The sequence below is a fragment of the Dendrobates tinctorius genome, unplaced genomic scaffold (genome assembly GCF_039654945.1).
Source record: "Dendrobates tinctorius isolate UK_male_01 unplaced genomic scaffold, ASM3965494v1 ptg000251l, whole genome shotgun sequence".
In the NCBI taxonomy this organism is placed as follows: domain Eukaryota; kingdom Metazoa; phylum Chordata; class Amphibia; order Anura; family Dendrobatidae; genus Dendrobates; species Dendrobates tinctorius.
The window spans coordinates 8,673,137-8,817,315 of NW_027361918.1; the positions used below are offsets into that span (position 1 = coordinate 8,673,137).

General features: G+C 45.8%; 1 protein-coding gene and 1 pseudogene across 6 annotated transcripts; both read right to left on the reverse strand.

Annotated features, from left to right (window-relative positions):
- Window positions 1–43,444: 43,444 nt before the first annotated feature.
- On the reverse strand, window positions 43,445–49,734 carry LOC141065394 (uncharacterized; annotated as a pseudogene).
- Window positions 49,735–52,528: 2,794 nt separating this feature from the next.
- On the reverse strand, window positions 52,529–95,860 carry LOC141065378 (uncharacterized). 6 transcript variants are annotated; one of them, XM_073557832.1, is made up of 2 exons: window positions 89,027–95,860; window positions 52,529–88,960 (listed from the first exon to the last, which is right to left on the reverse strand). In XM_073557832.1, the coding sequence occupies exon 2, from the start codon at window positions 62,609–62,611 to the stop codon at window positions 60,404–60,406; it is 2,208 nt and encodes a 735-aa protein (XP_073413933.1). In that variant the 5' UTR covers window positions 62,612–88,960; window positions 89,027–95,860; the 3' UTR covers window positions 52,529–60,403. The 6 variants fall into 6 exon arrangements, with proteins under 6 accessions (XP_073413933.1, XP_073413931.1, XP_073413934.1 ...); XM_073557830.1 differs by having other exon boundaries at window positions 52,529–86,619; window positions 87,428–95,860; XM_073557833.1 differs by having other exon boundaries at window positions 52,529–82,600; window positions 82,667–95,860.
- Window positions 95,861–144,179: the final 48,319 nt, after the last annotated feature.

The following is a 144,179-nucleotide window of genomic DNA, read 5'->3' on the forward strand; positions in this document are numbered from 1 at the left end:
TTTTCCCCACTACCTGGTAGGGCCCCTACCATGCAGCTTGAAACTTATTCTGCTTAGTGGGCTCTAACACCAGGACCTTCTGTCCTATTTCCAAAGTGCGCTCTCTGGCCCTCCGATCGTACCATACGCGCTGGTGGCGCTGTGTCGCCTGCAGGTTCTCACGTACAACCTGGGTCAGCTCCTGTAAGCGGTCTCGGAATTGCAGCACATAGGGTACAATAGGTACCCCTTCTATGAGGCCATCCCCTTCCCAGTGTTCCAGCACTAAGTCTAGGGGTCCCCTTACCCGTCTCCCGTATACCAGCTCGAATGGGGAGAACCCCGTGGATTCTTGGGGCACCTTCCGATAGGCAAACAGGAGGAGTGGCAAGAATTTCTCCCAGTCCCTGTAGGTCCTGGTAAAAGTCCCAATGAGCTGTTTTAATGTCCCGTTAAAGCGTTCACACAACCCATTGGTTTGCGGGTGGTACGTGGCGCTTCTAATGGACTTTACGCCGCACAGCTTCCACAGTTGGTTGGTCACCTCTGCTGTAAACTGGGTACCCTGGTCCGAGATAATCTCCCGGGGAAATCCAACCCGTGAGAAAACCTGGAGCAGGGCGGCCGCCACCGTCTCTGCCAGTATGTTAGGTAACGCAACCGCCTCTGGATACCGTGTGGCATAATCTACCACTGTCAATATATACTTTTTCCCGGACGGACTGGGTTTGGCTAACAGCCCTATCAGATCGACTGCTACTCGGCTAAATGGTTCCTCCACAATGGGGAGGGGGCGTAATTTGGCCTTGCATCGATCCCCCCTCTTGCCAATGCGCTGACAACTGTCACAGGTCTGGCAGTACTGAAGAACATCATAGGTTACCCCCGGCCAAAAGAAGTTTTGTGTCAGTTTTGGTGCGACTGACGCCGAAGTGCCCGGCCAAAGGTATATCATGAGAGATTCGCAGTAACTCCTGCCTATACTTCTTGGGAACTACCAGCTGTTGTTTTATAGTGGGGCTCGTCCGTGTGTGGTGCTGCTCTGTGATCCGGTAGAGGAGTCCCTGCTTCCATACAAACTGTTCCCCTTCCAGTACTCCTCTCCCCTCCTGTGCCTTCCCACGATATCCCTCTAATGAAGGATCCTCAAGTAACTCCCTCTTAAATTCATCTGGGGTGGCCCAAGAAATGTGTCTGGCTATGGGAATACGTGCAGGGCTGGGATGTCTTACCTGGGCCTCCTCTGAGTGTGATTCCGCCTCCGCAGCTCGAGCTTGTCTCCGGGTGGTCACAGGATAGGTCTCAGCCAGAGGGGCCACCGAGAATACAGACAACATGGGCCCCAAGTCATTTCCCAGCAAGACGTCTGCAGGCAAATCCTCCATCAAGCCGACCTCAACAAGGCCATCCCCGACTCCCCAGTTCAGGTGAATCCTGGCAGTGGGTAGTCGATGTATAGCTCCCCCTGCTACACGCACTGCCACTGTCCGGTCCGTCTTCTCTTGGTCCCGGACGAGATGAGGCTTCACAAGGGTCAAAGTTGCCCCGGAATCTCTTAGTCCCTGCATACGTTTCCCATTAACCCACATGACCTGTCGATGCTGTTGTCGATTATCTGCCCAGGCTGCCTGCACGGGGTCTACTTCATGCAGCACTTCCTCCATCTCTTCCACCCCTTGGTTAGTCGTAGCCCCCAATGCCGGGTCAGCTTCGCCTTGGTAGCAGTGTACAGCAGCCCGGCTGAAGGTAGCTGTTCCCGCCTTTGGCCACTGGGTATGCTGAGTCCGGTTGGGACATTGTCTTTGCAGATGGCCCAGCTGACGACAGGTGTGGCATCGCGCCCCAGGAGGACTGTGGTAGGCCGGGTTTCTAGCTGGTCCCCCTACAATCTTCGGTGGTTTGGGGCCCTCTAGGTCCATGGGCGGGCCCCTAGTGACTACCTTTGATCCGGACATCTGCGGCTTCCTGGCATCATGATGATCATCGGCCAGACGAGCGGCTTCCTCAAGAGTCATTGGCCGCCTGTCCTGAAGCCATTCCTGTGTCTCGGGGTTTAGTCCATTAAAGAATCGTTCTAACAGGAAGAGCTGGAGGATGTCCTCCTTAGTGGTTGCTTGGCTCCCTTGTACCCACTGTAGCAGTGGCCACCGTAATTTACAGGCCCATTCAGCGTGGGTATCGGTTGCGCGTTTTATAAGTCCGCGGAACTTTTGGCGGTAGGCCTCTGGTGTCAGCGCATACCGGGCCAAGATCACTTCTTTGATCCGCTCAAAGTCCATACAGTCCTCATCAGGTACCATGCGATAGGCGTCCGCTGCCCGGCCTGTCAGCTTGCTGGCCAAAATCTGAACCTGTTCCTCTGGCTTCACTTGATGAAGGGAACACTGCCGCTCAAAGTCCTGCAGAAAGCCATCAATGTCTTCCTCTGCCTCCCCCAACTGTCGGAAGGCATTATACTGGATCTTTTTGTGGCTCACTGTTAAAGGTACCTGGTCTAAGGCCAGAGCTCCCCCTGCTTGCTGACTCTCCTCTCTCCGCTCTGCCATCTCCATCTTGGCCAGCTCCACTTTGGTTCGCTCTGCCATCTGCATCTTGGTTAGCGCTATCCTGGTCCGCTCGGCCATCTTTTCCTTCATATCAGTACGCACATCAGTGATATAGAAGAGTTAATGGTTTGCTTTTATATCCCTTTAAATGCCTTTAAGACTTCAATTGCCTTTTGCCTTATTATTGCTAGAATTATTCTTATGTAGACTAGTAGTCTCTGTCTTCAAGGAAACTATACTTGTTATCATATTTGTTCTCAACAACATGTTCTGGCTATATTGTAAACAAGGTACGACCCTGAGGTGATGGGGAGGCCAAATGAGCTCCATAGAGTCACATATTGTTGTAAATGGTATAAAAACATGTCTTATATTTCATTACGTCAGATAAAGTGATTTAGCCACGATCAGTGTGTGTGTCACTTTGTCTCCAAGCGCTTGTGAACAGAAGGGCGAGAAACCTCACAATTCGGACTCACTAGTGATATGGACAGCTGACGCTTGGTCAGAACAAAAGCAGCTACGACAGTTTGACGCCCAACGGGGACCGTGGAAACCAGTCTATTCGGAATCCGTATGTGGGAGCTTCCTGGGAGGTTGAAAATGCAGAATCCAGGCTGCAGCAGGTGAGAACATTTATTCTTACATTGATTCTGCATCTGCAACCTTTCTAAGGATGTCCACATATCTCTGGGTAAGACTGTAACAGCACGGTTCAAAAGAACCCACATCACCAGTGAGCGGTATGTCTGTATGAGAGTTGAATAATAGAGTAATAAGATAATAATTGTCATCTGTATTATCTGTTAAACTGTTCTGGCAATATACTAATATACTAACTGGTTGTGTACTGGTGTACTGTGTAGCACAAAGTCTGGGATAGACTCTGTGCAGTTGTTGTTGTTTTGGATTGGCAGTAAATCATATGAGGCTGTATTTTGTATAGGGCTGTGGTTTTTGGTTGTTTTGGACCTTCTGACGTTGGTTTGGTTTTCATTGATTCTTGTTGTTAAAAAGTTGGCTTTGGTGTTCTCAGAGTGTCAGTGGACACTGCTGTAGGTTAAGGTGTCAATCAAATCCAAAGTGCAAGATAGTCAGGCTGTGTGAATCCTTGTGTGTATGTTTATGAGAACCTCTGAATGAGATGAGAGATGAGTAATTGAGTATAAGGGATATAAATAAATCCCTGAATGAGCACGTATGAATGAATCATCACACATAATTTTTGTGTCAAGAGATTTGTTACCTTTCTAGTTGTGGTGGAATCCCGGACAGATGCGTTATAGATATTTCAAATCTACATCTGAGACTGAATGAATTGAGTAATGATATAGTTCGTGTTATATGTGGCATTACATTGTAAAGTTTCCTGAATGCATTTGGCCAGAAAAAGGGCAAGGCATGGTTAATCTCATTATACAGTTATCTGCTCTTACAGTGAAATCCCGTGATTTTGAGTTTCTTTGTAGAAATTGATTTTGATAACTCTAAAGAACTACGGAATTCTGTGAAGAATGCTGCATTCTGATGGGAGGGGGGAAGGATGGAGCTGCGCAGTTTTTCTTCTCCCTTCGCTCTTATCTCTGCTGAGTGTGAGCTGTGCTCAAAATTCTCTGTAATTCTATCCGTAAGGTGCGCGCTGAAAGATTTGTGCATTTTAAAGCAACAGTACTTAATTGAAGTTGGAAGTTACAAGTAAAATATGGTGCCTAATTTAGAAGGGAATTGTAAGTGATTGTTTGGTCATTGTAAGTGATTGTTTGGTAATTGTAAGTGATTGTTTGGTCATTAATGTGTTTGAACCTGCTTCTAGTTGTGTGATTGATTTGTATAGCAAATTGTGTATCAACAGAGGAGGTAGCCGACTGTACGGCTGATAAAGTAGGTCAGAGTCCTATCACACCTGGGACTTCTTACTTTAGTCAGCAGGTTTTATTGTTGTGGGTGAGAGGCGAGGGCAAGGAGCCCTCTGGATATACCTTGGCAGGCTCGCTCTGACTTGCTAAGTGTGGCCTGTAAGACAGAGGTCCAGGCACACTGGGAGGGCATTTCAGAATAAAGGTGAGCTGTCTAAGGTTGAAATAGCCTTCCCACAACAATCCATGGAGCTGGGCTAGAAGGAAAAAGACCTATTCCTATCTAGTCAGCTGATCTAGCGGGTGAGAGGCAGAGAGCATTCCCGTTACATCCTGTAGGTCTACCGGGTGAGAGGCAAAGAGCCTTCCCGCTACACCTTGGCAGGCTCTCTCTGACTTGCTAAGTGTGGCCTGTAAGACAGAGGTCCAGGCACACTGGGAGGGCATTTCAGAAGAAAGGTGAGCTGTCGGCAGAAAAAGGTTGAAGCCATGGCAACTTTTTCTGTGTACAGTCGATGCCCCCAATGAGATCCAAGACAGCTATGCAAATTGTAAAAGACAGAGAAGAAAGGAAACAGTAAAACAGGTTGGACCAATATTTAAAAAGGCAAAAATACCAGAGTGTGAATGTTTGGATGTACAAAAAGGCACAGACAAGGGAAGAAAATAGCAAGTGAATAAATGATGCTTGAGAACGAATGTGCAGCAGTATGGAAGGTGTATTATGAATGTTTTGATTGACAACATTTAACCAGAGACCCAGACAAAACAGATGGACTTGTAAACACTGTGATCAGACTCAGACAAACCCAGACTGAATAGCTACTTGTGTGACCTGTGCTACTGACCTAAGCGAGTTGCGCTAAATCCTGTCCAGACAAGATCATATGTAGTGACATAAGAGGCTGACATAATAGTGTGGTTAGTGGGTAGTGGGGACATTGACCTTTGAGGAGTAAGCTGACAGTAGACATCAGACGACCAACCCCATCAGTGCGACTAGAATAAGAAAGATGCAGGTGTATTATCCCTGGAGCCCCTCTGACCAGCTAGCTTTGTTGAAGCAGTTGCCTGACCCTGAGGACCAACCATTCCCGTTTTACAGACACATAAAGGAAATACAGCAGACATATATGTGTACCTGGGCTGACCTAGAGAGGTTGGTGAGTTTACAGGCAGGTGATGCACTAGGACATATAATTAGGACACACAGATGTGACAAAGGATCAGGCTTGGGGCATGGATGATAAATCTGCACGGTCTGGGGAGACATACTGTGAGTCACTAAGACAATGGGCTACAGTGGAACAATCAGAATAGTCTGTACTCCTGACTAACGTGACACAGCAAAGAGGAGAGAGTGTAGAGATGTACTTTGGACGGTTACAGCTGAAATGGGCAGACATGGGGTACATTTGCATAAGCCCACTTGATGTTAGAATACTGGTGAATGCATTCATTGACGGTATGAACAAAGACTTACGAGACGCAGTACAGACAGCCAGACCTGAATGGAGACATGTAGATCCGAAAGACCTCCTTAAGGTAGCTAAAGAAATTGAGCAAACAAGGACAATAAGACGACCTGTCATGTATGCTGGAGCACAAGGATAAAAGTGGAGATGTAATAAGGGACCTAAGGACATAGAAACAGTGAGGTGCTGGAATTGTGGTACTTACAAAACTTATTGTTAGTGACAATACCCCTATGAATTTACTGGGAGCAGATGTGCTGAGTGCGATCCCGGCCATCATACGGTACTCTCCTGAGGGTATTACAGTCACAAGTCCCTTCTCAGATAAACATTTGTGTAAGATTGTGGCAATGGTGTATATGACAAAAGCGGTGAAGCTAACACCTGACACCAAAATGCCTGAGGATGAGGAAATGGGACAGGGGCCTGACACTGTTTGGGCAAGGGGGGGAAAAATGATGTGGGTCGGTTGCCCATTCCTGTCATGATTAAATTGAAAAAAAAAAAGGAACCACTCCTCCTTGTTTTAAGCAATACCCCTTGAGCCTAGCCAAATCAATTGCCCCGAGCAGAGATATTAGAGAGTATGTTAAGGCAGGAGTTCTGGTGCAAAGATCTTCCCCCTGCAACACCCCTTTGTATCCCATTAGGAAAAAAGGACTCAAGGGTTTGCTGACACTTACAGAAAGGTTCATGACTTAGGGGCTATTAATGATGATACAGTGAGTGTGACCTCAATCGTCCCTGACACACACACACAATACTGTCACAGATCCCAGTAATGGCAGCATGTTTCACAGTCAGTGATTTAGCAGGTGCATTTTTCTCTGTACCCCTGCACCCTGACTGTCAGTATCCTTTTCCTTTACACATAAAGGTGAACAATATTGTTGGACAGTCCTCCCCCAAAGGGGGGAAAGAAACCCCCTGCCATCTATTCAGCAGCAATGGCAGGGATCCTTGAGTAGTGGCAATCACCTCATCCGCTGATTGTACTATTACAGTACGTGGATGACCCTAAGGGTTGCAAGGTCTCACGTGACAAATTACAGTATTACAAACAAAAGGTGACATTTGTTGGGACATTATATTGCCGAAGGTACCAGACACCTGACAGGAAACAGGCAATTCAAGATCTCCTTCTACCCAGGTCACATCAGCATCTATGCACTTTCCTAGGTTTAGTGACCTACAGTAGGCCTTGGATAAGGCCTGCTTCACAAATGATGCAACCACTTTATGACTGCTTGTCATCAGACCCGGGACCTCACACAAAATTGATTGTGTCTGTGCGGTAGGAGCAGCTGCACTACTACTAGGAAAGGCATGTGAGATCACACTGACGTTTCTTTTGACAATCTATTCCCCACATGACATCCATGCCATACTCCTACAAGTTCAACCAAAACATCTGTCTATGGCCAGACAGCTCCGACTTGAGTGTGCTCTACTAATTCCTGAGTATGTCACCCTCAAAAGGTGTAACGTTCTGAATCCAGCCACCCTCCTGCCTGTGGATTCAGAAAAGGGTGAATTGGTGACCGTATTAGTGAGTGAGGAAGGATACTTTGACATGACACATGAACATGTCTGCATAGAACTGATGAGTCAGGAGACAGTTGGGATTGCACACGTTCATGAAAAGAACCTGTTCCTAATGCAGACTTTGAGGTTTTTTTTTGTAGATGGCTCCAGATACCACCAGGATGGACGATTCTACACTGGATATGCAGTAGTATCCTCACATGAGGTAATCCGAGCGGAACCACTCTCTCCTCACATGTCGGCGCAGGAGGCAGAGTTGAAGGCACTCACTGAGGCGTGTAGAGCCGCTGCAGGTAAAGTCGCTAATATTTTCACAGATTCGAAGCCCATTAAAAATGCAGAGCTGGTGAAACAATTGATGGAGGTATTGATGTTACCAGTGCAGGTTGGCATTGTCAAGGTAAAAGCACACACAAAGGTGACTCCGTGGAGGTAAAGGGCAATAGAAGGGCGAACGAGGCTGCTAAAATAGCACAAGGCGGCCTAGAGAGAGCAGTGGATGGTGGCGGGGAGTCAGCGTATTCCAGCCACATTGGGTCTAAATGTCCTGAAATCCCTCCAGCAAAAGGCTGCCCAAACAGAGAAGGTACACCGGGGGAGACTGGGAGCTGAGCTGAACTCAAATGGAGTATGGGAGAATAAGGATAAAATGTGCCCACCAAAGTCCCTGTTCCCAATCATGGTGCAAGCAGCACATGGCCCCACTCACACCTCAAAAAGTCACATGTGTGCCATGGTAGATGCCTTCTGGATCGCTCCTGGTTTCAGTTACGCAGCCGGAAAACTTGTACAATCATGCCTCATCTGTGCACAGCACAACCCAGGTAAAACAGTAAAAGTCCCTAAGAAAGCGACATCTAGGCCTCGCTACCCGTTTCAGAGACGGCAGATTGACGACATACAGCTACCAAAGTAGGAGTGTATGCAAATATCCTAGTATGTGTAGATCTCTTCTCTGGTTGGCCGGAAGCCTATCCAGTAAAATGTGCAAATGCTAAAACGACTGCAGACAAACTGATGAAAGAACTGATCTGCAGGTATGGTGTCCCAGAAACCGCAAAAACAGATAAGGGTACACACTTCACGGGAGAAATAATGAGGGAAGTCATGCAGGCCCCGGGTGTACAGCAAGCATTTCATACACCATACTTCATACAAGGTAGTGGGGAAGTGGAAAGACTAAATGGGACACTTAAACTGAAAATTCAATAGGCCATGGTAGACTCAGGAAAGAGCTGGGTAGAGTGCTTGCCTCTTGCACTCTTTCCAGACACACTCCAAATAGAAAGACAGGCTTATCTCCCTTTGAAGTCGTCCTGTTTGGTAGTGCACCAAAGACTGGTCTGTACTTCCCACAGGTGCTGCAAATGCAACATGGTGCTAGGACAGCCTATGTCCAGGCCTTGCAGGAAAGACTTAATGTGGTGCATAAACATGTGTTCTCATACATTCCAGATCCTAATGCCAGTGCAGATGTGCATCAGCTGAATCCAGGTGATTGGGTGGTTATACGCAGACACGTGAGAAGGAGCCTGGACCCACGATTTGACGGCCCCTTCCAAGTCCAGCTGACCACATCCACCTCAGTAAAACTGGAGGGAAAGCCAACCTGGATCCACACCAGTCACTGCAAGAAGGTCCTTTCACCAGTAGAATGACTGTACTCCTCATCACCTTGCTGGCAGTGACAGGGTTACTGCACTCTACAGAGACACAGGATAAACTCTTAAATGCTGACTGGGACAACAGACTGATTCGGCATCATGCTCTTCTTATAAAGGACATGGAAGGACAGAAACCGAAAGACTGTTGGATCTGTACACACAGCCCAGTATCTGCGAGGACTACGCCGTACTTGGCCTTACCTCTGGAGCCATGGGAGGTATTAACCCCACACTGCATACACAATGAGACTTGGACTCAATCTAGGTTTTGGGGAAAAGATGTGCCCCGTGATATAGCTGCCTCATTGGCTATAATCGGATGGGCCGCTAATCCCTGGTTTCAGTTTAATATAACACGGCCTAAGGTACAATTGTGGTGGCGGGAATATGACTCAGATATCGGAAATATGGTCGCCAGGAGGAGGACTGAAATCCCTCACTCAGACCCTATTCCCAATGATGGACTGTGGTTCAGTCTTCAATACACTGGAGCAGACACCTGTGGTGAGGACAATAATTGCTTCCGCATATACACTCATGATCAAACACAGGTTAATGAGACGGTGTGCCAGGATGGTGCTGAAGGCTGTAGAGCATCTACCGGTAAAATAATAAGGAAAGAAAGGGGTAAATGTACATCTGGTATAAGGGGAACACAAATGAATAATACTTGGTGTGCCCATAAGCCTATGTCAGGACTTTTGAGTTTATACCAATGTATACAGACCCCTGGTCACGTTTGTGTCCTCCCTGATGGAGTATTCTTGGGCTATGGACATCGTGCCTACAGGTGGGTGAGCCCAGACATAAGAGGGGTTAGCACTAGAGTTGAGCGACTTTTGTTTTTTTAGGGTCGCGTTTCGTTTCGTGAAACCCGACTTTTCCAAAAGTCGGGTCGAGCAAGATCGTCCGATTATAGGGAAAAGTCGGGGTCGTCCCGAAACACGAAACCCAATGTAAGTCAATGGGGAATAAAAGTCGGCAGTGAGAGGACAGGAAACACACCTACAGTGCCCATTTGAATGCCAAAAGCATCAATTCTTCTTACTTACGCTTGTCAACCTTAATTAACTTCATAATACAAGTTACGCACTGAAAAATGGGGGTTATTTGGCTAAAGTTGTGGGGGGGGGAGGGCTGGCTGCAGGTTTTCATGTGCCCTGGGCGAAAGAGCGCCCCTTTAACACATACCACAACTCATCATGCTCCGATACGGCAGAGAAATAGTGGTATAGTACAATGAAAAATACCTCACTTTTTACATCTCATGACGAGGCCCATCTATTTCTCCATACAGAATCATTGGTCCCATATAATGTTTGAAACAGTATATGATGAGCTCCACATAATGCTACAGTATATGCTGGTCCCCATGGATGAAGCTCCACTGTCTTATGGGCCCAAATAATGCTCCAAACATAATGGGCCCCATTTCTAATGCTCTAGTGTATAATGGGCCCTGTAAATGCTGCTCCAGTGTCTGATGTCCACCTTTGGAATGTTCCAGTGTATGGTGGGCCCCATCTATCATTCTCCAGAGTATAGTGCTCCCCAAAAATTGCTGTCCCAACATTGAAAACAATCAAATAAGTCTCCTCGCTAGGGAATCCCTGTACTTGTCTGGATTCCTCGTCGTCCCCATCTTCCATCTCACTGCACAGTATTTCAACTTTGCAAGTGCTGTGATCCTGGGCAAGCAGGGGGGGCCCACTCGTTGGCGACGGCACTGGCACAGGGCCCATGATAGTACGGTGGTGTGTCTGATGGCGGGTGGGCCGAACCTGCACTTTCATCTGCAGCTTCCTCTTTGTCACCGTGTAAGATGGAACTGTATATGGGAAGGGTAACCTGAGTTTCATCAGGGTCAGATTCAGGTCGTGTAGCGTGCGAGGGGAATGTAGTGGTCTGGGTCAATGTACCAGCAGATTCATCGAGCAGTGGCTGGGCATCAGTGCACTTGTGTCACCCCCAGGAGTACGGTCGCCACAGTGGCATTACCTTCTTCCTAGGGAGTGTGATGTCATGCTTGGGAGCAACGAAGGATCTCTCTAGCAGGTTAACTGATTGGGCGGCGTTATTCCCACGAGTCATGACCCTCCAAACAGCGTTCATGAAGGCAAAGTGTTTGTTTTACGTGGGCAGTATGGTTGCAAAGCTGAACCTTAAAGGAATGTCCAGAAGGGCACCACCAGGAGTGGAGCCTACTGCGTAATTTGACTCAACACGGGCAACCTCAACCATGCCAGCTACAGAACAGATGCACACATTGCAAGCTTAATTCCGTTAACGAACGAGACTCCGTCATACCCCGCGGTCCGAGTCCGGCTTACTAGAGGGACACGTGAGGCTCTGGCACATGAGATTGGCCAATAACTGGTGTGTCATGCCTGTGACATCCGCCTGCGGGTCTGGGCTGCAGCCAGGCAACACCCCGAGAAACACTGATACCCTTTACCCCTATACAGGGATCTGGATTTATAGCAGAGCCCAGGAGGCGCTGTCTGAATAGGAGCAGTGACCAGAGCAGGACGGTCGCCAGAAAGGTGTTCCAATGCAGGACACAAACGTGGAGATATGCGAGTCTAAACCAGTCGGGCAGCAATGGTACAAAAACGGTAGACAGAAGCAGAGTCAGATTCAGGCCGAGAGTCATAAACCAGGAGAGTAGCAGAGGTACAAAATCGTTAGGCAGAAGCAGAGTCAGATTCAGGCCGAGAGTCATAAACCAGGAGAGTAGCAGAGGTACAGAATCGTTAGGCAGAAGCAGAGTCAGATTCAGGCCGAAAGTCATAAACCAGGAGAGTCGCAGAGGTACAGAATCGTTAGGCAGAAGGAGAGTCAGAAGTCCAGGCCAAAGTCAGTCAGTCAGAAAGCAATTCACACAGTAACACACCGGGGAACCAAGAATATATCCGGCGGCTTGCAAGACCAGTCCAAGGTATTTCAGGGATCAGGTCACCCCTCATAGGTTCCTGGACTGATGATGTCATCAGTACCGCCCCCAGGACCAGGCCAGATGGAGATGCAGTAACCTCTTGATGACTGACAGAGGGGTGGAGCCTGCGTCCACCAGATGCCTGCGCAGGTGCCCTTACTCTGTCAGCACCATAACTCCCGGGCGAGCCATGGCGCCTCCTAGTGACCGCGACAGGAGCAGCAGACCCAGAATATAACGGCGACGTGACAGACCGGTGCCTCCTAGAGGCTAAAGCCGGGACAGTAGGCTCTGAGCCTGACGTGACAGAACCACGGCCCTGTCCAGTGGCCGAGGCAGGAACAGCCTCCCTGAGTCTGACGATAAAGTGGCGGTCCGGCGCCTCCTAGAGGCCGCGACCGGAGCAGCAGGCCCTAAGTCTGGCGGAAACGTGACAATGCCCTTACATGTCCGTGGCTGCATGTGCGTTACACTGAAAAGGCCAGCGTTTGTCGCTTACAGGTGCAGATAACCCGCTGAACAACGTTAGTGATGGGGATCACTGATTACAATTATTACCCGCGAACAATGATTTCCCAGTAAGTACAGGTCAACCGCAGTTCCGGAATTAGGCCTAACCGTCATTCCTGAAAAAATGAAAAACTTACGTGTGCAAACCACAGGTGCTGTAGCTTGCTTAACAGCTCGCCAGCCGTTCTCACGCCCAGTATGGATTACACGTGATTGTACAAAGGTTAGAAAGGGTACCGTTTCCCCGGATAACATGTATGGATAGCGTACACATTCAAAATATATGTCTCAGGAGGCAGGCTCAGACGGTGTTAGGCCCAGTATGGATTGCACGTGATTGCACAAAGGTTAGAAAGGGTACCGTATCCCCAGATAACATGTATGGATAGCGTACACATTCAAAATATATGTCTCAGGAGGCAGACTCAGACGGTGTTAGGCCCAGTATGGATTGCACGTGATTGCACAAAGGTTTGAAAGGGTACCGTTTCCCCGGATAACATGTATGGATAGCGTACACATTCAAAATATATGTCTATACAGCAGGAGGCAGGCTCAGACGGTGTTAGGCCCAGTATGGATTGCACGTGATTGCACAAAGGTTAGAAAGGGTACCGTATCCACAGATAACATGTATGGATAGCGTACACATTCAAAATATATGTCTATACAGCAGGAGGCAGGCTCAGACGGTGTTAGGCCCAGTATGGATTGCACGTGATTGCACAAAGGTTTGAAAGGGTACCCTTTCCCCGGATAACATGTATGGATAGCGTACACATTCAAAATATATGTCTATACAGCATGAGGCAGGCTCAGACGGTGTTAGGCCCAGTATGGATTGCACGTGATTGCACAAAGGTTTGAAAGGGTACCGTTTCCCTGGATAACATGTATGGATAGCGTACACATTCAAAATATATGTCTCAGGAGGCAGGCTCAGATGGTGTTAGGCCCAGTATGGATTGCACGTGATTGCACAAAGGTTAGAAAGGGTACCGTATCCCCAGATAACATGTATGGATAGCGTACACATTCAAAATATATGTCTATACAGCAGGAGGCAGGCTCAGACGGTGTTAGGCCCAGTATGGATTGCACGTGATTGCACAAAGGTTAGAAAGGGTACCGTATCCCCAGATAACATGTATGGATAGCGTACACATTCAAAATATATGTCTCAGGAGGCAGGCTCAGACGGTGTTAGGCCCAGTATGGATTGCACGTGATTGCACAAAGGTTTGAAAGGGTACCGTTTCCCCGGATAACATGTATGGATAGCGTACACATTCAAAATATATGTCTCAGGAGGCAGGCTCAGACGGTGTTAGGCCCAGTATGGATTGCACAAAGGTTAGAAAGGGTACCGTATCCCCAGATAACATGTATGGATAGCGTACACATTCAAAATATATGTCTATACAGCAGGAGGCAGTCTCAGACGGTGTTAGGCCCAGTATGGATTGCACGTGATTGCACAAAGGTTAGAAAGGGTACCGTATCCCCAGATAACATGTATGGATAGCGTACACATTCAAAATATATATCTCAGGAGGCAGGCTCAGACGGTGTTAGCCCAGTATGGATTGCACGTGATTGCACAAAGGTTTGAAAGGGTACCGTTTCCCCGGATAACATGTATGAATAGCGTACACATTCAAAATATATGTCTCAGGAGGCAGGCTCAGACGGTGTTAGGCCCAGTATGGATTGCACGTGATTGCACAAAGGTTAGAAAGGGTACCGTATCCCCAGATAACATGTATGGATAGCGTACACATTCAAAATATATGTCTCAGGAGGCAGGCTCAGACGGTGTCAGGCACAGTATGGATTTGACGGCCCAGATTACACAGCGGAGGAGCAGGGAGAGGTAAAGATTGCAAATGCTGGGGCCCTGCCCAAGCAAGGGGGGCCCACTCGTGGGCGTCGGTACTGGCACTGGGCCCCTCATAGTACAGCGGTGTGTCTGACGGCGGGTGTGCACCACCACCGTCAGAGACACTTGATTGCACTATGAGGGACCCTGTGCCAGTGCCCGCGCCCAAGAGTCGGCCTACCCACCTGTCCAGGGCAACGGCACTCGCACGGTGTCGTGCGCTAGGTGGTGACCCCGGCCATGGGGGGGAGGCAGCACAGTTAGGGAGTTTTAGAAAGTGGCATATGTTGATGTTGGACATTCAGCTGATGCAAAAGGCGAAATAGGTGAAGTCCCAGGAAGAGGTGGACCAAAGGAAACCATTTTTCTGTCACCCTATGTGTCATCAGGGGAAGGTGGGACAAAATCCTTGGAAACCCATGCATGGTTCATTTTAATGAAGGTTAGATCATCCACATTTTGGGTTGACAGACGGGTCCTTTTTTCTGTCAGGATTGATCCAGCTGCACTGAAGACTCTTTCCGATAGCACACTTGCAGCTGGGCAAGCGAGCTCCTGTAATGCATATTGGGCCAATTCAGGCCAGGTGTCCAGTTTAGCGGCCCAATAGTCAAAGGGGAATGACCTGTGTGGGAGAACATCGATATGGGAGGAAAAGTAGTTTGTAACCATAGTTGACAACTGCTGTCTCCTGTCACTTTCCATCGATGCAGTATTACCAGTTGTGTGAGCGGTATTTTAAAAATCAGTCCACAACATTGTCATGAAACCCCTGTCTCCAACGCCTCTTCTGCTGTGTGCACCACGAACACCTCTGCCAAGCTGCCCCCGGTCCGTACGGCTCGTGTGAGAACCATCACCGCTGCTGTGTGCTGGGAATGCCTCAAGCAACCGATTTACCAGAGTTGCTTGTTTATTAGCCAATATTAGGTCAAGGTTCTCCTGTGGCATGATGTTTTGTAAATTGCCTTTATAGCGTGGATCCAGGATGCTGGCCAACCAGTAGTCGTCATCGTTCATCATTTTGGCAATGCGGGGGTCCCTTTTTAGAATCTGCAAGGCATAATCTGACATGTGGGCCAATGTTCCTGGTGTCAATGATGCACTGCGAGTGCTGGGTGGAGGAGCACTTTCTGGCAAATCCACATCCCTCCAGTCACGCACAAACCCTGTACCAGACCTTGCCACGCCAACATTTTCACTTGCCCCACGAGATGCATCCTCCTCCCCTAAGTAATCATCCCCATCATCATCCTCCTCCTCCTCTTCTTCCTCCACCTCGTCCAGGAGAGGTCCCTGAGCAGACAATGGCTGAATGTCATCAAGGATTCCCTCCTCCTCTTCCTCCTCATCAACATTGGCTGCAGACGCCTGCTCCTTAAGGTGCGTCAAAGTTTGCATGAGCAGACGCATAAGTGGGATGCTCATGCTTAGGATGGCGTCGTCTGCGCTTACCAGCCGTGTGCATTCCTCAAAACACTGAAGGACTTTACAGAGGTCTTTCAGCTTCGACCACTGCACACCTGTCAACTCCATGTCTGCTCTCAAAGTGCCTGGCCGTGTATCCTCCCACAAATGCATTATGGCCTGCCTCTGCTCGCACAGCCGCTCCACCATGTGCAGGGTGGAGTTCCACCTTGTTGCAATGTCGATAATGAGGCGGTGGTTGGGAAAGTGGAGCAATCGCTGCAGCTTCTGCACACGAACGGAGTGTACAGGCGACCGGCGGATGTGCGCGCACAGTCTTCGCACCTTCTGGAGCAGGGCTGTTAACTCCGGATAATTTTTGAGGAAGCACTGCACCACCAGGTTCAAGGTGTGAGCCAAGCAAGGTATGTGGCTGAGTTTTGAAAGGGCTTTGGCTGCCACAAAATTACGGCCGTTATCACTAACTACCTTGCCTGCCACAAGATGTACACTGCCCAGCCATGACTCAGTTTGTCACTTCAAGTACTCGGCCAGCACCTCGGCGGTGTGTCTGTTGCCCAAACACATCATCTGCAACACAGCCTGCTGACGCTTTCCACTAGCTGCTCGATAGGGGGACACATCGTGTGCAACAGTGGCAGCTGCAGATGGAGTGCTCGTACGACTGCGCTCTGTGGACGAGCTTTCGCTTCTGGAGGAGGAGGAGGGTCGAACGCCTACAGCCAACTGTTTCCTATACCGTGGGCTAGGCAGCACTGTCCCATCACCGCTGTCCCCTGTGGACCCTGCATCCACCACATTAACCCAGTGCGCAGTGATGGACACGTAACGGCCCTGGCCATGCCGACTGGACCATGCATCAGTTGTGAGGTGCACCTTTCCGCTCACTGACTGCTTGAGTGCATGGACAATGCGGTCTTTCACATGATGGTGGAGGGCTGGGATGGCTTTGCGAGAGAAGAAGTGGCGACTGGGTAGGTCATAGCGTGGTACTGCATAGGCCATGAGTTCGCGGAAAGCTGTGCTTTCCACCAACCGAAAGGGCATCATCTCAAACGAGATTAGTTTGGCAATGTGGGCGTTCAAACCCAGTGTACGCGGATGAGAGACTGAGTACTTTCTTGACCTACTCATAGTGTCTGGGAGGGTGAGCTGGACTTGAGAGCTGCATATGGTGGAAGTAGCGGTGGACAGGGCGGACTGAGAGAGGGTTGATGATGGTGATGGAGTTGGTGTTCTTTCTGATGGCCTAGAATCAGTCTTTCATTGATATAACAGTGGGATTCCCTGACTGCTGTGGCCTTGCAACGACACCTCAACATTTGCTGCTGTGCTAACCGGTGGGCTTACAGTGGGGGAAACAATGTAGCGTTGCTGACTACCTTCGTTGTGATCAGTTGCACATGTGGCACTTGAGGTTTGGTGTTGTGTCCACGCTTGCAAGTGCATGCTGGTTAAATGTCTAAGCATGCAACTGGTATTCAAATTTTTCAGATTTTTCCCTCGGCTAAAGGTCTTTGCGCACTTCTTACAGATAACCTTGGCCTGATCATGAGGATTTTGTTCAAAAAAGTGCCACACTGCACTCTTCCTACTTTGGCAGACATTTTGCCGCCTAGCACGCTGTGATCTTTTGACCCTCTGGACAAGCTGTCCAGCAACTCTTTTGATGTTTGGAACCTGTCTTTGGAGTGCTACGGGCCTGCCAGATAACAGCTGTTGCGATGTCGATGTCTGCTGTGGATGCTCCTCATCTGAGCTATTGGAAGCAGCACCCTCTTCCCCCAATGGATGCCAATCTGGGTCAACAACTGGGTCATCCATCACCTCCTCTTCTATGTCATGTGCACCTTCCTCTGTGTCACCGTGTATGGTGGTATAGTGTGCGGGAAGGGGCACCTGAGTCTCATCAGGGTCAGAATCTGGCTCTGTATACTGCGAGGACAATGTAGTGCTCTGAGTGAATGTACCAGCAGAATCATCCATCAGCGGCTGTGCATCAGTGCACTCCATGTCAGATTCATCTTGGCCTGGGTAATTCACCATTTCACTTGATAATCCAGGCATGGTATGTGAAAACAGCTCCATGGAGTAATCAGTAGTATGGCCTGCGTCATCCTTCAATCTTGGTTGGGGTGAAGGACACAAGCAAAGGTGTGGTTCATGAACATGAGCCTCCAATGACGACTCAGTGCTTTTACTTTTTACAACTGAAGAAGAGGAGGCGATAGAGCTGGAGGCTGAGTCAGCAATGTAAGACAAAACTTTTTCCTGATGCTCTGGCTTTAAAAGCGGTTTGCCAACTCCTAGAAAACTAAGCGTTCGAGGCCTTATGTAGCCAGACGATGACGCAGGCTCAACACCTCCTGCATTCGGTCCTATTTTGCTCTTGCCACTACCATCAGATCCACCACCAACACCATCATTACCAGCTGCCAACCCCCGCCCAATTCCACGGCCTCTTCCACCAGCCTTCCTCATTTTTGGTAGAAATGTAGACAAAATCCAACAAACTATATAGTAATGTAAAACAAGGTACAAGGTGTCTATAGGACAGGGGAGATTTTGAATTTCTGCAGACACTTGTGGACACTGGACACTTTTGGATTGTGTGAGGCCCAATGAATATCTGAGCGCTATGTGACAGGCTCGATGGCACAGCTGTGACCAAAGTGACGAGAGGATAAGGGAGATTTTGAATCTCTGCACACACTTTTGGACACTGGACACTTTTGGATTGTGTGAGGCCCAATGAATATCTGAGCGCTATGTGACAGGCTCGATGGCACAGCTGTGACCAAAGTGACTCCAGGATAAGGGAGATTGGATTGCTTTTAAAAAAGCAGTTTGCGGAGCAGTGGGTAAACAGCAATGCCAGCCTGTCAGGAAGCCTTAAAAGGCAGCCCAACAACCAACACCACTGATACACCACAATATAGCCTCCCCTTGCACTGCACACACAGTGACTTGTGTGTTGTGCAGGCCAAATTGCTAGCAGCAGAAGCAGTTTTTTTTTCTTCTCAGCAGGACAAAAAAAAAATTGGGATTGCTTTTAAAAAAGCAGTTTGCGGAGCAGTGGGTAAACAGCAATGCAGGAATGTCAGGAAGCCTTAGAAGGCAAGCCCAACAACCAACACCACTGATACACCACTATATAGCCTCCCCTTGCACTGCACACACAGTGACTGGTGTGTTGTGCAGGCCAAATCGCTAGCAGCAGAAGCAGTTTTTTTGTCTTCTTCCCTGCCTAACGCTCTCCCTACAGAATCAGCAGCAACCTCTCCCTATACTGAGATCGGCAGAAGTAAGATGGCGGTCGGCGTGCACGCCCTTTTATACCCCCTGTGACGCCCACCAAAGCAAGCCAATCACTTGCATGCCCTTCTGAAAGATGGTGGTGACCCCTGCCTATGTCATCACGTTGCCCACAGTGTCCGTGGATCCTGATTGGCTGAAAAAGAGCGCAAAACAAACTTTTGAAACGCGACTTTGGCACGTAAGTCGCCGACCTCGTGGCCGACCTCATCCTAGGGTCAGGTTTCGTTTCATGAAACCCGACTTTGACAAAAGTCGGCGACTTTTGAAATTTTTCGACCCGTTTCGCTCAACTCTAGTTAGCACTCTTGCCAAACTAACACCAGCCACCTTCATAGTTACTCATAGTAAAATAGACACGGCAGCAGTTCCAATTCATACTTGGTATAGAAGGGCTGCAGACAATAAGCCCCGGCCAAATGGTAGGCCGCATCTAGTAGAAATGGGGATAACAAATAAAATATTCAGTAGTATGCTAATATATAACACAAATGTGGGATAAATTAGAGGAAGCTACCGACTACCTGGACGATCAGATTTTCGAGATTCTTGAAGTTCTTAATGAAACTAATACAATACAGAGACAATTAATCGTAGTTACTAACCAACATACTATAGTACTAGATTACCTGACATCACCTCTCGTATGATCTCGACTGCAGGGTTTAGGCCATAGAATGCCAGTCTGTTCTTTACCTCCCTCTGGAATTCGGTCTCCTCCACATTCACATTGGGGGGCGCTGCACTGTCGTGTTCCATGATGGCTGCTATCAAATCCGCTTTTATTTTGTTGCTGGCGATCAACCCTCGGGCTTCCACCAGATCTTTTAATGTAGTCCTCTTTAATTTCTGGTAGTTATTTTCCATTCATTCCTTTCCTCCTGTAGAAGGGGTATGAAATCCCGCTGTCTGCCACCAGTGTAACGGGGTCTAACCAAGCTGGTGTACCTCTTTCAGTACCACCCCGTGTTTTCGGAGGTCCGCTCTGCGTTGGCTGGAGTCTGAATGAATGACGCTGGCTGGAATTCCTTGATAACATGGGCGCATATAAAAGATCACTGCTCCTCCACATATTTCCAGTCTGAACAACACTTTACTCACAGGACACAGAATATATCACACAGATACAGAGGGCAGGCCAATAGAAAAGCGGCAGGCCAGACATGCATTACAAAAGCCGCAGGTGGCCGGAGCCTGCCGAAGTTTACTCTGGAAAGGTGGGGGTAGGGCGGACAAAAGGAGAACATCTCACATAGAACCTATTATACATACATATAACTGCACAACATATTCTGGGTGCTGAGTGGTTCTGTAAAACCTCCTGATACCTCCTCACACATAATCTCCAGTAATATCCTGTCCTCTCCATACATCTCTGCTCTAATCTCCTGATACCTCCCCACACATAATCACCAGTATATATCCTGTCCTCTCCATACATCTCTGCTCTAATCTCCTGATACCTCCCCACACATAATCTCCACTATATAACCTGTCCTCTCCATACATCTCTGTCCTAATCTCCTGATACCTCCTCACACATAATCTCCAGTATATAACCAGTCCTCTCCATACATCTCTGCTCTAATCTCCTGATATTTCCCCACACATAATCACAAGTATATATCCTGTCCTCTCCATACATCTCTGCTCTAATCTCCTGATACCTCCCCACACATAATCTCCAGTATATAACCTGTCCTCTCCATACATCTCTGTCCTAATCTCCTGATACCTCCCCACACATAATCTCCAGTATATAACCTGTCCTCTCCATACATCTCTGCTCTAATCTCCTGATATTTCCCCAGACATAATCACCAGTATATATCCTGTCCTCTCCATACATCTCTGTCCTAATCTCCTGATACCTCCCCACACATAATCTCCAGTATATAACCTGTCCTCTCCATACATCTCTGTCCTAATCTCCTGATACCTCCCCACACATAATCTCCAGTATATAACCTGTCCTCTCCATACATCTCTGCTCTAATCTCCTGATACCTCCCCACACATAATCTCCAGTATATAACCTGTCCTCTCCATACATCTCTGTCCTAATCTCCTGATACCTCCCCACACATAATCTCCAGTAATATCCTGTCCTCTCCATACATCTCTGCTCTAATCTCCTGATACCTCCCCACACATAATCACCAGTATATATCCTGTCCTCTCCATACATCTCTGCTCTAATCTCCTGATACCTCCCCACACATAATCTCCACTATATAACCTGTCCTCTCCATACATCTCTGTCCTAATCTCCTGATACCTCCTCACACATAATCTCCAGTATATAACCAGTCCTCTCCATACATCTCTGCTCTAATCTCCTGATATTTCCCCACACATAATCACCAGTATATATCCTGTCCTCTCCATACATCTCTGCTCTAATCTCCTGATACCTCCCCACACATAATCTCCAGTATATAACCAGTCCTCTCCATACATCTCTGCTCTAATCTCCTGATACCTCCTCACACATAATCTCCAGTATATAACCTGTCCTCTCCATACATCTCTGCCCTAATCTCCTGATATTTCCCCAGACATAATCACCAGTATATAACCTGTCCTCTCCATACATCTCTGCCCTATTCTCCTGATATTTCCCCACACATAATCTCCAGTATATAACTTGTCCTCTCCATACATCTCTGCCCTAATCTCCTGATACCTCACCACATATAATCTCCAGTATATAACCTGTCCTCTCCATACATCTCTGCCCTATTCTCCTGATACCTCTCCACACATAATAAAACCAGGGGAAGAGTCTTGAGGAGATCATTTGCATATTCCCAGTGCCTTCTGGGATAAGTGAAGAGTCTCCGCGAGCTCAACGATCACTGGGTTTTGGCCGTTGCAGCTGAAAAGAGGAAATCGGAAAACCGTGCGCCGAACTTTGGCTCATCTTTCATCGTTTTTAAGAAATCTCAAGATGGAAGAGGCCAGGAGCCATTTGGTGAGCTGCATTTCTTGCTACATGTTCACAGATTTACCAGTGGAAAAGCCAAACTTCACATGCCATAAATGCAAGCTTGTGTCCCTGTTGGAGGAAAAGTTGCAAAATCTCGAAGAGAGGTTAGCTACGTTGAAGATCATTAAGGAAGGTGAAGAGTTCTTGGACAGAGCAGAATTATCTCTTCATGTTACAGAAAGAGAAGAAATTCGAAGTGCACCTGAAGAAACAGAGGAATGGAGACATGTGACCCAGAGAAGCAGGAGGATCAGGAGGCAGTCAGCACCCATACTTCTCAGGAACCAGTACCAGGCTCTCACGCAGGAAAACGATGAAGAAATACATCAGGATAAGACTTTGCCCACAAACAGCAACCTTGTACACCTTCAGAGTCCTCCTGGATGGAGAAAGAAAAATGTTGTGAAGAAGAAACGGAGAGTGGTGGTCATGGGGGATTCCCTGTTGAGAGAAACAGAGGCCGCTATCTGCAGACCGGATATAACTTCAAGAGAAATGTGCTGTCTTCCAGGTGCAAAAATTAAAGATGTGTCTGACAGGATATCAGGACTCTTCAAACCTACAGATGACTACCCATTCCTGCTACTACATGTGGGGACAAATGACACCGCAAGAAACGACCTGGAAACCATCTGCAGAGACTTTGAAGACTTAGGCAAGAAAGTGAAAGAACTGGGAGCGCAGGTGGTCTTCTCTTCCATCCTCCCAGTGGATGGCCATGGAACAAGGAGGTGGAATAAGATTCTGCAGGTGAACAACTGGCTACGTCGATGGTGCCGTCAGCAAAGATTTGGATTTCTGGATCACGGAGTGAATTACCTATACGATGGACTACTTGCTAGAGATGGGGTGCACCTTACGAAGACTGGAAAACATGTATTTGGAAGTCGCCTTGCTACACTTGTAAGGAGAGCTTTAAACTAGAACAACATGGGAAGGGAAGCAAAAGACCAGAAAAAGCCATACACCTGACAAATGCTATTGAGAACTCTGCTATTAGAAGTGGAAAGGAAGAACAAAGACGAAAGAATCTAATTAATAAAAATATTGGAGAAAGAGAAACCAATCACAAACTAAAATGTTTCTATACTAATGCACAAAGCATGGGCAACAAGCAAGGAGAATTGGAACTACTAACACAGGAAAAGAAATATGATGTCATTGGAATCACTGAGACTTGGTGGGACACAATACACATGATTGGAATACAAGACTAGAAGGATACAACTTATTTGCAAGAAACAGACTTGATAAACGAGGAGGAGGTGTCGCATTGTATGTTAGAAACGCGTATATCTGCACAGAGATTGAAGCTTCAGAGACTGGGAGTTCTGTGGAAACTGGGTAAGAATACAAGGACAGAACAATGGAAAGGACACCATTGTAGGCATTTACTACAGGTCGCCTGTGCAAGCTGAAGATATGGATGAACTCTTTATGCATCAAATGGTCAAGTTCTCCAAAAAATATGACATAGTTGTCATGGGAGATTTCAACTATCCAGACATTTGTTGGGAATCTCTCTCAGGCAAAACTAACAGGTCAAGGAAATTCTTATCCTCTCTTGCTGACAACTTTATCTTCCAAAAGGTAGGGGAGAAAACAAGGGGAACTGCTACCTTGGATCTAATCCTTATAAACAGGGAGGAAATGGTTGAGGAGGTAAAAGTGGCTGGGACCCTAGGAGGTAGCGACCATGCTATTTTAGAATTTTGGATAACTAGTGGAGGAAGACCTGTGAAGACTCAGACGTCAAGGTTAGATTTCAGAAAGGCAGATTTTAAGGGATTCAGAAAGAGAATTGGTGGGATCCAATGGCTGGATATCCTTAAAGACAAAAATGTCCAGGAAGGATGGGAAATATTGAAAAATGAAATTCTCAAAGCACAATTGTTAACAATTCCGAAAAGCGGGAAGAATAGGAAGCATTTAAGGAAGCCAGGATGGATGAACACAGAACTTAAACACATGCTAAAAAGGAAGAAAAAATTTTTATAAAATGGAAAGAGGGAGGCATATCTAAAGAAGAATATAATGCTGTCTGCAGAACCTGCAGGGCACAAATCAGATTACCTAAAGCTGACAATGAATTGAGGCTTGCAAGAGATGTCAAAAGCAATAATAAAGGATTTTGGGGATATGTCAAAAGTAAAAGAAAAGTCAAAGATGCTATAGGATTTTTACAGGATGAAAATGATGAAATGGTAAGACAGGATGTTGAGAAGGCCGAACTTTTAAATTCCTATTTTGCATCTGTTTTCTCTCAGAAAGGAAATGTAACATCAACTGTTCTTCACTGTCCTAATTAAGGGAATAGAAGAATCTAGGATATCTATAAACAGAAAGATAGTGAGGAAACACTTAGCTAACCTAAATGAATTCAAGTCTCCAGGTCCAGATGAATTACACCCCAGAGTACTGAGGGAGATAGCAGAAGAAATTTTTGAACCCCTCTCCATAATCTTTGAAAATTCTTGGAGAACAGGAGAAGTCCCAGAAGACTGGAAAAGAGCAAATGTTGTTCCTATCTTCAAAAAGGGGAAGAAGGTGGACCCAGGCAACTATTGTCACGCGGGGCTTATGTAAACTAAGACTGAAATACCCGGGGCCCCTGTGATGTCCCTTTAACTAGGGGAAACCCTGTCTGGCCCTCAACCCAGGGTTTTTGCTGATGGTGCAAATGCCTGAGCCTCCAACCTTTCCTTATCTTCTGCTCAGCCCTGAGCTTAACCCTCCACCCGCCACCCAGTGAGGAGACAAACCACCAAAGCCCCACACAAATAATGACAGACAGGGAGAACTTAAACTGCACAGCGCCGCACGCACACAGGAATATACAGTAATGTGAACAGGGCACAACTAAACACAAATATGGGAAGGAGAAAAGGTAACAACGGATCATACGACACCAGATACGAATCTCTCTCTCTCTCCAACACCTCCACTCCAGACCGGAACCACTTGGTATGAAACACAAGCTATAATCGGCGACGCCCATAGGCCAGCATGACTATTTAAAGACCGTGGGCGTGACTAAACATCCAACCTGGTCTCCAGCAAGATTAACCCCCGAGAGCCTGAGAAGATCAAGCCAGCGCCACTGAGGCTATAGTGGACGGAGGTGGAACTACCTCTGCCTGCCGGACGCTGTGGTGTGAATAGTGTCCGACCTGACATTACCCCGTCTTCTACGAGGGACCCCCGGACCCTCAAGACTCATAGGACCCGGCTTGTCCGGATGACGATGGTGAAAGGAACTGACCAGCCGATCCGCATGTATGTCTGAGGCTGGAACCCAAGACCTCTCCTCCGGACCATACCCCCGCCAGTGCACCAAATACTGAAGAGTACGGCGTACTACTCGAGAGTCCACTACCTTGGCGACCTCAAACTCTAAATCGCCATCCACCATGACCGGAGGTGGCATCGGCGTCGTGTCCACTGAGCCTACCACCCTTTTCAATAAAGCCCTGTGAAACACGTTGTGTATCTTGTACACCGCAGGAAGTTCCAACCGATAAGCCACTGGGTTAATGATGGCAGAAATCCTAAAAGGCCCAATAAACCTTGGACCCAGTTTTAAAGATGGAATTTTGAGTTTTATGTTCTTCGTCGCTAACCACACCCACTCACCCACACACAGGTCCGGACCTGGCACGCGTCTACTGTCAGCCACCCGTTTGTACCAGGCACTCATGCTCAACAAACGCTGTTTCACCCTCCTCCAGACCGATGACAATTGGGCTCCTAGCTGGTCCTCCTCCGGGACGCCCCCCGAGTCACCCTGACGTAAGGTACAAAACTGAGGATGTTGACTGTAAACACAAAAGAATGGAGACTCTCCCGATGACTCATGGCGGTGATTATTTAACGCGAATTCGGCCAGAGGAAGGAAAGTAGACCACTCCTCCTGGTTGTCGGACACAAAGCATCGTAAATACTGCTCTAGATTTTGGTTCATGCGCTCAGTTTGACCATTAGACTGTGGATGAAACGCCGATGAATGTGACAACTTGATCCCCAAACGTGAGCAAAAAGCTTTCCAAAACCTCGCCACAAATTGCGTACCCCTATCAGATACTATGTCCGACGGAACTCCGTGGAGTCTGACCACCTCCTGCACAAATACCTGAGCCAACGTCTTTGCATTGGGCAATGAAGACAACGCCACAAAATGCGCCATCTTTGAAAACCGGTCAACCACCACCAGGATGATCGTGTTCCCTGCCGAGGCTGGCAAGTCAGTGATGAAATCCATGGAGATTTCTGTCCATGGCCTATTGGGTACCCCCAGAGGCTGTAGCGTGCCAGCAGGACGGGCTCGGGGTGACTTAGCCCTAGCGCACGTGATGCAAGCTGCCACGTATGAGACCACGTCCTGCCGGATTTTGGGCCACCAGAAACGACGCGATACCAGCTCTAAGGTGCCCTTCACCCCTGGATGACCAGCCAGTACCGAGTCGTGGTTTTCCCTCAACACCTTAAGACGAAGATGCAGGGGTACAAATGATTTGTTGGCGGGAAGTCCTGGCGGTACCTCCTCTTGGGCCTTGGCAATCTCTGCCTCTACCTCAGTCGTGAGAGCCGAGACCACTACCCCTTCCTGGAGGATGGGTACCGGCTCTTCCCGAGGTTCTCCCCCCGGAAAACACCTAGACAAGGCATCCGCCTTGGTGTTTTTAGCCCCGGGAGGGTAAGTCACCAGAAAATTGAAACGAGTAAAAAACAATGCCCAGCGGGCCTGCCTAGGAGACAGACGCTTGGCCGACTCCAGATAGAGCAGATTCTTATGGTCGGTGATGACTGTGACCTGGTGAGCCACCCCCTCCAAGAATTGTCGCCATTCCTCAAAAGCCAATTTGATGGCCAACAACTCCCTGTTGCCGATATCATAATTCCGTTCGGCCGGCGACAGCTTCTTGGAGAAGTAGGCGCATGGATGCATCTCGCTCAAGGACGAGCCTTGAGATAGTACTGCCCCCACTCCCACCTCCGACGCATCAACCTCCACCACAAAAGGTTTAGACACGTCCGGTTGCACCAGAATGGGGGCTGAAGCAAAACTGTTCTTCAGACGCTCAAATGCACGTATAGCCACCTCAGGCCAGCTAGCCAGATCGGCACCTTTTTTTGTCATGTCCGTGAGCGGTTTGGCGATAGTCGAAAAGTGTTTTATAAATTTCCTATAATAATTTGCAAACCCAAGGTACCGCTGGAGCGCTTTCAGACTGTCCGGCCTTTCCCATTGCAGCACCGCTTGCACCTTCGCGGTGTCCATTTTAAACCCGGCCGCGGACACAATATATCCCAAAAAGGGCAACTCCTGCACAAAAAATAAGCATTTTTCCAGCTTAGCATAGAGCTTATTCTCCCGGAGCAACTGTAACACCTGCCTGACATGCTCCAAATGAGTGTCCCGATCGCTCGAATAAATGAGGATATCATCCAGGTATACAATCACAAATCTCCCCAGGACATGAGCAAATACATCATTAATAAAATGTTGGAAAACGGCAGGCGCGGTTGTCAACCCAAATGGCATAACCAGACTCTCAAAATGACCCTCAGGAGTGTTAAACGCCGTCTTCCACTCATCCCCCTGACGGACCCTTATGAGGTTATACGCCCCCCTGAGGTCCAGCTTGGAAAACCACTTCGCCCCCGCTACCTGGTTGAACAAATCCGGCATCAACGGCATTGGGTAGGGATCACAGATCATAATCTGGTTTAACTCCCGGAAATCCAGACACGGGCGTAACCCCACATCTTTCTTCTTAATGAAGAAAAACCCCGCTGCTACAGGCGAGGGCGACGGCCGGATGTGTCCTTTGCTCAGACTCTCCGCGATGTAGTCTTTCAGAGCTTGTCTCTCAGGACCAGAAATATTAAACATCCTGGCCTTAGGTAATTTGGCCCCGGGTTTTAACCTAATCACACAGTCATAGGCTCGATGTGGAGGCAGTTCTGAGCAACCCTTCTCAGAGAATACATCCGCGAAATCCTGCAAAGCCTCCGGAAGGCTGGGCGTCACGGCGGACACACATGTGGCCAAGCAATTGTCCTGGCAGAAACCACTCCATTGGACTATGTCCTGAGTTTTCCAGTCAATCACCGGGTTGTGCCTGGACAACCATGGAAAACCCAGGACCATTTGTGCTGGGAGATTACGGAGGACCCTATATGTAACCGACTCAGAATGTAGGACCCCAATGTGGAGTTTCACCTCCGCCACAAACTCCGTAATCTCCCCTTGTGGGAGGGGATCAGCATTAATGGTAACCACCTGTATGGGGTGAGGAAGTCTTTCGATCTTAAACCCGGCGGTGCGTGCAAACTCCTCATCTATGAGATTGGTGGCTGAACCGCTATCCACAAACACTGATATTGGTAGCTCTCGGTCAGCGATAATAACCTTGGCAGGGAGCATACATTGAGATACCATCATGGAGGATATGCATACGCTCAGTTGGGCCTCCTCCATACCCTCTGAGCTTAACAGTTTTCCGCCGGTGTGACCCTCTTCGGTAGTACAGGACAAACATTAACATAATGACCTCTTTTACCACAGTAAAAACATGCTCCAGGCTTCTGGAACCCAGGAACGCGACGCTTAACCTGTGCCACCCCCGCAATCTGCATAGGTTCAGTGGGCTCGTCTACATCAGCCACACTTGCACCTCTGCTTTCCCCCAGGGGTAGCGTCTAGAGTTGAGCGAAACGGGTCGAAAAAATTCAAAAGTCGCCGACTTTTTGCAAAGTCGGGTTTCATGAAACGAAACCGGACCCTAGGATGAGGTCGGCCACTAGGTCGGCGACTTACGTGCCAAAGTCGCGTTTCAAAAGTTTGTTTTGCGCTCTTTTTCAGCCAATCAGGATCCACGGACACTGTGGGCAACGTGATGACATAGGCACTGGTCACCACCATCTTTCAGAAGGGCATGCAAGTGATTGGCTTGCTTTGGTGGGCGTCACAGGGGGTATAAAAGGGCGTGCACGCCGACCGCCATCTTACTTCTGCCGATCTCAGTATAGGGAGAGGTTGCTGCTGATTCTGTAGGGAGAGCGTTAGGCAGGGAAGAAGACAAAAAAACTGCTTCTGCTGCTAGCGATTTGGCCTGCACAACACACCAGTCACTGTGTGTGCAGTGCAAGGGGAGGCTATATAGTGGTGTATCAGTGGTGTTGGTTGTTGGGCTGCCTTTTAAGGCTTCCTGACAGGCTGGCATTGCTGTTTACCCACTGCTCCGCAAACTGCTTTTTTAAAAGCAATCCAATCTCCCTTATCCTCTAGTCACTTTTGTCACAGCTGTGCCATCGAGCCTGTCACATAGCGCTCAGATATCAGTGGGCCTCACACAATCCAAAAGTGTCCACTGTCCACAAGTGTGTGCAGAAATTCAAAATCTCCCTTATCCTCTAGTCACTTTTGTCACAGCAGTGCCATCGAGCCTGTCACATAGCGCTCAGATATCAGTGGGCCTCACACAATCCAAAAGTGTCCACTGTCCACAAGTGTGTTCAGAAATTCAAAATCTCCCTTATCCTCTAGTCACTTTTGTCACAGCAGTGCCATCGAGCCTGTCACATAGCGCTCAGATATCAGTGGGCCTCACACAATCCAAAAGTGTCCACTGTCCACAAGTGTGTGCAGAAATTCAAAATCTCCCTTATCCTCTAGTCACTTTTGTCACAGCAGTGCCATCGAGCCTGTCACATAGCGCTCAGATATCAGTGGGCCTCACACAATCCAAAAGTGTCCACTGTCCACAAGTGTGTGCAGAAATTCAAAATCTCCCTTATCATCTAGTCACTTTTGTCACAGCTGTGCCATCGAGCCTGTCACATAGCGCTCAGATATTCATTGGGCCTCACACAATCCAAAAGTGTCCAGTGTCCAAAAGTGTGTGCAGAGATTCAAAATCTCCCTTATCCTCTAGTCACTTTTGTCACAGCAACATGGGAAGGGAAGCAAAAGACCAGAAAAAGCCATACACCTGACAAATGCTATTGAGAACTCTGCTAATAGAAGTGGAAAGGAAGAACAAAGACGAAAGAATCTAATTAATAAAAATATTGGAGAAAGAGAAACCAATCACAAACTAAAATGTTTCTATACTAATGCACAAAGCATGGGCAACAAACAAGGAGAATTGGAACTACTAACACAGGAAAAGAAATATGATGTCATTGGAATCACTGAAACTTGGTGGGACGATACACATGATTGGAATACAAGACTAGAAGGATACAACTTATTTGCAAGAAACAGACTTGATAAATGAGGAGGGGGTGTCGCATTGTATGTTAGAAACGCATATATCTGCACAGAGATTGAAGCTTCAGAGACTGGGAGTTCTGTGGAAACTGTTTGGGTAAGAATACAAGGACAGAACAATGGAAAGGACACCATTGTAGGCATTTACTACAGGCCGCCTGTGCAAGCTGAAGATATGGATGAACTCTTTATGCATCAAATGGCCAAGTTCTCCAAAAAATATGACATAGTTGTCATGGGAGATTTCAACTATCCAGACATTTGTTGGGAATCTCTCTCAGGTAAAACTAACAGGTCAAGGAAATTCTTATCCTCTCTTGCTGACAACTTTATCTTCCAAAAGGTAGGGGAGAAAACAAGGGGAACTGCTACCTTGGATCTAATCCTTATAAACAGGGAGGAAATGGTTGAGGAGGTAAAAGTGGCTGGAACCCTAGGAGGTAGCGACCATGCTATTTTAGAATTTTGGATAACTAGAGGCGGAAGACCTGTGAAGACTCAGACGTCAAGGTTAGATTTCAGAAAGGCAGATTTTAAGGGATTCAGAAAGATAATTGGAGGAATCCAATGGCTGGATATCCTTAAAGACAAAAATGTCCAGGAAGGATGGGAAATCTTGAAAAATGAAATTCTCAAAGCACAGTTGTTAACAATTCCGAAAAGAGGGAAGAATAGGAAGCATTTAAGGAAACCAGGATGGGTGAACACAGAACTTAAGCACATGCTAAAAGGGAAGAAAAAAATGTTTATAAAATGGAAAGAGGGAGGCATATCTAAAGAAGAATATAATGCTGTCTGCAGAATCTGCAGGGCACAAATCAGATTATCTAAAGCTGAAAATGAATTGAGGCTTGCAAGAGATGTCAAAAGCAATAATAAAGGATTTTGGGGATATGTCAAAAGTAAAAGAAAAGTCAAAGATGCTATAGGATTTTTACAGGATGAAAATGATGAAATGGTAAGACAGGATGTTGAGAAGGCTGAACTTTTAAATTCCTATTTTGCATCTGTTTTCTCTCAGAAAGGAAATGTAACACCAACTGTTATTCACTGTCCTATTAAGGGAATAGAAGAATCCAGGATATCTATAAACAGAAAGATAGTGAGGAAACACTTAGCTAACCTAAATGAATTCAAGTCTCCAGGTCCAGATGAATTACACCCCAGAGTACTGAAGGAGATAGCAGAAGAAATTTCTGAACCACTCTCCATAATCTTTGAAAATTCTTGGAGAACAGGAGAAGTGCCAGAAGACTGGAGAAGAGCAAATGTTGTTCCTATCTTCAAAAAGGGGAAGAAGGTGGACCCAGGCAACTATAGGCCGGTGAGTCTGACTTCTATACCAGGAAAGATCTTTGAACAAATTATTAAACAACATGTAAGTCAATACCTGGATAAGAATGAAGTGATCAAACAGAGTCAGCATGGGTTTGTAACTAATAAGTCATGTCAGACTAACTTAATTTCCTTCTATGACGGTATCACTGATTGGGTGGATCAAGGAAATGCTGTAGATATAGTATATCTTGACTTCAGCAAAGCATTTGACAAAGTCTCTCATACAATCCTTATTGAAAAAATGACTAAGTATGGAATGGACAAGGCAACTGTTAGGTGGATTCATAGCTGGCTTAGTGATCGGACCCAAAGAGTGGTCGTAAATGGCTGCACATCCAGTTGGAAGAATGTCTCAAGTGGGGTACCACAGGGCTCTGTCCTGGGCCCTGTATTGTTCAACATCTTTATCAACGATTTAGATGAAGGAATTGAGGGTAAACTGATTAAATTTGCTGATGACACAAAGCTAGGAGGGATAGCTAATACTAGAGAAGAGAGAGAGAGGATTCAAAAAGATTTAAATAAACTGGAGAAGTGGGCAGTAACTAACAGAATGGTTTTTAACAGGGAGAAATGCAAAGTACTACATCTGGGCAATAAAAATGAAAAAAGCATATATAGAATGGGAGGAATAGGGCTAAGTGACAGCACATGTGAAAAAGACTTGGGTATACTAATAGATCACAGACTGAATATGAGTCAACAGTGTGATGCAGCAGCAAAAAAGGCAAATGCAGTTCTAGGATGTATTAACAGAAGCATACAGTCTAGATCACGTGAAGTCATTATTTCCCTCTACTCCTCTTTGGTCAGACCTCATCTGGAATATTGTGTCCAGTTTTGGGCACCACATTTTAAAAAGACATCAACAAACTGGAGCAAGTTCAGAAAAGAGCGACCAGAATGGTGACCGGTCTGCAAACCCTGTCTTATGAGGAAAGGTTGCAGGATTTGGGAATGTTTAGTTTGCAAAAGAGAAGACTGAGAGGAGACTTAATTGCTGTCTACAAATATCTAAAGGGCTGTCACATTGTAGAAGGCTCAACTTTATTCTCATTTGCACAAGGAAAGACTAGAAGCAATGGGATGAAACTGAATGGGAGGAGACACAGATTAGATATTAGAAAAAACTTTTTGACAGTTAGAGTGATCAATGAGTGGAACAGGCTGCCACGAGAAGTGGTGAGTTCTCCTTCAATGGAAGTCTTCAAACAGAGGCTGGACAGACATCTGACTGGGATGATTTAGCGAATCCTGCTTTGAGCAGGGGGTTGGACCAGATGGCCCAGGAGGTCCCTTCCAACTCTACGATTCTATGATTCTATGATTCTATGATAGCTGTGCCATCGAGCCTGTCACATAGCGCTCAGATATTCATTGGGCCTCACACAATCCAAAAGTGTCCAGTGTCCAAAAGTGTATGCAGAGATTCAAAATCTCCCTTATCCTCTAGTCACTTTTGTCACAGCTGTGCCATCGAGCCTGTCACATAGCGCTCAGATATCAGTGGGCCTCACACAATCCAAAAGTGTCCACTGTCCACAAGTGTGTACAGAAATTCAAAATCTCCCTTATCCTCTAGTCACTTTTGTCACAGCAGTGCCATCGAGCCTGTTACATAGCGCTCAGATATCAGTGGGCCTCACACAATCCAAAAGTGTCCACTGTCCACAAGTGTGTGCAGAAATTCAAAATCTCCCTTATCCTCTAGTCACTTTTGTCACAGCTGTGCCATCGAGCCTGTCACATAGCGCTCAGATATCAGTGGGCCTCACACAATCCAAAAGTGTCCAGTGTCCAAAAGTGTGTGCAGAAATTCAAAATCTCCCCTGTCCTATAGACACCTTGTACCTTGTTTTACATTACTATATAGTTTGTTGGATTTTGTCTACATTTCTACCAAAAATGAGGAAGGCTGGTGGAAGAGGCCGTGGAATTGGGCAGGGGTTGGCAGCTGGTAATGATGGTGTTGGTGGTGGATCTGATGGTAGTGGCAAGAGCAAAATAGGACCGAATGCAGGAGGTGTTGAGCCTGCGTCATCGTCTGGCTACATAAGGCCTCGAACGCTTAGTTTTCTAGGAGTTGGCAAACCGCTTTTAAAGCCAGAGCATCAGGAAAAAGTTTTGTCTTACATTGCTGACTCAGCCTCCAGCTCTATCGCCTCCTCTTCTTCAGTTGTAAAAAGTAAAAGCACTGAGTCGTCATTGGAGGCTCATGTTCATGAACCACACCTTTCCTTGTGTCCTTCACCCCAACCAAGATTGAAGGATGACGCAGGCCATACTACTGATTACTCCATGGAGCTGTTTTCACATACCATGCCTGGATTATCAAGTGAAATGGTGAATTACCCAGGCCAAGATGAATCTGACATGGAGTGCACTGATGCACAGCCGCTGATGGATGATTCTGCTGGTACATTCACTCAGAGCACTACATTGTCCTCGCAGTGTACAGAGCCAGATTCTGACCCTGATGAGACTCAGGTGCCCCTTCCCGCACACTATACCACCATACACGGTGACACAGAGGAAGGTGCACATGACATAGAAGAGGAGGTGATGGATGACCCAGTTGTTGACCCAGATTGGCATCCATTGGGGGAAGAGGGTGCTGCTTCCAATAGCTCAGATGAGGAGCATCCACAGCAGACATCGACATCGCAACAGCTGTTATCTGGCAGGCCCGGAGCACTCCAAAGACAGGTTCCAAACATCAAAAGAGTTGCTGGACAGCTTGTCCAGAGGGTCAAAAGATCACAGCGTGCTAGGCCGCAAAATGTCTGCCAAAGTAGGAAGAGTGCAGTGTGGCACTTTTTTGAACAAAATCCTCATGATCAGGCCAAGGTTATCTGTAAGAAGTGCGCAAAGACTTTTAGCCGAGGGAAAAATCTGAAAAATTTGAATACCAGTTGCATGCTTAGACATTTAACCAGCATGCACTTGCAAGCGTGGACACAACACCAAACCTCAAGTGCCACATGTGCAACTGATCACAACGAAGGTAGTCAGCAACGCTACATTGTTTCCCCCACTGTAAGCCCACCGGTTAGCACATCAGCAAATGTTGAGGTGTCGTTGCAAGGCCACAGCAGTCAGGGAATCCCACTGTTATATCAACGAAAGACTGATTCTAGGCCATCAGAAAGAACACCAACTCCATCACCATCATCAACCCTCTCTCAGTCCGCCCTGTCCACCGCTACTTCCACCATATGCAGCTCTCAAGTCCAGCTCACCCTCCCAGACACTATGAGTAGGTCAAGAAAGTACTCAGTCTCTCATCCGCGTACACTGGGTTTGAACGCCCACATTGCCAAACTAATCTCGTTTGAGATGATGCCCTTTCGGTTGGTGGAAAGCACAGCTTTCCGCGAACTCATGGCCTATGCAGTACCACGCTATGACCTACCCAGTCGCCACTTCTTCTCTCGCAAAGCCATCCCAGCCCTCCACCATCATGTGAAAGACCGCATTGTCCATGCACTCAAGCAGTCAGTGAGCGGAAAGGTGCACCTCACAACTGATGCATGGTCCAGTCGGCATGGCCAGGGCCGTTACGTGTCCATCACTGCGCACTGGGTTAATGTGGTGGATGCAGGGTCCACAGGGGACAGCGGTGGTGGGACAGTGCTGCCTAGCCCACGGTATAGGAAACAGTTGGCTGTAGGCGTTCGACCCTCCTCCTCCTCCTCCAGAAGCGAAAGCTCGTCCACAGAGCGCAGTCGTACGAGCACTCCATCTGCAGCTGCCACTGTTGCACACGATGTGTCCCCCTATCGAGCAGCTAGTGGAAAGCGTCAGCAGGCTGTGTTGCAGATGATGTGTTTGGGCAACAGACACACCGCCGAGGTGCTGGCCGAGTACTTGAAGCGACAAACTGAGTCATGGCTGGGCAGTGTACATCTTGAGGCAGGCAAGGTAGTTAGTGATAACGGACGTAATTTTGTGGCAGCCATAGCCCTTTCAAAACTCAGCCACATACCTTGCTTGGCTCACACCTTGAACCTGGTGGTGCAGTGCTTCCTCAAAAATTATCCGGAGTTAACAGCCCTGCTCCAGAAGGTGCGAAGACTGTGCGCGCACATCCGCCGGTCGCCTGTACACTCTGTTCGTATGCAGAAGCTGCAGCGATTGCTCCACCTTCCCAACCACCGCCTCATTATCGACATTGCAACAAGGTGGAACTCCACCCTGCACATGGTGGAGCGGCTGTGCGAGCAGAGGCAGGCCATAATGCATTTGTGGGAGGATACACGGCCAGGCACTTTGAGAGCAGACATGGAGTTGACAGGTGTGCAGTGGTCGAAGCTGAAAGACCTTTGTAAAGTCCTTCAGTGTTTTGAGGAATGCACACGGCTGGTAAGCGCAGACGACGCCATCCTAAGCATGAGCATCCCACTTATGCGTCTGCTCATGCAAACTTTGACGCACCTTAAGGAGCAGGCGTCTGCAGCCAATGTTGATGAGGAGGAAGAGGAGGAGGGAATCCTTGATGACATTCAGCCATTGTCTGCTCAGGGACCTCTCCTGGACGAGGTGGAGGAAGAAGAGGAGGAGGAGGATGATGATGGGGTTGATTACTTAGGGGAGGAGGATGCATCTCGTGGGGCAAGTGAAAATGTTGGCGTGGCAAGGTCTGGTACAGGGTTTGTGCGTGACTGGAGGGATGTGGATTTGCCAGAAAGTGCTCCTCCACCCAGCACTCGCAGTGCATCATTGACACCGGGAACATTGGCCCACATGTCAGATTATGCCTTGCGGATCCTAAAAAGGGACCCCCGCATTGCCAAAATGATGAACGATGACGACTACTGGTTGGCCAGCATCCTGGATCCACGCTATAAAGGCAAATTACAAAACATCATGCCACAGGAGAACCTTGACCTAATATTGGCTAATAAACAAGCAACTCTGGTAAATCGGTTGCTTGAGGCATTCCCAGCACACAGCAGCGGTGATGGTTCTCACACGAGCCGTACAGGCCGGGGGCAGCTTGGCAGAGGTGTTCGTGGTGCACACAGCAGAAGTGGTGTTGGAGACAGGGGTTTCATGACAATGTTGTGGACTGATTTTTCAAATACCGCTCACACAACTGGTAATACTGCATCGATGGAAAGTGACAGGAGACAGCAGTTGTCAACTATGGTTACAAACTACTTTTCCTCCCATGTCGATGTTCTCCCACACAGGTCATTCCCCTTTGACTATTGGGCCGCTAAACTGGACACCTGGCCTGAATTGGCCCAATATGCCTTACAGGAGCTCGCTTGCCCAGCTGCAAGTGTGCTATCGGAAAGAGTCTTCAGTGCCGCTGGATCAATCCTGACAGAAAAAAGGACCCGTCTGTCAACCCAAAATGTGGATGATCTAACCTTCATTAAAATGAACCATGCATGGGTTTCCAAGGATTTTGTCCCACCTTCCCCTGATGACACATAGGGTGACAGAAAAATGGCTTGCTTTGGTCCACCTCTTCCTGGGACTTCACCTATTTCGCCTTTTGCATCAGCTGAATGTCCAACATCAACATATGCCACTTTCTAAAACTCCCTAACTGTGCTGCCTCCCCCCCATGGCCGGGGTCACCACCTAGCGCACGACACCGTGCGAGTGCCGTTGCCCTGGACAGGTGGGTAGGCCGACTCTTGGGCGCGGGCACTGGCACAGGGTCCCTCATAGTGCAATCAAGTGTCTCTGACGGTGGTGGTGCACACCCGCCGTCAGACACACCGCTGTACTATGAGGGGCCCAGTGCCAGTACCGACGCCCACGAGTGGGCCCCCCTTGCTTGGGCAGGGCCCCAGCATTTGCAATCTTTACCTCTCCCTGCTCCTCCGCTGTGTAATCTGGGCCGTCAAATCCATACTGTGCCTGACACCGTCTGAGCCTGCCTCCTGAGACATATATTTTGAATGTGTACGCTATCCATACATGTTATCCAGAGATACGGTACCCTTTCTAACCTTTGTGCAATCACGTGCAATCCATACTGGGCCTAACACCGTCTGAGCCTGCCTCATGCTGTATAGACATATATTTTGAATGTGTACGCTATCCATACATGTTATCCAGGGATACGGTACCCTTTCTAACCTTTGTGCAATCACGTGCAATCCATACTGGGCCTAACACCGTCTGAGCCTGCCTCATGCTGTATAGACATATATTTTGAATGTGTACGCTATCCATACATGTTATCCGGGGATACGGTACCCTTTCTAACCTTTGTGCAATCACGTGCAATCCATACTGGGCCTAACACCGTCTGAGCCTGCCTCCTGCTGTATAGACATATATTTTGAATGTGTACGCTATCCATACATGTTATCCGGGGATACGGTACCCTTTCTAACCTTTTTGCAATCACGTGCAATCCATACTGGGCCTAACACCGTCTGAGCCTGCCTCCTGCTGTATAGACATATATTTTGAATGTGTACGCTATCCATACATGTTATCCAGGGATACGGTACCCTTTCTAACCTTTGTGCAATCACATGCAATCCATACTGGGCCTAACACCGTCTGAGCCTGCCTCCTGAGACATATATTTTGAATGTGTACGCTAGACATACATGTTATCCGGGGATACGGTACCCTTTCTAACCTTTGTGCAATCATGTGCAATCCATACTGGGCCTAACACCGTCTGAGCCTGCCTCCTGAGACATATATTTTGAATGTGTACGCTATCCATACATGTTATCCAGGGATACGGTACCCTTTCTAACCTTTGTGCAATCACGTGCAATCCATACTGGGCCTAACACCGTCTGAGCCTGCCTCATGCTGTATAGACATATATTTTGAATGTGTACGCTATCTATACATGTTATCCAGGGATACGGTACCCTTTCTAACCTTTGTGCAATCACGTGCAATCCATACTGGGCCTAACACCGTCTGAGCCTGCCTCCTGAGACATATATTTTGAATGTGTACGCTAGACATACATGTTATCCAGGGATACGGTACCCTTTCTAACCTTTGTGCAATCACGTGCAATCCATACTGGGCCTAACACCGTCTGAGCCTGCCTCATGCTGTATAGACATATATTTTGAATGTGTACGCTATCCATACATGTTATCCGGGGATACGGTACCCTTTCTAACCTTTGTGCAATCACGTGCAATCCATACTGGGCCTAACACCGTCTGAGCCTGCCTCCTGAGACATATATTTTGAATGTGTACGCTAGACATACATGTTATCCGGGGATACGGTACCCTTTCTAACCTTTGTGCAATCACGTGCAATCCATACTGGGCCTAACACCGTTTGAGCCTGCCTCCTGAGACATATATTTTGAATGTGTATGCTATCCATACATGTTATCCAGGGATACGGTACCCTTTCTAACCTTTGTGCAATCACGTGCAATCCATACTGGGCCTAACACCGTCTGAGCCTGCCTCATGCTGTATAGACATATATTTTGAATGTGTACGCTATCCATACATGTTATCCAGGGATACGGTACCCTTTCTAACCTTTGTGCAATCACGTGCAATCCATACTGGGCCTAACACCGTCTGAGCCTGCCTCCTGAGACATATATTTTGAATGTGTACGCTATCCATACATGTTATCCAGGGATACGGTACCCTTTCTAACCTTTGTGCAATCACGTGCAATCCATACTGGGCCTAACACCGTCTGAGCCTGCCTCCTGAGACATATATTTTGAATGTGTACGCTATCCATACATGTTATCTGGGGATACGGTACCCTTTCTCACCTTTGTGCAATCACGTGTAATCCATACTGGGCGTGAGAACGGCTGGCGAGCTGTTAAGCAAGCTATAGCACCTGTCCAGACAAGTACAGGGATTCCCTAGCGAGGAGAGTTATTTGATTGTTTTCAATGTTGGGACAGCAATTTTTGGGGAGCACTATACTCTGGAGAATGATAGATGGGGCCCACCATACACTGGAACATTCCAAAGGTGGACATCAGACACTGGAGCAGCATTTACAGGGCCCATTATACACCATTATACATTAGAAATGGGGCCCATTATGTTTGGAGCATTATTTGGGCCCATAAGACAGTGGAGCTTCATCCATGGGGACCAACATATACTGTAGCATTATGTGGAGCTCATCATATACTGTTTCAAACATTATATGGGACCAATGATTCTGTATGGAGAAATAGATGGGCCTCGTCATGAGATGTAAAAAGTGAGGTATTTTTCATTGTACTATACCGCTATTTCTCTGCCGTATCGGAGCATGATGAGTTGTGGTATGTGTTAAAGGGGTACTCTTTCGCCCAGGGCACATCAAAACCTGGAGAGAGCCCTCCATCCACACAGTTTGTAGCCAAATAACCCCCATTTTTCAGTGCGTAACTTGTATTATGAAGTTAATTAAGGTTGACAAGCTTAATAAAGAAGAATTGATGCTTTTGGCATTCAAATGGGCACTGTAGGTGTGTTTCCTGTCCTCCTCTCACTGCCGACTTTCATTCCCCATTGACTTACATTGGGTTTCGTGTTTCGGGACGACCCCGACTTTTCCCTGTAATCGGACGATCTTGCTCGACCCGACTTTTGGAAAAGTCGGGTTTCACGAAACGAAACGCGACCCTAAAAAACCAAAAGTCACTCAACTCTAGTAGCGTCTCCTGTGCCCCCTGACGAAAATGGCAATCAATACGTATCACCAAACTCATGGCAGACTCCAACGATGCCGGAGTCTCATACATCAGGAGGGCTTGTTTAACCTTCCCTGATACCCCATGAATAAACTGGCTCCGCAGCGCTGGGTCATTCCACTGTGTGTCTACTGCCCAACGGCGAAATTCCGAACAGTAGTCCTCCGCCAAGCGCTCCCCCTGGCGGAGGGCGCGGATTTTAGATTCCGCTAGAGCCAGTCTGTCAGCATCATCGTAAATGAGCCCGACAGCAGAAAAAACATTATCGACAGAATGAAATGTAGCAGAGTCAGCTGGTAAGGAAAATGCCCATGCTTGGGGGTCACCACTCAGTAATGACAACACCAGACCTACCCGCTGAGCCTCATTACCTGAGGAGATAGGGCGCATGCGGAAGTATAACTTGCAGGCCTCACGAAATATGACAAATTTGCTGCGTTCCCCTGAGAATCGTTCTGGCAGCGGGATCTTCGGCTCTGCACCGATACCTGCAGATGCTGATTGCACCTTTGTTACTACCAGGCCCTGCTGCTGAACTGCCCCTTTCAACTCGGAGACCTGTAAGGACAGCGCCGCCAACTGGCGGGTTATGGAATCTAAGGGATCCATGGACTCCTGAAAAATGTGGGCCGATTATAATGTCACACGGGGCTTAGCTCAACTAAGACTGAAATACCCGGGGCCCCTGTGATGTCCCTTTAACTAGGGGAAACCCTGTCTGGCCCTCAACCCAGGGTTTTTGCTGATGGTGCAAATGCCTGAGCCTCCAACCTTTCCTTATCTCCTGCTCAGCCCTGAGCTTAACCCTCCACCCGCCACCCAGTGAGGAGACAAACCACCAAAGCCCCACACAAATAATGACAGACAGGGAGAACTTAAACTGCACAGCGCCGCACGCACACAGGAATATACAGTAATGTGAACAGGGCACAACTAAACACAAATATGGGAAGGAGAAAAGGTAACAACGGATCATACGACACCAGATACGAATCTCTCTCTCTCCAACACCTCCACTCCAGACCGGAACCACTTGGTATGAAACACAAGCTATAATCGGTGACGCCCATAGGCCAGCATGACTATTTAAAGACCGTGGGCATGACTAAACATCCAACCTGGTCTCCAGCAAGATTAACCCCCGAGAGCCTGAGAAGTTCAAGCCGGCGCCACTGAGGCTATAGTGGACGGAGGTGGAACTACCTCTGCCTGCCGGACGCTGTGGTGTGAATAGCGTCCGACCTGACAACTATAGGCCGGTGAGTCTGACTTCTATACCAGGAAAGATCTTTGAACAAATTATTAAACAACATGTATGTCAGTACCTGGATAAGACTGAAGTGATTAAACAGAGTCAGTATGGGTTTGTAACTAATAAGTCATGTCAGACTAACTTAATTTCCTTCTATGATGGAATCACTGATTGGGTAGATCAAGGAAATGCTGTAGATATAGTATATCTTGACTTCAGCAAAGCATTTGACAAAGTATCTCAATCCTTATTGAAAAAATGACTAAGTATGGAATGGACAAGGCAACTGTTAGGTGGATTCATAACTGGCTTAGTGATTGGACCCAAAGAGTGGTCGTAAATGGCTGCACATCCAGTTGGAAGAATGTCTCAAGTGGGGTACCACAGGGCTCTGTCCTGGGCCCTGTATTGTTCAACATCTTTATCAACGATTTAGATGAAGGAATTGAGGGTAAACTGATTAGATTTGCTGATGACACAAAGCTAGGAGGGATAGCTAATACTAGAGAAGAGAGAGAGAGAGGATTCAAAAAGATATAAATAAACTGGAAAAGTGGGCAGCAACTAACAGAATGGTTTTTAACAGGGAAAAATGCAAAGTACTACATCTGGGCAATAAAAATGAAAAAAGCATATACAGAATGGGAGGAATAGGGCTAAGTGACAGCACATGTGAAAAAGACTTGGGCATACTAATAGATCACAGACTGAATATGAGTCAGTGTGATGCAGCAGCAAAAAAGGCAAATGCAATTCTAGGATGTATTAACAGAAGCATACAGTCTAGATCACGTGAAGTCATTATTTCCCTCTACTCCTCTTTGGTCAGACCTCATCTGGAATATTGTGTCCAGTTTTGGGCACCACATTCTAAAAAAGACATCAACAAACTGGAGCAAGTTCAGAAAAGAGCGACCAGAATGGTGACCGGTCTGCAAACCCTGTCTTATGAGGAAAGGTTGCAGGATTTGGGAATGTTTAGTTTGCAAAAGAGAAGACTGAGAGGAGACTTAATAGCGGTCTACAAATATCTAAAGGGCTGTCACATTGTAGAAGGATCAACTTTATTCTCATTTGCACAAGTAAAGACTAGAAGCAATGGGATGAAACTGAATGGGAGGAGACACAGATTAGATATTAGAAAAAACTTTTTGACAGTTAGAGTGATCAATGAGTGGATCAAGCTGCCACAAGAAGTGGTGACTTCTCCTTCAATGGAAGTCTTCAAACAGAGGCTGGACAGACATCTGACTGGGATGATTTAGCGAATCCTGCTTTGAGCAGCGGGTTGGACCAGATGGCCCAGGAGGTCCCTTCCAACTCTACGATTCTATGATTCTATGATTCCAGTATATAACCTGTCCTCTCCACACATCTCTGCCCTAATAATAATAATAATAATAATTTTTATTTATATAGCGCCAACATATTCCGCAGCACTTTACAATTAAGCGGGGACATGTACAGACAATAAATTCAATACAAGTTAAGACAATTCAAACAATGACATTAGGAGTGAGGTCCCTGCTCGCAAGCTTACAATCTACAAGGAAATGGGGGGACACAGTAGGTGAGAAATGCTTGTTAATTCAGGTCTGGCAATTATAATAGGGATTTTCATATAAAGCTGCATGATCCGGTCATCAGCCCGTGTGTTTAAGTGCAATAGACAAGTATCAAGTGCAGTTATGTGCATGAAGGGTGTGGAGACAGATGAATAGTAGGGTGCAGATTCAGAATAATATTTGGAAGGAGGGAACAGGGCAAAGTTAGCTTGCTGAGTAGTTGATGTGATAGGCTTCTTTGAAGAGATGGGTTTTCAAAGCGCGCTTGAATAGGTCAGGGCTAGGTATCAGTCTGATCGTCTGGGGAAGTGCATTCCAGAGAGCTGGAGCAGCACGAGAGAAGTCTTGGAGACGGAGGTGCGAGGTTCGGATTACGGGGGATGTTAGTCTTAGGTCATTTGTAGAACGGAGGGCACGTGTAGGGCGATAGACAGAGATGAGAGAGGAGATATAAGGCGGTGCAGAACAGTGGAGAGCTTTATGGGTGAGAGAGATGAGTTTATACTGGACCCTGTAGCGAATAGGTAGCCAGTGTAATGACTGGCATAAGATGGAGGCATCGGTGAAGCGGCTGGACAGAAATATGACCCTGGCTGCCGCATTCAAGATGGATTGGAGAGGAGAAAGTTTGGTAAGAGGGAGACCGATCAGAAGAGAGTTGCAGTAGTCCAGACGAGAATGAATAAGAGCGACAGTAAGAGTCTTAGCAGTTTCAAAGGTGAGAAAAGGTCGGATTCTGGAGATGTTTTTAAGATGCAGGTGACAAGAGCGACTGAGTGATCGGATGTACGGAGTAAAGGAAAGTTCAGTGTCGAATATGACCCCAAGACAGCGGGCATGCTGCTTGGGAGTTATGGTTGAACCCTCCAGGGTGCCCTAATCTCCTGATACCTACTCACACATAATCTCCAGTATATATCGTGTCCTCTCCATACATCTCTGTCCTAATCTCCTGATACCTCCTCACACATAATCTCCAGTATATAACCTTTCCTCTCCATACATCTCTGCCCTAATCTCCTGATACCTCCCCACACATAATCTCCTGTATATAACCAGTTCTCTCTATACATCGCTGCCCAAATCTCCTGATACATCCCCACACATAATCCCCAGTATAAAACCTGTCCTCTCCATACATCTCTGCGCTAATCTCCTGATACTTCCCCACGCATAATCTCCAGTATATAAACTGTCCTCTCCATACATCTCTGCCCTAATCTCCTGATACCTCCCCACACATAATCTCCAGTATATAACCTGCCCTCTCCATACATCTCTGTCCTAATCTCCTGATACCCACCACACATAATCTCCAGTATATGACCTGTTCTCTCCTTACATCTCTGTTCTAATCTCCTGATACCTCCCCACACATAATCCCCAGTATGTAACCTGTCCTCTCCATACATCTCTGCGCTAATCTCCTGATACTTCCCCACGCATAATCTCCAGTATATAACCTGTCCTCTCCATACATCTCTGTCCTAATCTCCTGATACCCACCACACATAATCTCCAGTATATGACCTGTTCTCTCCTTACATCTCTGTTCTAATCTCCTGATACCTCCCCACACATAATCCCCAGTATGTAACCTGTCCTCTCCATACATCTCTGCGCTAATCTCCTGATACTTCCCCACGCATAATCTCCAGTATATTAACTGTCCTCTCCATACATCTCTGCGCTAATCTCCTGATACTTCCACACACACAATCTCCAGTATATAACCTGTCCTCTCCATACATCTCTGTCCTAATCTCCTGATACCCACCACACATGATCTCCAGTATATGACCTGTTCTCTCCTTACATCTCTGTTCTAATCTCCTGATACCTCCCCACACATAATCCCCAGTATGTAACCTGTCCTCTCCATACATCTCTGCGCTAATCTCCTGATACTTCCCCACGCATAATCTCCAGTATATAAAATGTCCTCTCCATACATCTCTGCCCTAATCTCCTGATACATCCCCACACATAATCCCCAGTATATAACCTGTCCTCTCCATACATCTCTGCACTAATCTTCTGATACATCCCCACACATAATCCCCAGTATGTAACCTGTCCTCCCCATACATCTCTGCCCTAATCTCCTGATACATCCCCACACATAATCCCCAGTATATAACCTGTCCTCTCCATACATCTCTGCACTAATCTTCTGATACATCCCCACACACAATCTCCAGTATATAACCTGTCCTCTCCATACATCTCTGCCCTAATCTCCTGATACATCCCCACACATAATCCCCAGAATATAACCTGTCCTCTCCATACATCTCTGCCTTAATCTCCTGATACCTCCCCACACATAATCCCCAGTATATAACCTGTCCTCTCCATACATCTCTGCCCTAATTTCCTGATACATCCCCACACATAATCCCCAGAATATAACCTGTCCTCTCCATACATCTCTGCCCTAACATCCTGATACCTCCCCACACATAATCTCCAGTATATTATTATTATTATTATTATTTATTGTTATAGCGCCATTTTTTCCATGGCACTTTACATGTAAGGAGGGGTATACATAATAAAAACAAGTACAATAATGTTAAACAATACAAGTCATAACTGGTACAGGAGGAGAGAGGACCCTGCCCGCGAAGGCTCACAATCTACAAGGGATGGGCAAGGATGCAGTAGGCGAGGGTAGAGCTGGTCGTGCAGCGGTTTGGTCGGTCGGTGGTTACTACAGGTTATAGGCTTGTCGGAAGATGTCGGTCTTCAGGCTCTTTTTGAAGGTTTCCATGGAAGGCGAGAGTCTGATATGTTGTGGTAAAGAGTTCCAGAGTAAGGGTGATGCGCGAGAGAAATCTTGTATGCGATTGTGGGAAGAGGAGATAAGAGGGGAGTAGAGAAGGAGATATTGTGAGGATCGGAGGTTGCATGCAGGAAAGTACCGGGAGACGAGGTCACAGATGTATGGAGGAGACAGGTTGTGGATGGCTTTGTATGTCATGGATAGGGATTTGTACTGGAGTCTCTGGGCAATGGGGAGCCAGTGAAGGGATTGACAGAGGGGAGAAGCTGGGGAATAGCGGGGGACAGGTGGATTAGTCGGGCAGCAGAGTTTAGAATAGATTGGAGGGGTGCGAGAGTGTTTGAGGGGAGGCCACAGAGCAGGAGGTTGCAGTAGTCAAGGCGAGAGATGATGAGGGCATGGACTAGGGTTTTTGCAGATTCTTGGTTGAGGAATGAACGGATTCGTGAAATATTTTTGAGTTGAAGTCGGCAGGAAGTGGAAAGGGCTTGGATATGTGGTTTGAAGGACAGATCAGCGTCAAGGATTACCCCGAGGCAGCGAGCTTGTGGGACTGGGGAGAGTGGGCAGCCATTTACTGTAATGGATAGGTTCGTTGGGGGGGTCACGTGAGATGGGGGAAAGATGATGAATTCTGTTTTGTCCATGTTAAGTTTCAGAAATTTAGCGGAGAAGAAGGATGAAATAGCAGTCAGACATTGAGGGATTCTGGTTAGTAGGGAGGTGATATCTGGTCCAGAGATGTAGATCTGTGTGTCATACCCACAAGATTCCTATTTTGTTTCTCTCACTGAGAGCACTTTATATATCAGCATAGAGGTGATACTGAAAGCCATGAGACTCTATGAGCTGTCCCAAGCCGAAGGTATAGATGGAGAAGAGCAGGGGTCCTAGGGCTGAACCTTGCGGGACTCCGACGGATAGGGGGCGAGGTGAGGAGGTGGTGTGTGAGTGGGAGACGCTGAATGTCTGGTCTGTTAGGTATGATGAGATCCAGGATAGGGCCAAGTCTGTGATGCCAAGATATGAGAGGGTCTGTAGTAATAGGGAATGGTCCACTGTGTCAAAGGCAGCCGACAGGTCCAGGAGGAGGAGGACAGAGTAGTGTCGCTTGCTCTTGGTGGTTAAGAGGTCATTGGTGACCTTAGTAAGGGCAGTTTCAGTGGAGTGGTGTGACCGGAAGCCAGATTGTAAGCGGTCGAAGTAGCTGGATACAGAGGATGGGTCAAGAGAGGGCTTTTTGAGGATAGGTGTGATGGAGGCATGTTTAAAGCTTGAGGGGAAAACACCAGTTGTTAGTGATAGGTTGAAGAGATGGGTTAGGGTTGGGATGAAGACTGTGGTGAGGTTTGGGATGAAATGGGATGGGATCGGGTCAAGTGCACAGGTGGTGAGATGTGATCTTGAGAGTAGAGTGGAGAGTCGATCTTCTGTAATGGTGGAGAAGTTGGTTTTGGAGGTGTAGGGCTGGGAAGTCAGGAGGAAGGGCTGTGTGGGTTGTTGACCAAAACTGTCTCTGATGTTATCAATCTTCTGCTTGAAAAATGAGGCAAAGTCTTCAGCTGAGATGAGTGGGGAGGGAGGAGAGAATTGAAGGTGTTGAATAACTGTTTAGGGTTGTGAGACAGAGAGGATATGAGAGATGAGAAGTAGGTTTGTTTAGCTGTGGCGAGTGTGGTCTTGAAAGTAGTGAGGGACTGTTTGAATGCGATGAAGTGCTCGTTGGAGTGGGATCTTTTCCATCTGCGCTCAGCAGCCCTGGAAGCTCACCTCAGTTCTTTGGTCAGGCTGGTGTGCCAGGGCTGTCTGTTGATTTTGCGAGCTTTGGTATGTGTAAGTGGGGCAGCAGATTCCAAAGCTACAGCTATTGTGGTGTTATATAGAGTAGCAGCGTCATCCGCATTGTGTAAGGAACTTATATCTGTGAGAGGGATTCAGAGAATGAGTGTAGGTCAAGGTGTTTAAGATTTCTGCGAGGGTGTGAAAGTTTGTGGGGTGGGGATTCTAGACATGGAGTGGAGAGGGAAGAGAATGTAAGTAGGTTGTGGTCAGAGAGAGGAAGAGGTGAGTTAGAGAGGTTAGATAGGGAGCATAGGCGGGTGAAGATGAGGTCCAGTGTGTGGCCGTTTTTGTGGGTGGCTGCAGAAGACCATTGAGTGAGGCCGAAGGAGGAAATGAGAGATAGAAGTTTAGTGGCAGCTGAGAGGGAGGTGTCAATGGGGATGTTGAAGTCACCCATGATGATAGTAGGGATGACCGTGGAAAGGAAATGAAGTAGCCAGGTGGAGAAGTGGTCAAAGAAGGTGGTGGCTGGCCCTGGGGGGCGGTAGATGACAGACAGTTGGAGGTTGGAGGGGGAGTAGATGCGCACAGAGTGCATCTCAAAGGAAGGAAGGGTAACAGAGGGTGGCAGTGGGATTGGGGTGAAGGAGCAGGTATCTGACAGGAGAAAACCAACTCCTCCGCCATGTTTGCTGCTGGGGCGGGGGGTGTGAGAAAGGTGGAAGCCACCATATGAAAGTGCAGCAGGAGAGGCTGTGTCAGAGGGGGTGAGCCAGGTTTCGGTGATGGCGAGGAAGGAAAGTTTGGTAGTAGCAAAAAGATCATGGATGTAGGAAAGCTTGTTGCAGACAGAGCGAGCGTTCCACAGAGCTCCTGTTAGTGGGACTGGGGAAGTGGGGGCTGGGTGAATGGGTATAAGGTTGGAGTGGTTACGGAAGGTTGTGATAGAGCGTGGATGGGAGGTAGAAATGACTGTGGGAATGTGGTGAGGAGGACCAGGATTTGGAGAGATATCACCAGCAGTGAGGAGCAGAGAAAGTGTTAGCAGGTGAGAGCAGAAGAGGGCATGAGGGGGCTGTCTGTGCTTGGAGAGAGAGGATTGTAGGTTAAGGAACAGTTTTGAGGAGGAGGTAAGGTGGATGGGGAGGATTGAAGGAGAGATGAACAGTTCCTTACTAGGAGTAGGGATTAGGGGAATTAGCAGAACGTGAAGGATTATAGGGGTGAAAGTGAAAAGAAACAGAAACATTGTGTACAGTGACTGTGTACAGTTACCTTCAGTTCCCTTCTGGTTCAATTCTGGTTTTAATTCTAAAATTTATCTGAACACTTCTAGAACACACTTATAGGAATCACACTGCAGACTGAAGTCGATGCAGACTTGAGCTATGCAATATATGTACAACTAAGTGCAGTCAGGTGTGAAGCAGAGAGGAGTGGTCTCTGCTCATCTGGGTCAGAGAATTAAGGGTCGACCAGATGCATACAATCACTCCTCTCTGCTTCACACCTGACTGCACTTAGTAGTACATATATTGCATAGCTCAAGTCTGCATAGACTTCAGTCTGCATTGTGATTTCTATAAGTGTGTTCTAGAAGTGTGCAGATAAATATTAGAATTAAAACCAGAATTGAACCAGAAGGGAACTGAAGGTAACTGTACACAATGTTTCTGTTTGTTTTCACTTTCACCCCTATAATCCTTCACTTTCTGCTAATTCCCCTAATCCCTACTCCTAGTAAGGAACTGTTCATCTCTCCTTCAATCCTCCCCATCCACCTTACCTCCTTCTCAAAACTGTTCCTTAACATACAATCCTCTGTCTCCAAACACAGACAGCTCCCTCATGCCCTCTCCTGCTCCCACCTGCTAACACTTTCTCTGCTCCTTCTCACTGCTGGTGATATCTCTCCAAATCCTGGTCCTCCTCACCACATTCCTACAGTCATCTCTACCTCCCATCCACGCTCTATCACAACCTTCCGTAACCACTCCAACCTTATACCCATTCACCCAGCCCCTACTTCCCCACTCCCACTAACAGGAGCTCTGTGGAACGCTCGCTCTGTCTGCAACAAGCTTTCCTACATCCATGATCTTTTTGCTACTACCAAACTTTCCTTCCTCGCCATCACCGAAACCTGGCTCACCCCTTCTGACACAGCCTCTCCTGCTGCACTTTCATATGGTGGCTTCCACCTTTCTCACACCCCCCGCCCCAACAGCAAACATGGCGGAGGAGTTGGTTTTCTCCTGTCAGATACCTGCTCCTTCACCCCAATCCCACTGCCACCCTCTGTTACCCTCCCTTCCTTTGAGATGCACTCTGTGCGCATCTACTCCCCCTCCAACCTCCAACTGGCTGTCATCTACCGCCCCCCAGGGCCAGCCACCACCTTCTTTGACCACTTCTCCACCTGGCTACTTAATTTCCTTTCCGCGGACATCCCTACTATCATCATGGGCGACTTCAACATCCCCATTGACACTTCCCTCTCAGTTGCCAGTAAACTTCTAACTCTCACTTCCTCCTTCGGCCTCACTCAATGGTCTTCTGCAGCCACCCACAAAGACGACCACACACTGGACCTCATCTTCACCCGCCTATGCTCCCTATCTAACCTCTCTAACTCACCTCTTCCTCTCTCTGACCACAATCTTCTCACATTCTCTTCCCTCTCCACTCCATGTCTACAATCCCCACCCCATAAACTTTCACAACCTCGCAGAAATCTTAAACACCTTGACCTACACTCATTCTCTGAATCCCTCCTCCCTCTCACAGATATAAGTTCCTTACACAATGCGGATGACGCTGCTGCTCTATATAACACCACAATAGCTGTAGCTTTGGAATCTGCTGCCCCACTTACACATACCAAAGCTCGCAAAATCAACAGACAGCCCTGGCACACCAGCCTGACCAAAGAACTGAGGCGAGCTTCCAGGGCTGCTGAGCGCAGATGGAAAATATCCCACTCCAACGAGCACTTCATCGCATTCAAACAGTCCCTCACTACTTTCAAGACCACACTCGCCACAGCTAAACAAACCTACTTCTCATCTCTCATATCCTCTCTGTCTCACAACCCTAAACAGTTATTCAACACCTTCAATTCTCTCCTCCGTCCCCCAGCACCTCCTCCCTCCCCACTCATCTCAGCTGAAGACTTTGCCTCATTTTTCAAGCAGAAGATTGATAACATCAGAGACAGTTTTGGTCAACAACCCACACAGCCCTTCCTCCCGACTTCCCAGCCCTCCACCTCCAAAACCAACTTCTCCACCATTACAGAAGATCGACTCTCCACTCTACTCTCAAGATCGCATCTCACCACCTGCGGACTTGACCCGATCCCATCCCACTTCATCCCAAACCTCACCACAGTCTTCATCCCAACCCTAACCCATCTCTTCAACCTATCACTAACAACTGGTGTTTTCCCCTCAAGCTTTAAACATGCCTCTATCACACCTATCCTCAAAAAGCCCTCTCTTGACCCATCCTCTGTATCCAGCTACCGCCCTATATCACTTCTCCCCTATGCCTCCAAGCTACTGGAACAACACGTCTACCTTGTACTGTCCTCCCATCTCTCATCTTGCTCCCTCTTCGCCCGCTTACAATCTGGCTTTCGGTCACACCACTCCACTGAAACTGCCCTTACTAAGGTCACCAATGACCTCTTAACCGCCAAGAGCAAGCGACACTACTCTGTCCTCCTCCTCTTGGACCTGTCGGCTGCCTTTGACACAGTGGACCATTCCCTATTACTACAGACACTCTCATCTCTTGGCATCACAGACTTGGCCCTATCCTGGATCTCATCATACCTAACAGACCGGACATTCAGCGTCTCCCACTCACACACCACCTCCTCACCTCGCCCCCTATCCGTCGGAGTCCCGCAAGGTTCAGTCCTAGGACCCCTGCTCTTCTCCATCTACACTTTCGGCTTGGGACAGCTCATAGAATCTCATGGCTTTCAGTATCACCTCTATGCTGATGACACACAGATCTACATCTCTGGACCAGATATCACCTCCCTACTAACCAGAATCCCTCACTGTCTGACTGCTATTTCATCCTTCTTCTCCGCTAGATTTCTGAAACTTAACATGGACAAAACAGAATTCATCATCTTTCCCCCATCTCACGTGACCCCCCCAACGAACCTATCCATTACAGTAAATAGCTGCCCACTCTCCCCAGTCCCACAAGCTCGCTGCCTCGGGGTAATCCTTGACGCTGATCTCTCCTTCAAACCACATATCCAAGCCCTTTCCACTTCCTGCCGATTTCAACTAAAAAATATTTCACGAATCCGTTCATTCCTCAGCCAAAAATCTGCAAAAACCCTAGTCCATGCCCTCATCATCTCTCGCCTTGACTACTGCAACCTCCTGCTCTGTGGCCTCCCCTCAAACACTCTCGCACCCCTCCAATCTATTCTAAACTCAGGTGCCCGACTAATCCACCTGTCCCCCCGCTATTCCCCAGCTTCTCCCCTCTGTCAATCCCTTCACTGGCTCCCCATTGCCCAGAGACTCCAGTACAAAACCCTAACCATGACATACAAAGCCATCCACAACCTGTCTCCTCCATACATCTGTGACCTCGTCTCCCAGTACTTTCCTGCACGCAACCTCCGATCCTCACAAGATCTCCTTCTCTACTCCCCTCTTATCTCCTCTTCCCACAATCGCATACAAGATTTCTCTCGCGCATCACCCTTACTCTGGAACTCTTTACCACAACATATCAGACTCTCGCCTACCATGGAAACCTTCAAAAAGAGCCTGAAGACCCATCTCTTCCGACAAGCCTACAACCTGTAGTAACCACCGACCGACCAAACCGCTGCACGACCAGCTCTACCCTCGCCTACTGTATTCTCACCCATTCCTTGTAGATTGTGAGCCTTCGCGGGCAGGGTCCTCTCTCTCCTCCTGTACCAGTTATGACTTGTATTGTTTAACATTATTGTACTTGTTTTTATTGTGTATACCCCTCCTTACATGTAAAGTGCCATGGAATAAATGGCGTTATGACAATAAATAATAATAATAATAATAATAATAATCAAGCATTGAGTAAACAAGGTCATAAATAACACTGGGGTAAGCTGGGGTTAGCTGAAAGGCATACCATGTGAATGCTAGGTGCAGAGGCAAGTCTATGTGCAAAGCTGGGTGATGTACTATGTGCACTTCATAGACAGCAGGAGAGCAGGAGAGCTGGGTGGATGAACATACCATGTGAATGCTAGGTGCAGAGGCAAGTCTATGTGCAAAGCTGGGTGATGTACTATGTGCACTTCATAGACAGCAGGAGAGCTGGGTCCTGTCCTGTCCATACATCTCTGCCCTATTCTCCTGATAGCTCCCCACACATAACCTCCAGTATGTAAAATGTCCTCTCCATACATCTCTGCCCTAACCTCCTGATACCTCCCCACACATAATCTCCAGTATATAACCTGTCCTCTCCATACATCTCTGCCCTAATCTCCTGATACCTCCTCACACATAATCTCCAATGTATAAACTCTCCTCTTCATACATCTCTGTCCTAATCTCCTGATACCTCCCCAAATATAATCTCCAGTATATAACCTGTCCTCTCCATACATCTCTGCCCTAATCTCCTGATACCTCCTCACACATAATCTCCAGTATATAACCTGTCCTCTCCATACATCTCTGCACTAATCTACTGATACCTCCCCATATATAATCTACAGTATATAACCTGTCCTCTCCACACATCTCTGCCTTAATCTCCTGATACCTGCCCACACATAATCCCCAGTATATAACCTGTCCTCTCCATACATCTCTGCCCTAATCTCCTGATACCTCCTCACACATAATCTCCAGTATATAACCTGTCCTCTCCATACATCTCTGCTCTAATCTCCTCATACCTCCCACACATAATCCCCAGTATATAACCTGTCCTCTCCATACATCTCTGTCCTAATCTCCCGATACCTCCTCACACATAATCTCCTGTATATAACCTGTCCCTCCATACATCTCTCCCCTAATCTCCTGATACCTCCCCATATATAATCTCCAGTATATAACCTGTCCTCTCCATACATCTCTGCACTAATCTCCTGATACCTCCCCATATATAATCTACAGTATATAACCTGTCCTCTCCATACATCTCTGCCCTAGTCTCCTGATACCTCCAACACATAATCTCCAGTATATAACCTGTCCTCTCCATACATCTCTGCCCTAATCTCCTGATACCTCCTCACACATAATCTCCAGTATATAACCTGTCCTCTCCATATATCTCTGCACTAATCTCCTGACACCTCCCCATATATAATCTCCAGGATATAACCTGTCCTCTCCACACATCTCTGCCCTAATCTCCTGATACCTCGTCACACATAATCTCCAGTATATAACCTGTCCTCTCCATACATCTCTGCCCTAATCTCCTGATACCTCCCCATATATAATCTCCAGTATATAACCTGTACTCTCCATACATCCCTGTCCTAATCTCCTGATACCTCCTCACACATAATCTCCAGTATATAACCTGTCCTCTCCATACATCTATGCACTAATCTCCTGATACCTCCCCATATATAATCTCCAGTATATAACCTGTCCTATCCTTACATCTCTGCACTAATCTCCTGATACCTCCCCACACATAATCTCCAGTAAATAACCTGTCCTCGCCATACATCTCTGCCCTAATCTCCTGATACCTCCTCACACATAATCTCCTGTATATAACCTGTCCTCTCCATACATCTCTCCCCTAATCTCCTGATACCTCCCCATATATAATCTCCAGTATATAACCTGTCCTCTCCATACATCTCTGCCCTAATCTCCTGATACCCCCTCACACATAATCTCCTGTATATAACCTGTCCTCTCCATACATCTCTCCCCTAATCTCCTGATACCTCCCCATATATAATCTCCAGTATATAACCTGTCCTCTCCATACATCTCTGCACTAATCTCCTGATACCTCCCCATATATATTCTCCAGTATATAACCTGTCCTCTCCATACATCTCTGCCCTAGTCTCCTGATACCTCCAACACATAATCCCCAGTATATAACCTGTCCTCTCCATACATCTCTGTCCTAATCTCCTGATCCCTCCCCAAACATAATCTCCAGTATATAACCTGTCCTCTCCATACATCTCTACCCTAATCTCCTGATACCTCCTCACACATAATCTCCAGTATATAACCTGTCCTCTCCATACATCTATGCACTAATCTCCTGATACCTCCCCATATATAATCTCCAGTATATAACCTGTCCTATCCTTACATCTCTGCACTAATCTCCTGATACCTCCCCACACATAATCTCCAGTATATAACCTGTCCTCGCCATACATCTCTGCCCTAATCTCCTGATACCTCCTCACACATAATCTCCTGTATATAACCTGTCCTCTCCATACATCTCTCCCCTAATCTTCTGATACCTCCCCATATATAATCTCCAGTATATAACCTGTCCTCTCCATACATCTCTGTCCTAATCTCCCGATACCTCCCCAAACATAATCTCCAGTATATAACCTGTCCTCTCCATACATCTCTGCCCTAATCTCCTGATACCCCCTCACACATAATCTCCAGTATATAACCTGTCCTCTCCATATATCTCTCCCCTAATCTCCTGATACCTCCCCATATATAATCCCCAGTATATAACCTGTCCTCTCCATACATCTCTGTCCTAATCTCCTGATCCCTCCCCAAACATAATCTCCAGAATATAACCTGTCCTCTCCATACATCTCTGCCCTAATCTCCTGATACCTCCTCACACATAATCTCCAGTAAATAACCTGTTCTCTCCATATATCTCTGCACAAATCTCCTGACACTTCCCCATATATAATCTCCAGGATATAACCTGTCCTCTCCACACATCTCTGCCCTAATCTCCTGATACCTCCTCACACATAATCTCCAGTATATAACCTGTCCTCTCCATACATCTCTGCAATAATCTCCTGATACCTCCCCACACATAACCCCAGTATATAACCTGTCCTCTCCATACATCCCTGCCCTAATCTCCTGATACCTCCTCACACATAATCTCCAGTATATAACCTGTCCTCTCCATACATCTCTGCCCTAATCTCCTGAAACCTTCCCATATATAATCACCAGTATATAACCTGTCCTCTCCATACATCTCTGCCCTAATCTCCTGATACATCCCCACACATAATCTCCAGTATATAACCTGTCCTCTCCATACATCTCTGCCCTAATCTCCTGATACCTCCTCACACATAATCTCCAGTATATGACATGTGCTCTCCTTATATCTCTGCACTCATCTCTTGATACCTCCCCACACATAATATCCAGTATATAACCTGTCCTCTCCATACATCTCTGCACTAATCTCCTGATACCTCCCCACACATAATCTCCAGTATATAACCTGTCCCCTCCATACATATCTACCCTAATCTTCTAATACCTCCCCAAACATAATCTCCACTATATAACCTGTCCTCTCCATACATCTCTGCCCTAATCTCCTCATACCTCCTCACACATAATCTCCAGTATATGACATGTCCTCTCCATACATCTCTGCCCTGATCTCCTGATACATCCCCACACATAATCTCCAGTATGTAACCTGTCCTCTCCATACATCTCTGCACTCATCTCCTGATACCTCCCCACACATAATCTCCAGTATATAACCTGTCCTCTCCATACATCTCTGCACTAATCTCCTGATACCTCCCCACACATAATCTACAGTATTTAACCTGTCCTCTCCATACATCTCTGCCCTAATCTCCTAACACCTCCCCACACATAATCTCCAGTATATAACCAGTCCTCTCCATACATAGAATCATAGAATCGTAGAGTTGGAAGGGACCTCCTGGGCCATCTGGTCCAACCCCCTGCTCAAAGCAGGATTCGCTAAATCATCCCAGTGAGATGTCTGTCCAGCCTCTGTGTGAAGACTTCCATTTAAGGAGAACTCACCACTTCTCGTGGCAGCTTGTTCCACTCATTGATCACTCTAACTGTCAAAAAGTTTTTTCTAATATCTAATCTGTGTCTCCTCCCATTCAGTTTCATCCCATTGCTTCTAGTCCTTCCTTGTGCAAATGAGAATAAAGTTGATCCTTCTACAATGTGACAGCCTTTTAGATATTTGTAGACAGCTATTAAGTCTCCTCTCAGTCTTCTCTTTTGCAAACTAAACATTCCCAAATCCTGCAACCTTTCCTCATAAGACAGGGTTTGCAGACCGGTCACCATTCTGGTCGCTCTTTTCTGGACTTGCTCCAGTTTGTTGATGTCTTTTTTAAAATGTGTTGCCCAAAACTGGACACAATATTCCAGATGAGGTCTGACCAAAGAGGAGTAAAAGGAAATAATGACTTCATGTGATCTAGACTGTATGCTTCTGTTAATACATCCTAGAATTGCATTTGCCTTTTTTGCTGCTGCATCACACTGTTGACTCATATTCAGTTTGTGATCTATTAGTATACCAAAGTTTTTTTCACATGTGCTGTTGCTTAGCCCTATTCCTCCCATTCTGAATATGCTTTTTTCATTTTTATTGCCCAGATGTAGTACTTTGCGTTTTTCCCTGTTAAAAACCATTCTGTTAGTTGCTGCCCACTGCTCCAGTTTATTTACATGTTTTTGAATCCTCTCTCTCTCTTCTCTAGTATTAGCTATCCCTCCTAGCTTTGTGTCATCAGCAAATTTAATCAGTTTACCCTCAATTCCTTCATCTAAATCGTTGATAAAGATGTTGAACAATACAGGGCCCAGGACAGAGCCCTGTGGTACCCCACTTGAGACATTTTTCCAACTGGATGTGCAGCCATTTACAACCACTCTTTGGGTCCGATCACTAAGCCAGTTATGAATCCACCTAACAGTTGCCTTGTCCATTCCATACTTAGTCATTTTTTCAATAAGGATTGTATGAGATACTCTGTCAAATGCTTTGCTGAAGTGAAGATATACTATATCTACAGCATTTCCTTGATCCACCCAATCAGTGATTCCATCATAGAAGGAAATTAAGTTAGTCTGACATGACTTATTAGTTACAAACCCATGCTGACTCTGTTTAATCACTTCATTCTTATCCAGGTACTGACATACATGTTGTTTAATAATTTGTTCAAAGATCTTTCCTGGTATAGAAGTCAGACTCACCAGCCTATAGTTGCCTAGGTCCACCTTCTTCCCCTTTTTGAAGATAGGAACAACATTTGCTCTTCTCCAGTCTTCTGGGACTTCTCCTGTTCTCCAAGAATTTTCAAAGATAATGGAGAGGGGTTCAAAAATTTCATCTGCTATCTCCTTCAGTACTCTGGGGTGTAATTCATCTGGACCTGGAGACTTGAATTCATTTAGGTTAGCTAAGTGTTTCCTCACTATCTTTCTGTTTATAGATATCCTGGATTCTTCTATTCCCTTAATAGGACAGTGAAGAACAGTTGATGTTACATTTCCTTTCTGAGAGAAAACAGATGCAAAATAGGAATTTAAAAGTTCGGCCTTCTCAACATCAAGTCTTACCATTTCATCATTTTCATCCTGTAAAAATCCTATAGCATCTTTGACGTTTCTTTTACTTTTGACATATCCCCAAAATCCTTTATTATTGCTTTTGACATCTCTTGCAAGCCTCAATTCATTGTCAGCTTTAGATAATCTGATTTGTGCCCTGCAGGTTCTGCAGACAGCAATATATTCTTCTTTAGATATGCCTCCCTCTTTCCATTTTATAAACATTTTTTTCTTCCTTTTTATCATGTGCTTAAGTTCTGTGTTTATCCATCCTGGCTTCCTTAAATGCTTCCTATTCTTCCCTCTTTTCGGAATTGTTAACAATTGTGCTTTGAGAATTTCATTTTTCAAGATTTCCCATCCTTCCTGGACATTTTTGTCTTTAAGGATATCCAGCCATTGGATCCCTCCAATTCTCTTTCTGAATCCCTTAAAATCTGCCTTTCTGAAATCTAACCTTGACGTCTGAGTCTTCACAGGTCATCCTCCTCTAGTTATCCAAAATTCTAAAATAGCATGGTCGCTACCTCCTAGGGTCCCAGCCACTTTTACCTCCTCAACCATTTCCTCCCTGTTTATAAAGATTAGATCCAAGGTAGCAGATCCCCTTGTTTTCTCCCCTACCTTTTGGAAGATAAAGTTGTCAGTAAGAGAGGATAAGAATTTCCTTGACCTGTTAGTTTTGCCTGAGAGAGATTCCCAACAAATGTCTGGATAGTTGAAATCTCCCATGACAACTATGTCATATTTTTTGGAGAACTTGGCCACTTGATGCATAAAGAGTTCATCCATATCTTCAGCTTGCACAGGCGGCCTGTAGTAAATGCCTACAAAGGTGTCCTTTCCATTGTTCTGTCCTTGCATTCTTACCCAAACATCCCTGCCCTAATCTTCGAATACCTCCCCACACATAATCTCCACTATATAACCTGTCCTCTCCATACATTGCTGCCCTAATCTCCTGATACCTCCCCACACATAATCTCCAGTATATAAGCTGTCCTCTCCATACATCTCTGCACTAATCTTCTGATACCTCTTCACACATAATCTCCAGTATATATTATTATTATTATTATTTATTGTTATAGCGCCATTTATTCCATGGCGCTTTACATGTAAGGAGGGGTATACATAATAAAAACAAGTACAATAATGTTAAACAATACAAGTCATAACTGGTACAGGAGGAGAGAGGACCCTGCCCACGAAGGCTCACAATCTACAAGGAATGGGTGAGAATACAGTAGGCGAGGGTAGAGCTGGTCGTGCTGCGGTTTGGTCGGTCGGTGGATACTGCAGGTTGTAGGCTTGTCGGAAGAGGTGGGTCTTCAGGCTCTTTTTGAAGGTTTCGATGGTAGGTGAGAGTCTGATATGTTGGGGTAGAGAGCCCCGAGTAGGGGGGATGCGCGAGAGAAATCTTGTATGCGATTGTGGAAAGAGGAGATAAGAGGGGAGTAGAGAAGGAGATCTTGTGAGGATCGGAGGTTGCGTGCAGGAAAGTACCGGGAGACGAGGTCACAGATGTATGGAGGAGACAGGTTGTGGATGGCTTTGTATGTCATGGTTAGGGTTTTGTACTGGAGTCTCTGGGCAATGGGGAGCCAGTGAAGGGATTGACAGAGGGGAGAAGCTGGGGAATAGCGGGGGGACAGGTGGATTAGTCGGGCAGCAGAGTTTAGAATAGATTGGAGGGGTGCGAGAGTGTTTGAGGGGAGGCCACAGAGCAGGAAGTTGCAGTAGTCAAGGCGAGAGATGATGAGGGCATGAACTAGGGTTCTTGCAGATTCTTGGTTGAGGAATGAACGTATTTGTGAAATATTTTTGAGTTGAAATCGGCAGGAAGTGGAAAGGGCTTGGATATGTGGTTTGAAGGAGAGATCAGCATCAAGGATTACCCCGAGGCAGTGAGCTTGTGGGACTGGGGAGAGTGGGCAGCCATTTACTGTAATGGATAGGTTCGTTGGGGGGGTTACGTGAGATGGGGGAAAGATGATGAATTCTGTTTTGTCCATGTTAAGTTTCAGAAATCTAGCGGAGAAGAAGGATGAAATAGCAGTCAGACATTGAGGGATTCTGGTTAGTAGGGAGGTGATATCTGGTCCAGAGATGTAGATCTGTGTCATCAGCATAGAGGTGATACTGAAAGCCATGAGATTCTATGAGCTGTCCCAAGCCGAAGGTATAGATGGAGAGGAGCAGCGGTCCTAGGACTGAACCTTGCGGGACTCCGACGGATAGGGGACGAGGTGAGGAGGTGGTGTGTGAGTGGGAGACGCTGAATGTCCGGTCTGTTAGGTATGATGAGATCCAGGATAGGGCCAAGTCTGTGATGTCAAGAGATGAGAGGGTCTGTAGTAACAGGGAATGGTCCACTGTGTCAAAGGCAGCCGACAGGTCCAGGAGGAGGAGGACAGAGTAGTGTAGCTTGCTCTTGGCGGTTAAGAGGTCATTGGTGACCTTAGTAAGGGCAGTTTCAGTGGAGTGGTGTGACCGGAAGCCAGATTGTAAGCGGTCGAAGAGGGAGCAAGAAGAGGGATGGGAGGACAGTTCAAGGTAGACGTGTTGTTCCAGTAGCTTGGAGGCATAGGGGAGAAGTGATATAGGGTGATAGCTGGATACAGAGGATGGGTCAAATGAGGGCTTTTTGAGGATAGGTGTGATGGAGGCATGTTTAAAGCTTGAGGGGAAAACACCAGTTGTTAGTGATAGGTTGAAGAGATGGGTTAGGGTTGGGATGAAGACTGTGGTGAGGTTTGGGATGAAGTGGGATGGGATCGGGTCAAGTGCGCAGGTGGTGAGATGTGATCTTGAGAGTAAAGTGGAGAGTCGATCTTCTGTAATGGTGGAGAAGTTGGTTTTGGAGGTGGAGGGCTGGGAAGTCAGGAGGAAGGGCTGTCTGTGTTGTTGACCAAAACTGTCTCTGATGTTATCAATCTTCTGCTTGAAAAATGAGGCAAAGTCTTCAGCTGAGATGAGTGGGGAGGGAGGAGGTGCTGGGGGACGGAGGAGAGAATTGAAGGTGTTGAATAACTGTTTAGGGTTGTGAGACAGAGAGGATATGAGAGATGAGAAGTAGGTTTGTTTAGCTGTGGCGAGTGCGGTCTTGAAAGTAGTGAGGGACTGTTTGAATGCGATGAAGTGCTCATTGGAGTGGGATCTTTTCCATCTGCTCTCAGCAGCCCTGGAAGCTCGCCTCAGTTCTTTGGTCAGGCTGGTGTGCCAGGGCTGTCTGTTGATTTTGCGAGCTTTGGTATGTGTAAGTGGGGCAGCAGATTCCAAAGCTACAGCTATTGTGGTGTTATATAGAGCAGCAGCGTCATCCGCATTGTGTAAGGAACTTATATCTGTGAGAGGGAGGAGGGATTCAGAGAATGAGTGTAGGTCAAGGTGTTTAAGATTTCTGCGAGGTTGTGAAAGTTTATGGGGTGGGGATTGTAGACATGGAGTGGAGAGGGAAGAGAATGTGAGAAGGTTGTGGTCAGAGAGAGGAAGAGGTGAGTTAGAGAGGTTAGATAGGGAGCATAGGCGGGTGAAGATGAGGTCCAGTGTGTGGCCGTCTTTGTGGGTGGCTGCAGAAGACCATTGAGTGAGGCCGAAGGAGGAAGTGAGAGATAGAAGTTTAGTGGCAGCTGAGAGGGAAGTGTCAATGGGGATGTTGAAGTCGCCCATGATGATAGTAGGGATGTCCGCAGAAAGGAAATGAAGTAGCCAGGTGGTGAAGTGGTCAAAGAAGGTGGTGGCTGGCCCTGGGGGGCGGTAGATGACAGTCAGTTGGAGGTTGGAGGGGGAGTAGATGCGCACAGAGTGCATCTCAAAGGAAGGGAGGGTAACAGAGGGTGGCAGTGGAATTGGGGTGAAGGAGCAGGTATCTGACAGGAGAAAACCAACTCCTCCGCCATGTTTGCTGCTGGGGCGGGGGGAGTGAGAAAGGTGGAAGCCACCATATGAAAGTGCAGCAGGAGAGGCTGTGTCAGAAGGGGTGAGCCAGGTTTCGGTGATGGCGAGGAAGGAAAGTTTGGTGGTAACAAAATGATCATGGATGTAGGAAAGTTTGTTGCAGACAGAGCGATCGTTCCACAGAGCTCCTGTTAGTGGGACTAGGGAAGTGGGGGCTGGGTGAATGGGTATAAGGTTGGAGTGGTTACGGAAGGTTGTGATAGAGCGTGGATGGGAGGTAGAGATGACTGTGGGAATGTGGTGAGGAGGACCAGGATATATCCTGTCCTCTCCATACATCTCTGCCCTAATCTTCTAATACCTCCCCTCACATAATCTCCACTATATAACCTGTCCTCTCCATACATCACTGCACTAATCTTCTGATACCTGCCCACACATAATCTCCAGTATATATCCTGTCCTCTCCATACATCTCTGCCCTAATCTTCTAATACCTCTCCACACATAATCTCCACTATATAACCTGTCCTCTCTATACATATTTGCCCTAATCTCCTGATACCTCCCCACACATAATCTCCAGTATATAACCTGTCCTCTCCATACATCTCTGCACTAATCTTCTGATACCTCACCACACAATCTCCAGTATATAACCTGTCCTCTCCATAGATCTCTACCCTAATCTTCTAATACCTCCCCACACTTAATCTCCAGGATATAACCTGTCCTCTCCATACATCTCTGCACTAATCTCCTGATACCTCCCCACACATAACCACCAGTATATAACCTTTCCTCTACATACATCTCTGCCCTAATCTCCAGATACCTCCCCACACATAATCTCCAGTATATAAGCTGTCCTCTCCATACATCTCTGCCCTAATCTCCTGATACCTCCCCACACATAATCTCCAGTATATAACCTGTCCTCTCCATACATCTCTACCCTAATCTTCTAATACCTCCCCACACATAATCTCCAGCATATAACCTGTCCTGTCCATACATCTCTACCATAATCTTCTAATACCTCCCCACACATAATCTCCAGTATATAACCTGTCCTCTCCATACATCTCTACCCTAATCTTCTAATACCTCCCCACACATAATATCCACTATATAACCTGTCCTCTCCATACATCTCTGCACTAATCTTCTGATACCTCCCCACACATAATCTCCAGTATATATCCTGTCCTGTCCATACATCTCTGCCCTAATCTTCTAATACCTCCCCACACATAATCTCCAGTATATAACCTGACCTCTCCATACATCTCTGCACTAATCTTCTGATACCTCCCCACACATAATCTCCACTATATAACCTGTCCTCTCCATACATCTTTGCCCTAATCTCCTGATACCTCCCCACACATAATCTCCACTATATAACCTGTCCTCTCCATACATCTCTGCACTAATCTTCTGATACCTTCCCACACATAATCTCCAGTATATATCCTGTCCTCTCCATACATCTCTGCCCTAATCTTCTAATACCTCCCCACACAATCTCCAGTATATAACCTATCCTCTCCATACATCTCTGCACTAATCTTCTGATACCTCCCCACACATAATCTCCAGTAGATAACCTGTCCTTTCCATACATCTCTGCCATAATCACCTGATACCTCCCACACATAATCTCCAGTATATAACCAGTCCTCTCCATACATCTCTGCACTAATCTTCTGATACCTCCCCACACATAATCTCCAGTATATAACCAGTCCTCTCCATACATCTCTGCCCTAATCTCCTGATACCTCCTCACACATAATCCCCTGTATATAACCTGTCCTCCCCATACAGCTCTGCACTAATCTTCTGATACCTCCCACACATAATCTCCAGTATATAACCTGTCTTCTCCATACATCTCTGTCCTAATCTCCTGATACCGCCCCACACATAATCTCCAGTATATAACCTGTCCTCTCCATACATCTCTGCCCTAATCTTCTGATACCGCCCCACACATTATCTCCAGTATATAACCTGTCCTCTCCATACATCTCTGCCATAATCTCCTGATACCTCCCCACACGTAATCTCCAGTATATATCCTGTCCTCTCCATACATCTCTGCCATAATCTCCTGATACCTCCCCACACGTAATCTCCAGTATATATCCTGTCCTCTCCATACATCTCTGCCCTAATCTACTAAAACTTCCCCAAACATAATCTCCAGTATATAACCTGTCCTCTCCATACATCTCTGCACTAATCTTCTGATACCTCCCCACACATAATCTCCACTATATAACCTGTCCTCTCCATACATCTCCACCCTAATCTCCTGATTCCTCCCCACACAATCTCCAGTATATAACCTGTCCTTTCCATACATCTCTGCCATAATCTCCTGATACCTCCCACACATAATCTCCAGTATATAAACAGTCCTCTCCATACATCTCTATCCTAATCTCCTGATACCGCCCCACACATAATCTCCAGTATGTAACCTGTCCTCTCCATACATCTCTGCCCTAATCTTCTAATACCTCTCCACACATAATCTCCACTTTATAACCTGTCCTCTCTATACATCTTTGCCCTAATCTCCTGATACCTCCCCACACATATTCTCCAGTATATAACCTGTCCTCTCCATACATCTCTGCACTAAACTTCTGATACCTCCCCACACAATCTCCAGTATAAAACCTGTCCTCTCCATACATCTCTACCCTAATCTTCTAATACCTCCCCACACATAATCTCCAGGATATAACCTGTCCTCTCCATACATCTCTGCACTAATCTCCTGATATCTTCCCACACATAACCTCCAGTATATAACCTGTCCTCTCCATACATCTCTGCCCTAATCTCCAGATACCTCCCCACACATAATCTCCAGTATATAACCTGTCCTCTCCATACATCTCTGCCCTAATCTCCTGATACCTCCCCACACATAATCTCCAGCATATAACCTGTCCTCTCCATACATCTCTGCACTAATCTTCTGATACCTCCCCACACATAATCTCCAGTATATAACCTGTCCTCTCCATACATCTCTGCACTAATCTTCTGATACCTCCCCACACATAATCTCCAGTATATAACCTGTCCTCTCCATACATCTCTGCACTAATCTTCTGATACCTCCCCACACATAATCTCCAGTATATAACCTGTCCTCTCCATACATATTTGCCCTAATCTCCTGATACCTCCCCACACATAATCTCCAGTATATAACCTGTCCTCTCCATACATCTCTACCCAAATCTTCTAATACCTCCCCACACATAATCTCCAGCATATAACCTGTCCTCTCCATACATCTCTACCCTAATCTTCTAATACCTCCCCACATATAATCTCCACTATATAACCTGTCCTCTCCATACATCTCTGCTCTAATCTCCTGATACCTCCCCACACATAATCTCCAGCATATAACCTGTCCTCTCCATACATCTCTACCCTAATCTTCTAATACCTCCCCACACATAATCTCCAGTATATAACCAGTCCTCTCCATACATCTCTGCCCTAATCTCCTGATACCTCCTCACACATAATCCCCTGTATATAACCTGTCCTCCCCATACAGCTCTGCACTAATCTTCTGATACCTCCCACACATTATCTCCAGTATATAACCTGTCTTCTCCATACATCTCTGTCCTAATCTCCTGATACCACCCCACACATAATCTCCACTATATAACCTGTCCTCTCCATACATCTCTGCCCTAATCATCTGATACCGCCCCACACATAATCTCCAGTATATAACCTGTCCTCTCCATACATCTCTGCACTACTCTTCTGATACCTCCCCACACATAATCTCCACTATATAACCTGTCCTCTCCATACATCTCCACTCTAATCTCCTGATTCCTCCCCACACATAATCTCCAGTATATAACCTGTCCTTTCCATACATCTCTGCCCTAATCTCCTGATACCTCTCCACACATAATCTCCAGTATATAAACAGTCCTCTCCATACATCTCTGCCCTAATCTCCTGATACCTTTTCACACATAATCTCCAGTATGTAACCAGTCCTCTTTATACATCTCTGCCCTAATCTCCTGATCCCTCCCCACACATAATCCCCTGTATATAACCTGTCCTCCCCATAAAGCTCTGCACTAATCTTCTGATACCTCCCACATATAATCTCCAGTATATAACCTGTTTTCTCCATACATCTCTGCCCTAATCTCCTGACACCTCCCACACATAATCTCCAGTATATAAGCTGTCCTCTCCATACATCTCTGTCCTAATCTCCTGATACCGCCCCACACATAATCTCCAGTATATAACCTGTCCTCTCCATACACCTCTGCACTAATCTTCTGATACCTCCCCACACATAATCTCCAGTATATAACCTGTCTTCTCCATACATCTCTGCCCTAATCTCCTGATACCTCCCACACATAATCTCCAGTATATAACCTGTCTTCTCCATACATCTCTGCCCTAATCTCCTGATACCTCCCACACATAATCTACAGTATATAAGCTGTCCTCTCCATACATCTCTGTCCTAATCTCCTGATACCGCCCCACACATAATCTCCAGTATATAACCTGTCCTCTCCATACACCTCTGCACTAATCTTCTGATACCTCCCCACACATAATGTCCAGTATATAACCTGTCTTCTCCATACATCTCTGCCCTAATCTCCTGATACCTCCCACACACAATCTCCAGTATATAACCAGTCCTCTCCATACATCTCTGTTCTAATCTCCTGATACCGCCCCACACATAATCTCCAGTATATAACCTGTCTTCTCCATACATCTCTGCCCTAATCTCCTGATACCTCCCACACATAATCTCCAGTATATAAGCTGTCCTCTCCATACATCTCTGTCCTAAACTCCTGATACCGCCCCACACATAATCTCCAGTATATAACCTGTCCTCTCCATACAGCTCTGCACTAATCTCCTGATACCTCCCCACACATAATGTCCAGTATATAACCTGTCTTCTCCATACATCTCTGCCCTAATCTCCTGATACCTCCCACACATAATCTCCAGTATATAACCAGTCTTCTCCATACATCTCTGTCCTAATCTCCTGATACCGCCCGACACATAATCTCCAGTATATAACCTGTCTTCTCCATACATCTCTGCCCTAATCTCCTGATTCCTCCCACACATAATCTCCAGTATATAACCAGTCCTCTCCATACATCTCTGCCCTAATCTCCTGATACCGCCCCACACATAATCTCCAGTATATAACGTGTCCTCTCCATACCTCTCTGTCCTAATCTGCTGATACCTCCCCACACATAATCTCCAGTATATAACCTGTCCTCTCCATACATCTCTGTCCTAATCTCCTAATACCTCCCCACACATAATCTCCAGTATATAACCTGTCCTCTCCATATATCTTTGCCATAATCTCCCGATACCTCCCACACAAAATCTCCAGTATATAACCAGTCCTCTCCATACATCTCTGCCCTAATCTCCTGATACCTCCTCACACATAATCCCCTGTATATAACCTGTCCTCCCCATACAGCTCTGCACTAATCTTCTGATACCTCCCACACATAATCTCCAGTATATAACCTGTTTTCTCCATACATCTCTGTCCTAATCTCCTGATACCGCCCCACACATAATCTCCACTATATAACCTGTCCTCTCCATACATCTCTGCCCTAATCTTCTGATACCGCCCCACACATAATCTCCAGTATATAACCTGTCCTCTCCATACATCTCTGCCATAATCTCCTGATACCTCCCCACAAGTAATCTCCAGTATATAACCTGTCCTCTCCATACAGCTCTGCCATAATCTCCTGATACCTCCCCACACGTAATCTCCAGTATATAACCTGTCCTCTCCATACATCTCTGCCATAATCTCCTGACACCTCCCCACACGTAATCTCCAGTATATATCCTGTCCTCTCCATACATCTCTGCCCTAATCTATTAAAACCTCCCCACACATAATCTCCAGTATATAACCTGTCCTCTCCATACATCTCTGCACTAATCTTCTGATACCTCCCCACACATAATCTCCACTACATAACCTGTCCTCTCCATACATCTCCACCCTAATCTCCTGATTCCTCCCCACACATAATCTCCAGTATATAACCTGTCCTTTCCATACATCTCTGCCATAATCTCCTGATACCTCCCACACATAATCTCCAGTATATAACCAGTCCTCTCCATACATCTTTGTCCTAATCTCCTGATACCGCCCCACACATAATCTCCAGTATGTAACCTGTCCTCTCCATACATCTCTGCCCTAATCTTCTAATACCTCTCCACACATAATCTCCACTTTATAACCTGTCCTCTCAATACATCTTTGCCCTAATCTCCTGATACCTCCCCACACATATTCTCCAGTATATAACCTGTCCTCTTCATACATCTCTGCACTAAACTTCTGATACCTCCCCACACAATCTCCAGTATATAACCTGTCCTCTCATTACATCTCTACCCTAATCTTCTAATACCTCCCCACACATAATCTCCAGGATATAACCTGTCCTCTCCATACATCTCTGCACTAATCTCCTGATTCCTCCCCACACATAACCTCCAGTATATAACTGGTCCTCTCCATACATCTCTGCCCTAATCTCCAGATACCTCCCCACACAATCTCCAGTATACTGTATAACCTGTCCTCTCCATACATCTCTGCCCTAATCTCCTGATACCTCCCCACACATAATCTCAAGTATATATCCTGTCCTCTCCATACATCTCTACCCTAATCTTCTAATACCTCCCCACACATAATCTCCACTATATAACCTGTCCTCTCCATACATCTCTGCACTAATCTTCTGATACCTCCCCACACATAATCTCCAGTATATAACCTGTCCTCTCCATACATATTTGCCCTAATCTCCTGATACCTCCCCACACATAATCTCCAGTATATAACCTGTCCTCTCCATACATCTCTACCCAAATCTTCTAATACCTCCCCACACATAATCTCCAGCATATAACCTGTCCTCTCCATACATCTCTACTCTAATCTTCTAATACCTCCCCACACATAATCTCCACTATATAACCTGTCCTCTCCATACATCTCTGCCCTAATCTCCTGATACCTCCCAACACATAATCTCCAGTATATAACCTGTCCTCTCCATACATCTCCACCCTAATTTCCTGATTCCTCCCCACACATAATCTCCAGTATATAACCTGTCCTTTCCATACATCTCTGCCATAATCTCCTGATACCTCCCACACATAATCTCCAGTATATAACCAATCCTCTCCATACATCTCTGCACTAATCTTCTGATACCTCCCCACACATAATCTCCAGTATATAACCTGTCCTCTCCATACATCTCTGCCCTAATCTCCTGATACCTCCTCACATATAATCCCCTATATATAACCTGTCCTCCCCATACAGCTCTGCACTAATCTTCTGATACCTCCCACACATAAACTCCAGTATATAACCTGTCTTCTCCATACATCTCTGTCCTAATCTCCTGATACCGCCCCACACATAATCTCCACTATATAACCTGTCCTCTCCATACATCTCTGCCCTAATCTTCAGATACCGCCCCACACATAATCTCCAGTATATAACCTGTCCTCTCCATACATCTCTGCCATAATCTCCTGATACCTCCCAACACACGTAATCTCCAGTATACATCCTGTCCTCTCCATACATCTCTGCCCTAATCTTCTAATACCTCCCCACACATAATCTCCAGTATATAAGATGTCCTCTCCATACATCTCTGCACTACTCTTCTGACACCTCCCCACACATAATCTCCACTATATAACCTGTCCTCTCCATACATCTCCACTCTAATCTCCTGATTCCTCCCCACACATAATCTCCAGTATAAAACCTGTCATTTCCATACATCTCTGCCCTAATCTCCTGATACCTCTCCACACATAATCTCCAGTATATAACCAGTCCTCTCCATACATCTCTGCCCTAATCTCCTGATACCTCCTCACACATAATCTCCAGTATGTAACCAGTCCTCTCCATACATCTCTGCCCTAATCTCCTGATACTTCCCCACACATAATCCCCTGTATATAACCTGTCCTCCCCATACAGCTCTGCACTAATCTTCTGATACCTCCCACACATAATCTCCAGTATATAACCTGTCTTCTCCATACATCTCTGCCCTAATCTCCTGATACCTCCCACACATAATCTCCACTTTATAACCTGTCCTCTCTATACATCTTTGCCCTAATCTCCTGATACCTCCCCACACATATTCTCCAGTATATAACCTGTCCTCTCCATACATCTCTGCACTAAACTTCTGATAACTCCCCACACAATCTCCAGTATATAACCTGTCCTCTCCATACATCTCTACCCTAATCTTCTAATACCTCCCCACACATAACCTCCAGTATATAACTGGTCCTCTCCATACATCTCTGCCCTAATCTCCAGATACCTCCCCACACAATCTCCAGTATACTGTATAACCTGTCCTCTCCATACATCTCTGCCCTAATCTCCTGATACCTCCCCACACAGAATCTCAAGTATATAACCTGTCCTCTCCATACATCTCTACCCTAATCTTCTAATACCTCCCCACACATAATCTCCACTATATAACCTGTCCTCTCCATACATCTCTGCACTAATCTTCTGATACCTCCCCACACATAATCTCCAGTATATAACCTGTCCTCTCCATACATCTCTGCACTAATCTTCTGATACCTCCCCACACATAATCTCCACTATATAACCTGTCCTCTCCATACATATTTGCCCTAATCTCCTGATACCTCCCCACACATAATCTCCAGTATATAACCTGTCCTTTCCATACATCTCTGCCATAATCTCCTGATACCTCCCACACATAATCTCCAGTATATAACCAATCCTCTCCATACATCTCTGCACTAATCTTCTGATACCTCCCCACACATAATCTCCAGTATATAACCTGTCCTCTCCATACATCTCTGCCATAATCTCCTGATACCTCCCACACATAATCTCCAGTATATAACCAGTCCTCTCCATACATCTCTGCCCTAATCTCCTGATACCTCCTCACACATAATCCCCTGTATATAACCTGTCCTCCCCATACAGCTCTGCACTAATCTTCTGATACCTCCCACACATAATCTCCAGTATATAACCTGTCTTCTCCATACATCTCTGTCCTAATCTCCTGAAACCGCCCCACACATAATCTCCACTATATAACCTGTCCTCTCCATACATCTCTGCCCTAATCTTCTGATACCGCCCCACACATAATCTCCAGTATATAACCTGTCCTCTCCATACATCTCTGCCATAATCTCCTGATACCTCCCCACACGTAATCTCCAGTATATATCCTGTCCTCTCCATACATCTCTGCCCTAATCTTCTAATACCTCCCCACACATAATCTCCAGTATATAAGATGTCCTCTCCATACATCTCCACTCTAATCTCCTGATTCCTCCCCACACATAATCTCCAGTATAAAACCTGTCCTTTCCATACATCTCTGCCCTAATCTCCTGATACCTCTCCACACATAATCTCCAGTATATAACCAGTCCTCTCCATACATCTCTGCCCTAATCTCCTGATACCTCCTCACACATAATCTCCAGTATGTAACCAGTCCTCTCCATACATCTCTGCCCTAATCTCCTGATACCTCCCCACACATAATCCCCTGTATATAACCTGTCCTCCCCATACAGCTCTGCACTAATCTTCTGATACCTCCCCACACATAATCTCCAGTATATAACCTGTCTTCTCCATACATCTCTGCCCTAATCTCCTGATACCTCCCACACATAATCTCCAGTATATAAGCTGTCCTCTCCATACATCTCTGTCCTAATCTCCTGATACCGCCCCACACATAATCTCCAGTATATAACCTGTCCTCTCCATACAGCTCTGCACTAATCTCCTGATACCTCCCCACACATAATGTCCAGTATATAACCTGTCTTCTCCATACATCTCTGCCCTAATCTCCTGATACATTCCACACATAATCTCCAGTATATAACCAGTCCTCTCCATACATCTCTGCCCTAATCTCCTGATACCGCCCCACACATAATCTCCAGTATATAACCTGTCCTCTCCATACCTCTCTGTCCTAATCTGCTGATACCTCCCCACACATAATCTCCAGTATATAACCTGTCCTCTCCATACATCTCTGCACTAATCTCCTGATACCTCCCCACACATAATCTCCAGTATATAACCTGTCCTCTCCATACATCTCTGCCCTAATCTCCTGATACCACCACACATCATCTCCAGTATATAACCTGTCCTCTCCATACATCTCTGCCCTAATCTCCTGATACCTCCTCACACATAATCTCCAGTATGTAACCAGTCCTCTCCATACATCTCTGCCCTAATCTCCTGATACCTCCCCACACATGATCCCCTGTATATAACCTGTCCTCCCCATACAGCTCTGCACTAATCTTCTGATACCTCCCACACATAATTTCCAGTATATAACCTGTCTTCTCCATACATCTCTGCCCTAATCTCCTGATACCTCCCACACATAATCTCCAGTATATAAGCTGTCCTCTCCATACATCTCTGTCCTAATCTCCTGATACCGCCCCATACATAATCTCCAGTATATAACCTGTCCTCTCCATAAACCTCTGCACTAATCTTCTGATACCTCCCCACACATAATGTCCAGTATATAACCTGTCTTCTCCATACATCTCTGCCCTAATCTCCTGATACCTCCCACACATAATCTCCAGTATATAACCAGTCCTCTCCATACATCTCTGTCCTAATCTCCTGATACCGCCCCACACATAATCTCCAGTATATAACCTGTCTTCTCCATAAATCTCTGCCCTAATCTCCTGATACCTCCCACACATAATCTCCAGTATATAAGCTGTCCTCTCCATACATGTCTGTCCTAATCTCCTGATACCGCCCCACACATAATCTCCAGTATATAACCTGTCCTCTCCATACAGCTCTGCACTAATCTCCTGATACCTCCCCACACATAATGTCCATTATATAACCTGTCTTCTCCATACATCTCTGCCCTAATCTCCTGATACCTCCCACACATAATCTCCAGTATATAACCAGTCCTCTCCATACATCTCTGTCCTAATCTCCTGATACCGCCCCACACATAATCTCCAGTATATAACCTGTCTTCTCCATACATCTCTGCCATAATCTCCTGACACCTCCCCACACGTAATCTCCAGTATATATCCTGTCCTCTCCATACATCTCTGCCCTAATCTTCTAATACCTCCCCACACATAATCTCCAATATATAAGATGTCCTCTCCATACATCTCTGCACTACTCTTCTGATACCTCCCCACACATAATCTCCACTATATAACCTGTCCTCTCCATACAGCTCTGCACTAATCTCTTGATACCTCTCCACACATAATCTCCAGTATATAACCAGTCCTCTCCATACATCTCTGCCCTAATCTCCTGATACCTCCTCACACATAATCTCCAGTATGTAACCAGTCCTCTCCATACATCTCTGCCTTAATCTCCTGATACCTCCCCACACATAATCCCCTGTTTATAACCTGTCCTCCCCATACAGCTCTGCACTAATCTTCTGATACCTCCCACACATAATCTCCAGTATATAACCTGTCTTCTCCATACATCTCTGCCCTAATCTCCTGATACCTCCCACACATAATCTCTAGTATATAAGCTGTCCTCTCCATACATCTCTGTCCTAATCTCCTGATACCGCCCCACACATAATCTCCAGTATATAACCTGTCCTCTCCATACAGCTCTGCACTAATCTTCTGATACCTCCCCACACATAATCTCCAGTATATAACCTGTCTTCTCCATACATCTCTGCCCTAATCTCCTGATACCTCCCACACATAATCTCCAGTATATAACCTGTCTTCTCCATACATCTCTGCCCTAATCTCCTGATACCTCCCACACATAATCTCCAGTAAATATGCTGTCCTCTCCATACATCTCTGTCCTAATCTCCTGATACCACCCCACACATAATCTCCAGTATATAACCTGTCCTCTCCATACAGCTCTGCACTAATCTTCTGATACCTCCCACACATAATTTCCAGTATATAACTTGTCTTCTCCATACATCTCTGCCCTAATCTGATACCTCCCACACATAATCTCCAGTATATAAGCTGTCCTCTCCATACATCTCTGTCCTAATCTCCTGATACCGCCCCACACATAATCTCCAGTATATAACCTGTCCTCTCCATACACCTCTGCACTAATCTTCAGATACCTCCCCACACATAATGTCCAGTATATAACCTGTCTTCTCCATACATCTCTGCCCTAATCTCCTGATACCTCCTACACATAATCTCCAGTATATAACCAGTCCTCTCCATACATCTCTGTCCTAATCTCCTGATACCGCCCCACACATAATCTCCAGTATATAACCTGTCTTCTCCATACATCTCTGCCCTAATCTCCTGATACCTCCCACACATAATCTCCAGTATATAAGCTGTCCTCTCCATACATCTCTGTCCTAATCTCCTGATACCGCCCCACACATAATCTCCAGTATATAACCTGTCCTCGCCATACAGCTCTGCACTAATCTCCTGATACCTCCCCACACATAATGTCCAGTATATAACCTGTCTTCTCCATACATCTCTGCCCTAATCTCCTGATACCTCCCACACATAATCTCCAGTATATAACCAGTCCTCTCCATACATCTCTGCCCTAATCTCCTGATACCGCCCCACACATAATCTCCAGTATATAACCTGTCCTCTCCATACCTCTCTGTCCTAATCTGCTGATACCTCCCCACACATAATCTCCAGTATATAACCTGTCCTCTCCATACATCTCTGCACTAATCTCCTGATACCTCCCCACACATAATCTCCAGTATATAACCTGTCCTCTCCATACATCTCTGCCCTAATCTCCTGATACCACCACACATCATCTCCAGTATATAACCTCTCCTCTCCATACATCTCTGCCCTAATCTCCTGATACCTCCTCACACATAATCTCCAGTATGTAACCATTCCTCTCCATACATCTCTGCCCTAATCTCCTGATACCTCCACACACATAATCCCCTGTATATAACCTGTCTTCTCCATACATCTCTGCCCTAATCTCCTGATACCTCCCACACATAATCTCCAGTATATAAGCTGTCCTCTCCATACATCTCTGTCCTAATCTCCTGATACCGCCCCACACATAATCTCCAGTATATAACCTGTCCTCTCCATACAGCTCTGCACTAATCTTCTGATACCTCCCCACACATAATCTCCAGTATATAACCTGTCTTCTCCATACATCTCTGCCCTAATCTCCTGATACCTCCCACACATAATCTCCAGTATATAATCTGTCTTCTCCATACATCTCTGCCCTAATCTCCTGATACCTCCCACACATAATCTACAGTATATATGCTGTCCTCTCCATACATCTCTGTCCTAATGTCCTGATACCGCTCCACACATAATTTCCAGTATATAACCTGTCTTCTCCATACATCTCTGCCCTAATCTCCTGATACCTCCCACACATAATCTCCAGTATATAAGCTGTCCTCTCCATACATCTCTGTCCTAATCTCCTGATACCGCCCCATACATAATCTCCAGTATATAACCTGTCCTCTCCATACACCTCTGCACTAATCTTCTGATACCTCCCCACACATAATGTCCAGTATATAACCTGTCTTCTCCATACATCTCTGCCCTAATCTCCTGATACCTCCTACACATAATCTCCAGTATATAACCAGTCCTCTCCATACATCTCTGTCCTAATCTCCTGATACCGCCCCACACATAATCTCCAGTATATAACCTGTCTTCTCCATACATCTCTGCCCTAATCTCCTGATACCTCCCACACATAATCTCCAGTATATAAGCTGTCCTCTCCATACATCTCTGTCCTAATCTCCAGATACCGCCCCACACATAATCTCCAGTATATAACCTGTCCTCGCCATACAGCTCTGCACTAATCTCCTGATACCTCCCCACACATAATGTCCAGTATATAACCTGTCTTCTCCATACATCTCTGCCCTAATCTCGTGATACCTCCCACACATAATCTCCAGTATATAACCAGTCCTCTCCATACATCTCTGCCCTAATCTCCTGATACCGCCCCACACATAATCTCCAGTATATAACCTGTCCTCTCCATACCTCTCTGTCCTAATCTGCTGATACCTCCCCACACATAATCTCCAGTATATAACCTGTCCTCTCCATACATCTCTGCACTAATCTCCTGATACCTCCCCACACATAATCTCCAGTATATAACCTGTCCTCTCCATACATCTCTGCCCTAATCTCCTGATACCACCACACATCATCTCCAGTATATAACCTCTCCTCTCCATACATCTCTGCCCTAATCTCCTGATACCTCCTCACACATAATCTCCAGTATGTAACCATTCCTCTCCATACATCTCTGCCCTAATCTCCTGATACCTCCACACACATAATCCCCTGTATATAACCTGTCTTCTCCATACATCTCTGCCCTAATCTCCTGATACCTCCCACACATAATCTCCAGTATATAAGCTGTCCTCTCCATACATCTCTGTCCTAATCTCCTGATACCGCCCCACACATAATCTCCAGTATATAACCTGTCCTCTCCATACAGCTCTGCACTAATCTTCTGATACCTCCCCACACATAATCTCCAGTATATAACCTGTCTTCTCCATACATCTCTGCCCTAATCTCCTGATACCTCCCACACATAATCTCCAGTATATAATCTGTCTTCTCCATACATCTCTGCCCTAATCTCCTGATACCTCCCACACATAATCTACAGTATATATGCTGTCCTCTCCATACATCTCTGTCCTAATCTCCTGATACCGCTCCACACATAATCTCCAGTATATAACCTGTCCTCTCCATACAGCTCTGCACTAATCTTCTGATACCTCCCACACATAATTTCCAGTATATAACCTGTCTTCTCCATACATCTCTGCCCTAATCTCCTGATACCTCCCACACATAATCTCCAGTATATAAGCTGTCCTCTCCATACATCTCTGTCCTAATCTCCTGATACCGCCCCATACATAATCTCCAGTATATAACCTGTCCTCTCCATACACCTCTGCACTAATCTTCTGATACCTCCCCACACATAATGTCCAGTATATAACCTGTCTTATCCATACATCTCTGCCCTAATCTCCTGATACCTCCCACACATAATCTCCAGTATATAACCAGTCCTCTCCATACATCTCTGTCCTAATCTCCTGATACCGCCCCACACATAATCTCCAGTATATAACCTGTCTTCTCCATACATCTCTGCCCTAATCTCCTGATACCTCCCACACATAATCTCCAGTATATAACCTGTCCTCTCCATACATCTCTGCCCTAATCTCCTGATACCACCACACATCATCTCCAGTATATAACCTCTCCTCTCCATACATCTCTGCCCTAATCTCCTGATACCTCCTCACACATAATCTCCAGTATGTAACCATTCCTCTCCATACATCTCTGCCCTAATCTCCTGATACCTCCACACACATAATCCCCTGTATATAACCTGTCTTCTCCATACATCTCTGCCCTAATCTCCTGATACCTCCCACACATAATCTCCAGTATATAAGCTGTCCTCTCCATACATCTCTGTCCTAATCTCCTGATACCGCCCCACACATAATCTCCAGTATATAACCTGTCCTCTCCATACAGCTCTGCACTAATCTTCTGATACCTCCCCACACATAATCTCCAGTATATAACCTGTCTTCTCCATACATCTCTGCCCTAATCTCCTGATACCTCCCACACATAATCTCCAGTATATAACCTGTCCTCTCCATACACCTCTGCACTAATCTTCTGATACCTCCCCACACATAATGTCCAGTATATAACCTGTCTTATCCATACATCTCTGCCCTAATCTCCTGATACCTCCCACACATAATCTCCAGTATATAACCAGTCCTCTCCATACATCTCTGTCCTAATCTCCTGATACCGCCCCACACATAATCTCCAGTATATAACCTGTCTTCTCCATACATCTCTGCCCTAATCTCCTGATACCTCCCACACATAATCTCCAGTATATAACCTGTCCTCTCCATACATCTCTGCCCTAATCTCCTGATACCACCACACATCATCTCCAGTATATAACCTCTCCTCTCCATACATCTCTGCCCTAATCTCCTGATACCTCCTCACACATAATCTCCAGTATGTAACCATTCCTCTCCATACATCTCTGCCCTAATCTCCTGATACCTCCACACACATAATCCCCTGTATATAACCTGTCTTCTCCATACATCTCTGCCCTAATCTCCTGATACCTCCCACACATAATCTCCAGTATATAAGCTGTCCTCTCCATACATCTCTGTCCTAATCTCCTGATACCGCCCCACACATAATCTCCAGTATATAACCTGTCCTCTCCATACAGCTCTGCACTAATCTTCTGATACCTCCCCACACATAATCTCCAGTATATAACCTGTCTTCTCCATACATCTCTGCCCTAATCTCCTGATACCTCCCACACATAATCTCCAGTATATAATCTGTCTTCTCCATACATCTCTGCCCTAATCTCCTGATACCTCCCACACATAATCTACAGTATATATGCTGTCCTCTCCATACATCTCTGTCCTAATGTCCTGATACCGCTCCACACATAATTTCCAGTATATAACCTGTCTTCTCCATACATCTCTGCCCTAATCTCCTGATACCTCCCACACATAATCTCCAGTATATAAGCTGTCCTCTCCATACATCTCTGTCCTAATCTCCTGATACCGCCCCATACATAATCTCCAGTATATAACCTGTCCTCTCCATACACCTCTGCACTAATCTTCTGATACCTCCCCACACATAATGTCCAGTATATAACCTGTCTTCTCCATACATCTCTGCCCTAATCTCCTGATACCTCCTACACATAATCTCCAGTATATAACCAGTCCTCTCCATACATCTCTGTCCTAATCTCCTGATACCGCCCCACACATAATCTCCAGTATATAACCTGTCTTCTCCATACATCTCTGCCCTAATCTCCTGATACCTCCCACACATAATCTCCAGTATATAAGCTGTCCTCTCCATACATCTCTGTCCTAATCTCCAGATACCGCCCCACACATAATCTCCAGTATATAACCTGTCCTCGCCATACAGCTCTGCACTAATCTCCTGATACCTCCCCACACATAATGTCCAGTATATAACCTGTCTTCTCCATACATCTCTGCCCTAATCTCGTGATACCTCCCACACATAATCTCCAGTATATAACCAGTCCTCTCCATACATCTCTGCCCTAATCTCCTGATACCGCCCCACACATAATCTCCAGTATATAACCTGTCCTCTCCATACCTCTCTGTCCTAATCTGCTGATACCTCCCCACACATAATCTCCAGTATATAACCTGTCCTCTCCATACATCTCTGCACTAATCTCCTGATACCTCCCCACACATAATCTCCAGTATATAACCTGTCCTCTCCATACATCTCTGCCCTAATCTCCTGATACCACCACACATCATCTCCAGTATATAACCTCTCCTCTCCATACATCTCTGCCCTAATCTCCTGATACCTCCTCACACATAATCTCCAGTATGTAACCATTCCTCTCCATACATCTCTGCCCTAATCTCCTGATACCTCCACACACATAATCCCCTGTATATAACCTGTCTTCTCCATACATCTCTGCCCTAATCTCCTGATACCTCCCACACATAATCTCCAGTATATAAGCTGTCCTCTCCATACATCTCTGTCCTAATCTCCTGATACCGCCCCACACATAATCTCCAGTATATAACCTGTCCTCTCCATACAGCTCTGCACTAATCTTCTGATACCTCCCCACACATAATCTCCAGTATATAACCTGTCTTCTCCATACATCTCTGCCCTAATCTCCTGATACCTCCCACACATAATCTCCAGTATATAATCTGTCTTCTCCATACATCTCTGCCCTAATCTCCTGATACCTCCCACACATAATCTACAGTATATATGCTGTCCTCTCCATACATCTCTGTCCTAATCTCCTGATACCGCTCCACACATAATCTCCAGTATATAACCTGTCCTCTCCATACAGCTCTGCACTAATCTTCTGATACCTCCCACACATAATTTCCAGTATATAACCTGTCTTCTCCATACATCTCTGCCCTAATCTCCTGATACCTCCCACACATAATCTCCAGTATATAAGCTGTCCTCTCCATACATCTCTGTCCTAATCTCCTGATACCGCCCCATACATAATCTCCAGTATATAACCTGTCCTCTCCATACACCTCTGCACTAATCTTCTGATACCTCCCCACACATAATGTCCAGTATATAACCTGTCTTATCCATACATCTCTGCCCTAATCTCCTGATACCTCCCACACATAATCTCCAGTATATAACCAGTCCTCTCCATACATCTCTGTCCTAATCTCCTGATACCGCCCCACACATAATCTCCAGTATATAACCTGTCTTCTCCATACATCTCTGCCCTAATCTCCTGATACCTCCCACACATAATCTCCAGTATATAAGCTGTCCTCTCCATACATGTCTGTCCTAATCTCCTGATACCGCCCCACACAATCTCCAGTATATAACCTGTCCTCTCCATACAGCTCTGCACTAATCTCCTGATACCTCCCCACACATAATGTCCATTATATAACCTGTCTTCTCCATACATCTCTGCCCTAATCTCCTGATACCTCCCACACATAATCTCCAGTATATAACCAGTCCTCTACATACATCTCTGTCCTAATCTCCTGATACCGCCCCACACATAATCTCCAGTATATAACATGTCTTCTCCATACATCTCTGCCCTAATCTCCTGATACCTCCCACACATAATCTCCAGTATATAACCAGTCCTCTCTATACATCTCTGCCCTAATCTCCTGATACCGCCCCACACATAATCTCCAGTATATAACCTGTCCTCTCCATACCTCTCTGTCCTAATCTGCTGATACCTCCCCACACATAATCTCCAGTATATAACCTGTCCTCTCCATACATCTCTGCACTAATCTCCTGATACATCCTCACACATAATCTCCAGTATATAACCTGTCCTCTCCATACATCTCTGCACTAATCTCCTGATACCTCCCCACACATAATCTCCAGTATATAACCTGTCCTTTCCATACATCTGTGCCCTAATCTCCTGATACCTCCCCACACATAATCTCCAGTATATAACCTGTCCTCTCCATACATCTGTGCCCTAATCTCCTGATACCTCCCCACACATAATCCCCAGTATATAACCTGTCCTCTCCATACATCTCTGCCCTAACATCCTGATAGCTCCCCACACATAATCTCCAGTATATAACCTGTCCTCTCCATACATCTCTGCCCTAATCTCCTGATACCTCCCCACACATAATCTCCAGTATATAACCTGTCCTCTCCATACATCTCTGCCCTAATCTCCTGATACCTCCCCACACATAATCTCCAGTATATAACCTGTCCTCTCCATACATCTCTGCCCTAACATCCTGATACCTCCCCACACATAATCTCCAGTATATAACCTGTCCTCTCCATACATCTCTGCCCTAACATCCTGATACCTCCCCACACATAATCTCCAGTATATAACCTGTCCTCTCCATACATCTCTGCCCTAATCTCCTGATACCTCCCCACACATAATCTCCAGTATATAACCTGTCCTCTCCATACATCTCTGCCCTAACATCCTGATACCTCCCCACACATAATCTCCAGTATATAACCTGTCCTCTCCATACATCTCTGCCCTAACCTCCTGATACCTCCCCACACATAATCTCCAGTATATAACCTGTCCTCTCCATACATCTCTGCCCTAATCTCCTGATACCTCTCCACACATAATCTCCAGTATATAACCTGTCCTCTCCATACATCTCTGCCCTAATCTCCTGATACCTCCCCACACATAATCCCCAGTATATAACCTGTCCTCTCCATACATCTCTGCCCTAACATCCTGATACCTCCCCACACATAATCTCCAGTATATAACCTGTCCTCTCCATACATCTCTGCCCTAATCTCCTGATACCTCCCCACACATAATCTCCAGTATATAACCTGTCCTCTCCATACATCTCTGCCCTAACATCCTGATACCTCCCCACACAATCTCCAGTATATAACCTGTCCTCTCCATACATCTCTGTCCTAACATCCTGATACCTCCCCACACATAATCTCCAGTATATAACCTGTCCTCTCCATACATCTCTGCCCTTATCTCCTGATACCTCCTCACACATAATCTCCAGTATATAACCTGTCCTCTCCATACATCTCTGCCCTAACATCCTGATACCTCCCCACACATAATCTCCAGTATATAACCTGTCCTCTCCATACATCTCTGCCCTAATCTCCTGATACCTCCCCACACATAATCCCCAGTATATAACCTGTCCTCTCCATACATCTCTGCCCTAACATCCTGATACCTCCCCACACATAATCTCCAGTATATAACCTGTCCTCTCCATACATCTCTGCCCTAATCTCCTGATACCTCCCCACACATAATCTCCAGTATATAACCTGTCCTCTCCATACATCTCTGCCCTAACATCCTGATACCTCCCCACACATAATCTCCAGTATATAACCTGTCCTCTCCATACATCTCTGCCCTAATCTCCTGATACCTCCCCACACATAATCTCCAGTATATAACCTGTCCTCTCCATACATCTCTGCCCTAATCTCCTGATACCTCCCCACACATAATCTGCAGTATATAACCTGTCCTCTCCATACATCTCTGCCCTAATCTCCTGATACCTCCCCACACATAATCTCCAGTATATAACCTGTCCTCTCCATACATCTCTGCCCTAATCTCCTGATACCTCCCCACACATAATCTCCAGTATATAACCTGTCCTCTCCATACATCTCTGCCCTAATCTCCTGATACCTCCCCACACATAATCTCCAGTATATAACCTGTCCTCTCCATACATCTCTGCCCTAATCTCCTGATACCTCCCCACACATAATCTCCAGTATATAACCTGTCCTCTCCATACATCTCTTCCCTAATCTCCTGATACCTCCCCACACATAATCTCCAGTATATAACCTGTCCTCTCCATACATCTCTGCCCTAATCTCCTGATACCTCCCCACACATAATCTCCAGTATATAACCTGTCCTCTCCATACATCTCTGCCCTAATCTCCTGATACCTCCCCACACATAATCTCCAGTATATAACCTGTCCTCTCCATACATCTCTGCCCTAATCTCCTGATACCTCCCCACACATAATCTCCAGTATATAACCTGTCCTCTCCATACATCTCTGCCCTAATCTCCTGATACCTCCCCACACATAATCTCCAGTATATAACCTGTCCTCTCCATACACCTCTGCACTAATCTTCTGATACCTCCCCACACATAATGTCCAGTATATAACCTGTCTTATCCATACATCTCTGCCCTAATCTCCTGATACCTCCCACACATAATCTCCAGTATATAACCAGTCCTCTCCATACATCTCTGTCCTAATCTCCTGATACCGCCCCACACATAATCTCCAGTATATAACCTGTCTTCTCCATACATCTCTGCCCTAATCTCCTGATACCTCCCACACATAATCTCCAGTATATAACCTGTCCTCTCCATACATCTCTGCCCTAATCTCCTGATACCACCACACATCATCTCCAGTATATAACCTCTCCTCTCCATACATCTCTGCCCTAATCTCCTGATACCTCCTCACACATAATCTCCAGTATGTAACCATTCCTCTCCATACATCTCTGCCCTAATCTCCTGATACCTCCACACACATAATCCCCTGTATATAACCTGTCTTCTCCATACATCTCTGCCCTAATCTCCTGATACCTCCCACACATAATCTCCAGTATATAAGCTGTCCTCTCCATACATCTCTGTCCTAATCTCCTGATACCGCCCCACACATAATCTCCAGTATATAACCTGTCCTCTCCATACAGCTCTGCACTAATCTTCTGATACCTCCCCACACATAATCTCCAGTATATAACCTGTCTTCTCCATACATCTCTGCCCTAATCTCCTGATACCTCCCACACATAATCTCCAGTATATAACCTGTCCTCTCCATACACCTCTGCACTAATCTTCTGATACCTCCCCACACATAATGTCCAGTATATAACCTGTCTTATCCATACATCTCTGCCCTAATCTCCTGATACCTCCCACACATAATCTCCAGTATATAACCAGTCCTCTCCATACATCTCTGTCCTAATCTCCTGATACCGCCCCACACATAATCTCCAGTATATAACCTGTCTTCTCCATACATCTCTGCCCTAATCTCCTGATACCTCCCACACATAATCTCCAGTATATAACCTGTCCTCTCCATACATCTCTGCCCTAATCTCCTGATACCACCACACATCATCTCCAGTATATAACCTCTCCTCTCCATACATCTCTGCCCTAATCTCCTGATACCTCCTCACACATAATCTCCAGTATGTAACCATTCCTCTCCATACATCTCTGCCCTAATCTCCTGATACCTCCACACACATAATCCCCTGTATATAACCTGTCTTCTCCATACATCTCTGCCCTAATCTCCTGATACCTCCCACACATAATCTCCAGTATATAAGCTGTCCTCTCCATACATCTCTGTCCTAATCTCCTGATACCGCCCCACACATAATCTCCAGTATATAACCTGTCCTCTCCATACAGCTCTGCACTAATCTTCTGATACCTCCCCACACATAATCTCCAGTATATAACCTGTCTTCTCCATACATCTCTGCCCTAATCTCCTGATACCTCCCACACATAATCTCCAGTATATAATCTGTCTTCTCCATACATCTCTGCCCTAATCTCCTGATACCTCCCACACATAATCTACAGTATATATGCTGTCCTCTCCATACATCTCTGTCCTAATGTCCTGATACCGCTCCACACATAATTTCCAGTATATAACCTGTCTTCTCCATACATCTCTGCCCTAATCTCCTGATACCTCCCACACATAATCTCCAGTATATAAGCTGTCCTCTCCATACATCTCTGTCCTAATCTCCTGATACCGCCCCATACATAATCTCCAGTATATAACCTGTCCTCTCCATACACCTCTGCACTAATCTTCTGATACCTCCCCACACATAATGTCCAGTATATAACCTGTCTTCTCCATACATCTCTGCCCTAATCTCCTGATACCTCCTACACATAATCTCCAGTATATAACCAGTCCTCTCCATACATCTCTGTCCTAATCTCCTGATACCGCCCCACACATAATCTCCAGTATATAACCTGTCTTCTCCATACATCTCTGCCCTAATCTCCTGATACCTCCCACACATAATCTCCAGTATATAAGCTGTCCTCTCCATACATCTCTGTCCTAATCTCCAGATACCGCCCCACACATAATCTCCAGTATATAACCTGTCCTCGCCATACAGCTCTGCACTAATCTCCTGATACCTCCCCACACATAATGTCCAGTATATAACCTGTCTTCTCCATACATCTCTGCCCTAATCTCGTGATACCTCCCACACATAATCTCCAGTATATAACCAGTCCTCTCCATACATCTCTGCCCTAATCTCCTGATACCGCCCCACACATAATCTCCAGTATATAACCTGTCCTCTCCATACCTCTCTGTCCTAATCTGCTGATACCTCCCCACACATAATCTCCAGTATATAACCTGTCCTCTCCATACATCTCTGCACTAATCTCCTGATACCTCCCCACACATAATCTCCAGTATATAACCTGTCCTCTCCATACATCTCTGCCCTAATCTCCTGATACCACCACACATCATCTCCAGTATATAACCTCTCCTCTCCATACATCTCTGCCCTAATCTCCTGATACCTCCTCACACATAATCTCCAGTATGTAACCATTCCTCTCCATACATCTCTGCCCTAATCTCCTGATACCTCCACACACATAATCCCCTGTATATAACCTGTCTTCTCCATACATCTCTGCCCTAATCTCCTGATACCTCCCACACATAATCTCCAGTATATAAGCTGTCCTCTCCATACATCTCTGTCCTAATCTCCTGATACCGCCCCACACATAATCTCCAGTATATAACCTGTCCTCTCCATACAGCTCTGCACTAATCTTCTGATACCTCCCCACACATAATCTCCAGTATATAACCTGTCTTCTCCATACATCTCTGCCCTAATCTCCTGATACCTCCCACACATAATCTCCAGTATATAATCTGTCTTCTCCATACATCTCTGCCCTAATCTCCTGATACCTCCCACACATAATCTACAGTATATATGCTGTCCTCTCCATACATCTCTGTCCTAATCTCCTGATACCGCTCCACACATAATCTCCAGTATATAACCTGTCCTCTCCATACAGCTCTGCACTAATCTTCTGATACCTCCCACACATAATTTCCAGTATATAACCTGTCTTCTCCATACATCTCTGCCCTAATCTCCTGATACCTCCCACACATAATCTCCAGTATATAAGCTGTCCTCTCCATACATCTCTGTCCTAATCTCCTGATACCGCCCCATACATAATCTCCAGTATATAACCTGTCCTCTCCATACACCTCTGCACTAATCTTCTGATACCTCCCCACACATAATGTCCAGTATATAACCTGTCTTATCCATACATCTCTGCCCTAATCTCCTGATACCTCCCACACATAATCTCCAGTATATAACCAGTCCTCTCCATACATCTCTGTCCTAATCTCCTGATACCGCCCCACACATAATCTCCAGTATATAACCTGTCTTCTCCATACATCTCTGCCCTAATCTCCTGATACCTCCCACACATAATCTCCAGTATATAAGCTGTCCTCTCCATACATGTCTGTCCTAATCTCCTGATACCGCCCCACACAATCTCCAGTATATAACCTGTCCTCTCCATACAGCTCTGCACTAATCTCCTGATACCTCCCCACACATAATGTCCATTATATAACCTGTCTTCTCCATACATCTCTGCCCTAATCTCCTGATACCTCCCACACATAATCTCCAGTATATAACCAGTCCTCTACATACATCTCTGTCCTAATCTCCTGATACCGCCCCACACATAATCTCCAGTATATAACATGTCTTCTCCATACATCTCTGCCCTAATCTCCTGATACCTCCCACACATAATCTCCAGTATATAACCAGTCCTCTCTATACATCTCTGCCCTAATCTCCTGATACCGCCCCACACATAATCTCCAGTATATAACCTGTCCTCTCCATACCTCTCTGTCCTAATCTGCTGATACCTCCCCACACATAATCTCCAGTATATAACCTGTCCTCTCCATACATCTCTGCACTAATCTCCTGATACATCCTCACACATAATCTCCAGTATATAACCTGTCCTCTCCATACATCTCTGCACTAATCTCCTGATACCTCCCCACACATAATCTCCAGTATATAACCTGTCCTTTCCATACATCTGTGCCCTAATCTCCTGATACCTCCCCACACATAATCTCCAGTATATAACCTGTCCTCTCCATACATCTGTGCCCTAATCTCCTGATACCTCCCCACACATAATCCCCAGTATATAACCTGTCCTCTCCATACATCTCTGCCCTAACATCCTGATAGCTCCCCACACATAATCTCCAGTATATAACCTGTCCTCTCCATACATCTCTGCCCTAATCTCCTGATACCTCCCCACACATAATCTCCAGTATATAACCTGTCCTCTCCATACATCTCTGCCCTAATCTCCTGATACCTCCCCACACATAATCTCCAGTATATAACCTGTCCTCTCCATACATCTCTGCCCTAACATCCTGATACCTCCCCACACATAATCTCCAGTATATAACCTGTCCTCTCCATACATCTCTGCCCTAACATCCTGATACCTCCCCACACATAATCTCCAGTATATAACCTGTCCTCTCCATACATCTCTGCCCTAATCTCCTGATACCTCCCCACACATAATCTCCAGTATATAACCTGTCCTCTCCATACATCTCTGCCCTAACATCCTGATACCTCCCCACACATAATCTCCAGTATATAACCTGTCCTCTCCATACATCTCTGCCCTAACCTCCTGATACCTCCCCACACATAATCTCCAGTATATAACCTGTCCTCTCCATACATCTCTGCCCTAATCTCCTGATACCTCTCCACACATAATCTCCAGTATATAACCTGTCCTCTCCATACATCTCTGCCCTAATCTCCTGATACCTCCCCACACATAATCCCCAGTATATAACCTGTCCTCTCCATACATCTCTGCCCTAACATCCTGATACCTCCCCACACATAATCTCCAGTATATAACCTGTCCTCTCCATACATCTCTGCCCTAATCTCCTGATACCTCCCCACACATAATCTCCAGTATATAACCTGTCCTCTCCATACATCTCTGCCCTAACATCCTGATACCTCCCCACACAATCTCCAGTATATAACCTGTCCTCTCCATACATCTCTGTCCTAACATCCTGATACCTCCCCACACATAATCTCCAGTATATAACCTGTCCTCTCCATACATCTCTGCCCTTATCTCCTGATACCTCCTCACACATAATCTCCAGTATATAACCTGTCCTCTCCATACATCTCTGCCCTAACATCCTGATACCTCCCCACACATAATCTCCAGTATATAACCTGTCCTCTCCATACATCTCTGCCCTAATCTCCTGATACCTCCCCACACATAATCCCCAGTATATAACCTGTCCTCTCCATACATCTCTGCCCTAACATCCTGATACCTCCCCACACATAATCTCCAGTATATAACCTGTCCTCTCCATACATCTCTGCCCTAATCTCCTGATACCTCCCCACACATAATCTCCAGTATATAACCTGTCCTCTCCATACATCTCTGCCCTAACATCCTGATACCTCCCCACACATAATCTCCAGTATATAACCTGTCCTCTCCATACATCTCTGCCCTAATCTCCTGATACCTCCCCACACATAATCTCCAGTATATAACCTGTCCTCTCCATACATCTCTGCCCTAATCTCCTGATACCTCCCCACACATAATCTGCAGTATATAACCTGTCCTCTCCATACATCTCTGCCCTAATCTCCTGATACCTCCCCACACATAATCTCCAGTATATAACCTGTCCTCTCCATACATCTCTGCCCTAATCTCCTGATACCTCCCCACACATAATCTCCAGTATATAACCTGTCCTCTCCATACATCTCTGCCCTAATCTCCTGATACCTCCCCACACATAATCTCCAGTATATAACCTGTCCTCTCCATACATCTCTGCCCTAATCTCCTGATACCTCCCCACACATAATCTCCAGTATATAACCTGTCCTCTCCATACATCTCTTCCCTAATCTCCTGATACCTCCCCACACATAATCTCCAGTATATAACCTGTCCTCTCCATACATCTCTGCCCTAATCTCCTGATACCTCCCCACACATAATCTCCAGTATATAACCTGTCCTCTCCATACATCTCTGCCCTAATCTCCTGATACCTCCCCACACATAATCTCCAGTATATAACCTGTCCTCTCCATACATCTCTGCCCTAATCTCCTGATACCTCCCCACACATAATCTCCAGTATATAACCTGTCCTCTCCATACATCTCTGCCCTAATCTCCTGATACCTCCCCACACATAATCTCCAGTATATAACCTGTCCTCTCCATACATCTCTGCCCTAATCTCCTGATACCTCCCCACACATAATCTCCAGTATATAACCTGTCCTCTCCATACATCTCTGCCCTAATCTCCTGATACCTCCCCACACATAATCTCCAGTATATAACCTGTCCTCTCCATACAGCTCTGCCCTAATCTCCTGATACCTCCCCACACATAATCTCCAGTATATAACCTGTCCTCTCCATACATCTCTGCCCTAATCTCCTGATACCTCCCCACACATAATCTCCAGTATATAACCTGTCCTCTCCATACATCTCTGCCATAATCTCCTGATTAACCTCCCCACACAAAATTGTGCTGTCCCATCTAAAGTTTTGATAACATGTTTAAATAGATTGTGTTATTTTCCATGCTGTGTAGTTTTGCATTTGGTCTGCTGTCACCTGCTGTCCTTTTCCTGTATAGCAGACTGCAGCTAGTACATGCCTTTCACTTCCAGTTCAGAGTTCACTGCTTCTCTTCCTGCCTGTGGCCATTATTAGCGTCTTTTTCTCCTGGGAGAGACACGCTTACCAGGCTGTGAAAGGCATCAGTTTTTTTTTTACCACTTCATTGCACATACAGATTGCTCACCTTGCTGCACCACCTGGATTGTTACACCTGCATGTCTGGAGAAGTACTGCATTACCAGTCATACGCTGTATGTCCAGATTTCCAATAAACAAGTCTGGACTTCACAATATCTGGTATCATCTCTCCGGACGCATGAACAGCAACAATGGTCCTGTCTGCTCTGCATCGAGGAAACGGAAGGTAGGAATCTCTCCCAGCCCCAATCAACTACACCTCCATTCGCCTCATGTGGGGACAGAACAGTCAAAAAACTGCCTTGAAGCCCGGCAAAAATCACCCTTAGATCCTAACCCGTCTGCCAGCTCACATACTGCAGCCCTGCTCTGCTAAGAAACTGCAGCGTCACCCCTGACCGCATTGTGCATAGTGACTCTCTGTAAATGATATAACATTGCTGCAGATTGTCGGACTACAAAACCCCACAATTCTCTAAAAACACATTGGGAATCTCATCAGGACGTCTTAACTAAGCTGCACCGCGATTACCAGCTCGCAATTCAAAAGTTCAGTTTCTTAAAGAGACAGTGCACCTTAAATCAAAATGGCCAAAAAAGACTCTGCACAGTCTCCCACTGCTGAAACAGAGCAAATACTACCCGATACTGTCCATTATGAAGAGGGAGAAACAGAGCCAGCTTCAGAAACTGACCAAGACTCACGACCAAGACGCTCTGTCAAACAAATCATAAATGTCATCGAAAAACTATCACAGTACAAAAGGAAGAGTTTAATGACAACCTGGACGACCTATGGGAACGAGTCACCTCCCTCATGTCAGGCATCCAACGCCACAAAAATGATGCAGCGAGTCTACAGGACACTACAAAACGGCTAAACACAAGCCACGAAGACACCATCACATGTTTCTCAACGCAAGCAATGACTAGCCAGGTCTTTACCCGGGAAGGAACAACCACGGGAAGGGCAGTCTCCAATGAAGGAAACCACCAATGCCAAAACATGGTATCCATCCACAGACAGCTGTTTCGGGGTATTGCCTCTCATCAGTGTGGAGTAGGAAACTGGCTAGTAGGAGCAATGCCTAGTAAAAAGACTATGAAGAGGAGGATGAATGAACTCATGGAGATCAACATCCAACAGTGCGGAGACACCATCACATGTTTCTCAACGCAGTGATTCTAGAACAATGCCCCCATCCCTTATGGGAAATATGCAAAAACATGCAAAACACAAGCCGCGGAGACACCATCACATGTTTCTCAACACAAGCAATGACTAGCCAGGTCTTTCCCCAGGAAGGAACAACCACTCCAAACATCTCTGCCCCAATCTCCTGATACCTCCCCACACATAAACTCCAGTCTATAACCTGACCTCTCCATACATCTCTGCCCTAATCTCCTGATACCTCCTCACACATAATCTCTAGTATATAACCTGACCTCTCCATACATCTCTGTCCTAATCTCCTGATACCTCCTCACACATAATCTCCAGTATATAACCTGTCCTCTCCATACATCTCTGTCCTAATCTCCTGATACCTCCTCACACATAATCTCCAGTATATAACCTGTCCACTCCAAACATCTCTGCCCTTATCTCCTGAACGTGGGGCCCCCGATTAGGGACGCCTCTGCCCCCGGAGGACAAGACAAAGGACCCTCGGAGCGGACACAGGTTCTGGAAAATTGGGACTGATCACCCCACGACAACCACGGTAAGTTGGCAGTTATACTGTTCAGACTGACCGTTGGTGTGGTTTTCTGTGCTTGTTGCTGCAAAGAGGATCTGAGGTTTGTCCCCGTGGTGGGGTGATTCATGGGTGGAATCATATAGAGGTGCAGTCCCGTTGGGGGTCCAGTGCTCGAACCGTACCTTATAAGGGACGGACACCCCGGATTGACCAGTGATTGTGGCTCTCTTTATAGTCAAAATATCCTGAATTCCCTGTTAATAATCAGGGTGGTCATGTGATCGAAGATGGGTAGGATACGTAACTCAGGTATATATAGATATATATATAACCAGAGGTGTCCGGAGGGATAGTCTGAGACGCCCTCCTCCTTTCACTGAGTACCACGAATTTTGGGCAATCCCAGAGGGGGATTATTGACCCGGTGGAACAAACTGAGACGGCCGCTCCAGTATTGTGCACAACTGAAGTAAGGGTATTTAGCTGTAAATGAGAGAATCTGTGGAAGGAAAAGAAGAATTTTGTGGCTTGGCACATGTATAACACAAAATAAAATTGTGGTACCGTGTTAGCCAGAAAAATAGATGTAATTATTCAAGGTGTGATACCTTTATTGGCTAACCAGAGAAATTATATTTGCAAGCTTTCAGGGCTCAGGCGGCCCCTTCATCAGGCTTGATTAGAAGTGAATCACTGAGAAGAGACGGCAACATTTAAATAGGAATTACAACAGGACAGGAGATGATGCTAGCTATAGACAGGCCAAGGAAATCAAATTAAGGTTTTTGTTACACATGCAGATGAGGACCAAGTGTTCTATTAGAGATCTGAAGACCTTGTGGAGGTGTGAACTGTGTCTATGTAATGAGTCATGAACCCAGGTGTCAAATTCAGTCCTATTGTTAGCGATTGGAACATATTTATAAATTTAAATTCCCAAATCTTCCTTTCTCTGTCACTATTAAAAAAATGAAAAATGACCTTTCAATATTAGGACTTTTAGATCTGCCAAGCTGTGTCCATGTCTAGAGAAGTGTATCCCTACAGGTGTGTCCAGCTCAGTCTTTATCGTATGTCTGTGCAGATTCATCCTTGTTGGTAGCTTTTGCTTAGTTTCCCCGATGTCTGTCCCTGCATTGCACCTTGTACACTGTATCATGTACACGACATTGAAGGATGGACATGAGAAAGAGTCCATGATCTTATAGTCCTGATTTGTGTTGGGTATGGGGACTTTATCTGTTGGTGATATGTGGGTGCAGGTCTTGCATTTCTTACTGTTACAGGGGACTGTGCCTGTCTCTGAAGGTGATGCGAGGGCACTTCTGACAAGGATATTCCTTAGGTTGGGAGACTGTAGGAGAGCAGTGGCAGTTCCGGGAATATTGCTTTCAGTCTGTGGTCTCTGTGGAATATGTGTTGGAGGTCAGCGATGTTTTTCTGAGTGATAGTAGTTGTAGTTTTCTATCCTCATTGTCTGAACAGATCCGAATGTACCTTAGAGCTTGACTGTAGATTCCAGAAAATGGATTTGGGATTTTGAAGAGTTGAGGGTGAGTTTGATGGTTGGGTGGAACTTGTTGCACATGAATTGTGTGACGAAGGTGTTAGGAAGAACAGAGGAAGTGAATTTTGATTGTTTCTGTTACTGCTAAGTTGAAGAAGGAAAATTGTCTATTATGACAGGGACGGGATGTTTTGTGGTTCAAGAAAGTGACTGTGGTGTGAGGAAGTGATTGATTAAGAAGGAAATAAGATCGTTACTAATCTGTCAGGCAAATAGTTAAAAGTGATGATTTAAAAGAAGAGGTCTCCCTGCTAGATGACAATTGTACAAGAAGACCGAGTGCAGCAGCCCCCACCTTTGCTGACGGTACTTAATATCATCCGCAGCCAGCCCCAGTCCCCGTTATGCCTAATATTGCTAGTGGTTATGAATATCCACCCCCTCTTACTTTAGTTACCAGGTCAGAGACAGGATACTCAGAGCAGATAGAAGATTTCCAGGAGATGTATTCCAATGTTATTTCTGGACCCCACTGTTAAGATGTGCTCTTTAGGATAGGGACAGGGGATCTCACGAAGCAGCACGTTGGGGCCATAGTAAATGCTGCAAATAATCAACTCCGCCATGGTGGAGGACTGGCCGCAAAAATTTCACAGAAAGGTGGACCCATGATACAGGAAGAATCTGATTCATATATACAAATGTATGGCCAGGTAGAAACAGGACAGGTTGCAGCAACCAGAGCAGGACAGCTGCCGTGTCAATATGTAATACATGCAGTGGGACCACGATATGACCCTATCAATATTCCTAGGTCCCAACAATTGCTTACTGAGGCTGTCCAGAACGCAATCCTGTATGCCTCCTCTGTCCCCCCGGTACGATGCCTCAACGTACAGTGGCTATACCATTAATCTCTGCTGGTATTTTTCAATATCCCAGGAAGGATGCCGCCATGGTCATAGTATCAGCAATAGAGCAGTGTATACAGGAAAACCCCATAAAATTGGAGGAGGTCCGATTTGTCCTCGACAGCCGCCTAACGGCCCATCAGGCAATACAATCTCTAATTGTAACAGAGCCTCCTGCCCCGCTCCCACAGCAGATGCCTCTTGTGCCCGTACTACCGCCACCTCCTCCCCCCGAGTTGTCAGTAATATCCGAATTTGAAGAAGATAACGTGGAAAGCACTCCTGACAGGCCAAAGTATACTCCCTTCACCCCATCACAAATAGACACTGTTTGCAATCAATTACCCAATCCAGAGACTTCCCCCATGGCTTTCTACAGGCAAATGGCATCAAATCGAGAGATTTATTCCACTCCCCGAAGAGATCTATTACACAAACTTCGAGTAAAAGCTGGGAGGGGTATTTTCCAATTATGGAGGGTGGCATAATGTATAATGTGGATCTGGATGGGGGAACCTATGAGAGTGGTGTTGATTTTTGCAATGCTTTAAAGGTCTGGGCACAGGATAGATTAGCGGATCAAGCCACCTCTCTCACAGATGTCACACAGGACAAGGGGGAGACTGCCGAGAAGTTTTATGGGTGTCTTATGGTAGTATTTAGAGATCTGGGATTCTCACTGTATAATAAAGCCCATACACATCTTTTTGTGGCAGCTTTGATGTCCGGCCTTAAACCCGAATTGCAAGAGGCGATAATCTCAGTTAGATCTGATGTTGAGAATTCCACTCCGGACAATGCATTGAAAGTAATAAAAAGTTTTCAGAAGAATTTAACCCGTTCTGCAGCAGCGGGGAAACAGAAAAATAAATCAACAGCGGCAGCTGTGACAGCCGCCCCTGCTCTAACAGCAGCAGCCCCCACCATTGCGCTGGGCGAGTACGCAGCTGGTTTCTTATCACTGGAGCACACAGCAAACTCTGGCCCCCCCCTCAGACTTCAGCTTCTGGGAACCCTGCTCCTCAGCCCCTCCCTGCTAATTCTGGCGATGCGCCAGACTCGAACACTTTCAGAGATTGTCATTCCCCTGCTGTTTTGATCGGAGTAGATGGTAGACCCAATTAATATACTTTTATAAACCCTATTTCTGTGGGACCTTTTCCCAAGGTTACTGTTCAGTTCGTAATCTCTCCCACATGTCCTGTAAATTTACTAGGAGCAGATTCATTATCACAGTTCCGCTCCGGAATACAATTCCAAGATGATGGTCGGATGGTTCTTACGTTACATAACCCCTATGCAGATGAAGACAGTGAGGAAATCTGTATTTTGCATGCCCTTCCTACAGTTATGATGGCCCTGATAGGCTCAGATCCACCCCCAATATTGCCTGAGCATCAATGACTCACCCCATACCTCTCAGAGATACCATCTAAACTTTGGTCAAAAGAGCCAAGTGATATAGGGAAAATTCCTGTAGAACCAGTAAAAGTGTTTCTCAAACCTGGTGCCCCTTCTCCCAAAGTCCATCAATATCCTTTGAAACATGATCAGGAGCGGGGCCTTCAGGAACAAATACAAATGTTACTTGATAACGGTGCTCTGGTACCCTGTGTTTCTCCATGTAATACGCCCTTGTTTCCCGTTAAGAAACAGACCCCACCTGGCCAGCCCCCTGTGTACCGGCTGGTACAAGATCTACGGGCAGTTAATGCCGCTACTGTTCTGGAAACTCCAGTGGTGCCTAATCCACATACTCTTTTGTCCCAAATACCCCAGGATGCTGCTTGGTTTACAGTTATTGATCTTACCAATGCCTTCTTTAGCATTCCGTTACACCCAGACTGCCAGTTTATATTTTCATTCACTTATCAGGGACGACAGTTAATATGGACAGTTATGCCACAAGGGGCCGAAAACAGTCCCAACCAGTTTGCAAAAAAAAGAGCAGGTGTCTTTTGCCATTTCTGCCACTGTTAGCCTTCTCAAGCATCTGGCAGCACTGAACTGTCGGGTTTCGGCCTCGAGACTTCAGTTCTGCCTTGGTCAAGTGATATTCTTGGGTCACTGTCTCCTTCAGGGTGCCAGACACCTTGCAGAAGAAAGAAAAATAGCTGTCAGCTCCCTTCCTTTCCCAAAAGATGAAGCTGAACTCTAGCGTTTTCTGGGACTATGCACTTATTTTTGTCAGTGGATACCGGATGCATCCCGCATAATGCAACCCCTTTACAACGCCTTGAAAGACGGCATAATGAACTATAAGGAAAGATGGCAGTGATGAGGATTACCTCCAATGTGACCGTTCCCAACTTCTGTCTGAAGAAACAGCTACTCCACCAAATGTCAGTGAGAATCCACTCCCAAATCCTGATCTGGTGTTATACACGGATGGTTCAAGATATGCTGACGAGTTTGGTAGATTCCACACGGGATACGCTGTTACCACAGAGGACACTGTAGTGCACGCAGCTGCGCTCCCACCATCACTGTCAGCACAAGAAGCAGAACTCCAGGCTCTGTCTACTGCATGTACTTTGGCCAAGAACAGATGGGCTAATATATACACGGACTCACGGTATGCATTTGGTATTGCTCACGATTTTGGGGCTCTATGGGCCAATCGAGGGTTTATTACTACTGCCGGAACTCCAGTGAAAAATGCTGAAGCTGTTAAAACCCTCATGGACTCGATCAAATTACCTACTCAGGTGGCTATTATCAAAGTTAAGGCGCACGGTCCTAGGACCAGACCACAGACTGTTGGCAACACATTTGCGGATATGCAAGCAAAAGCCGCCGCTCTCTTACCCGTTGAACCAACCATACCAACTATGGTGACCGCACGCTCTCAGCGTAAACAGTTACAAGAAGCACTGACCCTACAAGAACCTGATGATCTACAACAGACTGAAGTTTTCTGTCGGACCCCGCGAGACCGCTTAATGACGATGCAGAGAACGTCTCCAAAGGAAGAGGTGAAGCAATGGAAAACTGATGGGGCACGAATGGATAATGGTCTCTGGAAAAAGGACCAACTCGTGTGTCTCCCTAAGCGGATGTACCCTGCTATTGCCATATGGGCACATGGACCAGTGCGAGGAAAGAATCAGGCCCTTGCACTGGTGCAAAAATTCTACTGGGCCCCGGTTCTCCAGTTGGCCGGAAGCATTCCCTGTTACCAACATGACTGCAAAGACCACAGCGAAGAAACTGGTGATGGAAGTTATATGCAGATATGGGGTTTCAGAAGTTGTTGAAAGTGATCAAGGCCCGGCCTTTTCTTCTCATGTGTACCAAGAAGTTCTGACAATGCTTGGATCCACTGTAGCCCTCCATACTCCGTACCACCCACAATCCAGTGGGAAAGTTGAGAGGTTGAATGGCACACTGAAGGGACAACTGACCAAAATGATGCAGGAGACTACGGCTCCATGGCCAGATTTCCTACCCATTGTACTATACCATATTCGTACTACCCTATTGTAAAATATGGCCTGTCCCACTATGTGAGATATTGTTTGGTACTAGGCCCCCAGTTGCAAATTTCCAGCCCCAGCAGTTATCAGAAAAGACTGACCGTGCTGTTCAATGTGTTATTCAGCTTAGTAAAATCTTGCTAACACCTATGTTCTAGTTTTCTTTTCTTTTCCAGATTCAGCAGAAACCGACACCTGTTATAACCTGAAGCCTGGTGATTTCGTAGTCGTGAAAAGGCATGTCAGGAAGCACAGACTAGAACCCTTGTATGACAGTCCCTATCAAGTTCTCCTCATCACCCAACAAGCCAATAGCAAATAAAGGGGCATAATGTTTTAGTTTTTCGCATTTTCCATATTATTATTGGTAGAAGTTAGAAGTCAAAGTTAGAAGATATTCAAAGACTCAGATCAATATGATAAAGACAATGATCGTAATAAGGACAGTTGGTGGTCAGACACCTTCTCCTTTCTCAATCCAGCCAATTGGTTTAGGGGAATTGGGGGCTGGATAGCTGGGATCTTGCAAAGCTTGTTACACATTGCTGCCTGTATCCTTGTTGTATATGTGATACTAAAACTTGTTCTTTGGTGTATTTCTGTATGTATTAGGAAATTCTGCACTAAGACAGCTAATGGTGATACCAAAGGTGTCGTTGCCCCTGCTCTTCTCTGCACCGATCTCAAAAGGCTACTTGATGAAGATGTTGAAGCCAAGCACATGGCTACCTACAAAAGATCCCCACCACTGTCATAAAGAATTGTTATTTGTAAACTGCAGTATACAGGGGGGACGGGTGCGCCGCGACAGCCATGACTGGTAACACGGCATCAGTCATGTGAAGACCAGTACCCCTCAGGCTGTTAGCTTGGGATAGCACCTCTGATGCTGCATATGTGTTAAAAAAAATTATCTAGGGGGGATTGTGAAGGGTTAAAACTAAAATCAGAGCTTAAGTTTCGCTTCTCCATTTCTGTGAAGGTTTCGTTTCTTCATTTTTGTTGCTGTAAGATACATTTTTTATAATTGGCATGGGCTGTCATGAAACCAGACTATACCCAGCTGTATAAGATAAGGGAGGCGGGGGGGGTGTAAAACTCTGAAGAATATGCCATTATACTACTTTCTACGCTATTTAGGTATGGACATATATGCAGTTCCGGTTTCCCTGCAATATTATTGGCTTATAAAGTGAAATGATTTTATTGGTAGTTGAGAACTTTGCATAATTAAGTGAAATGTTATAAAAGAAGTGACTACAATAAACGGGGTACCGATCTCTTTGGATCGTCCCATACAGAGACACGTCTCCGTTTGGTCATTTGAGTTGCTAGCAACACTCTGTGGAATAATTTGGAAATCACTGGCTCAACCGTGAAGGGTTAATTTAACTCTCTCCCTATCACCTCCCCACACATAATCTCCAGTATATAACCAGTCCTCTCCATACAACTCTGCCCTAATCTCCTGATACCACCCACTAGAGTTGAGCGACTTTGCCTTTTTTCGGGTCGAGTCGGGTTTCGCGAAACCCGACTTTCTCAAAAGTCGGGTCGAGTGAGATCGTCCGACTAACGGAAAAAGTCGGGTTTCGTTCAGACCGAAACACGAAACCCAATGTAAGTCAATGGGGAAGAAAAGTCGGGAGTGAAAAGAGGACAGAAAACACACTTACATTGCCCATTTGAATGCCAAAACCATAAATTCTTATTCCTGAAGCTTGTCACCCTTTATTTACTTCATAATACAAGCTACGCATTGAAAAATGGGGTTATTTGGCTAAATTTGCGTGGGGGAGGGCTGGCTCCAGGTTTTCATGTGCCCTGGGCCAAAGAGCGCCCCTTTAACACATACCACAACTCATGATGCTCTGATACGGCAGAGAAATAGCGGTCTAGTACAATGAAAAATACTTCACTTTTTACATCTCATGACTGATATCCATTTAAAATTCTCCAATAGCTCCAAAAACGGACAGTATATTACTCCATACAGTATTATGGCCACCGCATAGTGCGCTATACAGAGTAATGAGGCCCATCTATACAGAATCATTGATCCCATATAATGTTTGAAACAGTATATGATGAGCTCCACATAATGCTACAGTATATGTTGGTCCACATGGATGAAGCTCCACTGTCTTATGGGCCCAAATAATGCTCCATACATAATGGACCCTATTTCTAATGCTCTAGTGTATAATGGGCCCTGTAAATGCTGCTCCAGTGTCTGATGTCCACCTTTGGAATGTTCCAGTGTATGGTGGGCCCCATCTATCATTCTCCAGAGTATAGTGCTCCCCAAAAATAGCAGGCCCAACATTGAAAATAATGAAATAATTCTCCTCGCTATGGAATCCCTGTACTAGTCAGGCCTCCTTGTCGTCCCTATCTTCCATCCCACTGCACTTGGACTGTTTAGGCAGAGGGCGTACAGACGTGATGTCATTGCGCTCTCTGATCAGAATATCAGTGTCAGGAAACGCGGAAGACGTCATGGCGGTGGAGCAGGGAGAGGTAAGTATTTCAACCTTGCAAGTGCTGTGATCCTGAGCAAGCAGGGGGGGCCCACTCGTTGGCGACGGCACTGGCACAGGGCCCCTCATAGTACGGCGGTGTGTCTGACGGCAGGTGGGCCGAACCTGTACTTTCATCAGCAGCTTCCTCTTTCTCAGCGTGTAAGGTGGAAAATTATATGACAAGGGTAACCTGAGTTTCATCAGGGTCAGATTCAGGCTGTGTAGAGTGCGAGGGGAATGTAGTGGTCTGGGTCAGTGTACCAGCAGAATCATTGAGCAGTGGCTGGGCATCAGTGCAGTTGTGGCGCCCACAGGAGTATGGTCGCCACACTGGCATTACCTTCCTCCTAGGGAGTGTGATGTCATGCTTGGGAGCAACGAATGAAGGATCTCTCTAGCAGGTTAACTGATTGGGCGGCATGATTCCCACGACTCACGACCCTCCAAACAGCGTCCATGAAGGCAAAATTGTAGTTTGACGTGGGCAGTATGGTTGCAAAGCTGAACCTTAAAGGAATGTCCAGAAGGGCACCACCAGGAGTGGAGCCTGCGGCGTAATTGGACTCAACACGGGCAACCTCAACCATCCAGCAACCGAAAAGATGCACGCATTGCAAGCTTAATTCCGTTAACGAACGAGACTCCGTCCTGCCCACGCGGTCCGCGTCCAGCTTACTAGAGGGACACGCGAGGCTCTGGCATGCGAGATTGGGCAATAACTGGTGTGTCAAGGCCTTACATGTCCGTGGCTGCATGCGTGCTACACCGAAAGGGCCAGCGTGTGTCGCTTACAGGTGCAGATAAGACGCTGAACACCGTTAGTGATGGGGATCTGGGATTACAATTATTACCCGCGAACGATGATTTCCCAGTAAGTGCAGGTCAACCGCTGTTCCGGAATTAGGCCTAACCGTCATTCCTGAAAAAGGGAAAAACTTATGTGTGCAAACCACAGGTGCTGTAGCTTGCATAACAGCTCGCCAGCCGTTCTCAGGCACAGTATGGATTACACGTGATTGCACAAAGGTGAGAAAGGGTACCGTATCACCGGATAACATGTATGGATAGCATAGTTTACACATTAAAAATATATGTCTATACATCAGGAGGCAGGCTCAGACGGTGTCAGGCCCAGTATTGATTTGACAGCCCAGACTACACAGCGGAGGAGCAGGGAGAGGTAAAGATTGCAAATGCTGGGGCCCTGGCCAAGCACGGGTGGCCCACTCGTGGGCGTCGGTACTGGCACTGGGCCCCTCATAGTATGGCGGTGTGTTTGACGGTGGGTGTGCACCACCACCGTCAGAGACACTTGATTGCACTATGAGGGACCCTGTGCCAGTGCCCGCGCCCAAGAGTCGGCCTACCCACCTGTCAAGGGCAACGGCACTCGCACGGTTGCGTGCGCTAGCTGGTGAACCCGACCATGGGGGGGGGAGCAGTCCAGTTAGGGAGGTTTATACAATGGCAAATGTTGATGTTGGACATTCAGCTGATGCAAAAGGCGAAATTGGTCAAGTCCCAGGAAGCGGAGGACCAAAGCAAGCCATGTTTCTGTCAACCTATGTGTCATCAGGGGAAGGTGGGACAAAATCCTTGGAAACCCATGCATGGTTCATTTTAATGAAGGTTAGATCATCCACATTTTGGGTCGACAGACGGGTCCTTTTTTCTGTCAGTATTGAACCAGCAGCACTGAAGACTCTTTCCGATAGCACACTTGCAGCTGGGCACGCGAGCTCCTGTAAGGCATATTGTGCCAATTCAGGCCAGGTGTCCAGTTTTGCGGCCCAATAGTCAAAGGGGAATGACCTGTGTGGGAGAACATCGATATGGGAGGAAAAGTAGTTTGTAACCATAGTTGACAACTGCTGTCTCCTGTCACTTTCCATCGATGCAGTATTACCAGTTGTGTGAGCGGTACTTGAAAAATCAGTCCACAACATTGTCATGAAACCCCTGTCTCCAACGCCACTTCTGCTGTGTGCACCACGAACAACTCTGCCAAGCTGCCCCCGGCCCGTACGGCTCGTGTGAGAACCATCACCGCTGCTGTGTGCTGGGAATGCCTCAAGCAACCGATTTACCAGAGTTGCTTGTTTATTAGCCAATATTAGGTCAAGGTTCTCCTGTGGCATGATGTTTTGTAATTTGCCTTTATAGCGTGGATCCAGGATGCTGGCCAACCAGTAGTCGTCATCGTTCATCATTTTGGCAATGCGGGGGTCCCTTTTTAGGATCTGCAAGGCATAATCTGACATGTGGGCCAATGTTCCCGGTGTCAATGATGCACTGCGAGTGCTGGTTGGAGGAGCACTTTCTGGCAAATCCACATCCCTCCAGTCACGCACAAACCCTGTACCAGACCTTGCCACGCCAACATTTTCACTTGCCCCATGAGATGCATCCTCCTCCCCAAAGTAATCATCCCCATAATCATCCTTCTCCTCCTCTTCTTCCTCCACCTCGTCCAGGAGAGGTCCCTGAGCAGACAATGGCTGAATGTCATCAAGGATTCCCTCCTCGTCAACATTGGCTGCAGACGCCTGCTCCTTAATGTGCGTCAAAGTTTGCATGAGCAGACGCATAAGTGGGATGCTCATGCTTATGATGGCGTTGTCTGCGCTTACCAGCCTTGTGCATTCCTCAAAACACTGAAGGACTTTACAGAGGTCTTTCAGCTTCGACCACTGCACACCTGTCAACTCCATGTCTGCACTCAAAGTGCCTGGCCGTGTATCCTCCCACAAATGCATTATGGCCTGCCTCTACTCGCACAGCTGCTCAACCATGTGCAGGGTGGAGTTCCACCTTGTTGCAATGTCGATAATGAGGTGGTGGTTGGGAAGGTGGAGCAATCGCTGCAGCTTCTGCATACGAGTGGAGTGTACAGGCGACCGGCGGATGTGCGCGCACAGTCTTCGCACCTTCTGGAGCAGGGCTGTTAACTCTGGATAATTTTTGAGGAAGCACTGCACCACCAGGTTCAAGGTGTGAGCCAAGCAAGGTATGTGGCTGAGTTTTGAAAGGGCTATGGCTGCCACAAAATTACGGCCGTTATCACTAACTACCTTGCCTGCCTCAAGATGTACACTGCCCAGCCATGACTCAGTTTGTCGCTGAAAGTACTCGGCCAGCACCTCGGCGGTGTGTCTGTCGCCCAAACACATCATCTGCAACACAGCCTGCTGACGCTTTGCACTAGCTGCTCGATAGGGGGACACCTTGTGTGCAACAGTGGCAGCTGCAGATGGAGTGCTCGTACGACTGCGCTCTGTGGACGAGCTTTCGCTTCTGGAGGAGGAGGAGGAGGGTCGAGCGCCTACAGCCAACTGTTTCCTATACCGTGGGCTAGGCAGCACTGTCCCACCACCGTTGTCCCCTGTGGACCCTGCATCCACCACATTAACCCAGTGCGCAGTGATGGACACGTAACGGCCCTGGCCATGCCGACTGGACCATGCATCAGTTGTGAGGTGCACCTTTCAACTCACTGACTGCTTGAGTGCATGGACAATGCGGTCTTTCACATGATGGTGGAGGGCTGGGATGGCTTTGCGAGAGAAGAAGTGGTGACTGGGTAGGTCATAGCGTGGTACTGCATAGGCCATGAGTTCGCATATGGTGGAAGTAGCGGTGGACAGGGCGGACTGAGAGAGGGTTGATGATGGTGATGGAGTTGGTGTTATTTCTGATGGCCTAGATTCAGTATTTCGTTGATATAACAGTGGGATTCCCTGACTGCTGTGGCCTTGCAACGACACCTCAACATTTGCTGCTATGCTGACCGGTGGGCTTACAGTGGGGGAAACAATGTAGCATTGCTGACTACCTTCTTTGTGATCAGTTGCACATGTGGTACTTGAGGTTTGGTGTTGTGTCCACGCTTGCAAGTGCATGGTGGTTAAATGTCTAAGCATGCAACTGGTATTCAAATTTTTCAGATTTTTCCCTCGGCTAAAGGTCTTTGCGCACTTCTTACAGATAACGTTGGCCTGATCATGAGGATTTTGTTCAAAAAAGTGCCACACTGCACTCTTCCTACTTTGGCAGACATTTTGCGGCCTAGCACGCTGTGATATTTTGACCCTCTGGACAAGCTGTCCAGCAACTCTTTTGATTTTTGGAACCTGTCTTTGGAGTGCTCGGTGCCTGCCAGATAACAGCTGTTGCGATGTCGATGTCTGCTGTGGATGCTCTTCATCTGAGCTATTGCAAGCAGCACCCTCTTCCCCCAATGGATGCCGATCTGGGTCAACAACTGGGTCATCCATCACCTCCTCTTCAATGTCATGTGCACCTTCCTCTGTGTCACCGTGTATGGTGGTATAGTGTGCGGAAAGGGGCACCTGAGTCTCATCAGGGTCAGAATCAGGCTCTTTACACTGCGAGGACAATGTAGTGCTCTGAGTGAATGTACCAGCAGAATCATCTATCAGTGGCTGTGCATCAGTGCACTCCATGTCAGATTCATCTTGGCCTGGGTAATTCACCATTTCACTTGATAATCCAGGCATGGTATGTGAAAACAGCTCCATGGAGTAATCAGTAGTATGGCCTGCGTCATCCTTCAATCTTGGTTGGGGTGAAGGACACAAGGAAAGGTGTGGTTCATGAACATGAGCCTCCAATGACGACTCAGTGCTTTTACTTTTTACAACTTCAGAAGAGGAGGCGATAGAGCTGGAGGCTGAGTCAGCAATGTAAGCCAAAACTTTTTCCTGCAGCTCTGGCTTTAAAAGCGGTTTGACAACTCCTAGAAAAGTAAGCCTTCGAGGCCTTGTGGAGCCAGACGATGACGCAGGCTCAACACCTCCTGCATTCGGTCCTATTTTGCTTTTGCCACTACCATCAGATCCACCACCAACACCATCATTACCAGCTGCCAACCCCCGCCCAATTCCACCAGCCTTCCTCATTTTTGGTAGAAATGTAGACAAAATCCAACAAACTATATAGTAATGTAAAACAAGGTACAAGGTGTCTATAGGACAGGGGAGATTTTGAATTTCTGCACACACTTGTGGACACTGGACACTTATGGATTGTGTGAGACCCACTGAATATCAGAGCGCTCTGTCATAGGCTCGATGGCACAGGTGTGAAATTACTACAGGATCACAGAGATTTTGAATTTCTGCACACACTTGTGGACACTGGACACTTATGGATTGTGTGAGGCCCACTGAATATCAGAGCGCTATGTCACAGGCTCGATGGCACAGGTGTGAAAAAAGTGACTACAGGATCACGGAGATTTTGAATTTCTGCACACACTTGTGGACACTGGACACTTATGGATTGTGTGAGGCCCACTGAATATCAGAGCGCTATGTCACAGGCTCGATGGCACAGGTGTGAAAAAACTGATTACAGGATCACAGAGATTTTGAATTTCTGCACACACTTGTGGACACTGGACTTATGGATTGTGTGAGGCCCACTGAATATCAGAGCGCTATGTCACAGGCTCGATGGCACAGGTGTGAAAAAAGTGACTACAGGATCACAGAGATTTTGAATTTCTGCACACACTTGTGGACACTGGACACTTATGGATTGTGTGAGGCCCACTGAATATCAGAGCGCTATGTCACAGGCTCGATGGCACAGGTGTGAAAAAAGTGACTACAGGATCACGGAGATTTTGAATTTCTGCACACACTTGTGGACACTGGACACTTATGGATTGTGTGAGGCCCACTGAATATCAGAGCGCTATGTCACAGGCTCGATGGCACAGGTGTGAAAAAAGTGACTACAGGATCACGGAGATTTTGAATTTCTGCACACACTTGTGGACACTTATGGATTGTGTGAGGCCCACTGAATATCAGAGTGCTATGTCACAGGCTCGATGGCACAGGTGTGAAAAAAGTGACTACAGGATCACGGAGATTTTGAATTTCTGCACACACTTGTGGACACTGGACACTTATGGATTGTGTGAGGCCCACCGAATATCAGAGCGCTATGTCACAGGCAGAAATTGGCTAGTGTATCACAAACTACAAGGTGTATATAGAATTGGGCAGAATAGGAATCTCCCTAGAGTGTAGGTCTGTAAGAACGGAACATGTCCTCGACTTATTCTCACAGAGTGACACACAGATAGCTTCGCTGTGGCTGTGATAACAGCCGTTACACGGTACTGAGAGGAGCGTGCACGTACACGGCTGTCCGGTGTACGTAAAATTGTCAAGCTCCGTGTTTTTTAAGTATACGGACTGACACACGCTATCTCTCTATAGTTTTGAATGTGATCAAACAGCAAATATATTTAACTGTTTGAAAGCGAGACAAAACTAGAAGGTGCAGGTCTGTAAGAACGGAACATGTCCTCGACTTATTCTCACAGAGTGACACACAGATAGCTTCACTGTGGCTGTGATAACAGCCGTTACACGGTACTGTGTGAGGAGTGTGCACCGCTGTAAGGTGTGAAAAATGCACGCTCAGTACCTCAGCAGGACAAAAAAAAAAATTGGGATTGCTTTTAAAAAAGCAGTTTGCAGAGCAGTGGGTAAACAGCAATGCAGCCGTCAGGAAGCCTTAGAACGCAGCCTAACAACCAACACCGCTGATCCACCAAGATATAGCCTCCCCTTGCACTGCACACACAGTGACTGGTGTGTTGTACAGGCAAAATCGCTAGCAGCAGAAGCAGTTTTTGGTGTCTTCTTCCCTGCCTAACGCTCTCCCTACAGAATCAGCAGCAGCAGCAGCAGCTCTCCCTAGTCTGAGATCAGCATGAGTATCATGGCGGTCGGCGCCCCCGCCCTTTTATACCCCCTGTGACGCCCCACAAAGCAAGCCAATCACTTGCATGCCCCTCTCCAAGATGGTGGTGACCCCTGCCTATGTCATCACGTTGCCCACAGTGTCCGTGGATCCTGATTGGCAGAAAAAGAGCGCAAAACAAGCTTTTGAAACGCGACTTTGGCGCGTAAGTCGCCGACCTCGTGGCCGACCTCATCCTAGGGTCGGGTTTCGTTTCATGAAACCCGACTTTGCCAAAAGTCGGCGACTTTTGAAATTTGTCGACCCGTTTCGCTCAACTCTACCACCCACACATAATCTCCAGTATATAACCTATCCTCTCCATACATCTCTGCCCTAATCTCCTGATACCTCCCCATATATAATCTCCAGTATATAACCTGTCATCTCCATACATCTATGCCCTAATCTCCTGATACCTCCCCATATATAATCTCCAGTATATAACCTGTCCTCTCCATATATCTCTGCCCTAATCTCCTGATACCTCCCCACACAATCTCCTGTATATAACCTGTCATCTCCAAACATCTCTGCCCTAATCTCCAGATACCCCCCCACACATAATCTCCAGTATATAACCTGTCCTCTCCATACATCTCTGCACTAATCTCCTGATACCGCCCCACACATAATCTCCAGTCTATAACCTGTCTTCTCCATACATCTCTGCCCTAATCTCCTGATACCTCCCAAACGTAATCTCCAGTCTATAACCTGTCCTCTCCATACAACTATGCCCTAATCTCCTGATAGCTCCCACACATAATCTCCAGTCTATAACCTGTCCTCTCCATACATCTCGGCTCTAATCTCCTAATACCTCCCACACATAATCTCCAGTATATAACCAGTCTTCTCCATACATCTCTGCCCTAATCTCCTGATACCTCCCCACACATAAACTCCAGTCTATAACCTGACCTCTCCATACATCTCTGTCCTAATCTCCTGATACCTCCTCACACATAATCTCCAGTATATAACCTGTCCACTCCAAACATCTCTGCCCTTATCTCCTGATACCTCCCCACACATAATCTCCAGTATATAACCTGTCCTCTCCATACAACTCTGCCCTAATCTCCTGATAGCTCCCACACATAATCTCCAGTATATAACCTGTCCTTTCCATACAGCTCTGCCCTAATCTCCTGATACCTCCCACACATTATCCCCAGTATTTAACCTGTCCTCTCCATACATCTCTCCCCTAATCTCCTGATATCTCCTCACACATAATCCCCAGTATATAACCTGTCCTCTCCATACATCTCTGCCCTAATCTCCTGATACCTCCCCATATATAATCTCCAGTATATAACCTGTCCTCTCCATACATTTCTGCCCTAATCTCCTGATATCTCCTCACACATAATCCCCAGTGTACCTGTCCTTTCCATACAGCTCTGCCCTAATCTCCTGATACCTCCCCACACATAATCTCCAGTATATAACCTTTCCTCTCCATACATCTCTCCCCTAATCTCCTGATACCTCCCCATATATAATCTCCAGTATATAACCTGTCCTCTCCACACATTTCTGCCCTAATCTCCTGATATCTCCTCACACATAATCCCCAGTATAAAACCTGTCCTTTCCATACAGCTCTGACCTAATCTCCTGATACCTCCTCACACATAATCTCCACTATATAACCTGTCCTCTCCATACATCTCTACCCTAGTCTCCTGATAACTCCTCACACATAATCTATAATATATAACTTGTCCTCTCCATATATCTCTGCCCTAATCTCCTGATTCCTCCCCACACATAATCTCCAGTATATAAACTGTCCACTCCATACATCTCTGCCCTAATCTCCTGACACCTCCCCACACATAATCTCCTGTATATAACCTGTCCTCTCCAAACATCTCTGCCCTAATCTCCTGATACCCCCCCACATAATCTCCAGTATATAACCTGTCCTCTCCATACATCTCTGCCCTAATCTCCTGATACCTCCCCACACATAATCTCCAGTCTATAACCTGTCCTCTCCATACATCTCTGCCCTAATCTCCTGATACCTCCCACACATAATCTCCAGTCTATAACCTGTTCTCTCCATACAGCTCGGCTATAATCTCCTAATACCTCCCACACATAATCTCCAGTATATAACCAGTCCTCTCCATACATCTCTGCCCTAATCTCCTGATACCTCCCCACACATAATCTCCAGTATATAACCTGTCCTCTCCATACAATTCTGCCCTAATCTCCTGATAGCTCCAACAATAATCTCCAGTATATAACCTGTCCTTTCCATACAGCTGTGCCCTAATCTCCTGATACCACCCACACTATCTCCAGTATATAACCAGTCCTCTCCATTCATCTCTGCCCTAACCTCCTGATACCTCCCACACATAATTCCCAGTATATAACCTGTCCTCTCCATACAGCTCTGCCCTAATCTCCTTATACCTCCCACACATAATCCTCAGTATTTAACCTGTCCTTTCCATACATCTCTGCCCTAATCTCCTGATATCTCCTCACACATAATCCCCAGTATATAACCTGTCCTCTCCATACATCTCTGCTCTAATCTCCTGATATCTCCTCACACATAATCCGCAGTATGAAGAGGGGGAAACAGAGCCAGCTTCAGAAACAGACCAAGACTCACGACCAAGACGCTCTGTCAAACCAACCATAAAGGTCATCGAAAAACTATCACAGTACAAAGGATGAGTTTAATGACAACCTGGATGACCTATGGGAACGAGTCACCTCCCTGATGTCAAGCATCCAACGCCACAAAAATGATGCAGCGAGTCTACAGGACACTATAAAACTGCTAAACACAAGCCGCGAAGACACCATCACATGTTTCTCAACGCAAGCAATGACTAGCCAGGTCTATCCCCGGGAAGGAACAACCACGGGAAGGGCAGTCTCTAATGAAGGAAACCATCTATGCCAAAACATGGCATCCATCCACAGACAGCTGTTTCGAGGTATTGCCCCTCATCAGTGTGGAATAGGAAACTGGCTAGTAGGAGCAATGCCTAGTAAAAGACTGAAAAATGAGGATGAATGAACTCATGGAGATCAACATCCAACACTGCGGAGACACCATCACGTTTCTCAATGCAAGCAATGACTAGCCAGGTCTTTCCCCGGGTAGGAAGAACCACTCCGTACATCTCTGCCCCAATCTCCTGATATCTCCGCACACGTAATCTCCAGTCTAAAACCTGTCCTCTCCATACATCTCTGGCCTAATCTCCTGATACCTCCTCACACATAATCTCCAGTATATAACCTGTCCACTCCAAACATTTCTGCCCTTATCTCCTGATACCTCCCCACACATAATCTCCAGTATATAACCTTTCCACTCCATACATCTCTGCCCTCACGTCCTGATAACTCCCCACACATAATCTCCAGTATATAACCTGGCCTCTCCATACATCTCTACCTTAATCTCCTGATACCTCCTCACACATTATCTATAATATATAACCTGTCCTCTCCATACATCGCTGCCCTAATCTCCTGATACCTCCCACACATAATCTCCAGTATATAACCTGTCCTCTCCATACATCTCTGACATAATCTCCTGATACCTCCCACACATTATCTCAGTATATAACCTGTCCTCTCCATACATCTCTACCCTAATCTCATGATACCTCCTCACACATTATCTATAATATATAACCTGTCCTCTCCATACATCTCTGCCCTAATCTCCTGATACCACCCACACATAATCTCCAGTATATAACCTGTCCTCTCCAAACATCTCTGCCCTAACCTCCTGATACCTCCCACACATAATCCCCAGTATTTAACCTGTCCTCTCCATACATATCTGCCCTAATCTCCTGATATCTCCTCACACATAATCTCCAGTATATAACCTGTCCTCTCCATACATCTCTGCCCTAATCTCCTGATACCTCCCAAATATAATCTCCAGTATATAACCTGTCTTCTCCATACATCTCTGCCCTAATCTCCTGATATCTCCTCACACATAATCTCCAGTATATAACCTGTCCTCTCCAAACATCTCTGCCCTAATCTCCTGATATCTCTTCACACATAATCCCCAGTATACAACCTGTCCTTTCCATACAGCTCTGCCCTAATATCCTGATACCTCCTCACACATAATTTCCACTATATAACCTGTCCTTTCCATACATCTCTGCCCTAACCTCCTGATACCTCCCACACATAATCCCCAGTATATAACCTGTCCTCTACATACAGCTCTGCCCTAATCTCCTGATACCTCCCATCCATAATCCCCAGTATTTACCCTGTCCTCTCCATACATCTCTGCCTTAATCTCCTGATATCTCCTCACACATAATCTCCAGGCTATAACCTGTCCTCTCCATACAACTCTGCCCTAATATCCTGATAGCTTCCACACATAATCTACAGTCTACAACCTGTCCTCTCCATACATTTCTGCCCTAATCTCCTGATACCTCCCACACATAATCTCCAGTATATAACCTGTCCTCTCCATACATCTCTGCCCTAATCTCCTGATAGCTCCCAAACATAATATCCAGTATATAACCTGTCCTTTCTATACAGCTATGCCCTAATCTCCTGATACTTCCCCACATATAATCTCCAGTGTATAACCTGTCCTGTCCATACATCTCTGCCCTATTCTCCTGATACCTTCCCACACATAATCTCCAGTATATAACCTGTCCTCTCCATACAACTCTGCCCTAATCTCCTGATAGCTCCCACACATAATCTCCAGTCTATAACCTGTCCTCTCCATACATCTCGGCTCTAATCTCCTAATACCTCCCACACATAATCTCCAGTATATAACCAGTCTTCTCCATACATCTCTGCCCTAATCTCCTGATACCTCCCCACACATAAACTCCAGTAAATAACCTGACCTCTCCATACATCTCTGTCCTAATCTCCTGATACCTCCTCACACACAATCTCCAGTATATAACCTGTCCACTCCAAACATCTCTGCCCTTATCTCCTGATACCTTCCCACACATAATCTCCAGTATATAACCTGTCCTCTCCATACAACTCTGCCCTAATCTCCTGATAGCTCCCACACATAATCTCCAGTATATAACCTGTCCTTTCCATACAGCTCTGCCCTAATCTCCTGATACCTCCCACACATTATCCCCAGTATTTAACCTGTCCTCTCCATATATCTCTGCCCTAATCTCCTGATATCTCCTCACACATAATCCCCAGTGTACCTGTCCTTTCCATACAGCTCTGCCCTAATCTCCTGATACCTCCCCACACATAATCTCCAGTATATAACCTTTCCTCTCCATACATCTCTCCCCTAATCTCCTGATACCTCCCCATATATAATCTCCAGTATATAACCGGTCCTCTACATACATTTCTGCCCTAATCTCCTGATATCTCCTCACACATAATCCCCAGTATAAAACCTGTCCTTTCCATACAGCTCTGACCTAATCTCCTGATACCTCCTCACACATAATCTCCACTATATAACCTATCCTCTCCATACATCTCTACCCTAGTCTCCTGATAACTCCTCACACATAATCTATAATATATAACTTGTCCTCTCCATATATCTCTGCCCTAATCTCCTGACACCTCCCCACACATAATCTCCTGTATATAACCTGTCCTCTCCAAACATCTCTGCCCTAATCTCCTGATACCTCCCCACACATAATCTCCAGTCTATAACCTGTCCTCTCCATACATCTCTGCCCTAATCTCCTGATACCTCCCAAACGTACTCTCCAGTCTATAACCTGTCCTCTCCATACATCTCGGCTCTAATCTCCTAATACCTCCCACACATAATCTCCAGTATATAACCAGTCCTCTCCATACATCTCTGCCCTAATCTCCTGATACCTCCCCACACATAATCTCGAGTATATAACCTGTCCTCTCCATACAATTCTGCCCTAATCTCCTGATAGCTCCCACAATAATCTCCAGTATATAACCTGTCCTTTCCATACAGCTGTGCCCTAATCTCCTGATACCACCCACACAATCTCCAGTATATAACCAGTCCTCTCCATTCATCTCTGCCCTAACCTCCTGATACCTCCCACAAATAATTCCCAGTATATAACCTGTCCTCTCCATACAGCTCTGCCCTAATCTCCTTATACCTCCCACACATAATCCTCAGTATTTAACCTGTCCTTTCCATACATCTCTGCCCTAATCTCCTGATATCTCCTCACACATAATCCCCAGTATATAACCTGTCCTCTCCATACATCTCTGCTCTAAGCTCCTGATATCTCCTCACACATAATCCCCAGTATGAAGAGGGGGAAACAGAGCCAGCTTCAGAAACAGACCAAGACTCACGACCAAGACGCTCTGTCAAACCAACCATAAAGGTCATCGAAAAACTATCACAGTACAAAGGATGAGTTTAATGACAACCTGGATGACCTATGGGAACGAGTCACCTCCCTGATGTCAAGCATCCAACGCCACAAAAATGATGCAGCGAGTCTACAGGACACTATAAAACGGCTAAACACAAGCCGCGAAGACACCATCACATGTTTCTCAACGCAAGCAATGACTAGCCAGGTCTATCCCCGGGAAGGAACAACCACGGGAAGGGCAGTCTCCAATGAAGGAAACCATCTATGCCAAAACATGGTATCCATCCACAGACAGCTGTTTCGAGGTATTGCCCCTCATCAGTGTGGAATAGGAAACTGGCTAGTAGGAGCAATGCCTAGTAAAAGACTGAAAAATGAGGATGAATGAACTCATGGAGATCAACATCCAACACTGCGGAGACACCATCACGTTTCTCAATGCAAGCAATGACTAGCCAGGTCTTTCCCCGGGTAGGAAGAACCACTCCGTACATCTCTGCCCCAATCTCCTGATATCTCCGCACACGTAATCTCCAGTCTATAACCTGTCCTCTCCATACATCTCTGTCCTAATCTCCTGATACCTCCTCACACATAATCTCCAGTATATAACCTGTCCACTCCAAACATTTCTGCCCTTATCTCCTGATACCTCCCCACACATAATCTCCAGTATATAACCTTTCCATTCCATACATTTCTGCCCTCACCTCCTGATAACTCCCCACACATAATCTCCAGTATATAACCTGGCCTCTCCATACATCTCTACCTTAATCTCCTGATACCTCCTCACACATTATCTATAATATATAACCTGTCCTCTCCATACATCGCTGCCCTCATCTCCTGATACCTCCCACACATAATCTCCAGTATATAACCTGTCCTCTCCATACATCTCTGCCATAATCTCCTGATACCTCCCACACATTATCTCCAGTATATAACCTGTCCTCTCCATACATCTCTACCCTAATCTCATGATACCTCCTCACACATTATCTATAATATATAACCTGTCCTCTCCATACATCTCTGCCCTAATCTCCTGATACCACCCACACATAATCTCCAGTATATAACCTGTCCTCTCCATACATCTCTGCCCTAACCTCCTGATACTTCCCACACATAATCACAAGTATTTAATCTGTCCTCTCCAAACATCTCTGCCCTAACCTCCTGATACCTCCCACACATAATCCCCAGTATATAACCTGTCCTCTCCATACATCTCTGCCCTAATCTCCTGATACCTCCCAAATATAATCTCCAGTATATAACCTGTCTTCTCCATACATTTCTGCCCTAATCTCCTGATATCTCCTCACACATAATCTCCAGTATATAACCTGTCCTCTCAAACATCTCTGCCCTAATCTCCTGATATCTCTTCACACATAATCCCCAGTATACAACCTGTCCTTTCCATACAGCTCTGCCCTAATCTGATACCTCCTCACACATAATTTCCACTATATAACCTGTCCTTTCCATACATCTCTGCCCTAACCTCCTGATACCTCCCACACATAATCCCCAGTATATAACCTGTCCTCTCCATACAGCTCTGCCCTAATCTCCTGATACCTCCCATCCATAATCCCCAATATTTAACCTGTCCTCTACATACATCTCTGCCCTAATGTCCTGATATCTCCTCACACATAATCTCCAGGCTATAACCTGTCCTCTCCATACAACTCTGCCCTAATATCCTGATAGCTTCCACACATAATCTACAGTCTACAACCTGTCCTCTCCATACATTTCTGCCCTAATCTCCTGATACCTCCGCACACATAATCTCCAGTCTATAACCTGTTCTACATACATCTCTGCCCTAATCTCCTGATACCTTCCCACACATAATCTCCAGTATATAACCTGTCCTCTCCATACATCTCTGCCCTTATCTACTGATACCTCCCACACATAATCTCCAGTCTATAACCTGCCCTATCCATACATCTCTGCCCTAATCTCCTGATACCTCCCCACACATAATCTCCAGTCTATAACCTGTCCTCTCCATACATCTCTGCCCTAATCTCCTGATACCTCCCCACACATAATCTCCAGTCTATAACCTGTCCTCTCCATACATCTCTGCTCTAATCTCCTGATACCTCTCACACATAATATCTAGTATATAACCTGTCCTCTCCATACATCTATGGCCTAATCTCCTGATACCTCCCCACACATAATCTCCAGGCTATAACCTGTCCTCTCCATACATCTCTGCTCTAACCTCCTGATACCTCTCACACATAATATCTAGTATATAACCTGTCCTCTCCATACATCTCTGCCCTATTCTCCTGATACCTCCCACACATAATCTACAGTAGATAACCTGTCCTCACCATACATCTCTGCCATATTCTCCTGATACCTTCCCACACATAATCTCCAGTTTATAACCTGTCCTCTCCATACATCTCTGCCCTAATCTTCTGATACCTCCCCACACATAATCTTAAGTATATAACCTGTCCTCTCCATACATCACTGCCCTAATCTCCTGATACCTCCCCACACATAATCTCCAGTATATAACCTGTCCTCTCCATACATCATTGCCCTAAACTACTGATACCTCCCCACACAATCTCCAGTCTATAACCTGTCCTCTCCATACATCTCTGCCCTAATCTCCTGATACCTCCCCACATATAATCTCCAGTGTATAACCTGTCCTCTCCATACATCTCTGCCCTAATCTCCTGATAGCTCTCACACATAATCTCCAGTATATAACTTGTCCTCTCCATACATCTCTGTCCTAATCTCCTGATACCTCCCCACATATAATCTCCAGTATATAACTGGTCCTCTCCATACATCTCTGTCCTAAATTCCTGATACCTCCCCACACATAATCTCTAGTATATAACCTGTCCTCTCCATACAATTCTACCCTAATCTCCTGATACCTCGCCACACATATTCTCCAGTATATAACCTGTCCTCTCCATACATCACTGCCCTAATCTCCTGATACCTCCCCACACATAATCTCCAGGCTATATCCTGTCCTCTCCATACATCTCTGCCCTATTCTCCTGATACCTCCCACACATAATCTACAGTAGATAACCTGTCCTCACCATACATCTCTGCCATATTCTCCTGATACCTTCCCACACATAATCTCCAGTTTATAACCTGTCCTCTCCATACATCTCTGCCCTAATCTTCTGATACCTCCCCACACATAATCTTAAGTATATAACCTGTCCTCTCCATACATCACTGCCCTAATCTCCTGATACCTCCCCACACATAATCTCCAGTATATAACCTGTCCTCTCCATACATCATTGCCCTAAACTACTGATACCTCCCCACACAATCTCCAGTCAATAACCTGTCCTCTCCATACATCTCTGCCCTAATCTCCTGATACCTCCCCACATATAATCTCCAGTGTATAACCAGTCCTCTCCATACATCTCTGCCCTAATCTCCTGATAGCTCTCACACATAATCTCCAGTATATAACTTGTCCTCTCCATACATCTCTGTCCTAATCTCCTGATACCTCCCCACATATAATCTCCAGTATATAACCTGTCCTCTCCATACATCTCTGTCCTAAATTCCTGATACCTCCCCACACATAATCTCTAGTATATAACCTGTCCTCTCCATACATTTCTACCCTAATCTCCTGATACCTCGCCACACATAATCTCCAGTATATAACCTGTCCTCTCCATACATCACTGCCCTAATCTCCTGATACCTCCCCACACATAATCTCCAGTATATAACCTGTTCTCTCCATACATCTCTGCCCTAATCTCCTGATACCTTCACACATATAATATCCAGTACATAACCTGACCTCTCCATACATCTCTGCACTATTCTGCTCATACCTCCTCACACATAATCTCCACTATATAACCTGTCCTCTCCATACATCTCTGCCCTTATCTCCTGATACCTCCTCAAACATAATCTCCACTATATAATTTGTCCTCTCCATACATTTCTGCCCTAATCTCCTGATACCTCCCCACACAATCTCCAGTATATAACATGTCCTCTCCATACATCTCTGCCCTAATCTCCTGATACCTTCACACATATAATCTCCAGTATATAACCTATCCTCTCCACACATCTCTGCCCTAGTCTCCTGATATCTCCCCACACATAATCACCAATATATAACCTGTCCTCTCCATACATCTTTGTAATAATCTCCTGATACCTCCACACACATAATCTACAGTATATAACCTGTCCTCTCCAAACATCCATGCCCTAATCTCCTGATACCTCCTCACTCATAATCTCCAGTATATAACCTGTCCTCTCTATACATTTCTACCTTAATTTCCTGATACCTCGCCACACATAATCTCCAGTATATAACCTGTCCTCTCCATACATCACTGCCCTAATCTGCTGATACCTCCCCACACATAATCTCCAGTATATAACCTGTCCTCTCCATACATCTCAGCCCTAATCTCCTGATACCTCCCCACACAGAATCTCCAGTTTATAACCTGTCCTCTCCACACATCTCTGCCCTAATCTCCTGATACCTCCCCACTCATAATCTCCAGTATATAACCTGTCCTTTCCATACATTTCTACCTTAATCTCCTGATACCTCGCCACACATAATCTCCAGTATATAACCTGTCCTCTCCATACATCACTATCCTAATCTCCTGATACCTCCCCACACATAATCTACAGTTAATAACCTGTCCTCTACATACATCTCCGCCCTAATCTTATGATACCTCGCCACACATAATCTCCAGTATATAACCTGTCCTCTCCATACATCTCTGTTCTAATCTCCTGATACCTCCCCACACATAATCTCCAGTATATAACCTGTCCTCTCCATACATCGCTGCCCTAATCTCCTGATACCTCCCCACACATAATCTCCAGTATATAACCTGTCCTCTCCATACATCTCTGTCCTAATCTCCTGATACCTCCCTACACATAATCTCCAGAATATAACCTGTCCTCTCCATACATTTCTACCCTAATCTACAGATACCTCCCACACATAATCTCCAGTATATAAACTGTCCTCTCCATACATCTCTGCCCTAATCTCCTGATACCTCCCCACACATACTCTCCAGTATATAACCTGTCCTCTACATACATCTCTGCCCTAATCTCCTGATACCTTCACACATATAATATCCAGTACATAACCTGACCTCTCCATACATCTCTGCCCTATTCTGCTCATACCTCCTCACACATAATCTCCACTATATAACCTGTCCTCTCCATACATCTCTGCCCTAATCTCCTGATACCTCCCCACACAATCTCCAGTATATAACCTATCCTCTCAATACATCTCTGCCCTAATCTCCTGATACCTCCCCACACATAATCTCCAGTATATAACCTGTCCTCTCCATACATCTCTGCCCTAATCTCCTGATACCTTCACACATATAATATCCAGTACATAACCTGACCTCTCCATACATCTCTGCCCTATTCTGCACATACCTCCTCACACATAATCTCCACTATATAACCTGTCCTCTCCATACAGCTCTGACGTAATCTCCTGATACCTCCCCACACATAATCTCCAGTCTATAACCTGTCCTCTCCATACATCTCTGCCATAATCTCCTGATTACTTCCCACACATAATCTCCAGTATATAACCTGTCCTCTCCATACATCTCGGCCCTAATCTCCTGATACCTCCCACACATAATCTCCAGTATATAGACTGTCCTCTCCATACATCTCTGTCCTAATCTCCTCATACCTCCACACACATAATCTCCAGCATATAACCTGTACTCTCCATACATCTCTGCACTAATTTCCTGATACCTCCCCACACATAATCTCCATTATATAACCTGTCCTCTCGACACATCTCTGCCCTAATCTCCTGATACTTCCCCACACTTAATCTCCAGTATATAACTTGTCCTCTCCATACATCTCTGCCCTAATCTCCTGATACCTCCCAACACATAATCTCCAGTATATAACCTGTCCTCTCCATACATCTCTGCCCTAATTACCTGATACCTCCCCACACATAATCTCTAGTATATAACCTGTCCTCTCCATATATTTCTACCCTAATCTCCTGATACCTCACCACACATAATCTCCAGTATATAACCTGACATCTCCATACATCACTGCCCTAATGTCCTGATACCTCCCCACACATAATCTCCAGTATATAACCTGTCCTCTCCATACATCTCTGCCCTATTCTGCTGATACCTCCTCACACATAATCTCCTCTATATAACCTGTCCTCTCCATACATCTCTGCCCTAATCTCCTGATACCTTCACACATATAATCTCCAGTATATAACCTGACCTCTCCATACATCTCTGCCCTATTCTGCTGATACCTCCTCACACATAATCTCCACTATAAAATCTGTCCTCTCCATACATCTCTGCCCTAATCTCCTGATACCTCCCTACACAATCTTCATTATATAACATGTCCTCTCCATACATCACTGCCCTAATCTCCTGATACCTCCCTACACAATCTTCATTATATAACCTGTCCTCTCCATACATCTCTGCCCTAGTCTCCTGATATCTCCCCACACATAACCACCAGTATATAACCTGTCCTCTCCATACATCTCTGCCTTAATCTCCGGATACATCCTCACACATAGTTTACAGTATATAACCTGTCCTCTCCATACATTTCTACCCTAATCTCCTGATACCTCGCCACTCATAATCTCCAGTAAATAACCTGTCCTCTCCATACATCTCTGCCCTAATCTCCTGATACCTCCCACACATAATCTCCAGTATATAAGCTGTCCTCTCCATACATCTCTGTCCTAATCTCCTGATACCGCCCCACACATAATCTCCAGTATATAACCTGTCCTCTCCATACACCTCTGCACTAATCTCCTGATACTTCGCCACACATAATCTCCAGTCTATAACCTGTCCTCTCCATACATCTCTGCCCTAATCTCCTGATACCTGCCCACACATAATCTCCTGTCTATAACCTGTCCTCTACATACATCTCTGCCCTAATCTCCTGATACCTCCCCACACATAATCTCCAGTCTATAACCTGTCCTCTCCATAAATTTCTACCTTAATCTCCTGATACCTCGCAACACATAATCTCCAGTATATAACCTGTCCTCTACATACATCTGTGCCCTAATCTTATGATACTTCGTCACACAATCTCCAGTATGTAACCTGTCCTCTCCATACATCTCTGTTCTAATCTCCTGATACCTCCACACACATAATCTCCAGTATATAACCTGTCCTCTCCATACATCATTGCCCTAAACTACTGATACCTCCCCACACAATCTCCAGTCAATAACCTGTCCTCTACATACATCTCTGCCCTAATCTCCTGATACCTCCCCACATATAATCTCCAGTGTATAACCAGTCCTCTCCATACATCTCTGCCCTAATCTCCTGATAGCTCTCACACATAATCTCCAGTATATAACTTGTCCTCTCCATACATCTCTGTCCTAATCTCCTGATACCTCCCCACATATAATCTCCAGTATATAACCTGTCCTCTCCATACATCTCTGTCCTAAATTCCTGATACCTCCCCACACATAATCTCTAGTATATAACCTGTCCTCTCCATACATTTCTACCCTAATCTCCTGATACCTTGCCACACATAATCTCCAGTATATAACCTGTCCTTTCCATACATCACTGCCCTAATCTCCTGATACCTCCCCACACATAATCTCCAGTATATAACCTGTTCTCTCCATACATCTCTGCCCTAATCTCCTGATACCTTCACACATATAATATCCAGTACATAACCTGACCTCTCCATACATCTCTGCACTATTCTGCTCATACCTCCTCACACATAATCTCCACTATATAACCTGTCCTCTCCATACATCTCTGCCCTTATCTCCTGATACCTCCTCAAACATAATCTCCACTATATAATTTGTCCTCTCCATACATCTCTGCCCTAATCTCCTGATACCTCCCCACACAATCTCCAGTATATAACATGTCCTCTCCATACATCTCTGCCCTAATCTCCTGATACCTTCACACATATAATCTCCAGTATATAACCTATCCTCTCCACACAGCTCTGCCCTAGTCTCCTGATATCTCCCCACACATAATCACCAATATATAACCTGTCCTCTCCATACATCTTTGTAATAATCTCCTGATACCTCCACACACATAATCTACAGTATATAACCTGTCCTCTCCAAACATCCATGCCCTAATCTCCTGATACCTCCTCACTCATAATCTCCAGTATATAACCTGTCCTCTCTATACATTTCTACCTTAATTTCCTGATACCTCGCCACACATAATCTCCAGTATATAACCTGTCCTCTCCATACATCACTGCCCTAATCTGCTGATACCTCCCCACACATAATCTCCAGTATATAACCTGTCCTCTCCATACATCTCAGCCCTAATCTCCTGATACCTCCCCACACAGAATCTCCAGTTTATAACCTGTCCTCTCCACACATCTCTGCCCTAATCTCCTGATACCTCCCCACTCATAATCTCCAGTATATAACCTGTCCTTTCCATACATTTCTACCTTAATCTCCTGATACCTCGCCACACATAATCTCCAGTATGTAACCTGTCCTCTCCATACATCACTATCCTAATCTCCTGATACCTCCCCACACATAATCTACAGTTAATAACCTGTCCTCTACATACATCTCCGCCCTAATCTTATGATACCTCGCCACACATAATCTCCAGTATATAACCTGTCCTCTCCATACATCTCTGTTCTAATCTCCTGATACCTCCCCACACATAATCTCCAGTATATAACCTGTCCTCTCCATACATCGCTGCCCTAATCTCCTGATACCTCCCCACACATAATCTCCAGTATATAACCTGTCCTCTCCATACATCTCTGTCCTAATCTCCTGATACCTCCCTACACATAATCTCCAGAATATAACCTGTCCTCTCCATACATTTCTACCCTAATCTACAGATACCTCCCACACATAATCTCCAGTATATAAACTGTCCTCTCCAAACATCTCTGCCCTAATCTCCTGATACCTCCCCACACATACTCTCCAGTATATAACCTGTCCTCTCCATACATCTCTGCCCTAATCTCCTGATACCTTCACACATATAATATCCAGTACATAACCTGACCTCTCCATACATCTCTGCCCTATTCTGCTCATACCTCCTCACACATAATCTCCACTATATAACCTGTCCTCTCCATACATCTCTGCCCTAATCTCCTGATACCTCCCCACACAATCTCCAGTATATAACCTATCCTCTCAATACATCTCTGCCCTAATCTCCTGATACCTCCCCATACATAATCTCCAGTATATAACCTGTCCTCTCCATACATCTCTGCCCTATTCTGCACATACCTCCTCACACATAATCTCCACTATATAACCTGTCCTCTCCATACAACTCTGCACTAATTTCCTGATACATCCCCACACATAATCTCCAGTAAATAATCTGTCCTCTCCATAAATCTCTGCCCTAATCTCCTGATACCTCCCCAAATAGAATCTCCAGTCTATAACCTGTCCTCTCCATACAGCTCAGACGTAATCTCCTGATACCTCCCCACACATAATCTCCAGTCTATAACCTGTCCTCTCCATACATCTCTGCCATAATCTCCTGATTACTTCCCACACATAATCTCCAGTATATAACCTGTCCTCTCCATACATCTCTGCCCTAATCTCCTGATACCTCCCACACATAATCTCCAGTATATAGACTGTCCTCTACATACATCTCTGTCCTAATCTCCTCATACCTCCACACACATAATCTCCAGCATATAACCTGTACTCTCCATACATCTCTGCACTAATTTCCTGATACCTCCCCACACATAATCTCCATTATATAACCTGTCCTCTCGACACATCTCTGCCCTAATCTCCTGATACTTCCCCACACTTAATCTCCAGTATATAACTTGTCCTCTCCATACATCTCTGCCCTAATCTCCTGATACCTCCCAACACATAATCTCCAGTATATAACCTGTCCTCTCCATACATCTCTGCCCTAATTACCTGATACCTCCCCACACATAATCTCTAGTATATAACCTGTCCTCTCCATATATTTCTACCCTAATCTCCTGATACCTCACCACACATAATCTCCAGTATATAACCTGACATCTCCATACATCACTGCCCTAATTTCCTGATACCTCCCCACACATAATCTCCAGTATATAACCTGTCCTCTCCATACATCTCTGCCCTATTCTGCTGATACCTCCTCACACATAATCTCCTCTATATAACCTGTCCTCTCCATACATCTCTGCCCTAATCTCCTGATACCTTCACACATATAATCTCCAGTATATAACCTGACCTCTCCATACATCTCTGCCCTATTCTGCTGATACCTCCTCACACATAATCTCCACTATAAAATCTGTCCTCTCCATACATCTCTGCCCTAATCTCCTGATACCTCCCTACACAATCTTCATTATATAACATGTCCTCTCCATACATCACTGCCCTAATCTCCTGATACCTTCACACATATAATCTCCTGTCCTCTCCATACATCTCTGCCCTAGTCTCCTGATATCTCCCCACACATAACCACCAGTATATAACCTGTCCTCTCCATACATCTCTGCCCTAATCTCCGGATACATCCTCACACATAGTTTACAGTATATAACCTGTCCTCTCCATACATTTCTACCCTAATCTCCTGATACCTCGCCACTCATAATCTCCAGTATATAACCTGTCCTCTCCATACATCTCTGCCCTAATCTCCTGATACCTCCCACACATAATCTCCAGTATATAAGCTGTCCTCTCCATACATCTCTGTCCTAATCTCCTGATACCGCCCCACACATAATCTCCAGTATATAACCTGTCCTCTCCATACACCTCTGCACTAATCTCCTGATACTTCGCCACACATAATCTCCAGTCTATAACCTGTCCTCTCCATACATCTCTGCCCTAATCTCCTGATACCTGCCCACACATAATCTCCTGTCTATAACCTGTCCTCTACATACATCTCTGCCCTAATCTCCTGATACCTCCCCACACATAATCTCCAGTCTATAACCTGTCCTCTCCATAAATTTCTACCTTAATCTCCTGATACCTCGCAACACATAATCTCCAGTATATAACCTGTCCTCTACATACATCTCTGCCCTAATCTTATGATACTTCGTCACACAATCTCCAGTATGTAACCTGTCCTCTCCATACATCTCTGTTCTAATCTCCTGATACCTCCACACACATAATTTCCAGTATATAACCTGTCCTCTCCATACATCATTGCCCTAAACTACTGATACCTCCCCACACAATCTCCAGTCAATAACCTGTCCTCTACATACATCTCTGCCCTAATCTCCTGATACCTCCCCACATATAATCTCCAGTGTATAACCAGTCCTCTCCATACATCTCTGCCCTAATCTCCTGATAGCTCTCACACATAATCTCCAGTATATAACTTGTCCTCTCCATACATCTCTGTCCTAATCTCCTGATACCTCCCCACATATAATCTCCAGTATATAACCTGTCCTCTCCATACATCTCTGTCCTAAATTACTGATACCTCCCCACACATAATCTCTAGTATATAACCTGTCCTCTCCATGTATTTCTACCCTAATCTCCTGATACCTTGCCACACATAATCTCCAGTATATAACCTGTCCTCTCCATACATCACTGCCCTAATCTCCTGATACCTCCCCACACATAATCTCCAGTATATAACCTGTTCTCTCCATACATCTCTGCCCTAATCTCCTGATACCTTCACACATATAATATCCAGTACATAACCTGACCTCTCCATACATCTCTGCACTATTCTGCTCATACCTCCTCACACATAATCTCCACTATATAACCTGTCCTCTCCATACATCTCTGCCCTTATCTCCTGATACCTCCTCAAACATAATCACCACTATATAATTTGTCCTCTCCATACATCTCTGCCCTAATCTCCTGATACCTCCCCACACAATCTCCAGTATATAACATGTCCTCTCCATACATCTCTGCCCTAATCTCCTGATACCTTCACACATATAATCTCCAGTATATAACCTATCATCTCCACACAGCTCTGCCCTAGTCTCCTGATATCTCCCCACACATAATCACCAATATATAACCTGTCCTCTCCATACATCTTTGTAATAATCTCCTGATACCTCGCCACACATAATCTACAGTATATAACCTGTCCTCTCCATACATCACTGCCCTAATCTGCTGATACCTCCCCACACATAATCTCCAGTATATAACCTGTCCTCTCCATACATCTCAGCCCTAATCTCCTGATACCTCCCCACACAGAATCTCCAGTTTATAACCTGTCCTCTCCACACATCTCTGCCCTAATCTCCTGATACCTCCCCACTCATAATCTCCAGTATATAACCTGTCCTTTCCATACATTTCTACCTTAATCTCCTGATACCTCGCCACACATAATCTCCAGTATATAACCTGTCCTCTCCATACATCACTATCCTAATCTCCTGATACCTCCCCACACATAATCTACAGTTAATAACCTGTCCTCTACATACATCTCCGCCCTAATCTTATGATACCTCGCCACACATAATCTCCAGTATATAACCTGTCCTCTCCATACATCTCTGTTCTAATCTCCTGATACCTCCCCACACATAATCTCCAGTATATAACCTGTCCTCTCCATACATCTCTGTCCTAATCTCCTGATACCTCCCTACACATAATCTCCAGAATATAACCTGTCCTCTCCATACATTTCTACCCTAATCTACAGATACCTCCCACACATAATCTCCAGTATATAAACTGTCCTCTCCATACATCTCTGCCCTAATCTCCTGATACCTCCCCACACATACTCTCCAGTATATAACCTGTCCTCTCCATACATCTCTGCCCTAATCTCCTGATACCTTCACACATATAATATCCAGTACATAACCTGACCTCTCCATACATCTCTGCCCTATTCTGCTCATACCTCCTCACACATAATCTCCACTATATAACCTGTCCTCTCCATACATCTCTGCCCTAATCTCCTGATACCTCCCCACACAATCTCCAGTATATAACCTATCCTCTCAATACATCTCTGCCCTAATCTCCTGATACCTCCCCACACATAATCTCCAGTATATAACCTGTCCTCTCCATACATCTCTGCCTTAATCTCCTGATACCTTCACACATATAATATCCAGTACATAACCTGACCTCTCCATACATCTCTGCCCTATTCTGCACATACCTCCTCACACATAATCTCCACTATATAACCTGTCCTCTCCATACAACTCTGCACTAATTTCCTGATACATCCCCACACATAATCTCCAGTAAATAATCTGTCCTCTCCATAAATCTCTGCCCTAATCTCCTGATACCTCCCCAAATAGAATCTCCAGTCTATAACCTGTCCTCTCCATACAGCTCTGACGTAATCTCCTGATACCTCCCCACACATAATCTCCAGTCTATAACCTGTCCTCTCCATACATCTCTGCCATAATCTCCTGATTACTTCCCACACATAATCTCCAGAATATAACCTGTCCTCTCCATACATCTCTGCCCTAATCTCCTGATACCTCCCACACATAATCTCCAGTATATAGACTGTCCTCTCCATACATCTCTGTCCTAATCTCCTCATACCTCCACACACATAATCTCCAGCATATAACCTGTACTCTCCATACATCTCTGCACTAATTTCCTGATACCTCCCCACACATAATCTCCATTATATAACCTGTCCTCTCGACACATCTCTGCCCTAATCTCCTGATACCTCCCAACACATAATCTCCAGTATATAACCTGTCCTCTCCATACATCTCTGCCCTAATTACCTGATACCTCCCCACACATAATCTCTAGTATATAACCTGTCCTCTCCATATATTTCTACCCTAATCTCCTGATACCTCACCACACATAATCTCCAGTATATAACCTGACATCTCCATACATCACTGCCCTAATGTCCTGATACCTCCCCACACATAATCTCCAGTATATAACCTGTCCTCTCCATACATCTCTGCCCTATTCTGCTGATACCTCCTCACACATAATCTCCACTATAAAATCTGTCCTCTCCATACATCTCTGCCCTAATCTCCTGATACCTCCCTACACAATCTTCATTATATAACATGTCCTCTCCATACATCACTGCCCTAATCTCCTGATACCTTCACACATATAATCTCCTGTCCTCTCCATACATCTCTGCCCTAGTCTCCTGATATCTCCCCACACATAACCACCAGTATATAACCTGTCCTCTCCATACATCTCTGCCCTAATCTCCGGATACATCCTCACACATAGTTTACAGTATATAACCTGTCCTCTCCATACATTTCTACTCTAATCTCCTGATACCTCGCCACTCAATCTCCAGTATATAACCTGTCCTCTCCATACATCTCTGCCCTAATCTCCTGATACCTCCCACACATAATCTCCAGTATATAAGCTGTCCTCTCCATACATCTCTGTCCTAATCTCCTGATACCGCCCCACACATAATCTCCAGTATATAACCTGTCCTCTCCATACACCTCTGCACTAATCTCCTGATACTTCGCCACACATAATCTCCAGTCTAAAACCTGTCCTCTCCATACATCTCTGCCCTAATCTCCTGATACCTGCCCACACATAATCTCCTGTCTATAACCTGTCCTCTACATACATCTCTGCCCTAATCTCCTGATACCTCCCCACACATAATCTCCAGTCTATAACCTGTCCTCTCCATAAATTTCTACCTTAATCTCCTGATACCTCGCAACACATAATCTCCAGTATATAACCTGTCCTCTACATACATCTCTGCCCTAATCTTATGATACTTCGTCACACAATCTCCAGTATGTAACCTGTCCTCTCCATACATCTCTGTTCTAATCTCCTGATACCTCCACACACATAATCTCCAGTATATAACCTGTCCTCTCCATACATCATTGCCCTAAACTACTGATACCTCCCCACACAATCTCTAGTCAATAACCTGTCCTCTACATACATCTCTGCCCTAATCTCCTGATACCTCCCCACATATAATCTCCAGTGTATAACCAGTCCTCTCCATACATCTCTGCCCTAATCTCCTGATAGCTCTCACACATAATCTCCAGTATATAACTTGTCCTCTCCATACATCTCTGTCCTAATCTCCTGATACCTCCCCACATATAATCTCCAGTATATAACCTGTCCTCTCCATACATCTCTGTCCTAAATTCCTGATACCTCCCCACACATAATCTCTAGTATATAACCTGTCCTCTCCATACATTTCTACCCTAATCTCCTGATACCTTGCCACACATAATCTCCAGTATATAACCTGTCCTCTCCATACATCACTGCCCTAATCTCCTGATACCTCCCCACACATAATCTCCAGTATATAACCTGTTCTCTCCATACATCTCTGCCCTAATCTCCTGATACCTTCACACATATAATATCCAGTACATAACCTGACCTCTCCATACATTTCTGCACTATTCTGCTCATACCTCCTCACACATAATCTCCACTATATAACCTGTCCTCTCCATACATCTCTGCCCTTATCTCCTGATACCTCCTCAAACATAATCTCCACTATATAATTTGTCCTCTCCATACATCTCTGCCCTAATCTCCTGATACCTCCCCACACAATCTCCAGTATATAACATGTCCTCTCCATACATCTCTGCCCTAATCTCCTGATACCTTCACACATATAATCTCCAGTATATAACCTATCCTCTCCACACAGCTCTGCCCTAGTCTCCTGATATCTCCCCACACATAATCACCAATATATAACCTGTCCTCTCCATACATATTTGTAATAATCTCCTGATACCTCCACACACATAATCTACAGTATATAACCTGTCCTCTCCAAACATCCCTACCCTAATCTCCTGATACCTCCTCACTCATAATCTCCAGTATATAACCTGTCCTCTCTATACATTTCTACCTTAATTTCCTGATACCTCGCCACACATAATCTCCAGTATATAACCTGTCCTCTCCATACATCACTGCCCTAATCTGCTGATACCTCCCCACACATAATCTCCAGTATATAACCTGTCCTCTCCATACATCTCAGCCCTAATCTCCTGATACCTCCCCACACAGAATCTCCAGTTTATAACCTGTCCTCTCCACACATCTCTGCCCTAATATCCTGATACCTCCCCACTCATAATCTCCAGTATATAACCTGTCGTTTCCATACATTTCTACCTTAATCTCCTGATACCTCGCCACACATATTCTCCAGTATATAACCTGTCCTCTCCATACATCACTATCCTAATCTCCTGATACCTCCCCACACATAATCTACAGTTAATAACCTGTCCTCTACATACATCTCCGCCCTAATCTTATGATACCTCGCCACACATAATCTCCAGTATATAACCTGTCCTCTCCATCCATCTCTGTTCTAATCTCCTGATACCTCCCCACACATAATCTCCAGTATATAACCTGTCCTCTCCATACATCGCTGCCCTAATCTCCTGATACCTCCCCACACATAATCTCCAGTATATAACCTGTCCTCTCCATACATCTCTGTCCTAATCTCCTGATACCTCCCTACACATAATCTCCAGAATATAACCTGTCCTCTCCATACATTTCTACCCTAATCTACAGATACCTCCCACACATAATCTCCAGTATATAAACTGTCCTCTCCATACATCTCTGCCCTAATCTCCTGATACCATCCCACACATAATCTCCAGTATATAACCTGTCCTCTCCATACATCTCTGCCCTAATCTCCTGATACCTTCACACATATAATATCCAGTACATAACCTGACCTCTCCATACATCTCTGCCCTATTCTGCACATACCTCCTCACACATAATCTCCACTATATAACCTGTCCTCTCCATACAACTCTGCACTAATTTCCTGATACATCCCCACACATAATCTCCAGTAAATAATCTGTCCTCTCCATAAATCTCTGCCCTAATCTCCTGATACCTCCCCAAATAGAATCTCCAGTCTATAACCTGTCCTCTCCATACAGCTCTGACGTAATCTCCTGATACCTCCCCACACATAATCTCCAGTCTATAACCTGTCCTCTCCATACATCTCTGCCATAATCTCCTGATTACTTCCCACACATAATCTCCAGTATATAACCTGTCCTCTCCATACATCTCTGCCTTAATCTCCTGATACCTCCCACACATAATCTCCAGTATATAGACTGTCCTCTCCATACATCTCTGTCCTAATCTCCTCATACCTCCACACACATAATCTCCAGCATATAACCTGTACTCTCCATACATCTCTGCACTAATTTCCTGATACCTCCCCACACATAATCTCCATTATATAACCTGTCCTCTCGACACATCTCTGCCCTAATCTCCTGATACTTCCCCACACTTAATCTCCAGTATATAACTTGTCCTCTCCATACATCTCTGCCCTAATCTCCTGATACCTCCCAACACATAATCTCCAGTATATAACCTGTCCTCTCCATACATCTCTGCCCTAATTACCTGATACCTCCCCACATATAATCTCTAGTATATAACCTGTCCTCTCCATATATTTCTACCCTAATCTCCTGATACCTCACCACACATAATCTCCAGTATATAACCTGACATCTCCATACATCACTGCCCTAATGTCCTGATACCTCCCCACACATAATCTCCAGTATATAACCTGTCCTCTCCATACATCTCTGCCCTATTCTGCTGATACTTCCTCACACATAATCTCCTCTATATAACCTGTCCTCTCCATACATCTCTGCCCTAATCTCCTGATACCTTCACACATATAATCTCCAGTATATAACCTGACCTCTCCATACATCTCTGCCCTATTCTGCTGATACCTCCTCACACATAATCTCCACTATAAAATCTGTCCTCTCCATACATCTCTGCCCTAATCTCCTGATACCTCCCTTCACCATCTTCATTATATAACATGTCCTCTCCATACATCACTGCCCTAATCTCCTGATACCTTCACACATATAATCTCCTGTCCTCTCCATACATCTCTGCCCTAGTCTCCTGATATCTCCCCACACATAACCACCAGTATATAACCTGTCCTCTCCATACATCTCTGCCCTAATCTCCGGATACATCCTCACACATAGTTTACAGTATATAACCTGTCCTCTCCATACATTTCTACCCTAATCTCCTGATACCTCGCCACTCATAATCTCCAGTATATAACCTGTCCTCTCCATACATCTCTGCCCTAATCTCCTGATACCTCCCACACATAATCTCCAGTATATAAGCTGTCCTCTCCATACATCTCTGTCCTAATCTCCTGATACCGCCCCACACATAATCTCCAGTATATAACCTGTCCTCTCCATACACCTCTGCACTAATCTCCTGATACTTCGCCACACATAATTTCCAGTCTATAACCTGTCCTCTCCATACATCTCTGCCCTAATCTCCTGATACCTGCCCACATATAATCTCCTGTCTATAACCTGTCCTCTACATACATCTCTGCCCTAATCTCCTGATACCTCCCCACACATAATCTCCAGTCTATAACCTGTCCTCTCCATAAATTTCTACCTTAATCTCCTGATACCTCGCAACACATAATCTCCAGTATATAACCTGTCCTCTACATACATCTCTGCCCTAATCTTATGATACCTCGTCACACAATCTCCAGTATGTAACCTGTCCTCTCCATACATCTCTGTTCTAATCTCCTGATACCTCCACACACATAATCTCCAGTATATAACCTCTACTCTCCATACATCACTGCCCTAATCTCCAGACACCTCCCCACAAATAATCTCCAGTCTATAACCTGTCCTCTCCATACATCTCTGCCCTAATCTCCTGATTCCTCCCACACAGAATCGCCAGTCTATAACCTGTCCTCTCCATACATCTCTGCCCCAAACTCCTGATACCTCCCCACACATAATTTCCAGTCTATATCCTGTCCTCTCCATACATTTCTGCCCTAATCTCCTGATACCTCACCACTCATAATCTCCAGTCTATAACCTGTCCTCTCCATACAGCTCTGCCCTAATCTCCTGATTCCTCCCCACACATAATCTCCAGTATAAAACCTGTCCTCTCCATACATCTCTGCCCTAATCTCCTGATACGTCCCACACATAATCTCCATTATATAGCCTGTCCTCTCCATACATCTCTGTCCTAATCTCCTGATACGTTCCACACATAATCTCCAGCATATAACCTGTCCTCTCCATACATCTCTGTCCTAATCTCCTGATACCTCTCCACACATAATCTCCAGCATATAACCTGTCCTCTCCATACATCTCTGCACTAATTTCCTGATATCTCCCCACACATAATCTCCAGTATATAACCTGTCCTCTCGACACATCTCTGCCCTAATCTCCTGATACTTTCCCACACATAATCTCCAGTATATAACCTGTCCTCTCCATACATCTGTGCCCTAATCTCCTGATTCCTCCTCATACATAATCTCCAGTATATAACCTGACCTCTTCATACATCTCTGCCTTAATCTCCTGATACCTCCCCACACATAATCTCCAGTATATCACCTGTCCTCTCCATAAATCTGAGCCCTTATATCCTGATACCTCCTCACAGATAATGTCCAGTATATAACCTGTCCTCTCCTTACATCTCTGCTCTAATCACTTGATACCTCCCCACACATAATCTCCAGTATATAACCTGTCCTTTCCATACATCTCTGCCCTAATTTCCTTATTCCTCCTCACACTTAATCTCCAGTATATAACCTGTCCTCTCCATACATCTCTGCCCTAATCACCTGATACCTACTCACACATAATCTCCAGTATATAACCTGCCCTCTCCATACATCTCTGCCCTGATCTCCTGATATCTCCCCACACATAATCTCCAGTATATAACCTGTCCTCTCCATACATCTCTGCCCTAATCTGATACCTCTCCACACATAATGTCCAGTATATAACCTGACCTCTCCATACATCTCTGCCCTGATCTCCTGAAACCTCCCCACACATAATCTCCAGTATATAACCTGTCCTCTCCATACATCTCTGCCCTGATCTCCTGATACCTTCCCACACATAATGTCCAGTATATAACCTGTCCTCTCCATACATCTCTGCACTAATCTCCTGATACCTCCCCACACAAAATCTCTAGTATATAACCTGTCCTCTCCATACATCTCTGCGCTAATTTCCTGATATTTCCCCACACATAATCTCCAGTATATAACCTGTCCTCTCCATACATCTCTGCCCTAATCTCCTGATACCTCACCACACATAATGTCCAGTATATAACCTGTCCTCTCCTACATCTCTGCACTAATCTCCTGACACCTCACCACACATAATGTCCAGTATATAACCTGTCCTCTCCTACATCTCTGCACTAATCTCCTGACACCTCCCCACACATAATCTCGAGTATATGACCTGTCCTCTCCATACATCTCTGCTCTAATCTCCTGATACCTCCTCACATATAATGTCCAGTATATAACCTGTCCTCTCCATACATCTCTGCCCTAATCTCCTTATACCTCCCACACATAATCTCCAGTATTCAACCTGTCCTCTCCATACATCTCTGCTCTAATCTCCCTCCCCACACAGAATCGCCAGTCTATAACCTGTCCTCTCCATACATCTCTGCCCCAAACTCCTGATACCTCCCCACACATAATTTCCAGTCTATATCCTGTCCTCTCCATACATTTCTGCCCTAATCTCCTGATACCTCACCACTCATAATCTCCAGTCTATAACCTGTCCTCTCCATACAGCTCTGCCCTAATCTCCTGATTCCTCCCCACACATAATCTCCAGTATAAAACCTGTCCTCTCCATACATCTCTGCCCTAATCTCCTGATACGTCCCACACATAATCTCCATTATATAGCCTGTCCTCTCCATACATCTCTGTCCTAATCTCCTGATACGTTCCACACATAATCTCCAGCATATAACCTGTCCTCTCCATACATCTCTGTCCTAATCTCCTGATACCTCTCCACACATAATCTCCAGCATATAACCTGTCCTCTCCATACATCTCTGCACTAATTTCCTGATATCTCCCCACACATAATCTCCAGTATATAACCTGTCCTCTCGACACATCTCTGCCCTAATCTCCTGATACTTTCCCACACATAATCTCCAGTATATAACCTGTCCTCTCCATACATCTGTGCCCTAATCTCCTGATTCCTCCTCATACATAATCTCCAGTATATAACCTGACCTCTTCATACATCTCTGCCTTAATCTCCTGATACCTCCCCACACATAATCTCCAGTATATCACCTGTCCTCTCCATAAATCTGAGCCCTTATATCCTGATACCTCCTCACAGATAATGTCCAGTATATAACCTGTCCTCTCCTTACATCTCTGCTCTAATCACTTGATACCTCCCCACACATAATCTCCAGTATATAACCTGTCCTTTCCATACATATCTGCCCTAATTTCCTGATTCCTCCTCACACTTAATCTCCAGTATATAACCTGTCCTCTCCATACATCTCTGCCCTAATCACCTGATACCTACTCACACATAATCTCCAGTATATAACCTGCCCTCTACATACATCTCTGCCCTGATCTCCTGATATCTCCCCACACATAATCTCCAGTATATAACCTGTCCTCTCCATACATCTCTGCCCTAATCTGATACCTCTCCACACATAATGTCCAGTATATAACCTGACCTCTCCATACATCTCTGCCCTGATCTCCTGAAACCTCCCCACACATAATCTCCAGTATATAACCTGTCCTCTCCATACATCTCTGCCCTGATCTCCTGATACCTTCCCACACATAATGTCCAGTATATAACCTGTCCTCTCCATACATCTCTGCACTAATCTCCTGATACCTCCCCACACAAAATCTCCAGTATATAACCTGTCCTCTCCATACATCTCTGCGCTAATTTCCTGATATTTCCCCACACATAATCTCCAGTATATAACCTGTCCTCTCCATACATCTCTGCCCTAATCTCCTGATACCTCACCACACATAATGTCCAGTATATAACCTGTCCTCTCCTACATCTCTGCACTAATCTCCTGACACCTCCCCACACATAATCTCGAGTATATGACCTGTCCTCTCCATACATCTCTGCTCTAATCTCCTGATACCTCCTCACATATAATGTCCAGTATATAACCTGTCCTCTCCATACATCTCTGCCCTAATCTCCTTATACCTCCCACACATAATCTCCAGTATTCAACCTGTCCTCTCCATACATCTCTGCTCTAATCTCCCTCCCCACACATAATCTCCAGTATATAACCTGTCCTCTCCATACATCTCTGCCCTAATCTCCTGATACCTCCCCACGCATAATCTCCAGTATATAACCTGTCCTCTCCATACATCTCTGCACTTATCTCCTGACACCTCCCCACACATAATCTCCAGTATATATCCTGTCCTCTCCATACATCTCTGCTCTAATCTCATGATACCTCCCCACACATAATGTCCAGTATAAAACCTGTCCTCTCCATACATCTCTGCCCTAATCTCCTGACACCTCCCTACACATCATCTCCAGTATATAACCTGTCCTCTCCATACATCTCTGCTCTAATCTCCTGATACCTCTTCAGACATAATCTCCAGTGTATAGCCAGTCCTCTCCATACATCTCTGCTCTAATCTCCTGATACCTCCCCACACATTATCTCCAGTATATATCCTGTCCTCTCCATACATCTCTGCCCTAATCTCCTGATACCACCACACATAATGTCCAATATATAACCTGTCCTCTCCATACATCTCTGCTCTAATCTCCTTATACCTCCCCACACATAATCTCCAGTATATAACCTGTCCTCTCCATACATCTCTGCTCTAATCTCCTGATACATCCTCACACATAATCTCCAGTATTCAACCTGTCCTCTCCATACAGCTCTGCCCTAATCTCCTGATACCTCCCCACACATAATCTCCAGTATATATCCTGTCCTCTCCATATATCTCTGCAATAATCTCCTGATACCACCACACATAATGTCCAGTATATAACCTATCCTGTCCAAACATCTCTGCTCTAATCTCCCGATACCTCCTCACACATAATCTCCAGCATATAACCTGTCCTCTCCATACATCTCTGCCATAATCTCCTGATACCACCACACATAATGTCCAATATACAACCTATCCTCTCCATACATCTCTGCCCTAATCTCTTGATACCTCCCCACATATAATCTCCAGTATATGACCTGTCCTCTTCATACATCTCTGATCTAATCTCCTGATACCTCCCCACACATAATCTCCAGTATATAACCTGTCCTCTCCATACATCTGTGCCCTAATCTCCTGATACCTCCCCACACATAATCCACAGTATATGACCTGTCCTCTCCATGCATCTCCACCCTAATCTCCTTATACCTCCCACACATAATCTCCAGTATATAACCTGTCCTCTCCATACATCTCTGCTCTAATCTCCTGATACCTCCTCACACATAATCTCCAGTATTCAACCTGTCCTCTCCATACATCTGTGCCCTAATCTCCTGATACCTCCCCACACATAATGTCCAGTATATAACCTGTCCTCTCCATACATCTCTGCACTAATCTCCTGATAGCTCCCCACACAAAATCTGCAGTATATAACCTGTCCTCTCCATACATCTCTGCGCTAATTTCCTGATATTTCACCACACATAATCTCCAGTATATAACCTGTCCTCTCCATACATCTCTGCCCTAATCTCCTGATAACTCCCCACGCATAATCTCCAGTATATATCCTGTCCTCTCCATACATCTCTGCACTTATCTCCTGACACCTCCCAACACATAATCTCCAGTATATAACCTGTCCTCTCCATACATCTCTGCTCTAATCTCCTGATACCTCCCCACACATAATGTCCAGTATATAACCTGTCCTCTCCATACATCTCTGCCCTAATCTCCTGACACCTCCCTACACATCATCTCCAGTATATAGCTTGTCCTCTCCATACATCTCTGCTCTAATCTCCTGATACCTCTTCAGACATAATCTCCAGTGTATAGGCAGTCCTCTCCATATATCTCTGCTCTAATCTCCTGATACCGCCCCACACATTATCTCCAGTATATATCCTGTCCTCTCCATACATCTCTGCCCTAATCTCCTGATACCACCACACATAATGTCCAATATATAACCTGTCCTCTCCATACATCTCTGCTCTAATCTCCTGATACCTCCCCACACATAATGTCCAGTATATAACCTGTCCACTCCATACATCTCTACTCTAATCTCCTGATACCTCCCCACACATAATGTCCAGTATATAACCTGTCCTCTCCATACATCTCTGCACTAATCTCCTGATACCACCACACATAATGTCCAGTATATAACCTGTCCTCTCCATACATCTCTGCTCTAATCTCCTGATACCTCCCCACACATAATCTCCAGCATATATCCTGTCCTTTCCATACATATCTGATCTAATCTCCCGATACCTCCTCACACATAACCTCCAGCATATAACCTGTCTTCTCCATACATCTCTGCTCTAATCTTCTGATACCTCCCCACACATAATCTCCAGTATATAACCGGTCCTCTCCATACATCTCTGCTCTAATCTCCTGATACCTCCCCACACATTATCTCCAGTATATATCCTGTCCTCTCCATACATCTCTGCCCTAATCTCCTGATACCACCACACATAATGTCCAATATACAACCTATCCTCTCCATACATCTCTGCCCTAATCTCCTGATACCTCCCCACAGATAATCTCCAGTATATAACCTGTCCTCTCCATACATCTCTGCTCTAATCTCCTGATACCACCCCACACATAATCTCCAGTATATAACCTGTCCTCTCCATACATCTGTGCCCTAATCTCCTGATACCTCCACACACATAATCCCCAGTATATGACCTGTCCTCTCCATGCATCTCCACCCTAATCTCCTTATACCTCCCACACATAATCTCCAGTATATAACCTGTCCTCTCCATACATCTTTGCTCTAATCTCCTGATACCTCCTCACACATAATCTCCAGTATTCAACCTGTCCTCTCCATACATATGTGCCCTAATCTCCTGATACCTCCCCACACATATTCTCCAGTATATATCCTGTCCTCTCCATGCATCTCTGCCCTAATCTCCTGATACCACCACACATTATCTCCAGTATATAACCTGTCCTCTCCATACATCTCTACTCTAATCTCCTGATACCTCCCCACACATAATCTCTAGTATATAACCTGTCCTCTCCATACATCTCTGCACTAATCTCCTGACACCTCCCTACACATCATCTCCAGTATATAACCTGTCCTCTCCATACATCTCTGCTCTAATCTCCTGATACCTCTTCACACATAATCTCCAGTGTATAGCCAGTCCTCTCCATACATCTCTGCTCTAATCTCCTGATACCTCTCCACACATTATCTCCAGTATATATCCTGTCCTCTCCATACATCTCTGCCCTAATCTCCTGATACCACCACACATGATGTCCAATATATAAGCTGTCCTCTCCATACATCTCTGCTCTAATCTCCTGATACCTCCTCACACATAATCTCCAGTATTCAACCTGTCCTCTCCATACATCTCTTCCCTAATCTTCTGATACCACCACACATAATGTCCAGTATATAACCTGTCCTCTCCATACATCTCTGCTCTAATCTCCCGATACCTCCTCACACATAATCTCCAGCATATAACCTGTCCTCTCCATACATCTGTGCCCTAATCTTCTGATACCTCCCCACACATAATCTCCAGTATATAACCGGTCCTCTCCATACATCTCTGTTCTAATCTCCTGATACCTCCCCACACATTATCTCCAGTATATATCCTGTCCTCTCCATACATCTCTGCCCTAATCTCCTGATACCACCACACATAATGTCCAATATATAACCTGTCCTCTCCATACATCTCTGCCCTAATCTCCTGATACCTCCCCACACATAATCCCCAGTATATAACCTGTCCTCTCCATACATCTCTGCCCTAATCTCCTGATACCTCCCCACACATAATCTCCAGTATATAACCAGTCCTCTCCATACATCTCTGCTCTAATCTCCTGATACCTCCCCACACATAATCTCCAGTATATAAGCTGTCCTCTCCATACATCTCTGCCCTAATTTCCTGATACCTCCCCACACATAATCCCCAGTATATGACCTGTCCTCCATGCATCTCCACCCTAATCTCCTTATACCTCCCACACATAATCTCCAGTATATAACCTATCCTCTCCATACATCTCTGCTCTAATCTCCTGACACCTCCTCACACATAATCTCCAGTATTCAACCTGTCCTCTCCATACATCTCTGCCCTAATCTCCTGATACCTCCCCACTAGAGTTGAGCGACTTTGCCTTTTTTCTGGTCGAGTCGGGTTTCGCAAAAGTCGGGTCGAGTGAGATTGTCCGACTAACGGAAAAAGTCGGGTTTTGTTCAGACCGAAACACAAAACCCAATGTAAGTCAATGGGGAAGAAAAGTCGGGAGTGAGAATAGGACAGGAAACACACTTACAGTGCCCATTTGAATGCCAAAACCATAAATTCTTATTCCTGAAGCTTGTCACCCTTTATTTACTTCATAATACAAGTTACGCATTGAAAAATGTGGTTATTTGGCTAAAGTTGCAGAGGGGTAGGGCTGGCTCCAGGTGTTCATGTGCCCTGGGCCAAAGAGCGCCCCTTTGACACATACCACAACTCATGATGCTCTGATACGGCAGAGAAATAGTGGTATAGTACAATGAAAAATACTTCACTTTTTACATCTCATGACTGATATCCATTTAAAATTCTCCTATAGCTCCAAAAACGGACAGTATATTACTCCATACAGTATTATGGCCACCGCATAGTGCGCTATACAGAGTAATGAGTCCCATCTATTTCTCCCTACAGAATCATTGATCCCATATAATGTTTGAAACTGTATATGATGAGCTCCACATAATGCTACAGTATATGTTGGTCCACATGGATGAAGCTCCACTGTCTTAGGGGCCCAAATAATGCTCCATACATAATGGACCCTATTTCTAATGCTCTAGTGTATAATGGGCCCTGTACATGCTGCTCCAGTGTCTGATGTCCACCTTTGGAATGCTCCAGTGTATGCTGGGCCCCATCTATCATTCTCCAGAGTATAGTGCTCCCCAAAAATAGCAGTCCCAACATTGAAAACAATGAAATAAGTCTCCTCGCTATGGAATCCCTGTACTAGTCAGGACTCCTTGTCGTCCCCATCTTCCATCCCACTGCACTTGGCTGTTTAGGCAGAGGGCGTACAGACGTGATGTCATTGCGCTCTCTGATCAGAATATCAGTGTCAGGAAAAGCGGAAGACGTCATGGCGGTGGAGCAGGGAGAGGTAACTATTTCAACCATGCAAGTGCTGTGATCCTGAGCAAGCAGCGGGGGGCCCACTCGTTGGCGACGGCACTGGCACAGGGCCCCTCATAGTACGGCGGTGTGTCTGACGGCAGGTGGGCCGAACCCGTACTTTCATCTGCAGCTTCCTCTTTGTCACCGTGTAAGGTGGAACTGTATATGAGAAGGGTAACAGTTTCATAAGGGTCAGATTCAGGCTGTGTAGAATGCAAGGGTAATGTAGTGGTCTGGGTCAATGTACCAGCAGAATCATCGAGCAGTGGCTGGGCATCAGTGCACTTGTGGCGCCCCCAGGAGTATGGTCGCCACAGTGGCATTACCTTCCTCCTAGGGAGTGTGATGTCATGCTTGGGAGCAACGTAGGATCTCTCTAGCAGGTTCACTGATTGGGCGGAATGATTCCCACGACTCACGACCCTCCAAACAGCGTCCATGAAGGCAAAATTTTTGTTTGACGTGGGCAGTATGGTTGCAAAGCTGAACCTTAAAGAAATGTCCAGAAGGGCACCACCAGGAGTGGAGCCTGCGGCGTAATTGGACTCAACACGGGCAACCTTAACCATACAGCAACCGAAAAGATGCACGCATTGCAAGCTTAATTCCGTTAACGAACGAGACTCCGTCCTGCCCACGCGGTCCGCGTCCAGCTTACTAGAGGGACACGCGAGGCTCTGGCACGCGAGATTGGCCAATAACTGGTGTGTCAAGGCCTTACATGTCCGTGGCTGCATGCGCGCTACACCGAAAGGGCCAGCGTGTGTCGCTTACAGGTGCAGATAAGCCGCTGAACACCGTTAATGATGGGGATCTGGGATTACAATTATTACCCGCGAACGATGATTTCCCAGTAAGTGCAGGTCAACCGCTGTTCCGGAATTAGGCCTAACCGTCATTCCAGAAAAAAGGGAAAAACTTATGTGTGCAAACCACAGGTGCTGTAGCTTGCATAACAGCTCGCCAGCCGTTCTCAGGCACAGTATGGATTACACGTGATTGCACAAAGGTGAGAAAGGGTACCGTATCACCGGATAACATGTATGGATTGCATAGTTTACACATTAAAAATATATGTCTATACATCAGGAGGCAGGCTCAGACGGTGTCAGGCCCAGTATGGATTTGACAGCCCAGATTACACATCGGAGGAGCAGGGAGAGGTAAAGATTGCAAATGCTGGGGCCCTGGCCAAGCACGGGTGGCCCACTCGTGGGCGTCGGTACTGGCACTGGGCCCCTCATAGTACGGTGGTGTGTCTGACGGTGGGTGTGCACCACCACCGTCAGAGACTCTTGATTGCACTATGAGGGACCCTGTGCCAGTGCCCACGCCCAAGAGTCGGCCTACCCACCTGTCAAGGGCAACGTCACTCGCACGGTTACGTGCGCTAGCTGGTGAACCCGACCATAGGGGTGGGGGGGGCAGCCCATTTAGGGAGGTTTACACAATGGCATATGTTGATGTTGGACATTCAGCTGATGCAAAAGGCAAAATTGGTCAAGTCCCAGGAAGAGGAGGACCAAAGCAAGCCATGTTTCTGTCCACCTATGTGTCATCAGGGGAAGGTGGGACAAAATCCTTGGAAACCCATGCATGGTTCATTTTAATGAAGGTTAGATCATCCACATTTTGGGTCGACAGACGGGTCCTTTTTTCTGTCAGTATTGATCCAGCAGCACTGAAGACTCTTTCCGATAGCACACTTGCAGCTGGGCAAGCGAGCTCCTGTAACGCATATTGTGCCAATTCAGGCCAGGTGTCCAGTTTAGCGGCCCAATAGTCAAAGGGGAATGACCTGTGAGGGAGAACATCGACCTGGGAGGAAAAGTAGTTTGTAACCATAGTTGACAAGTGCTGCCTCCTGTCACTTTCCATCGATGCAGTATTAACAGTCGTTGGAGCGGGACTTGAAAAATCACTCCACAACATGGTCATGAAACCCCTTTCTCCAACGCCACTTCTGATGTGTGCACCACCAACAACCCTTCCAAGCTGCCCCCGGCCCCTACGGCTCGTGTGACAAACATCACCACTGCTGTGTGCTGGGAATGCCTCAACCAACCTGTTTGCCAGAGTTGCTTGTTTGTTAGCCAATATTAGGTCAAGGTTCTCCTGTGGCATAATGTTTTGGAATTTGCCTTTATAGCGTGGATCGAGGATGCTGGCCAACCAGTAGTCATCATCGTTCATCATTTTGGCAATGTGGGGGTCCCTTTTTAGGATCTGCAAGGCATAATCTGACATGTGGGCCAATGTTCCCGGTGTCAATGATGCAGTGTGACTGCATGGTGGAGGAGCACTTTCTGGCAAATCCACATCCCTCCAGTCATGCACAAACCCTATACCAGCCCTTGCCACGCCAACATTTTCTCTGGACACACGAGAAGCATCCTCCTCCCCTAAATAATCATCCCCATCATCATCCTCCTCCTCCTCTTCCTCTTCTTCCTCCACCTCATCCAGGAGAGGTCC

Excerpts from the sequence above, each read along its gene's own strand:
- LOC141065378 (XM_073557832.1), bottom strand. The coding sequence starts at position 62,611 with ATGTATGGAGAGGACAGGATATATCCTGGTCCTCCTCACCACATTCCC.